Raw genomic sequence first — 124,693 nt, 5'->3', positions numbered from 1 at the left:
TATGTATTTAGATTTTAGCCCCTTAAAAAGAAAAGTCCTAAATGGAGAGATATTTTCATGTTAAACAAAGCCTAATATACAGTTCCTTCTTTTTTCTGTTTTTGTTGTGTAGGCAGGCCTATGACAACTCAATTGTGTGGCTCAGAGCCAGCCTTGGACTTAGTCTCAAGGGTCTGATTACAGGCCTGAAATTCTCTGTCAGATTCTTATTCAAGTGCTGCACAGCATTTCCAAAACATTCATGCACAAAAGCACTTTTTTTTTTTATTAATTTTTTTTCCAAGACAGGGTTTCTCTGTGTAGCCTTGTCTGTCCTGGAACTCACTCTATTGACCAGGCTGGCTTCGAACTCAGACAGAACTGCCTGCTTCTGCCTCCCAAGCGCTGGGATTAAAGGTGTGCGCCACCACTGTCTGACGCAGTCGGTACCCAGAACACCTGACTTTGTTAGGAGTTGAATTCTGTAGAGAAAGAACTTGCTGTCTCAAGTATTTGCAGAAACTAAACATTTAAATTTGAAATCTACTGCAGAACATAGAGTGTAACATGTACATAAAATATAATGAATGGCCAAAACTTAAACCAAATTTATTGTCACCAGTGGCTTCCATGGTCTATGGCACAGATTTCAGAAGAATTTCAAAGATAAACACTGCTCTAAAATAAGAGGTAAAAACTAAGAAACTGATTTTTCACTTTTCCCTCAACACTTATTGAACTGGATAGACACCAAAGACTCGGATGCCTGGTGCGTTAGCATAACTCATTTTCCATGCAAAAAATTTCAACTTAATATCCAATAAACAGCACCTGTTAACCTAGCCCACTTTTGAAAAGGTCATCAATACTATACATATTTCCACTAAACCTCCAGATAAAATACCAACTAAAATAGAAGAAAAGGGTACTGGAGAGATCACTCAGTGGTTAACACACAGTCCTCTTCCAGAGGACCCAGGTTCAGTTCCCAGCGCCTACATGACAGCTCACAACTGTCTGTAACTCCAGTTCCAGAAGATTTGACTCCTTCTTCTAGTTTCTGCAGGTACCAGGCAAGGTACACAGACATACATGCAGGCAAAACACTCACACATAACAATAATAACAATAGAGGAAGAAAAGTAGTGAGAAAAAAAAAAGAATATAAAGGAAGACACAGTATAATAAAATTCACTAACTCAGAGACTACCACTAGTCCAGAGCCTGTAAGAATCCAGTGTTTGGAAATAGCAGCTGTCTCTACAGCATACTAAGTACAGAACTGTGGAACTACAGTTTATATAGCTACCCTAAGGAAATAGTATCCTACCCAGTAAAGCCATGATACAACTGTAATGTGCTGCACATAATGTAAGGAAAAGATGGGATCACCAACACTGAAATAGCTATTTCTTACAATGATAGATGTGGCTGTCTCATTCTCTCTGGCTCACACAAAATCTAATATCAACTCTGTAAGAGAGCTGAGGCCAAGATGAAGGTTGAGGACTGTGGTATAGAGCTTGGCTGCCTAGGCGTCAGATCCATAACTTTAGCCAGAACCTTGCCAAACAAGCACAAACCATACTTTTAAAATAACAATCTTTGAGAGTCTTGAAAAAAAGCTCTGAACTTCTTCAGAAACCGAACTAACTCCTATGACAATGCAGAATATAGGAACAAGCTTTTCCTTCATTAGCTAAAATCAACAGTAGAGTGCCAGCATGCATGAGACCATGGTTCAATCCTCAGCACCATGAAGTGAAAAAGGGGAATGGAAGCATGCAATGACAATCAAGACTTCATGGGTTAGCATACCTCCATTTATCTAACATCTCCTTGGAAATAACATATAATCAGTCAATAAAGCAATTACAAACAAATAATAATGTCACATGTAAGGTTTGCTGGCCGAGAGACCAGGTTAACCATAAACACAAGCATTCCTTGAATGTAATTTAAATGCCAAAACCACACTTTGTTTTTCTTGGAAGAAACATACTGCCATAAGCAATGATTTTTTTAGTTTCTTTTTTAAACCAGTATATTTGAGAAATTACTTCCCAAAAAGTCAATTTCTACTTTCAAAAAACATCTAAGATACTAGAGATGAGAAATATTTAATAAAAATGTACCCTAGATCCCTTTCTCCCAAGATATGGGGCTTGACCACAATGTGAGAACCAAGTTGTAACCTTCTGATTACTTACTTGTTAAAAAAGGGCTCAATGAGTTTTGATCTGGCGGACACACACATTTTTGGAGGACTGAGTAAAGACCCTAATGAAGAGAAGCAGGTATTACACACAGCACTGCTCAGGCGCAGAAGGTCAGACACAAGTGCATTACATTCAGTAAGGGTAAAAGGTACTCCTGACGGTCTACACACTTTACAGAAGGTAGTGTCAGCTGTCCCTTCCTGTGTGTCCCCCTTTACTCCTCCAGCTCCCCTCTCAAAACCCTTGTGCTTCTATTTTATTTTATTATTTATTTCATTTTATTTATTTATTTATTTATTTATTTATTTATTTATTTATTTATTTATTTGGTTGGTTGGTTGGTTGTTTTTTTTTTTTTTGAGACAGGGCTATGTGTAGCCCTGGCTATCCTGGAACTCTCTCTCTGTAGACCAGGCTGACGTCAACCTTCAGAGATCCCCCTGCTTCTGCAGGTGTGTGCCACCAACTTTGCGCTTCTAGAAGGGTGGCCATATCCTAGGACTAGGTGGTGATGCACAGACTGTCGTCTCCACTCCCACATGGAAGCCCAATCCCAAACAATGAGTTACTTGGGAGGCAAGGTGCTTCCTCCCTCTAGCACTCTACAGTGTGCAAATATGTAAACAACAGCTGTCTGAGGTGTCCAGGCTCGGGTACCTCAATCCTAAGCTTCCTAGTCTCCAGAACCATGAGGAACATGGGTCTCTCATCTAAGCCTAGTCTTCGGTAATTTGTCACACCAGGCTGAGCTAACAAGAAACAGGTGAGATCCACTATCTGACAGAAACAGATACCTAAGTAATTCGCCATGGAGATGAAGCAGAGTCCTGTGATGTAAGCGTCATACCCTGCTTCGTGGAGCTGCTCAGAAGCTGTGTCGTAGCTTGGAAAGCCTTCTGCACTTTCTAAAGAGAAAAAGAAATCATCAGTTTTCCACAGAGCATCACAAAACATGAAAAGTAGTAAGCATGCTGTCCTACCAAATCCAAACTACATCTTGTGTATTGTAGATGTGCCCTGAAGGTGTAAGGAAACCTGTCTTATTTCTCAGTTCCATCCATACAAGACCTTACAATATGAGATAACAAAGTCTCTGAAAACAAGAATTTCAATTCAGACCAGAAAAGCACCTCAAGTTCCTTACCAAGATTCAGCTGTAGGCCTCTTTTGCCACACTGGTTGGAGCAAAGTGCAATCCTGTGTTTCCCATGTTGTGACAATTGCTCCTTGCTATTCTTACCATCATGTAGGACACAAAAGAGACTGAGTGGGACTCTAAGCTGGGCACAGTGGCCACACCTTAAACCTCTGCACTTGGGAAGCTGAGGCAGAAGAACCACAGCAAATCTGAGGCCAGCTTAAGCTAAATAGTGAGTTCTAGCCCAACGTTGGCTACAAGGTAAAACTCTGTCTTTAAAAAAAATAAACAAAATAAAGTAATAAAAACTCAGTTAAGATTTAGGGGTCATTGCTCACATGTGATGTGACCTTGAGCAAAGCTTCACCTGACCTCCTAGTTTTCTAGAGGAGGTGATAACCAACCTTCCTGCATAAGGCTTTTGGGGGGCAACAAATGGCATGATGTTGCTAAAGGTTTCATCTAGCACATGTTCATAACCCATCAGTTTCCCAAGTGATCCCCAAATAACAAGAATCCAACTGAATACTGGCAAGCTTAGCAATTTAAAGTCAAGAGTATACTCAACTCCAAAACAGATCAGAACTTGCTATATAACACTGCCCTTAGTGCATGGGGCCACTGCACAACAAAAATCATTTTGTAAGAGGATTCTTAGTCATGCTGATACACACAGGTGCTGAGAGAATGTGAGAAGAATAATCTGCTTTTCAGTAAATTCTCTACCAGAGAAATAATAGGACATAATAGGACAGGATAATAAGTAATTATTTCATATAATCAATACAGAAATGAATGTTAGAAAGGCCACTGCTTCATCAGAAGCATGAGCAGAAACTGTTGATGGAATGGCTGGAGCCATTTTCATGCCAATACAATGCTCTTTATGCAAAAATTCTTTACTCCTTACACACTAAATATTAGGCTTGACACTTCCAAAGAAAGCCTTTTAACACAGTAGTGCTAAAGTAAGACCTTTGACACCACCTGCTGAAGCTCATTATTCCCCAGGTCAATTATTCTATTAGACTATACTTCCTTCCCTTTACCCAGAGCACATCTTAGAAATTCATTTCTTGGACTATTACCCAGAAAGGAAGCAAATACCTATGGTCCTACCTGTCCTAATACTGTCCATCACCAATTTCTGGAATATTAGTACTATTATCAACGTCTCTGCAAGTTTTCTAGCTACATCTCATGGAATGCTAACTACAGATCAGTGGGACAATGTGGGTAACAGTGCCCCAAAATATAGGGGTGGGGCCACATAAACCCACATAACTCATCTGGTACCAAGTGTTCCTCCTGACCTCTGGCTTTCCTCAATGATATTTTTTCCATGGCTCAGAGGACACAGAGGTATGTTCTCATCTCAGCAACACACCCAGTTCTAGGGTTTTCTCACACGGAAAATGTATTTTCACTGCACCTGATGATTAGTCACTGACTCTGTCTCTGCCCAAACAATACACCAGATAAAAGGATACATCAAGTTTTGGGACAATTCCAAGCATTAGGAAATAAAAGCCTTAAAACTTTAATTGCCAGCCAGGTGTGGTGGCACACACCTATAATCCCAGACTTGGGGAAGCAGAGGCAGCGGGGTTCTGTGAGTTCAAGACCAACCTGTTCTACAAAGTGGGTCCAGAACAGCCAAAGCTACACAGAGAAAACCTGTCTCAACAAAAAAATAAAAAAATTTAAAAAACCCTTTAGTTGCCAAACATCTCAATGAATGCCTACCTGACTCTCTTAACATGATGTAGATGTAGCTAGATGTAGAATTATACCATCTTTATTTAGAAAGCAGCCATCCAGCAAGGGCATAAAAGTTCACTCAGCCCAAGCCTACAAATAACGCAATATAGTTTCAGAGACATTACATTGCACATTTTTTTCTACAGAACATATTGGTAATTTCCAAAGTTTGAAAGTTTTCAGGTTTAATATTCTTACCAACTTTAGGAGGGTCAAAAGGTGTCTCTTTTAACCGCTTTTCCAACTCTGCAAGGGATGTGTTGTTAATGATATCCTGCAAAGCAGGAGGTGGAGAATTAGGACATTTCTTCTCAGAGCAAGAGATTAAGTTGAACCAATGCAGGGTACACAGAAAGAAAAGAAAAAAAAGCATCCATACTGCCCTCTTGTGTCTTTTAAAAGAATAGAAGCCACGAGAATAAACAATTTGTGAAAGAAAAGCAAGTTCAAGGTTCACCCTACTGAGAGGTATAATGACATGGAAAGGTTTTACAATGTTAAAAATCTACGAACTTCGGCAGGCGAAGCGGTGCTTACCTATAATCCCAGCTACTTGGGAGGCTGAGGCAGCAGGATGAAGAGTTACAAAAACAAAACTGTGAAATAAAAAATATTGTGGAAGGGGAAGAAAAAAGACTTCCAAGTTTGCTGGGGGCTCAAGGGATGACACAGTTTTAGCAGGCACTACTCAAAGGCTACAGAAAGTTCATAACCTGCAGCATTGCTGGCAGAGACACAGAACTGAAGTCACTGCCCTAGTGTATTGCTCAGGAGGCAGCAGAAAGACCTTCACAAGAATGTAAATGATCATACATTAACTTAAATTATTTTTATTAGAAAATATAACCAAATATGTTAAATAAGAAAGCAAGGAAAGAAAGAACAAACTGCCTACATGTGTAACCTATTTAAAAATATAAATTACAGGCCAGGCATGGCAGTACATGCCTTTAATCGTAGCACTTAGGGAGTTAGCCAGATCTCTTGAGTTCAAGGCCAGCCTTGTCTATACAGTGAGTTTTAGGATAGCCAGGGATACACATAGAAATCCTGTCTTGAAAAATCAAACCAAAACCAAACCAACAATAAAATATATAAATGCACATATACATTTATGTCTATATATAGAAATAGATGTATATAATAAAATATTTATTATATATTTATATATATGACAGGGAGAGGACTGTAGCATTGGTTTGGGCTGAAGAATGAGCCCCTCCCTACCTAAAAAAAAAATCAAATCAAATTAAAGACTGTATATATTTTAACATTAAAAACTTAAGATTCAAAACCAAGGAAAAAAATAAAGATAACTGCTCACATTTTGATACACTTATTTCTGGTCTTTGCCGATTCCTCTCTTCTTCCTTTCTTATTTTTTAATGTGTTTAAAATAACATTTAAATAGACAGAAATTCCAAAGTTACTTGTGGTAATACAAAAAATTTCAAAGAGAGCTGGGCATGGTGGCACACACTTGCATCCTAGCACATGGGAAGTAAAGGCAGGGAAACCAGAAGTTCAGGGTTACTATTCTCAGGTGCAGGGTGAGTTCAAGGCCATCCTGGGCATACCAAGAGTTTCAAACAAATAAGAATTTCAAATTGTATCTTATGAATGATATTTCAGATTTAAATAGTACCTTAAAAGGCTGTGTGCTGGCCATCAACTTAGTATCTAGGAGTCTGGAAACAAAACAAAGTTTAATAAGATCAGTAAAATATACATCAATATTCAAATGTACTTTGTTAAAATATAAAATACTTAAAATGTTTCATAAATAAAATACATCGGTAACATATACTTCATTCATGATATACTTAACACTTAAGTCATAAAACACTTAGAAGTGGACAGATGAAGCAAGCACACTACTGGCTGGTGTGAACCTAGTGGCAGTTGAGGAGCAGTCCCATCTGCTGGCCCCACTCATCAAAATGTTGTAGGCAGTTCACATACCAGCCAAAGAAACAGATTCCATACCTGGACCTGGAGGAATGACTGAGGAGGCATCCATTTCAAAGGTAAAACAAATACTGCACTGTTTTCCTCTTCTACGGGGTCCACCCCTCCCAAATCGATACCATCCACTGCTACCAACTAACTGATTGGCACAATCTGAATTCTTATGGGGCCAAACTCTGTATTGGGAAGTTTCCTGCTACTATTAACTGTGCCAGTTAAGCTTCACTGTCAACCTAACTAGATTTGGAATCACCTAAGAGCCACACTTCTGTGTCTGCCTTTGGGGAAGTTTCCAGGTTTAACTGAGGAAAAAGGATGACCTAGAAAGTAGGTAGCCCTATCCCAACTGAGTGGGTAAAACAGGAGAGAAAGGTGAGTGCCAATGTCTTCCTTCCACTCCTTCCCTCCCGTGTGAGGAGTGCTCTACTCCATGAACCCACCATCACATTCCCATCAAGAATACCCTCAAACCGTGAGCCAAAAGAGCCCTTTCTCTCATGAGCTGACCATGTAAAAATTTTCTCTATATCTGATTTACATAAATATAAGCACTGTGGCTATGACAGAATAGCCCAGATGAAAATATGACTACCCTAACTTGCCCTTCATCAAAAGACCTAACACAGAGTCTTACTGTGTAAGCTCCACGTGTCTGGCATGTGGTTGATCACACATCTGACCAACAGCATAGCCAAACTAGCATGCAATGCAATGCTGACCATAGAAAACATTAACAGTATTGGCATTAATGAAATGACAGGAAATAGGGATGGGGACTGTCCCTAGCCAACAGTTCTCAGTTGGGACACATCAACCATTAAAAAGGTACATCCCACATGTGTGAAAGGCCAGAATTGTGCCAGGACCCTTCACCGGTCCTTCATGCAGCAGAACGCAGGATAAGAAAAAGGGAGTCATCAGCTACTTTCTGCTTTCACTCCATGTTAAAACCTGGTCTTTAGTGGGATAATCAAACTATTCATAAATTTTAAAACAGTAAACTATGGCAAAGTTGTAGGTGTTCACTCCATTAAATTTCTTCCCAGCTTATACAACTGCATACTTGTGTTACATAAACCTGTTAGTATCTTAAAGGCCAGAGCTCTTGAAGGCAGCTTACCTGGGGAAGACACAAGTTGTCATCTCCTTAAACTCGTTCAGATCCTAAAAGCAAAAAAGATGGCCTGTTACTGTTTTCCAACAAATGAGAGTATTGCTGAAAACACACAAGGGCAGCTCTAGCTCCCAGCTGTTTTCTCAAATATTAACTGCCATGTCTCACATAGACCTCAAGCTAAATGGTAAAATCTAATTAAGAATTATTTTTATTATTTATTTATTAATTACTTCTAATTAAGAATTTTTTTAGGAGTTGAAGAGATAACTCAGAAATTAAGAGCACTTGTTGCTCTTGCAGAGAACCCACATGCTAGTTTACAACCACCTATAACTACTTCCAAAAGCTCTAATGCCCTATTCTGACCTCCTCAGGCACTAGACACACGTGTGATACATATACATACATACATGCAGGCAAGACATTCATACACAAAAAGCAAAGTAAATAAAACTTAAAAAAAATAAATTGCTTTTAAAAATAAAACCTGAGCCAGTGAGTCTTGGCACCTGCTGTCAAAACTGACAATCTTGAGTTCAACATCAGGACTCACATGACTGACTTTTGCAAGCTGTCCTCTATGGGGCACATGAAACATGCTAACTGGGAAACTAGCCTGGAGCAAGAGTGAGATTGAGATGTGTCAAACCCCAAAAACCTCATCTTGAGACTAGCAGGAATAAGTATCACTGCCTCCCTACTCAGGGAGGGAGTCCAGTGCACACAGTCTTGCAACTACCACCTCTGCCACCCTTGAGGGTATCATTTAGCACACTGAGTCGTGACCAGTCTTAAGGTTTCCTCATAAGCACATGTCCAGCTTGCACATGGAATTCTTTTCCATATAAATGGAGCATTTCAAACAACCCAGCCCCAGACAGTGATGTACACTCACCCCAAAAAATCCTACCCACTTCCTCAAGGTTTATATAGCCCTTTCCCCCCCCCAGTAAAGGAGAGCTGAATCACCGAAAGAACTGTACTGGAGAAGGCTTTCTTTCCTCCAGGCATTCACCACCAAACCAAGAACCCGCTAACCCACCTGCCCCGCTAAGCTTCATTCCACGCTTCATTCCAGCATCTGTAGGAACCGGTACCTGGATGCCCCATGGGAAGTAGTAGGCACCAGGCTCCAGAAGGACAGTCCTCTGACTGCCACAGGCATGAGCGCACAGGCACACATACACCGATTAATTAAGAAAAATAGGGACAATGAGATGGCTTGCCAGGCTAAAGAGACCAGATGCCAAGCCTGACAACCTGACTTTGATCTCAGAGACCTGTATGGGGGAGAGAGGGAACCAACTACCACAGCTGTGCTCTGACCTTCACAGGCTCACCTCAGCAAAACACAAATATACACACAGAATAAACAAAACTAAAAATGTTAATGTAATAAAAATTAAATAAGGCACGATGGCACATGCCTGCAATCCCAGCACTCAGAGGCATAGTTTGAGGCCAACCTGCTCTATACAAAGTTTGTCCAGGACAACCAAGTCTACACAAAGAAATCCTGTCTCAAAAAAAAAAAAAAAAAAAAAAAAAAAAAAAAAAAAAAAAAAAAAAAAGAAAGAAAGAAAACAAACAAATTAATTTAAATTAATTAATTAAAAATTAAATAAATAAATAACGAACTTAGGAATATCACTCACTAGGTATTATGTGGCCTGGATAAGTAATTTCATAACCAAAAGATTCTTTTTGTTTTTAAGATTTATTTATTTACTTACTATGTAGTGTTCTGCCTGCATGTACACCTGGTCGCCAGAAGAGGGCACTAGATCTTATCTTAGATAGCTGTAAGCCACCATGTGGTGGCTGGGATTTGAACTCAGGACCTTTAAACAGACCAGCCAGAGCTCTTAACCTCTGAGCCATCCCTCCAGCCCAACCAAAAGATTCTAATAATAACATAGTGGTTCCATCCCATGTAAAGGGCTGCTACCCTGAGAAACTGTGTGCACCTGGGGGTTCAGTGACAGCTGACAGGCTGTGCTCCACTCACAGTGACACTGAGTAGCATCACTACAGAAAGTGGCTGGTGTGGGAATGGCCACACTGTAAAGCAGCTTATATCTCTGAGTCTATCTCTGGTTGTTAGTTAAAATGGCCACTAACACATGTATAAGGTTCCTGCCCTAGGGCTGGAGAGATGGCTTAGTGGTTAAGAGCACTGTCTGCTCTTCCAAAGGACCTAGGTTCAATTCCCAGCACCCACATGGCAGCTCACGACTGTCTGTACCACCAATTCCAAGGGATTAAAACCTTTACACTAACGCACATAAAAAAATAAATTAATTAAAAAAAAAAAGAAAGATTCCTACCTTAAGTACTCAGAAAATTGTTCACCACCAGAAAACCAGCATTGAAGCAAATTAAAATGCATGTCCTTTCTTAATACACTAGAAAGAGGAAATAATGTACACAAGTTCAAGCCTAAACTTTAGTACTTTTCCATGCAGATTTTTGCACATGTGAGAGGGTATCCAGTTTGTTCAGTGATTGTTCTTTAGAGAGTTAGACCACAAGATTGTGTTATTGCTAATCACTGACTGTGGTCCAAAAAAAAAAAGCCTTGTGAAAATGTTATCCCTATGTAACAAGAGAGTAACATAAAATAAAACTACATTTCATAAAACAAAACAAAAAAAAAATTGCTCACTGGCATTAACAGTAAGTGCCTAAATTAGACTATTCATTTAACAGGTTTATTTTGATCAGGAATTCTAGAGCAGAAATGAGAGTACTTTAGTTTTGAATTAGCTCATTTACATACATAACTTTGATGCTAGCCTGAGTAGTCCCATTCCTGACCCTTTGTAAGCCATAATTCTCTTCAAAGTCATTCATGTTGGACAGCAAGCTGCCATTTTCAATTATCCTTTTCAAGCCTATAAACACAGACTATATTTAGCTTGACTATATTTAGCTTCTCAGGACAATATATGAACAAGTCAAACAAAAATGCCCTAATGTCTGTTGTTAACCTTTCAATGCCACTAAAAGTTTTACAAATAAGAGACAAGTAGAATTATGGCCACTTTCAGGACTAACACTGAACCAACACGTACAAGGTCATGCTCAAATACTAGGAGGTCCCATAAACTCTCCCCTAAATGTCAACACATGGATTCTTTCTTTTTGTTTTCCTCTTGGCATGTGTGCACGCGCATAATATATGTATGTGCAGTGTGAGTTCAAGCCTAACACAGTGTACATATGGAAGTCAAAGGACAATCTCTGATGTCAGCCTTCTCCTTCCAACATCTTGAGCCAGTGTCTCCTATTCACTAGATGCCAGGCTGTCTAGTCCACAGTCTTCTGGGGAGTCTCCCATCTCCACCCCCCATCTTGTAGTAGGAATTCTGGATTACCCATTAGCTACTATAACTAGCTTCACATTTACATTTTAAAAATATGTCAGGGCTGGAGAGATGGCTCAGTTAAGAGCACTGGCTGCACTTCCAGAAGTCCTGGGTTCAATTCCCAGAACCTACATGGCAGCTCAGAACTGTCTGTAACCCTAGTCCCAAGGAATCCAATGCCCTCTTCTGGCTTCCATTGGTACCAGTCATTCAAGTTGTGCATAGACATACATGCAGGCTGTAGTGGTTTGAATGACCCCCACAGGCTCATGTTTGAATGCTTGGTCCATAGATGGTAGAACTGTTTGGGAAGGATTAAGTGAAACCTTGTTGAGAAAGGTTTCCACTGGGATCTGAGGTTTCAAAAGCCCACTCCAGGCTGGCCCCCTGCCTGCTGCCTGCAGATCAGGATACAAAGCTCTAAGCTACTGCTCCAGGGCCATGCCTGCTCCTTCGAACCATGATGATTAGGGAATGCCCGCTAAAACTATAAGCAAGTCCTTATACTTTCATTTTCTAAGAGTTGCTTTGGTCATAGTGTCTCTTCACAGCAATGGCACAGTGACTAAGACACAGGCAGAACACCTGTGCTGCCTGGTCTTATGTCAACTTGCCATACAAACTAAGAGTTATCTGAAAGGAGGGAACCTCATTTGAGAAAGTGCCTCCATAAGATCCAGCTGTAGGACATTTTCTTAATTAGTGATTAATGAGAGAGTCCAGACCATTTCGGGTGGTTCAACCCCCGAACCACTGGCTGGTGGTACTGGGTTCTGAAAGAAAGAAGGCAAGCCAGTAAACAGCATCCCTCCACAGCCTCTGTATCCACTCCAGGATTTTTCCCTGTTTGAGTTACTGTCCTGACTTCCTTTTGTGATGAACAACAATGTGGAAGCTTAAGCCCAGTAAACCCTTTCCTCCCCAACTTGCTTTTCGGTCATGGTGTTTAATCACAGCAATGGAAGCCCTAAGACAACACACATACACAAAAATAAAAAATATATATATGTTTTTAACTTAAATATGGTGCCAGGAAATGAAACTGTTCTGTTATCTTCAAGAGATTATCTCCCATTGTTCCCATCATTTTTTCCATGGCTAAATAAAAGAACAGTGTTTTTCTCTGTGATAATGCAGGGATGAAAGTATGTGACTGTTAAGTCACCTCACGTACCTTGGTAAGATAAAACCTGACTTCTGAAGCATTTGAATTGGACTAGCCTTACTCAAGTTCACATTTTCTGAGCACTCATACACAAGGTGAAGTCAATCCTTCTCAGGTCTAGTCACCAAAGAGAAGGGGCTGTGCCATATGAACAAATAAAACTTAGGTGCCAGGGAGGCACCAAAGCCCTGGAGAATCGGTCACAGAATAGAGGGTTCTAGCAAGGCAGGAAGCAGAGAACTTCATGGCAAGAAAGGATAAATAAAGATATAGACTGAGAACATGGAGCAAGCTAAAATAAAGCAGGCAGAAGCAATTATGCACCCAAACCATGGGCCTGCCAGAACACAAAATCATTTAGGAAACATGTCAGCCTGGCTGGGAACACGGAACCTACAGAGGCTGGATTATATAAGCAATCAGATACAACATGAAAGGCCCAATTGCAAAGAGTCAACTGGATGCAGAAACAAAAATGTGGGATTACCTGCAAATTTTAAGCAGGGTCAGTAATGTAAAGAGAGCCACACATCAGAGGATTACAAAAACTGAAATCAGAAATCATTTGTTAAATCAGTATTTAATGCCTTCCATGTGCCTAATTCTGCTGGTATTCAGAACACCTAGAACACAATATTAAAGATGCTCCCTCAGTCCTTTCGGTAACTTCATCTGTTCCTTTGGTCTCATGGCCAGTAAGAAATAAATGACTTTACATTTACATTTAGGTTTTAGAAAATGCAGGTGTCTGATCATTCCTCTGCTGGAACCCTTGCATCTTAACGAGTGACAGGGCTGTCATGGAAGTGGTGGTAGCCTTAGACCAAAGACCTAGGACAAGAGAGGAACAAACCCACTGTGCAAGTGGCAGAAGGCACTGCTCTCCTCTAGAAGATTATCAAAGAGCTGGGTGTGGTGGCACATGCTGTGATCCCAGCATTAGGGGAGGCAGAGGCAGGTGGATCTCTGTGAGTTCTGAGGCCAGCCTGGTCTACAACAGAACAGCCAAGGCTACTCAGAAAAACCCTGTCTTGAAAACAAAACAAACAAAAATTATCAAGGGGCTGATGGGGAAACATTGAGAGAGCAAAATCTTTTTTTTTTTTCCATGTTATTTTCTTTTTTTAAAATATTTATTTATTTGGGCTGGAGAGATGGCTCAGTGGTTAAGAGCACTGTCTGCTTCCAAAGATCCGGGTTCAATTCCCAGCACCCACATGACAGCTCACAACTGTCTATAATACCCATTCCAAGGGATCTGACACCTTCACACTAATGCACATAAAATAAAGCTAAATAAATAAAAATAAAAAAGATTTATTTACTTACTTACTTATTATGTATAGTGTTCTGCCTGCATACCAGAAAAGCACACCAGATTTCATTATAGATAGTTGTGAGCCACCATGTGGATGCAGGGAATTGAAGTCAGGACCTTTGGAAAAACAGCCAGTGCTCTTAACCACTGAGCCATCTCTCCAGCCCAAGAGCCAAAGCTTTAGAGCCAAAACTTCCAAGCCACAAATGATGAGTTCAATCTCACAGCAACATAAAGTAGGGACTGGCCAGGATATGGGGAGCATGTTGTAATAAACTTGGCATGTGGAACTAAGAGTTCAAAGGCAGTCTGAGCTACATGAGACTCAAGAAAACACAAAGTAGGGGCTGAAAAGATGACCCCTGGTGAAGAGCACTTGCTGATCTTCCAGATGACGCAGGTTCTATTCTTTGCACTCACATGGTGGCATACAAGTATTTGTAACTCAAGTTTCAGGAAATCCAACACCTTTCTCTAGCTTTTGTGACATCAGGCAATCAAATGGAACACATACATACATACAGGCAAAACACTCAAGACACTTTAAAAATTATTCATTTGTATTTATGTATACGTGTGTGGCACTACATTTTTGCAGATGCCCCTGGAGGCCAGAAGGCATCAGATCTCCTGGAGCTGGAGTTACAGTTGTGAGCCACCAATGGGCTAGGAACCAAACCCAGAGCCTCTAAAAAAGCAGCAAGCACACTAAAGCACTGAGACACCTAGCCCTAAAATAAAGCTTTTTAAGTACATAAAAATAAAGCATGGTGTAATGGGTATTCCTGGTTAACTAAACATCTGGAATTAATTAAAACCCAAATAGCTAGGCACATCTATGAGAGACTTTTTTTTTTTTTTTTTTTTTTTTTTTTTTGCAAGACAGGGTTTTTTTGTGTAGCCCTGGCTGTCTTGGACTCTCTTTGTATATCAGGCTGGACTTGAACTCACAGAGATCTGCCTGCCTCTGCCTCCCCAGTGCTGGAATTAAAGGTGTGTACTACCACGCCCAACATTTTTGTTTTCTTTCTTAATTAAGTCATGGAAGTAGAAAGACCCACTTCTAATCTGGATTTCTGAAATGAAAAAACATACCTTTAATTGCAATTTTTTGAGGTGGAAGATCCACCTTAAATCTGGGTTACCCTTTCTCCTGGCAGCCTACTCCTCTTGCCATGGCTGGCTCAAGTCCATCCCTTCACTGGCATCACCACCTTCTGCTTCAGGAGTCTGGCATCTACCAGCTGAGACATCCAGCCGCAGGGACTGAACAACTACTATATTCTTGAACTTTCCATTGGTAAATAGCCATGGTTGGACTAGCTTGTAGTTAGTCTAATAAATTCCCTTTATATAATGTGTGTGTGTGTGTGTGTATGTGTGTGTGTGTGTGTGTGTGTGTGTGTGTTTTCATTCTATCAGTTCTGTTCCTCTAGAAAACCATAACTAATACACACGGATTGGCAAACTATATCCACACAACCTAAATTGGGCCACCACATCATTTTTTTCCCTTAAATGAAGTATTATCAAGCATAGCAGTCTCAGGGTTAGAAGAGCAAACTAAAGAGTTGTCATAGCACTGTAAATAGCCTAGAAAACACAAAATATTTTAGTAAGTGATCTTTTCTAAAAAATCCTGCCAATATGGAGTGTAAAAGAGAAACTGGCTACAAACAGAGAAGGTCTAGAATCCAGGCTAAACTTCAGGAGAAAAAGATAAGTTGTTGAGAGGCAAATGAGAACCCAGAGGTATCCACTGGGCTGGCAGAAAAACTCAAGCTAATGTGAAACAGAATTGCAGCTGGGAAATCAGAGTAACAGAACCAGAAAAACAGAACTAATTTGAAGTAAACCTTAGTCTGAAGGTTAGCAGGTACCTGGAGTCCAGCATGAAGTATACGCCTGAACCTGACAGAGACCAGAGCTGGGGATGGATGTTGAAGTATCTATGGTATTTGTAGCTGAAGTCATGGTTAAGAGTGAGGTCTCTAAAAGACAGAAAGTGAAGGAGGATGGAGGGCAGAGTGATGGAGGCAAGAGATACAGAGACAAGAGACAGTTGGGGACTGAGGGAGAAAAGCCAGTGGAGGGCCAAAAACACATGTGATAATGATTCAGATGACCTGGCTCCAAGTACAGAAATACCACCAAGGTCCCCAGGGAGCCTCAGGGTGCTCAACAGTAGCACCACTTTCCTTCTCTCTCCTGAGCCTAATTTCCAAGTGCCTGCCCATACTCTGTGCAACAGTGAATGAGCAAACTCAAAAGCATCAATTGAAGAAATAATTAGTTAGCCTTGCTGTGGCCATAGCAGACAGCTATCAACCCCTTAAAACAGATCATTTACACATACTATCAAAACAGTATAGAAGAATTGGCTCAGCAGTTCAGAACACTTTGGAACTACCTTCCCAGGCCCTAGAACATCTAGAATGTCTGAGGGGCTGGAGAGATGGCTCAATGATTAACAGCATGTGCTACTCTTTCAGAAGAACCAGGACTCAACTCACAGCTCAGAACTTCCTGTCACTCTAGTCCTAGGGTCCCCTCTTCTGGAACTCCTTGAATACCAGGCATGCACATGGTACACGTACATGCAAGCAAAACACTTGTCACACACATAAAATAATAAAACAAATAAATCTTTAAAAAAGAAAAGAAGCTTCCAGGCAAGCACATCAGTCATTCACAGGAGCATGCCACATATAAAGAAACGAGGAATTGTAACCCAGACAGAAAGCACTGTCACAGCTGAAAGGCAGGGTAGGTTCCAACACTGGAGCTACTTACCGCAGGCAGAGGGCAGTAGAACTGATGAACTGTGTGCATGACATCCAAGAGCATATTGTGTCCGACAACCAGCTTCCCCTGGGAAAGACAGGTCAGGAAAGCAAAAGTTACATCTGAGCTTCAGAGTAAGGTGGGTGCTTCAGATTGGACAGTGCCAGCACAGCCAAGCTAGCGTGCCGCTCACTCGGTGACCCACACAGGCCTCATGCTCTTCCTAACGCAGCTCCAGTGCAGAAATTGTAAGTGTAACCCACTATGGCCACTCTTAATGATTTTTCCATTTTTCTTATTTTTAATAATCATGTCATTTTCAAGAATTTGATGTAGTTTTTGTTTGTGTTTTTTTTTTGTTTGTTTGTTTTTTTGACAAGTCTTGCTATACTGTCCAGGCTGCCCCCAAACGTCTGGGCTACAGCAATCCCCCTGCCTCAGCCTCCCTGAGAAGCTGGGACTATACAGCACACTGTGCCTAGCTGGAAGTAGTTTGACTGAAGCATTTTTAAACAGTAAAATCTGAAATCCTGAGAACTTTGACTTGTCAAAACGTTGTGAACAAAATTTCAAATATATACTTTTAAGACCTTTAAAACAACCTATGTATTTTCAAAGATTTACTTTAACCATGCTATAAAATATAAAAATTACTAATTCTTAATTTTATTAAACTCAACAAATTTTCTTTCCTACATCATCTGTGTCACAGTTCAATGCCATTCTCTTCTTTTTAAATTTGTTATTTATTTAAGTTTTTCAAGACAGGGTTTCTCTGTTTTAGCTCTGGTTATCCTAGAACTCACTCTGTAGACCAGGCTGGCCTCAGACTCAGAGATCTGCCTGCTTTTGCCTCCTGCGTGCTGGGATTAAAGATGTGTGCCACCACCTGTTATTATTGTCAGTCTATGTCTGTGCACATACCTGTGCCAGAGGTGGAAGGGGCAGGCACAGTGCCACAGCACCCCTGTGGAGGAGGTCAGGTCACAACTTCATGGGATAGGTTCCTTCCTTTCACCATTACATGGATTGGAGAAGTCAGACTCAGGTTGCCAGGCTTGCATGTCAAGTGCCTTTGCCCACCATGCCATCTTGCTGACCCTCATTGCTTTTCAATCATGGATAATAAATTACTCCACTTTAGTAGCTACTAAAAAATTTTATCAAATTTATAAAATAAAAAAGTTAGCTACTAAAATATAATGTCACCTTAGATTTCCTAGCCTTATGATTCCTTGGGTATGGGGAGATGTTGTTGCTGGTTTAGTTTTGGGGGCTGGGGGGCAGAGGGGTTGAGACGGGTCCTCATGTAGCCCAGGCTGGCATTGAATGCCTATGTAGCTGAGGATAACTTTTTTTTTTTTATGTTTAGAAGCATTTTTTTTAATTTTTATTTTACACTTTATTAACTTTGTATCCCCCCCCATGAGGATAACTTTTAACTCCTGATCCTTGTGCCTCTATTCCCCAAGTGCTAGGATTAGGCATGTGCCACCATATCCATCTTTGTTTTCAAAGATGCCTTTTTGTTTTTGTCATAATGGTGGGTTAAGATCGGTGTTTTCCTTTGTTTGACCCTACAAAGGGTCTCTCTCTGTAGCCTGGGCTGGGCAGGAACTCACTATGTAGCTCTAGCTAGATGACTCCATTTTTAACATGAAGCATTGTCTTGGTTAGGACTTCTATTGCAGTGATGAAACACTATACCAAAAAGCAAGTTGGGGAGAAAAGATTTATTTGGCTTATACTTCCACACTGCCGTTCATCAGCAAAGGAAGTCAGGACAAGAACTCTAGCAGGGCAGGAACTTAGAGGCAGGAGCTGATATAGAGGCCATGGAGGATGTTGATTACTGTTTGCTCCTCATGGCTTGCTCAGCCTGCCTTCTTACAGAACCCGGGACCACCAGCCCAGGGATGGCACCACCACAATGGACTGAGCCCTCCCCCACTGATCAGTAACTGAGAAAATGCCTTACAGCTGGATTTCACGAAGGCATTTCCTCAACTGAGGCTCCTTCCTCTCTGATGATTCTAGCTTGGGTCAACCTGACACAGAACCAGCTAGCACAAGCATCAAGTACTACAATGAAGCTTTTATAAAGTCCTAATGGTTCTCCATGAAACATGTCAAACTCAGAACTCAAATTAATTCTTTGACATAATAACTCTTATACAAAATATCCTAAATCTAACAAGCTGTGCTTTGGGAGTTGTTGTTGTTGTTTTGTTTTTGTTTGTTTGGGGGTTTTGTTTTTGTTTTTTGCAAGTGGGCTCAGTATCTGTCTAAGTCTTTAGTCCCAATGCAATGTTAAAATGCCAATTACTGTGGCAGATTCCAATCAAAATGCACGAGAAGCTGGAAAAAAAGACTTGGGAAAAGCATCTTGACTAGACACTATGAAGCCAAAGACTACAAGAGCTGCATAAAAGGCTGGAGTCTGGTCAGCACTACACTGCTCATGGGCTCAAGAAGCAACTCAACCAGTAAAGTGGTTGGCCACATGAACATGAGGACCTGAGTTTGGATCCCCAGAATAGTGGCACACAGTTCTACAATCCAAACACTGGGAAGGGATTGTTAGTCAGCCTAATCCATGAGGATCAAGATAAGTCAAGTGGATGGCAAGCAACTGAAGAAGAAAGATGCCAGATGTCAACAACTGTCTTGGTCAGTGTTCTATTGCTGTGAAGAGACACCATGACCACAGCAACTCTTCTTACAGGAAAGCATCTGAGACTTGCTTAGAGTTTCAGAGGGTTAGTCCATTATCATCACGGCAGGGAGCATGGTGGCATGTAAGGCGCTGGAGCTGTTGATTAGAACCACATCCTGATCTGAAGGCAGAGCTTGGCATGGGCTTTTGAAAGCCTAACCCCAGTGACACACTTCCTCTCACAAGGCCACACCTCCTAATCCTTTCAAATAGTGCTACTCTTACTCCCTTGTGACTAAGCACTGAAATCTATGAGCCTATGAGGACCATTCTCATTCAAACTACCATAGAGCTGTGTGTATATTCACACTGTCCAGTGACATTTAGAGCCAGAACAGCAAAGGAGGAACCGAAGGCTAGATCTTGGTTTCAAACTTCACTGCAGGGATGGACTAATAGTTAAGAGCACTTACTGCTCTTTCAGAGGACCTGTGTTTTGTTCCTAGCACCCATGCTGGGTGGCTCACAACCACCTGTGACCCCGCCTGAAAGGACATCTGAGGATGCTCTCTTCTATTTCTGCAGGCGCCCTCCTGTGAGTGGCATATAGACACAGATTTAACAAAAATGTTCCAGGCTAGGCGGTAGTAGTGCATGCCTTTAACCTCGAGTGAGGCTAGCCTGTTCTAGAAGTGGGCTCCAGAACAACAAGAACTACATACACAGGGAAACCCTTTCTTGAAAAACAAACAAACAAACAAAAAACCAATCAGGATGAATTTCCAAAAAAAAAAAAAAAAAAAGAAATTCGGATTTTGTAACTTTTGCATTGAAATAAAGTATTTAATTTCACTAGCAAAAAAAAAAAAAGAAAAGAAAAAGAAAAAGAAAGAAAGAAAGAAAAGAAAAAAAAAACCCAAACAAACAAAGCTCCATTCCCCAGGAACCAGAGCTCCTTAGAAGTCACTGTAAGGGGTTGGAGACATGGCTTAGTGATAAAGAACATGGTCTGCTCTTCCAGAGGTCTCAAGTTCAATCCTTAGCAACTACATGGTGGCTCACAACAAGCTATAATTTGATCTGATGCCCTCTTCTGGCTTGGAGGTGTAAATGCATATAGAGCACTCATATACATATAAATAAATAAATAAATCTTTAAAAAAGAAGAAGAGGGCTGGAGAGATGGCTCAGTGGTTAAGACCACTGTCTGTTCTTCCAAATGACCCGGTTAAATTCCCAGCACCCACATGGCGGCTCCAACTGTCTGTAATGCCAATTCTAAGGGACCTGACACCTTCATACTAACACACATAAAGTTTAAAAAAAAGTCACTGTTTCCAGAGTTAGCCGAGAGAAATACACCATGACACTAGGAGATGCTCCCAGCAAAGGGACAGGATGCTTACTCAAAGGGCTTAAGAGCTAAACAAAATAATCACCAATAAAAAGCATTCCAAACTGAGTAACAAAATTACTAGGTTATAGCCAGCCATGGTAGTGGGTGCCTGTAATCCTAGCACTTGAGAAGTTAAGTGAACAGGATGCAACACTCTAATAAGTCTCTGTCTCAAAAACAAACAAACAACAACAAAACTAGGTTGTTTGTTTTTTATTTTTGTGATTTGTTAACAAGCTTTGTACACTAGTCTCCCAACTCCGGATCTTCCTGCCTCTGCCTCTCAAGTGCTGAGATAACAGAAGCGCAACAGCACAGCCTGCTCCCCAAAGGTATTTACCAGCTCCAAAGGAAAAACAATAACTTCTCAGAGCAACAATCCAGCAGACAACACCTCAGCAATCCATGACTAAGGTCAACATCATAAATACCATTTCTGTAGTATTCTTGCCAAAACAGAGCATCCTAGTTCTAAACATGAAACAAGAAATCCCAGTTGGGGGACATTTAACAAAAACACTGAAAATTCATCAACACCATCAATTTGTAGAGACAAAGAAAAACTATCAAAGTCTATAAAAGCAAGGAGTGATAATAAGCAAATATAAGCAGTCCTGAACAGAATTGTGAAGAGACTTAGCTGAGAAGCCCCTGAAATTCAAATTACAGTTTTAGTTTACTTCCCTCATACTATACCAATGTACATGTCCTGCTCCAGTAGCCATGTAACAGCAATGCAGGATTAGGAACAGTTGTTCAAAGAAAGCATGGAAAGTCTACAGAATCCCTGAAACTTTTATATGAGTGTAAAATCAGAAGCTGAGGCTCCATCCCTGGAACCAACACATGGAAGGAGAGATGTGACTCAAGAAACTATCCTCTAGCCTCCACAGGCACAAGCATCCATGCACTCACGCACGCACACACACAGAGGCAGAGGCAGAGACAGAAAGAGAGGCTAGAGATATAGCTGAGTTAGCAGAGGTTTTGCCCAGTAACTGCAAGATCCTAAGGTTAAATCTCAGCAGCACAAAAATATTTATAGATATATGAAACTGACATTCATTAGCCTAAAAATAACACAGATCTACAGTGACTGGATAATGATTCAGTGTAATATAAATATTTAAGAGAGGTTGGAGGGCAGCTACAGAGATATCTCAGTGGTTAACAGTACATACTAAGCTGGATAAGTTCATCCCAGAACTTAGGGAGGCAGAGACAGGCAGATCTCTATGAGTTCAAAGCCAGCTGGTCTAGAGTGAGCCAGGACAGCCAGGGCTATACAGAGAAAACCTGTCTCAAAAAAAAAAAGTACATACTATTCTTTTTTTTAAATATATTTATTTTTTTTATATTAATCACAGGTTATTTACTTTGTATCCCAGCCGTAGCCCCCTCCCTCATTCCCTCCTTCATCTTCTCTCCGCCCCTTTCCAAGTCCACTAATAGGGAAGGACCTCCTCCCCTTCCATCTGACCCTAGCTTATCAGGTCTCTTCAGGACTGGCTGCAATGTCCTCTTCTGTGGCCTAGCAAGGCTGCTCCTCCCTCAGGGGGCATACTATTCTTGTAAGGAACTCAAATTCAGTTCCCAGTATCCACATCGGGAAGCTAAAAACCACCTATAAATCCAGCTCCAAGAGATCTGACATACTTTTCTGGACTCTATAAGCAGCTACACTCACAAGTCTACACAGACACATGCATACAAAACACCCATAAACATAAAAAACTGTTTAATTAAAAAAAAAATTAGAGAGTACTGGGTTCAACCCTCAATCCTACAGATAGATGGATGGATGGATAGATGGATGGATGGATGGATGGATGGGTGGATGGATGGGTAGGTGGATGAGTGCATGGATGGATCTACTGGCTTCATAAAGCTTATTGATACTGATAAAAAATTAAGCTGGGCAGTGGTGGCACTGGCCTTTTATCCCAGCACTTGGGAGGCAAAGACAGGCAGATCTGAGTTCAAAGCCAGCCTGATCTACAGAGTGAGCTCCAGGACAACCAGGACTAAACATAGAAATATTTTTTCAAAGAACAAAATTCAAAAAGAAATTAATATAAGAAATACCTTAATTTGTAAGATATGTAACTTTTTATTTTCCTATAGATCTATGGAAACATAGTTGGTTTTCTGTTGTTTGTTTGTTTGTTTGTTTGTTTTCTCTGTGTAGCCTTGGCTGCCCTGGACTCTTTTTGTAGACCAGGCTGGCCTTGAGCTCACAGGGATCTGCCTGCCTGTGCCTCTGCTGGGATTACAGGCATGCACCATAATACCTGGTGGAAACATAGTTTTATTTAGATCCCTTTATTAAACTGAGTGTTTTGGAGAGATCTTTGTCATTTTCCCAATTCTCAGATCTGCCCAGATACCCTAGGTATCCAAAGGTATTATTAATTCTTCTATATTTTTTCAGAGTATGCATAGTTAAGCAAATAGAAATGCACATCTCCTTGTGTACAAGGAGAACAAATGTGGATCAAGACTGAAGCTCCTTACTTCTCAGCATGCTGGCTAAATGTACCCACAGTGCCATGTGTGGCCAGAACCTGTTTTTTTCTGGGTACTTGCGACCTTAGCAGCAGCTGAAGAGACTCATCCCTTCTCCTCCTAGCCAGGATCACACAATTTTGTGTTCAGTACAGTTTAAATGTACTTCAGTAACAAGCCTTCCTCGAAGCTAATGAACTTTTTAGGAGGCACTGTCATTTGTGTTATCTTCAAAAGAGCACATAGTGTACCTCCACTCCACTGCCACGTTGACAGACAGACAGACAGAACTCTAAGAAGGTCTTAATGGTCAAGCATCTAAGGGACAAGACAACTCCTCCCCATACCCAGCTATCCAAGGCAAAGAAAGTCTTAGATCCAGGTGATGCACTATTCAACAAGGGCACCACCTGGTTTACCCATGAAAAAGGTGGGTGCCTTTCAGAGAGGACCAAGGAAAGATGTCAACCTTAGAATTCTCAAGCACATTTACACAATCAGCCAGCACAGCTTTAAAGCTTTTCTGTTACTAAAATTATTACAGATGTATTTCAGAATTTAACTACAGTCCTGTAGAGGAAGTCAACTTATCCTCTGGATTCCTCTACTTGCTCCTTGACTTCTGATTCTCATTTTCAGACTAATGAGTATTAGTTTCATACAGCTATCAAGATCAGAAGACAGGGTGATCCTCCACTGTATTTCTACAAGCAAGTCTTTCTGAAGACTGGTTTGGCTAAAATTCAGCAGTGAAAATATCTGACCTGGTGCACTGCACAGCAGCAGCCCATGTTACCAACTTCTTCCTCCAGATAAAGTAAACATTCCAAAAGTAACCAAGTGACCAATTTGCAATAGCAGTTAGACAGTTTGTTTTAAATATTGTATTTAGCCATTTCACTAGAAACAAAACCAAAATGTGGATGACTTACCGAATTAGCAATGGCATGGATGACTCTTGAAAAGCCCACAGCATCGTTCAGTTCCTCCTAAATAAAAGAACTAAATTAAAAACACTAGAGCTGGCAAGAGGGTTCAGTGGGTAAAGGCACTTGCCACAAAAGTCTCACAATCTGAGAACCCTGTAAAGGCTGAAGAAAAGAACCAACTAACTCCTCAAAGCTTTCCACTGACCTCCATGTGTGTGTCCTTGGACTCATGAGCCTCTCTCTCTCTCTCTCTCTCTCTCACACACACACACACACACACACTAATAGATAAGAAAGTTTTTTAAAAGGTATATATGTATATAGATATAGACATATAACCTACAAAGGCACATTGCATTCCTTATTTGAATAAACTAAAGCCTGAACCTCCCCCAGAATAAAACTTTACATCAAGTGGGATAGCTTTAGTGTCACAGGATTTGTAACACTAATCCCTAATTGCATATAAAATGAGTATCTAGGGACCTACAGAAAATACCTCCACAGTTAAGAGTGTTACTCCTCTTTCAGGGAACCCAGGTTCCATTCTAGCGCCCACAACCACCTGAAACTCCAGTTCCACAGGATATCACAGCCTTCTGATTTCCAAGGGGGTATGCACTCATGTACACATATGTACACACGTAGAAATACACACACATAAAAACAAAATATATTTTTTGATTTGGAGAAATGGCTCAGGGGTTAAGAGAACCTGCTGCTCTTCCAAAGGACCTGTGTTTGGTTCCCAGCACTCACATTAGGTAGCTCACAAATGCCTTTACCTGCAGCTTCAGGGGCTCCCATGCCCTCCTCTGGCCTCTGAAGACACCTGGGCAGATATGGCATTCACTCACAAAGACACACACAAAACACACACATGCACACAAATAAAAATAATAAAAGCAAATCTTTAAAAAATAGTATTAATCCTTAAAAAAAAAATAAAGATAAAATAATCTACATACTTTTCGGTTTTAGAAAGAATAAGCAAGTGTTAAATTACTCATTGTTCACCCAATTAATAGCTCTCAGAATTTAGCCATCACTTCATATATTGGCGCAGGATTATTGGTTTATTTTCATAGTCAGGATTACATGTAGCTCATGCTGGGCTTGAGCTCCTGACCATATGCCTCTACCTTCCAAGTCCAAGCACTGGGATGAGAGGCATGCACCACCATACCTAGCTGCAGGATGTGTTATTTCCAAGTCAATCAAGGTGACTTCCAACTACATAACAACTCCAGGTAGACAAGGGAGTGCATGGCTGTAATCCCAGCAATTGGGAATGCTGGGGAGAGAGAATCAGGAACTGCCGTCTAAAACCCTACTGGCCTTTAAAAAAAACAACACAAATCAAAATTAACTAACTTTAACTACCAATTATCTGCTGGCTAAACTGAATCCAATAACTGTATTCCAGAAATACATTGAAAGAAATTAATCCTATCTATACTTTCTTCTCTTACTCATAAGAAATAAAATGCACGTGCGTACCTGCTCCTTTGCATACTTCTCCTGCTCCCTTCTTTTGCGTTCCTCCTCATCCACTTTGCTGATAACTATGTGTCTCTCTTTCTAAAGACAAAGCAAACATGCAGTTTTATGGAAACATCTGGACCCCTTACCCTACAAAGTGCTGTGATTATAACTCTGAATGGTAACTCTGATGTATTAGGCTACATAGTGAGTTAAAGAGCAGCCTCAGCTACATAGTAAGACCATCTCAATGAGCTAAAAAGAAAATAACCAAAAGTTATAAGCCAAAGCATAGGCAAGCACAATGGGAACTATCCTGAAATGATGCCAAGCTGAGTGGGTATACAGCTTCCTCTGCAACTGCATGTCCACGACACTTACATTTTAAGAATACAAACTAACAAATGTCAGTTGAAATCAGCTACAGACTGTGCAAATAAGACTTTGTATAATGAGCACTTTGTATATGTCACTTTTGAAATTCTAAACAATTAGTTTTAAATAAGTAAAGCATCCACATCTTATGAACACGAGGAAAAAAACCTTGGATTACTAAAGTCTTCTTTTTCATAAACTATAGTTTATATGTATTAAGAACACTGCAAGGGACAGAGACATGGTTTGTCAGAGGCACCTAATGACAAACCTGAACTGACTCTCACAAGTTGTCCTCTGATCTCCACATACCCACATTCCCAACAAACACACCAACACATGCATACATGAGCTCAAGTGTGCGCGTGGGGGGGGGGGGGGGCACGTGCAGGGAAGCACAAATTTTAAGAGAAAAAGAGGGGCTGGAGAGATGGCTCAACAGTTAAGGGTACTAGCTGCTCTTCCAAAGGACCCAAGCTTTATTACCAGCTCCACACGGCAGCTAACAACTGTCTATAGCTCTAGTCCCAGGCAATACATTGCCCTTTTCTGGCTTCTGGGGACACTGTACACATATGGCACACAGACATACATACAAGCAAAACACACATTCACAAAAACAAAAAGAAGTCTTTAACTTAAAAAGAAAAAAGATTACAGATGGAAAAAAGTTCATTTCTACTTATCCACTAAATCATTTTTTTATTCGGTTGATTTGCTGTTGTTGTTTTGTTTGAGATAGGTTTCTCTACATAGCTAGCCTGGAACTCACAGAGATTTACTGGCTTCTGAGCACTGGGATTAAAGGCAAGTACCTTCAGGCCACTACTCCTGGCCTGAATTCTCATTAAAAAAAAAACTGTCAGTGGAATTGGGGAAATGGCTCAGTAATTAAGAGCACTGTCTGCTCTTGCAGAGGACCTGAATTCAATTCCCTAACCTTCATGGTGGCCCACAAACACCTGTAACTCCAATTTTTTTCGGACTTCCATGGGCATATGGTATACATACTACATACACATAAAATAAAATTTTTTAAATCTTCTAAATACTTTAAAATTTTTGAAAAATCTTAAAACCTGTAAGCAACATTAGCTTAAGAAAATCATCCTTAGCCCCACTATACAAATGAGGAAAATCAGGTTCAGAGAGGACAGGTGACAGCTCCTGGGAGCCAGGGCAAAGGCGAAAACCATCAACACCTCAGCAAATCACTGTGTTAGTTGACTGTGAGCACTGAAGAACTCTTAGTTACCTTGTCAGTCTCCAATGTCTCAACGTGAATGCCTTTGGGATACCTAAACAAAAGAAGGAAAAGTTCACATCAGGACACAACTCAATGACTATAAAAACCCAAAGAATTCAACAAGAAACCACATGGCTATACACTAAAAGTTTTACTAAAATGGGACACTCACCACTACAAATAAGCCTCCTTACAACACCTCAGCTGCTGTTTCCCTGCTTCTTCTCTCAAATGCATAGGAATGTTGTCAATTTTGTGTAAATGTTTTAGGGTTTTTTTTTTGTTTTTTGTCTTTTTGTTTTAGGGTTTTTGCACTTTCTAAAATGCTCAGCCTTTCATAATACACTGAAACCACAATGCCGCAGAAGCCATCTTGCTTCCTAATGCCTACTTTGTAAGTGAAGTGGTAAAAGTCTCTGTAGACTTCATAGGATGCACAAAGGGATGGGTAGGAGCTGCTAGGCTGCAGTTTGCCTGGGTGCTTACAGTCCAAAGAGGAGAGGGATGTTGGGAGCACACAGAGACAGATGTAAGGATTCTGACAAGCCAGGCTACAGCCCTACCCTGTCTTGTTTAAAAAGCATTACCTCCCAGCACTTGGGAGGCAGAGAAAAGAAGACCTCTGTGAATTCAAGGCCAGCCTGGTCTATGAAGCAACTTCCAAAACAACCAAGACTACACAGAGAAACCCTGTCTTGAAAAACGAACAAAACAAAGAACTAACAGACTAGGGACAGGGACGTGATAGGGTCAAATCACCCATAACTGAAAATTTCAAAAGAGCAATAGGTCCAAAGATTATACTTTGTTTATTAAACCCTGTCCTTGAGAACACTCTCATATCTAATTCAAATTCTACTTCTAATTCTAATTTAATTCTACTTACTTCCAACTCAAAGTCTGGTAAATAAGTTTTCTTTGGAACCTAGAAAACAAAAGAAAAGGAATTCACTTGGACTATTAAGAGTGAACACTAAGTGATCAATCAGTGGTTGGGAAAGATCTAGTTAAGAGTTAATCTAGAGCCCTCATTAGAACAGACAACTATGGACAATACACACAGGCATTTCTGAGGTAGAAAGACAAGTCACTTGCAGCAAAAAACTAACCCAGTACATGGCTCTAGATCCAGGCTCTTCTTTTCTTCGCTTTGTAGGAAATCCTCTATCTTCTCTCTGAGGAAGAGTCAGACAATGACCATCAGTGCCTTGAAGAATGAAGTCATCAGAACAATGATTGTCTCAAAACAGCCAGCAATAGTAACATTTAAAAGCAATGTAAATAAGGGCTGGGGTCGGGGGCAGTGGCAGAGCAGCTGTCTAATATTGAACAAAGGCCTGACTTCCATCTCTAGAACACACTCACACCCATACGCACAGACACACAGACACACAATCTAGTTTTTTTACTTTTTTTTTTTTAGACAGTCTCACATATCTCAGACTTGCTGTGTATTATTTTATTTAATAAATTTTATTTTATGTGTGTGTAGATAGCTTGACCTTCTGATCCTCCTGCTTCCACCTCCCAACTGCTGAGTGCCAGGAGTGCTGTGAACCATTATACCAAATTCATGCAGTACCAGGGACCAAACCCTAGGCTTTGTGTATTATAGGCAAGCATTCTACCAACTAAGCTACCTTCTCAGCCCCATGAACATATTTCTTATGCTTACAGGTCATCTTTCCACACATTCTGTGCAAATCAAAAAGATAATCACAGCCAAAGAAAATGGGTATATTTTGACATAAGCTTTATATGAAATTATTGGTTTCTAGCAAACTTGTAACAATTTCTCAAACAATTCATCAATTTTAGAGCTGCAGAGATTAGCTAAGAGTCATAACCATGAGGGTGATTGCAGATCCTAGTACCAACACAAGTCTGCATGGCTTAACATACAGCCATGACCCCAGTGCTGGGGCGAGCAGTACAGATGCAGAAAGAGCATTAACTGCCAGCCAAGCCAAAATATTCAAGCTCCAGGCTCAATGAGAAATCTTGCCTCAAAGTAATAAAGCAAAGAGAGATGCAAGATACCCAACCCCCTCCTCTAACCTCCTCATGCACGCACCCATACATATGTGTATGTATATACCGCTTATACATGCACAAAACTGTAAGTACATTAGGAATTCATCAATACTAGTAATAGCATTTTTGACTCTTCTAATAAGCTATTAAACTGGGAGCATATATACAAGACTAGATACTACTCCTAGTGGATATCTGCTTGTCAGAATCTTCACTGCGAGAAACAAGTATATAATGGAGCAACATTCTGGGAAGGTTTGCTCCAGGCAGCTCTGCACACATGCTAAGACCCTCCCAGTAGCATGGGACAGGTCCAAATATGATACAACTTATAGTTATTGTCCAGATTTAGATATGCCACAATTAAAGCCTGCAACTCACATTTACACCTGTGTGAATACCTTTGAATTTGAAGTACAAGTTGGTATGAAAGAAAGAAATCCTGCCACAATCAAATAATGCCTCTCACATCAACTTGTTTATACCTGTGCATGTAAAACACAAGTAGATGTGTGAGACCGACATTCTTCAGTAGGCCACAGTTAAAGCCTGCCTCTCATATCATACCTGCTTAGGCACCCTGCACGTACTACCCCAGGTAAGACAGCCCCCAGTCTGTGCCCAGTGCACTGATGATGTCCTTTTAGGAACTTACATTACTTGATCAATAAACTTCCTCTGATCCTCCGGAATTGTCACAGGACATTTTGCCTGAGCTCCTGCCCCATTGGCCTGAGAACGTTTTTCATCAAATTGCTCTCTCAGCTGTCTTTCTTCTTCCTGATTCAGATATGGAATTCCTACACATAATTTTTAAAGGAATAAATTAAAAGAAATAACAATTTCACACACAACATTCTTTTTCAAATTTTACTTTTACTTATATGTACATGTATGTGTCTTGTGTACAAGTGCCTGCAGAGATCAGAAGAGGGCGCTAGATCCCTTGAACTGGAATAACAGGCAACAGTGAGTCACCAGATGTGGATGGTGAGAATTCAACTCCAGCCCTCTGGAAGAGCAGCAACCTCTCAACTTCTGAGCCATGTGTCCAGCCCTTACACAAAATTATTTTTGTTTGTTTGTTTTTGTCTTTTGAGACAGGGTCCCACTCTGTAGGTCTGATTGTTTTGGAACTCACTGTGTAGACAAGGCTGTCCTCAAATTCAGAGATCTGCCTGCCTATGTTTCCCAAGTGACAGGATTAAAGGCATGTATCATTTCACCTGGTTATATACAAAACTTTTTTGGTTGGGTGGTTTTTGGGTTTTGTTTGTTTGTTTGTTTGTTTTTAAAGATTTATTTATTATGTATACACTGTTCTGCCTGGACACCAGATCTCATTATAGATGGTCATGGGCCACCATGTGGGTGCTGGGAATTGAACTTAGGACCTCTGGAAGCACAGCTTAACCTCTGAGCCATCTCTCCAGCCCCGGTTTTTTGTTTTCAAGACAGAGTTTCTCTGTGTAGCCTTGGCTGTCCAGGACTCACTTTGTAGACCAGGCTGGCCTTGAACTCAGAGATCCACCTGCCTCTGCCTCCCTGAGCGCTTTTAGCTAACAAAAAATCTATCATACACATAAGACACAGACCATATTTTAACTATATTGAAAAAAACACAATAGAGAAGGTAAGTGATCATGAAATACGCTTACTCATGCATTCAGTCACTCTTTCAATAACTATGGCACTGATGCTGTGTTGAGCATTTATGAATGTGAACAGGAAGGAATAAACAGAGCAAAAGGACCTTCTGATCAGATGGGCAGAAAAGACCACTGTGAGAGCAAACCCAAGCAAGTAGGGAAGATATGCAGAGCCAGGGAGGAAACTCTCTGGGAGGGAAAACATAAAAGAATCCTATGGATGCTATAGTTAATTGACAAGAAAAGCAATCAAGTTAGTATGACTGCCTCAAAAAATGCACAAAACTGGGCATTTCTGATCATCTTGGTAGATGTTGAGGTCACCCTGACCAAAGAGAAGGGCTGGATGCCAAGCAGCAATGCCAAGCAGAGCTCAAGCTTCTGGAAAATGCCTGGAAGTCACAGAGCCTGTGACAGCCCCAAGAAGAACTCCACACAGGAGAGTTATTCCAGATCTTCTGTTTTTGAGGCCTCTTGCTATAAAGCCAAGGCTGGTACTGAACTGGGTAGCTTCCCAACTACTGGAATTACAGGCAGCCACAATCATGTCTAATCCCTAAATATTCTTTTTCTTCCTTTTTCTTCCTTTTCTTTCTTTCTTTCTTTTTTTTTTTTTGTTTGTTTGTTTGTTTGTTTTTTGTTTTTGCAATACTAAGGATGAGACCTGGTCTCACATACGATAGCAAGTGTTCTCCCACTGATTTAACAATCCCTACCACCTTCACTCTCAAACATAAGGGAAAGAAAAATCATTCTACTATGTCCTACTACCCAATACTCCAGTACCACCATTCTACAAACAGTCAACAGTTACTGCCCTGAGAAAGGGTCTCATGCTGTGCAGTGAGGACAGGACAGGACGAAACCATGTCCTTCCTTAGCATGCTGTCTAGTCCCATATCCCCATAGATGAGCAATTACAATTACGCCATCTATACAGACCACGTCTCCTCTGTGAGACCCCTCTCTTTAATTTTAAGACATACAGTAATGGGTAAGGGAGTACTGTGACCCAAAGATCAGAATACAGTGTTAAATATTACATGAACCTGTCACACTGACAGAAACTGGAAAATGTTCCCACATTTGGACACAGAAGTGACTAAATCCTACACAGGTAGAACAAACTAGCCTTAATCAAGTCAGAGTTTAAGATGCTTCATTACCACCCAATGAAATACTATCTCCTCTCCTGCTCAGCTCAGAATCAATGAAATAGAGGGCGGCACTGAAGCAGTTCAGAGCATTTGCTGCTCTTGCAGACGACCTGGGTTCAATTCCCAGAAGCCACATCAGACAGCTCACAACCACCTCTACCTCCAGCTGCAGAGTATCCAACATCCTCTTCTGAGCTCTGTAGGTGCTCACATGCAACTGGCACACACAGACATAACACATAAATGCAAAATGACTTTAATACATAAATGCAAAAATGTTTTCAATAAAAAATTAAAATAGAGGTTCAGAGACATAGCCCAGTCAGTGAAATGCCCGCAGTAAAGGCATGAGGAGTGGAGTTTGGAGTCCAAGCACCCGCTGACAAGCTGGATGAGCTTGTCATCTGCTACATCAGTGCCACGCAGGAAACCTATCACTGTCTCAAAACAGGGAAAAAAAAAAATTAAGGTCACCCTTGTAACTACATAGCAAATCTGAGACCAGCCTGCTCTACATATTAAATTGTAAATTAATAAAATAAAGTCTTTAAAAAAAAAAAAAAGGTAATTCTCAAGCAAAATGAGATTTACTTCTGAAGGATTCCAAAGGTTTATCAATCACAAAGCTAAGTGAAATAGACAGTCTTACCACTGCAAAACACTTTATTAAAGTCAAATCCTTGGCTCGCTAGGAAGTCAATGCTGGAGCTCTGAAACAGACAACACACATGTCAGTGAGACTTGAGTTAAGTGTCAGGATAGCAGAGAAATAACCATGACAAACTACCAAGAAAGCAGCAGACCAAACATCAGAAGACAGGATCTTTAGCCATAGCTGCCACGATGATTCTTTTACTTAAAACACCATGGCTCTTCCCCTTAGTAGCTTTATAAAACACTCTTCGTTTTATAATATTTGTTAAAAATCCACTGAGTGGACAGATAATTCCGCAGTAGCAGGAGGCTCCTGCTCTCTTGCTACTATACTGACTATGAGGATGTAAACAGAAGTAAAGTACATTCATAAAAGCTCTAAGGCTGAAGCTATGTAAGCCATTATCTACAAAAAACAATACAGAAGGCCCATATTTTACCATTAGTCGTAGTGTGTGTGTGTGTGTGTGTGTGTGTGTGTGTGTGTGTGTGTGTGTGTCGAAGATGGTGGTGCTGGGATGACATGCACACATAGAGGTCAGAGGACAACCTGTAGAGTTGATTCTCTCCTCCCACTTTTAGGTGAGTTCCAGGGATTGAATTCAGAGCAAGCACTTTTACCCCTTCAGCCATTTTACCAGCCCTGAAGGCCCAAAATCAAATTGGATAGTTTTCTTTTGTCTCATATTGGTTTGTGTTTTTGTTTTTGTTTTTGTTTGTGTTTGTTTGTTTGTTTGTTTGTTTTGAGACATAGCCTCATATATCTCAGGCTAGCTAGAATTCACTTAGGTAACTGAAAATGACCTTGAACTTCCTAATCCTCCTGCTTCCTGAGAGCTGAAACTACAGCTATGTACAACCATTCCCAGTCTACAGGTACTGTGGATGGACTCCAAAGCTTCATTTATTCTAGGTGAGCACTCTACCAAATGAGCTACAATTCCAATTCTAAATGTTCTTTCTCTGTGGGTTCTTGGTTTTATTTCTGAGAAGTGGGTGCTGGAGTGGGTTGCATACATGCCATGAAAGTGCTCTACCATGAAGCTGTAGCCTCAGCATTTTGCTTTTGTGGTTTGTTTTCAGACAGAGTCTTCCTGAGTTGTCCAAGACAGCTTTGAACTCACTCTGTAGCCCGTGGATGGCTTGAGCTCTTGTTCCTAACTGCCTCAGCATCCTAAGTAGCTGGGATGACAGGCCTGTGCCACAAGACCTGGCCAGTTGAATTTTTTTGTTGGTGGTGGTGGTGGGTTTTTTGTTTGTTTGTTATTTTTCAAGACAGGGTTTCTCTGTGTAGCCTTTGCTGTCCCATACTTGCTTTGTAGATGAGGCTGGCTTCAAGCTCAAGGTCTGCCTACCTCTATTTCGCAAGTATTGGGATTACAGGTGTGCCCAACTACGCCTGGCCAGTTGGATGTTCTTAATGTTCAAGATCCAGAGAACAAAACCCCTAACTAAGCAAATTTGACTAAGCCAATGTATCCTGCACCTAGAAGAAGCTGGATTATGCAAGTAGATTTATTAAAGCTGAGTAAATAATTTTAGAGATTGTATATAAGTTTAGCCAAATCATGAAGCCCTCCCTTCCTCAAAACAATGAAAGAGGAAAACAATACTGCAGCTGCTGTGATTTCCTCTGTTTTCCTAAAGTCTTATATATTCATGTAAACACTCCACTTCTGCAGACAGACTTAGAGAGACCTGGATAGGCAGTTTGTCTACCAAGTGCCAAACCAAGGCTGCTTGAACTTTTTCCACTAGAAACCCCTTCTCACCCAAGGAATTTCATACAACTCCAGGCATAGGCATATAAAATAGGTAGACAAATCAACCACTTACTGGTAAATAAATCACAATGACATTTATTCTAGAAATATGCACACAATTATTTTACCATTTATTAAGGAGAAAGGCAGATTTGTGACACACATCTAGCAAGAAAAGGAAAAGTTCAAGGTCATTCCTGGCTATGTAGTAATTTTGAAGTCAGCCAGGTCAATACGGGACCAAGTCTCAGAAAACACATAGAGGAAAAGAAGGTGGAGGATGGAGGAAAAGAAAACAAAAAGCATTAAACTGTCGTTGTTTCTCTCTGCCACACAATCCTGGGCTCTATAACATTCTGCAGCCTACTCCTCTATATCTTAACTAGCAGCTCAGTGTTAGGTATATTTCAAGGAAACAGTAAGTTGTTTTGCCTTCAGGTACCATATGATTTAAGGGTGGAAACTCTTTTTTGTTTTGTTTTATTTTTCAAGACAGGGCTTCTCTGTGTAGCCTTGGCTGTCCTAGACTCGCTTTGTAGAACAGGCTGAACTCACAGAGATTCACCTGCCTCTACCTTCTGAGTGCTGGGATTACAAGCACACACCACTGTGCCCAGCAAGGGTGGGAACTCTTTCAGAGGGATTGTGACATAATTTAAATCTATTCAGAATCTAGCACCTAACTCCTTCGTAAAATGCTACTCTACAGATGTGTGTGTATATGTGTGTGTGTGGAACACAATTGTGCAGTATGTGGAAAATGGTATACGTGCCTATGCATGTCTCTTATCTTCGTATCATTCTCTACTTTGCTGTGTGTATATAAAAACCTCACTGTATGTGCTGTATACACGTGTACACAGGTGCACTCAACTCACCCATACAGCCATGTGTGGAGGCCTGAAGTCAACAATGAGTATTTTCCTCCACCTTAATTTTTGAGACATGATCTCTCGTTGAATCCTTACCAGCAAGCACATCCACTAAAAGCCCACCTGTCTCAACATGCAGCCCTGTGATTACAGATTATGGCTGGCATGCCTGATTTTCCATTGGTTCTAAGGATCAGAATTGAGATCCCCCACTCAGCCATCTCCCCAGAGCCTGTACTATACACTTTTAAATAAAACAAGCAAACAACAATGACCCCCCCCCCAAAAAAAAATCTTTAGGGCCAGAGCAGTAGCTTGGTTTATAAAGTGTTTACCTATCATGAATGAGATCCTAGAATTACAGGTATGTGCCATTATGCCTGGCCATCTAAATCAGGTTATTTGTTCTGTTTTGTTATGTTTTGTTTTAGAGACAGGGTCTCACTATGCAGCTCTGGCTGGCCCAAAACTCCCCATTTAGACCAGGCTGACTTCAAACTCTGAGATCTATCTGTCTTTGCCTCAAAGTGCTAGTATTATTGTGCTGGGATTAAAGGCTAGTGCCACCACATCCAACTAGTCCTCTGTTCTTAACAAACATTCAACCCTAAGTATTCTGTAATAAAAATAGAAAACAGGAAAAAGTAAAGAAACAGACCCACTCTACAGGGCTAAAGACACTCGGCTGGTGGAGTGTCTTTAGCATGCATGGCCCTGGGGACACATCTCTAGCACTACATAAAACCAGGTGCAATGGTTCACAACCACAACACCAGCACTTGGGAAGCAGACAGAGGCAGGAGAACCAGAAGTTCACAACCACCCTCATCTGTACAACTAGATGAGGCCTGCCTAGGCCAGGTGCCCTTGTTTCAAACACACATTCACCTTGTCCATAGATTTACAAGCTCACATCAAGGCTAAACCTTCCTCTGCCTGTTCCTTTGCCTTCCAGACTAAAGCCCAGAAATTGGGTCAGGGAGATGGCTCAGTAGGTCTGATTAACAAGTCTAAAGCCCTGAGTTCAATCCCTAGGACGTATGTGGCAGAAAAAGAATAGACCCCCACAGGTCAGGTTGTCCTCTGGCCTACAGGAGTGCAGTAGAGTAAGCATGAGTGCACCCATATGCATGTACAGAAGTCCATACATGAGCTGGCCTCAAAATTTGCTGTGTAGCCAAGGATGACCCTGAACTTCTGATCAGCCTTCCCTACCTCCCTAGTTCTGGGATTATGGGTATATAGCACCATACTCAGTTTATGCAAATACCGGGAGTCAAATCCAGGGATTTGTGCACACCAGGGAAGCATTCTACCTACTAAGCTATATTCCCAGACCTTATCTTTTGTTACTTTAGAAAGTGCTCAGGAGTCTATCCTCTGTATTTCCACAGCTGCAGTACCACTTTCATGGCAAAAATAGGAAAAGATTAAGATGAACTCACATTACTATAGAGAGAGAAGCTAGAATGCAGGCTTACAGGGGAGAAGCAGCGGACCCTCTCCTTCTATTGTACACTCACATGTTCACTTTCCTTATCCGTGACAACAAATAACCAAGACTTTATGGATGCAGTGTCTGCCGAACCAGCTACCACAAGAGTCCAGGGAAAGTTTCCCTGAATCTCTGCGCTCTCCTTTCCTTGAAAGGAAAATGTAGTCTTTTCCACCTTGTTTCCTAACTGGTGAGTTATGAGAAAGTACCCACGCTTAAGTTTGACTCTTAGCTGGGTGGTGGGCAGTGGTGGTACACACCTTTAATCCTAGCACTGGAAGGTAGGGGCAGGTGGAGTTATGGGAGTTGGAGGTCAGCCTGATTTACAGAGTTCCAGTACAGGATTACATAGAGAAGCCCTGTCTCAAAAAAAAAGTTTGACTCTTTCAGAAACTAAAATTCCACCCTAAGGAAAGAACAAAGACAATGACATAAGGAGAAGTGGGTCCTGATATAGGACTCAACCCAGAGAAAGACAGAAGTTCCAAATAAGCACCACTACAATGTTATGTTCCCCAACTCAGCTTCATAAATATTAAAGTTCACGATCTAATTTCCATCTACCTATCTTTATAGCCTACTTCTTATAATATTCTGAAATAAAAAGATAACAATGTCATTAATTTAAAAACCTAAAAATGAAGGTCAGAGAAGTGAGATAATTTACACAAAGCTTAAATCTTGTTATTTGGTTTTGTTTTGTTTTGTTTGGGGGGGGATTGTTTTCTGTTTTGAGACAGGGTCTCATATAGTCAGACTGCCCTCAAATTCACTGTGTTGCCAAGGGTGATTCTTAATTCATGATTCTTATACCTCCCTCCCAAGGCTGAATCACAGGAATATGCCATTATATGGTGCTGAGATGGAACACAGGGTATCATTCATGCTGGGCTAGCATTCTACTAACTGACCCACAGCTCCAGCCTCAACACCTAAATCTAAAAACAATTCTACATTTCCACTCCACCCCAAGAACAATTCACAAAAGGAAAAATGTGCAGTTCCACTACTAACCTGGCAAACAAACTTGACATCAGGTGAGGACCTACTGAAAGGCTTGGGGAAAACATAGAAGTTAAATGACTTCGTTACATGCCTGGGAAAATAAGAGAAAAGAACACTTAGAGAGTGGCATCAGGAGATAACCCAGGGATTCCTACCACCTATTAAGAAAACGTACTTGGAATCTGTGTGGTCATACTTAAAAGCACAAAGGCCAAATTGAAACAGCAAAAAGTCCATGGAATGCTGGAAAAGGGAAATAAAACATCAGTCACAAGAGAGCCACATGTCTGAAGTGAGCAAATGTTCTCAATCTGAGCTTTCTGAACCACTCAGCATAACTTCAGCTGAATACTTCTGACTAGAACAGACTAAGGAGACATAACAGGAAATGTATCCACTTATACACAGTTCTTAATTCTGTTCCCAATTAAGGGCCCATCTATCACCCCCAGGGGATATTATCAGGCCTATTTCCAAATTACTACAGCATCCACTGAAGGGTCTCTAGCCAGCTCAAGCATGGCAAACATGAGTCTGGCAGGCCCTGCCCTCCTCCCCCATTCCCTCTGCCTTGCTAAAAACCATTAGATTACATCCTAAAGCTAGCCCCCAAGGTCTATTCCCTTATTTGGCCACCTCTTCCTCTTGGTGCTGACTACCAAGGTCCAACTATCAAAGAATTGAAGTCCAGCAATCAAAAGCCAAAGGCTCGCCAAATTAACATGCCCAAATAAAACTAAACACCTCATCTTAACATGGGGTTTCCCCTTTTATCTTTATAAACTGCCATTTGCCTATGGGCCATGTCCATCTGCTCTCTATCCAGAGGCAGTGCTTGGTCCCTCCAGGACAAATATCCCTGTTCCCTCTCCCTTTTGCCCTTCCTCTTTTTCCTCACCCTCTATCTCCTGTCTTTATCTCGTATTCCCTGTCCTTTTCTCCTCTGGGGCAAAATAAATCTCCCTTGTACTGAGAACTTGGTGGTTAGGAGTGAGCGAGTCCTAAGCCAGTACTGATTCTTTCAACTACATCATATCTATTTCCTACATATCAAATTAATATTAAAAAGATAGCCCTTCCCCAGAATGTTTTCAGCTAACAATAATTTTTGCTGTTTTTAATAAATCACTAAAATGTTACTTTGTGGCTGGATTTGAGATGTACCTCACTTAGAGAGCACGCAAAGGTAAACTTCATGATTCCACCTCTCTATAATTCAACAGCAGAAGGATCCACATGACAAAGACTTTTGAACATGTCCACTTGCCTTTTTAAGCTTCCGATATCTCTCTTCTGGGGTGTCAAAACCACTTGTTAATGCTGTGACTGAGGGTCCATCGCTGATTCCTAGATCATAAAACATAAGGATTGGGCTCATTAATAAATGCTAGTATTAAACTGTCAAATACTACAGTGTCAATCTCCATTCAGTATATATTCATATTCCTATTACTTAAAATTAATTCAAAGTGTCTACATCACATTCTTTCAAAATTAATATTAATTTGTGCTGTGAGTATAGTTCACTGGTGGAAGTGTTTGCTTGCCTTGCACCTGGGCAGGCCTAGGTTGGATTCCTACATTCACAGAAAAATAATAGTTAGGAGCTGGAAATATGGCTCAATCAGTAATCAGCTTGCAGAATCCATGCAAACAGCTGCAGGACTGAGGAGGCAGAGATAATTGGCTCTCTGGGCCACATTGGCCAACCAGTCAATCTGGTTGAATCAGTGGATTCCAGGTTCAGTGAGAAGCACTGTCTCAAAAAACAGAGTCGAGTTTGATTGAGGAAAGCATTCAGTGTTGAACTCTAGCCTCCATTCATGCACATGTGTGTGTACACTTACACACCACACAAACACACATACATGCACACATGTATCTACTGAGCTAAGCAATAAAGATTTCCACTAAAGTATCAACTAATATCCTTATTTGCCATCTAAGTACAGCCCTGGTCAGTCACAAAATACTATAAGTTTTCACTTACATTATGTGTCTAGAGTGGTCACAATCAAAGACAAAAGATGGCTGACAGAGGCTAAAGAAGGTCATGGAATAATTCCATGAGTAATTTATCTGTTTAAGATAAAAAGCATTCCAGAAATGGATGGTACTGGCTGCATAGCAACAACTCTGTAATTAATGGCACCAAATTGCAAAACTACTTAAAAACAACTGAAATTGGACTGGGGAAATGACTCAAAGGGTAAAGTGCTTGTCATGCAAACAAGAAGACCTGAATTTGGTCCTCCACGCGGGGCACAGCAACACACACCTGTAACCCAGATAGATTCTAACTGAAATGGCTAGCTCTAGGTAAAACAAGAGACTGTTGAAAATTTATTTTGAACGCAATAAAACTTATTTTAAGATAAGATGGAGAGGAAGAGGAAGATAACTCAAATCAACCTCTGGCCTCCACTTACACACAGACATGCTCACAATACACACTACACATACAATTTTGAAATGATAAACTTGGTTAGGTGTATTTGAACACACAAAAAAAGCCTCAACCTAAACCCATGTTTTTTAACCAAATACACCGAAATCTTAAGCAGCAGCAAAACCCACCATAATCTCTATCCACAAATCTCACAGACAGACCAATCACAAACCCACCACATCTCTCCCCGGCTTTTACTAACCAGCAGGGTTACAATTCGGAAGTGAAGGAGCTATACAAGCTATAAGCCTGGAGCTTTCAAGGGAGTGATACCTGAAAACTCCCCGTCGATGGCGAAGAAATCAGCCTCCTCTATGGCCTGATACACTTTATGAAGATTAACCTTAAAATCTGCAAGAAACCAAGAAAGGGCTCAGAACAGGTGGTCTGCCCTTCCTGCCCACCAAGTAAAGGGAGATGGGGGAAGGGTCCAGAGGAGCGCGGGGCGGAGAACAAGTCCCTAAGGATCCTCCAGGGGTGGCCTGACATTAGAGTCAAGCCCCGAAGTAGGCATGACTGAAAAGGAATAGGCGCAAGCAGGTCAGCGGGGAAGAGAAAGGCAAGGGTCCCAAGGATGTCCGTTTCATTGAACAAGTCCCTCCAGCAGCACCGGCTTCAGAAGATGTAAAGCCCAGCCCTGGGTGCCCCAGGCCCCACCAAGCACACGAGGTCTGGGCCCAGCACGCTGGGTGGACTTGGGGAAAAGGGGAGCAGGAATGCACGGCAGACACGCACTGCTCCGGATTATCTCCATCCTGCGGCGCAGACGGAACCTGGCCCCGTCTTGGCCTACGACCGTCCACGCGCAGAGTTCTGCAGCAAATAGCAGCGACCCAGTGTCGGAGGCAGCCACGGAACAGACTACGGTGGACACTTCCGGAAACAGCGCCACCGCTGCGCCTGCGTCAGAGCTGCGTCACGACAGGGGCGGGGCCGAGGTTGAGGCCCTCCAGGCTAGCAAGCAGTGGCCCTAATGAAGGTGAATTATGTTGGTTGGAGATTCTTGTTGATCCCTCACCAAAGCCTTTTGATGGACTGATGAATAATAGATGATCTTATTAAGCTCGTTGAGTAAATCTAATTTGGTCTTCCGGAAAATCTCGCAAGAAGTTGATTATAACATTTTGTTTTGTTTTTATTGTTTTTTGGAACAGGGTTTCTCTGTTTCTCTGTGTAGCCTTGGCTGTCCTGGACTTACTTTGTAGACCAGGCTGGCCTCGAACTCACAAAGATCCTCCTGCCTCTGCCTCCCAGAGTGCTGGGATTCCAGGCATGTATCACCGGGTCCGGTTTTGTTTTCAAACTTAGCTCTATTCATGAAGTAACTTGGTAATGCAGCCAGCCAATCTTCCTAAATTTTAAATTTCCTGGGATTGTGTTGAAGGTCATTCATGACAAAGTATGTGGGTTATAAAGAATTATATTAATAAGTCTGTATAAATAACTAGTTGGTTTGTTGTTGGGTACAGAAAATTCAAAACAGGGTCTTGCTGTGTGTTAACCATAATAAAACAGTAGTAATAATATAATAGAAATCAAGGACTGTCAGTCCAGGAAAGGAAGTGGACACATAATTACCCTTCAGGAATGAGATTTATTGAGAGAAAAAATATGAGACCATAATGGGACCTTCTAGTGTGACAGAGAATGTTAGACACAGTATAACATGTACATGAGGCAGACAATGTCTTTAAAAAGAAAAAAGAAAAAAAAGGGAAAGGCTTGCCTATAAAACCTGGAGAGGTGGGGCTAGAAAGATTTCTTAGTGGTTAAGACCCTGCATTGCATCGGGACAGATGGCACACTCTGGAGGCAAAGGCAGGAGGGTCTCTGAGTTATAGGCCAGCATGGGCTACAAAGTGAGTGCAGGACAGCCAAGGCTACACAGAAAACCCGTCTCAGGAAGATAGGAAGATAGATAGATAGATAGATAGATAGATAGATAGATAGATAGATAGATAGAATTAAAAAGTTGGATGTGAGCCTGGCATGGTGGCACTGATTAACCAGATTCTTGGATTTTCCATTTATAGCTAGTCATTCTAGAATTATCTGGACTGCAGGCTGTAAGTCATTCCAATAAATTATATATGTATATAATATAATTTATATATGTGTGTGTGTGTATGTATGTATGTATAGAGAGTCATTCTGTAAGTTCTATGACTCTAGAAAACCCTGACTAATATACTTTGTCTAAATAAACAGATAAACTGACCACTGTCTTAAAGAAGCAGACTGGTATTCTAATGCTATAAAGGCCTGGTTTGTCTGGTATTGCTTATACAGCCAAAGTTGGCTAACAGTAACCCTTCTTCCTCAGCCTCCTAAAGATTGGAATTATAAGTATGTGCTACCACTCCCAGGCTAATGAATGTATTTCTATTAATAATAGAATTTCAGAGTGGGAATATAAAATAATAGTAGAGATGCATAGTGGTGATGTCTTTACACAATATGAATAGTGCCACTGAATATAAAGCATGAATATAACATGCTTTGAAAATGTATGAGTGCAGCCAGTCATCGGTGGTCCATGCCTTTAACTTCAGCACTCAGAAAGCAGAGTGCAATGTACATAGTAAAAATAACACCTTTTAGACATTTAAATAGCTTAGTCAGGAACCTTCTGATACTCAAGGCTGTACCTGATAACTAGCACTCAATGACATCATTCACTGAAGATAACTACCACATGATGCCCACTAGATAGTACATAAGCAGAGACCAAGAGCAATGTTCTGCTCTGCACTTCTAGAGAAGACAGCACCTTGATCTGCTCTGTGGCTGGAGGGTGTCCCCTGGACCTCAAATTGTAGACTTCTGTTAAGAGACTGGACCTTCAGCTAAGATAAGTTGCACAGGTGATCAGCCTTAGGGAGATAGGCTTAGGACAATAGTTAGGAATTGAGTGTTAACCTTGTATAACAACCCTCAGCATAATAAAACATAACTTTTGTTGTACTAACCGCCATACATATCCAATTAGCGTACTTTTAAAAAAACTTTTATTTACATTTCTTATATCTTTTTCCCTACTCCACCCCAATTCCTTCCAACACCCCAACAGCAAGTGGGCTAGAGAAAGAGTTTGTGAGAGCAGGGGAACAGTTCTCTTAGCTGCTTCCTGCTGGTTAGGGTTGTCAGGTTCCTTGGAGCCAGTTCAATCCTTGTTTCAGGAGATCTCCAACCTCTTTTCTCAGTGCATCGACAGCAACAGGAGCCGGAGGGGAGAAGCCGCCACAGCCTTGTTCTTCCTCGGATCTTCCACACTCTCTGGGCTCTGGCATTTATTCTCTCTTCAGAGTCCTCAGATTTAAACTATCTGCAGCTGGCAAAGAGCTCTTCTCAGAGTCCACATGAGGCAAATAGTTTGCTGCTGTGGACAATCTGAATCAGTCCCACATCCCACACTTGGGATTAAAACAAAAACATGTTTATATCCACAACACATATCTTCTTTCTCTAGACACAGAGGCAGGCAGATTTCTTTGAGTTTGAGGCCAGTTTGGTCTACAGAATGAGTTTCAAGATAGCCAGGGCTACACAGAAAAACTCTTTCCTATCTCAAAACAACAAACAAAAAGGGTGAATATAGTGGGACACACCTGTAATTCAAACATTTGAAGAGGTTGATTTGATAGGATCTTGAATGCAAGTCTAACCTGGGCTGTGTCTCAAAACGGAAAAAAAAAAAAAAAAAAAAAAAAGCTGGGGTTTTTGGCACATGCCTTTAATTCTAGCACTCATGGAGGCAAGAGACAGGTGGATCGCTGTGAGTTTGAGGCCAGTCTGGTTTACAAAGCAAGTCCAGGACAGCCAAAGTTACACAGAGAACCCTGTCTAGAAAAGCAAACAAACAAAAAAATACTTAAGTGGCAAAATCTGTTACGTATCTCCTATCACAGTGAGGAAAAAAGCTTACACACTTGAAAGATTATTCTCTAGAAAGTAAGTTCACACTCTCTCGTGCTAGTACATATCATTTTTACTCTACCAGTTTGAGAGGAACAGCCTTTTTTATTCATTTAGAGATGGCTGGTCTCAAACACACTCAACAGCTAAGGAATGGCCTTGAAATTCCTTATTTTTTTTTTCTCATTTTGGTTTTTTATTTGAGACAGGGCTTCTCTGTGTAGCCATGGCTGTCCTGGACTCACTTTGTAGACCAGGCTGGCCCTGGAACTCACAGAGATCTGCCTGCCTGACTCCCAGAGTGCTGGGGTTACAGGTGTGCCACCACACCCAGTTTGTTTATATGCTACCGGGAATCAAACCCATCTCAATGTTGTTAAAGATGCTAAACCTGAGAATAAAGAGGAGAGGGATATACCTGGGATGGGCCAGCTGGCTGTCTCACCCTTAACGGAACTTAAAAGAACAGTCCCTCTTGGCCTCCTTAAGTCCCTTTTGTTATTGTTTTGTTGGGTGTCTCACTATGGCTTTGAATTCATTCTCCTGAATCAAGCCTTTGTGTACCACTATTCCCAACTGCTCCTTTTTTTTTTTTTTTTTTTTAAATTCATTCACTATTCATTCACAGGGTTCTGCCTGCATACCAGAAGAGAGGGCACCAGATCTCATTATAGATGGTTGTGAGCCACCTTGTGGTTGCTGGGAATTGAACTATTGAACTCAGGACCTTTGGAAGAACAGTCAGTGCTCTTAACCTCTGGGCCACTTCTCCAGCCTGAAGAGGTAAGGTATTCACAGCTGTGAGAGAGTTGTTAGAAAGATACAACGAAAGGGAAGGAACTAGAATAAGTACATTTCATGAGTGGGGTTGCAAGCAGTTTACATCAGATCTAAAAAACAAGAACTTGTTTGTTTTGTTTTTGTTTTTTTGAGACGGGGTTTCTCTGTGTAGCCTTGGCTGTCCTGGACTCACTTTGTAGACCAGGCCAGCCTCGAACTCAGAGATATCCAGCTGCCTCTACCACCCAGAGTGCTGAGATTACAGACATGCACCACCGCGCCTGTCTCAGGAATTTATTCGTAATTACAAACAGAAACCTTAATCTGCACAGTATAATCAGGAATTTATTAATTACAAATTGAAACCTTAACTCGCAAGGACTTAAAATAGGACATAGGAACATATTCTTAACTGTGTTTTGACTACCTACCCTTAACCTAAAAGTTACATTGTTCCTGTTTTGCGCTCACAATGTCAAATAGATGGAAAACACAGTTCTCGACATATTCATACCAAGTGGGTAGTTGCGGGCTAAACCTGATAAAGTCGTTTTATTCCAAATTCTGACTCTATAAACTTTAAACACTGCTTCTGGGGTTTTCTGCATGTGAAGATATGATTTATTACGGTGCATGCGGGGCACCGTGAGAGAATTATTTTGGTGTCTGAACAAAGATAGCTCATCTAAATACAAGGACACGTTCCAGCTGACACTTAACAGAAAAACACCTCCCAACCCTCAGGCCGCGACTTCCGTGCTGGCACCAAAGAAAAGCGGAGGCACGAGTCGCACTAGTGCGCATGCGCCCAGCGTTCCCTGGGTCAGCCGCTCTAGGCAGCGGGAAGGTCGCGCGGGGTTGCGACTCTAAGCATGAGAGCGGCCTCTCCTCTATGGTCGCTTGAGTAGCGTACTGTCCGCCCGTCGGCCTAGATTGCTTCCGGAAGCTAAACCAGTTGCTTTTCCTCTGCTTCCGCGGGGGTCCTGGCGGGTGAGTGGGTCCCGGGACTGGTGCTGAGGTGAGCTTCGGCACGCTGGGGTGGTAACGGCGCGGCAGAGCGCTTGGCTTGTGAGAGTGCGGCGGGGAAGGCGGAACGGAACGCGCTCCCCGAGCCGCGCTGGCGGGGTGGGCCCAGGCTCGCGGGCCTCTCCTTGCCCGTGCCTGGACGCTGCTGGGCAGCGGAAAGCGTCCCGGCCGGGCCGCAGAGCGCAGCTTGTCAGTTCCCTTTCCCTTCCGAGGCGAAGACCCTTGCCGCCGCGCGCCTCCAGTCCTCGCCCGCTTAGGGGTCTGGGTCAGAGCCACTCGTCCCCGGTGGTGGCAGAGAAGGGAGTCTTGCTTCCACGCCTGCGGCCTAGGGATGCCCGCCACATCCGCTAGATCGAGGCACCTTCCTGTCTCTAGGCATAATGGGAAACGCAGAAAAGGGAACATCAAACTCCAAAGTGACACTGGGGCTGACCTAGAGCTTCGCTCTTCCCATGACTCAGAAATCTTGTGCTAAGGGGATCGTGTGTGTGTGTGTTTGTGTGTGTTGAGAGAGACAATGTGTCTAACTGGGGATCTTTAGTTAGGCGAATGCCTAACTTTGAAGAAAAGAGTAAGTGGGAGCCTTGTCATGTCCCTACAGTCGCCGTTAGGTCCTACCTACGGACGCTCATTGGTCTGTCCTTGGTGGCCTCAACGTCACACCTGAAAAGCCAATACAAAGGAGTTTTTCTCTCATCTTTAGGTACGGACTGCACGTGCCAGTGAAGTTTTGTTTGTTCTTGTCACTGCTATTTTGTTAACAGCCGGAAGTATCCTGATCCAAGTGCTCGGTATATGCTTGGGTATATAGCCTCCATAAACCTAATGGGAAAACTATACCGCGGGGCTGCTGGCACACTCCCCCCCCCCCTTTTTTTTTTCCTTTCCCTCTAGCGTTCAGATAAATGCTAATCACACTGTAGCCAGCATTCAGTAAAATGCGACTGTTAGTAATTCTATTAATATCAGTCAGTCATTCAAACTTTTTGCTTATTTATGGACTCAGTTTGACATCGAACACAACAGTCTTTTAACGTTGATACTAGTGTGGACTGTTAAATGGGAAATAATGAGGCTCAAGGAGAACAAGGGGTGACCAGGTTTGGGAGCACAGGTTAGCCTTACTCTTAAGACTTAACTTTGGTTTGGGGTTTTGTTGTTGTTTTGCTTTTTTGAAACACGGTTTCCCTGTTGTTGGTGTTTTGTTTTGTTTTTTTGAGACCGGGTTTTTCTGTGTATCCTGGCTGTCCTGGACTTGCTTTGTAGACCAGGCTGGCCTCAAATTCACAGAGATCCTAGTGCTCTGCCTCCCAGAGTGCTGGGATTAAAGGTGGGCACCACCACACCCTTTTGCTTTTTATTTTGAGACAGGGTTTCTCTGTGTAGTCCCAGGCTGTCTAATAACTCAAGACCAGGCAAGCCTCAAACTCAAAAAGAATTCGCCTGTCTTCGTAGTGCTGGGATTAAAGGCACATGCCACCATGCCTGGCTTGTTTCATTTGTTGAGAAAGACTCTGTGTAGTCCAGGCTGGATAAGAATACCCCTATGGATTTCTGATTTTCCTGGCTTTCTGAATCAGGTAACAGGAAATGCAGAAGGGAGAAAAATGAAACTCTAAAGTGACACTGAGGCTAGAGATTTCCTCCCCTGATTTACAAACACATGACTCAAATCTAGACTTGTGCAAGAGGTAGTTTTCCCTGAATGCTGAGATAATAGTTGTGTGCCACCGTGCCCTGTTTATACACGGCTAACGATAGAAACTATTAGGCAAGCACTCTACCAAATAGTCCAGGAAATTAGGTAACACACAGATAAACTTTACACAGCTTTGTAGAGACTGGAATGGTTAACTTGGGATTGGAGTATATTAATCATCAGACAATTTGGATCTTGTTAGTGGATACTTTTGGCTCAGAAATCTTAACAGGTGAGAGTGTAATGATCCATACAAGAACATTATTGACAACCATGTTAAGACAATTAAAAGTTTTAAATCCTTTTTATTGTTGGCTAGACCAAGAGGGGGCTTGTGCCTGTGAAAAAAATCTCTTCCTGCCCAAGCTCAGGGATAGTTTTTAAAGGCACAACCTTCAAAGACCTTAATTTACATCAAAGTTAGATGAGGGTCAGAATAACCCTAAACATTTATTCCTGGTAGAGCATAACTGCCTTGGCAACAGATAACCTCAAATGTTTTGCCGAGGCAGTTATGACCATTGGGGAAAGAAGGCAGAGAACAAACACAAAATACAGTCAAAACAGGATGACATTACCCTGATGTCTTTTCAGGAGGAGTACAACCCCCCCCCAAAAAAAAAAAAAAAACAACCAAGCAGCAGAAATTTACAGGTGGGACTATAGTGGTCTATGAACAGAGTATAATCGTTGTAATAGAGGTAGTGTTTTCATGGAACCTGCTGTGTGCTAGGAATTATTCTGAGTTGTTTTATAATAACCTCTTTACACTAACTAGTATTATCCCAATTTACAGGTGATCCAAAGAAAGGTAAATGACTTATCTGATAGCATGCAGCTAGAGTTTGTGTTATAAGTGAAAATCTTAGTTTGACAGCCAGACATGGTGGTGTCTTAGCATTTAGCAAGGTAAGGCTTGTGGCACAGACTTTTAGTTCCAGTTCCTTGGTAGATGAAGGCAGAAAGATTACAAGTTATGTGGATTGGGGCTGAAGGCTACCACCTCTATAGTAAAGTATGTGTGTAGGAGTCACAAAATCCTGGATTCAGTTGCCAGCAGTAGAAATGTTAGTTTGCTACTTGACCAAGCAGATTCTTCAGTGAATATCTCACAGCTGTAATTTTTGCCCTGTAGTAGGGAGTGTTGTTTTGTTTTGAGACGGTTTCATGTATCATTTGCTGGCTTGAACTCTAAAGCCAAGGATGACCTTGAAATCCTGGTGGTGCTGCTGTCATTGGATCCAGTTTAGTGGGGATTTTGAGCAATTTGATGGCAATTTTGCTCTAAAAAGATGATTCAAACATTGAAAAAGAGATTCACAAAAGAGAAGCATTAAGTTTTACTTTAGCCATACATAGTTAGATATAGTTAGGCATTTACATGTAAATTACATGTAGTCCTAAATTTTCAGGTTCATGATAATCTTGTGAAGGACTTGTTTCAGGTACATTGTCAGGCCCATATCCATGGATTGCAAATCTGCAAATTCAGTAGTGGGTGAAGGAAAAGTTCTTAAGTTAAATTTTAGCTCAGTAGTATATTGCCTATCTAGCATGTACAGTGGTCCTGAGTTCTGTCCCCAGCCCTCTAAGAAAAGTCCAGGAAGTTCTAAAAGGCAAAATTTGAATTTGAATTTGCCATATGCTAAACACTACGCTGCTTAGGAATGAAGCTATATGCAGGCATGCACACCCTTCATTAGCTTCCTACCATTTCACAGACCCTTAGTCTCTCCAACGCCCTGGACATTGTTTGCCTGCTATTTTGCTCATGTACTCTTGGCCTACCGTGGTTGCTTGTATAATAAGCACATATAAGAGATGACTAAGAGAGAGAGAGAGAGAGAGAGAGAGAGATGACTAAGGGAGTCTGGTAGTGGTGCACACCTTTAATCCCAACACTCAGGAGGCAGAGGTAGGTAGGTGGACCTCTGTGGTGAGTTCCATGGCAGCCAAGGTTACATAGAGAAACCCTGTCTTGAAAAACCAAAGAGAGAGAGATGACTTACATATATAGAAGACAGTGCATAGGCCACACGTAAACTGTCCTTGCCCAGAAAGAACCTGCAGATCCACAGATTCTGGCACATCTGGGAAATCCTGAAGCAGCTGCCAGAAGAGGACTGTGTACTCCTCTGCCTTATTCTCAGATACTGTAGTTCAAGGTTCTCACAGTATTCTGATGAAGGTATTAAGAGCTACACTGATACAGAGTCAGATATTTATTTGCTTCAATTTTCATCTGCAAATATTTAGAGCCCCACTTTATAGCTGCTCAGAGATATAATAGGATTCTGTGGCTTGACTCTTGAATTCAAAGAGTCCAGGATTTGGAGAAACGAAAATGTGGCTAGAATATTATGTGCCAAGTATAGAAATGAAGTCAGCAAGTGCATTTTTCTTTTCTAAGTAGTAGGTGGAACTCATAAGAGAGCTGCTGTGCTGTGGGAACAGGCTACAGAACCTGGAATCTCTTGCCATATTTCAATCATGTCATTAATTCTGCCCTTGCCAGGATTGAGAGTGAAGATACAGTAGATTTGGCATTTAAAAAAAAAAAAAAAAAAAAAGTCTTGAGTCTATAATACAGATTTTCTGATACAGATTTTCTTGTTTTTAGTGAAGTGGTTCTCAGCCTATGACCAATTTAGGGGGTGAATGACCCTTTCAGGGGGGTGGCCTAAGACCATCAGAAAACACAGATATTTAACATTAATGATTCAGAAACAGTAACAAAATTACAGTTACAAAGCAGCAACAAAAATAGTTTTGTGGTTGAGGGTCACCAGGACATGAGGAACTGTTTTAAAGGGTTGCAGCATTAGGAATGTGGAGAACCATTGTTCTAGTAGCTTAATACACAAAAATAATACTGACCTAGTCACTACTGTTAGTGACAAGATTAGTCAGGAAGTCAGTAACTTTACTCATTTTTTTTGTTTATTCATTTCTTTCTGATTTTTTAAATGAAATAGCTTTGGCTGTCCTGAAACTTAATATGTAGACCAGGCTGGCCTTGAAGATTGATCCTCTTGCCTCTATCTCCCGAGTGCTGGAATTAAACGGTGTGTGCCACTACACCTAGCTGTGTCTGATTTATATAACCAGCTCAGTATTAGGTGCTTAAACCTACTACGAAGAGATTCAATACTTCTTGAACCTCTTGGTACCTTTTTAAAATTTTATAAATCTATAAAAGGTATGTACTGACCTTTCGGAGGTTGTAAGATGCCCATTGTAACTACAGAAAATAATGCAAGCCAGTTTATACTTAACTTTTACTCTCTAGCACATAGCAACCAGACCTCTAATTACTCCTGTGGCAGCCTGAGAGCCTGCATCCTGGAACCTGGAGCCACCAATCCACACTGAAGCCAGTGTCTCCTAGTGTCCAGCCTATCTAATGTGCACATGAATTTTGAGGCCATTATCTCAGTGGCCATCAAGGGAATGTTAGGACTGTGTTGGTGAACTTGTGGCCAGCCCAACCTTCCATACTTCACACTCCTGTTATCCTTGATCACTGTCCAAGATCAGTGTACAGAATAGACAAGATGTGGTCAAACACGTCATGTGACAAAGGACCCCAGAATGCCCGCAGTGACAATTCTGCCCTGAGGAGAACAAGAGATGGTCTTTTTGCAAGCCAACAGCATGAGTGCAGGGACATGAAAGATGCCTTTAGAAGACAACAGTCTCCCCATAAAAGGACTTCTTGTTTTTCAGCAAATCAAGTGTAGGTCGAAAGGATCTCTCATATAGCAGATCTAGATCCAGCGGAGGCACTCTTCAAAGCAAAGCAAACAGGATTCATCCCATGGGCCATACCTTAGGAAGTCCAAGCATGCTCATTCCTCCTACAGACGGCACATTGAAGAAGAGCCAGGAAGAGATGAAAAGAGACCTGGCCAGTCTTTAAAAACATCAAGACACACACACACATCAAGTTATTCAGCAGTTCCTTCATCAGAAACTTTAGACAAACTCAAAAGGTTTGATGAAAAGGGACTTTCTGAAGCTGCAGGTAGGCAGGCTGTAGAAAAGCCATATAGGGCAGATGAAAGTGACTTAGCTAAAATTTCTGAGTTTGAAGCTGGTTACACAGAACCTAAATTACTTATGGATCAGCTGCAAGAACCTGAGTCAAACACAACAGATGGTACAGAATTATATGATGACCAACTAACCAATCGCCTTAAAGCAATAGCATCAAAAACCAGGGAAATTGAACAAGCCTATTGCCAAGACTGTGAAACCTTTGGAATGGTGGTTAAAATGCTGGTTGAGAAAGATCCTTCATTAGAAAACTCCATTCAGTTTGCACTTAGGCAGAATTTACATGAGATAAGTGAGCACTGTGTGGAAGAGCTCAGGCAGTTCATTGCAGAGTATGACGCTGCTGTTTCTTAAGAACTGGTGCGGTAGCAGAATCGTGGTTCTTGGTTGTCAGTCCAGAATTGCATAAATATATTCCAAATATGGAACTTTTGTGATTAAATACTTCAGTGTCAAGTCAACATCTATTCACAAATTCTCCACCTGTAGAGGCTCCTGGTTCATATACTCACCAGTGCTCACTTGTTGTCTGAGCCTGCTGGGGAGCAGCTCTCTGCACTCACTCGTGTTCTGCAGTCTTCCAAGTACATGAATATATGGCCAAGTGTATTTTGTATAGTTAGAGCTTGAGCTTCTTAGTAAATGGTAGCATGTAAAAATGTTAGCATTTGAGTTGTGACTTTTTTAATGGCTTTAGGCTTGTTTTCTTAGGCTTTGTTGCTTCTATTAAAATTTATCCAATATTATAAAGTATATTTTCTTAATAAACTGGTACTTTGGTATCCTAAGAGAATTAAACTCTAATCTGATCCACCGCAAAGCTATAATCCCAGCACCAAAATGGATATTTCAAACCAACTATTATTAGGGCATGTGTTACTTGGTAACATCTGTAAGCTTTTGGTGTGTGGGGGGGTGTTTTTTGTTTGTTATTTTGAGACAGGGGTTCCCTCTATATCCTTGGCTATCCTGTCCTGTTTTGTACACCAGGCTGGCTTCGAACTCACAGAGAGATCCACCTGCCTTTGCCTCCGAGTGCTAGGATTAATGTCACCACACCTGGCTCCTCTTCTTAAGCTTTTTGTTTTGCATGTATTGTTTTTTTTTGTTTGTTTGTTTTGTTTTTGTTGTTTGTTTTGGGTTTTGTTCAGTTTTGTTTTTGTTAATAGCTTGGTGAGTTGTTGAACAATAGGTCCTTGAATATCTGCCACAGAGACAGCAGATGACAGGCTCAGACTGATGCCCTTCTCAGTCCTCCCTTGTCTTGCCCAACACAACTTAAGGCACTAAGTTCAGGGAACAAACCAGCATCTAAAGTAGCATGCTGTCCTTATCCTGGTGACCGCCAACCTTCTCCAGAAACAGTGTTTGGAATTGGAAAAATACAATGTTTTAGAGAGAAACTGAAAATGCTTCTATTAGTGGAAGACCCTGTTTGACTGTCTGCAGGATTCCACTAACATTCTGTTCTTACTGCCATTCCTGACCATTGCCTCACTTAACTTGAGCATATTAGGTTTTATTTAGTAGTCACAAGAAATAGATGGATGGATACTTTCTGGACTTTGAAGTATTCTGCCAACTTTTATCCTAGACTAGGCCTGCCTTCTTGATTTAATTGTGAATGTTCTCTGTAGAATATTGGACTCACCCTAAGAGTTAACAATTCATGTTTCAGTTAGTATTAAATCCTAACTTGTTTTTCTCACCTGAGCCATTGCAGCATCATGGTGTGGATTAGATGATAAAGGAGTAAATCAGTCCTTTGAGCTGCTACTTATTATTAAATGCTTCTTTGGGATAGTGTCTTTATGATGACATTCTTTAAATTGAACCATGATTTTTGTTTTCATTTTTTAGGTTAAAATACAAAATAATGGCAGATCATGGTTTACAACTGAGCTGTTCTCATTACTGATTGGCTTCCATTTTCTCAGCTGTAAAGTAGAAATGAAAATAGTGCTTTTCCCATTGAACTGGTGTACCTTGTAGATTATGAAGTCTCAAGAAGCATCAGCCATTCTTTTTATTTTCTTGTTACTAGATAATGAGTATGAGAAGAAACAGTCTAATCAGAGGCCCACAGATGCCAAATGGCTTTTTTCTTTTTAAAAATTTTATGTGTGTTGTTTTGTCTGCATGGATGCATATCTGTGTATGACACGCATACAGTGCCTGCAGAGGCCAGAGGAGGATAGCAGATCTCCTGAACTTGAATTACAGATGGTGTGAACTGCCATGTAAGTGCTAGAATCTTCCCCTGGAAGAGTAGCCATTGCTTTTAACCACTGAGTTTTGTTATTGTTGCTATTTTACTATAATTGGAGAAATTTGGGGGACTGGGGATTGAGATAGGGTCTTACTATGTAACTGTGCCTGGCCTAAAACTCATGTCAGCTAGGCTGGCCTCATTCACTTGCCTCTGCCTCTTTAGTGCTACAGTTAAAAGCATGAACCATTAATCCTGGAAGATACATTTTTAAATGATTTCTTACTTGTTAAACTCAAAATTATTGCATTAAATTGGTCATGATTGTAAGGCCTTTAATCCACCCCTTAGGATGAAATAAGAGGATTGTCATCACTTAAAGGTCAGCCTGAGCATGAGATCCAGTCACAGTCAAAGAGCTTGCTCTCTGCCTCCTGTAAAACATAAAGGAAACTACTTTAATCTTCAACATGCCCTTGCTGTGATGTTCTTACTCAGTATTTATGGTCCCAGAAGCAGTACAATCTAAAGACCATAGATTGAGCCTGTGTCACCTCCTTTGTCCACCACTATCTTCTTGCCATCAAGTCCCATACCCTGAAAGCACAGCCACAAGAAATAGGAAGTAACCACCAGCTAGTATAGCCTCAGAACTGCCAACAAGATGGCAGATGAAGTGTCTGAGAACCAACAAATAGTGGACAAAGACTCAGGTGCTTGAGAGAGGGAGCTTTAGTCTTGGGTGTATGTGTGCCTAGAGCAAACATTGACCAAATTATGCAGGGTAGCTCCAGTTTTCATTTTGGGAGGGAGGTAGAGGCAGGCCTAAGTAATCTCATCTTTAGACAAGACTGACCTTGAAAGGGCAGCATTCCTTAGCCCCCCCAGTACTGGTATTATAGATGTGAACCATCATACTCCAGATGATGGCCTACAGAATAGCTCAGCTCAAAAAATTCCTTGCTGAGACAAGGTTTCTCTGTTCTGGACTCATTTTGTTGACCAGGCTGGCTTCAAACTCACAGAGATCTGCTTGTCTCTGCCTCTCAGAGTGCTGGTATTACCGCTGCTGGCTTGTTTTAAAGTAAGTCTGGTTTTCAAAGAATTAAAAGGGTATTGGGTAAGGCAAGAGGAAGAGATCTGGAGATCACAAATAAAGTAAGAAGGGGAGATGATGGTTGGTTGGAGAGAGATTGTTAATTCAACCAGGCAAGAATAACACCACTTCCACAATTTTGAGCCAAATATGAAACAAGCATTAATTAAATACTGGCCAGGATGATGGACCATTCTGGTGTTTCCAGGAAATGGTGATGAGTCACATTTTGCAGAGGCTTATAAAAAGCAAACCCATAAAGCTGCATATTTCCCACCAGATCCAATCAAGGGCAAGCATACACCCTGATGTGCTTTCTGCCTGCATACCTCCCACCTGTGACCAAGCACATCCTGTACAGTTAGGTCAAACAAACTTGTTTAGGGTAGTGAAAACATGTGGCTAGTTTTATATTAAACAACATCCTCCAACATCTCGGGAAGTATCTGTCTTTGGGCAAGTGGGCTTACAAAGGGTAGAGGCATTTCTGTTTTATGACTCTCTTAGGCACAGTCATTAATTAAAACTTAAAAACATAGCCAGGCATGGTGGTGCATGCCTGCATCCCAGCACTCTTGAGAGGCAGGTAGGAGGATCTCAGTGAATTCAAGGCCATTCTGGTCTACAAAGAGTTCAGGACAGCCAAGGCTGTATGGAGAAACCCTGTCTCAAAAACAAATAAAACAAAAAACCAACAACAAAAACTGAAACTTTGGCTCTTACAGTATTGCTGAGAGACTAAGTAGTAGTGACTTTGCTATATGGGCAAGTGACAAAGCAAACAGGCAAGAGCAGTGTATAGGTGGCAAGTAGCCCTCCAGATATATACGTGAGGACCAAACCAACTTAATAAGAGGAATAGACATTCATGTATCTCAGGTTCTTTGGTAGCAAAGCATCATTGGGGACATTGTGTGTATCCTAGAATACGTTTTCTTTCAGAGATTTTCAGATAACTATATTGTACCAGTTAACTATGGCTCAAAAAAGTAGGGGGAAAAAAATCATATTGAAATAGGCATGGTGGTGTATACCTCTAATAGCAGCACCCAGAACTGGAGATTCCAGCAACGGAATAGTCCTGGCCAGTATTTAATTAAAGCTTCTTCACATTTGGCTCAAAATTTTGGAAGCCATCTTATTCTTGCCTGGTGGGATTAACATGTTTCCAGGAAGTTGAAGCCTAGCTTCGGTTCCAATATGAGACCTTTCACAAATCAAAAAGATGTAGTTTACACATATTTTGGAAGGGCCCAAGTAATCAGAGGCTAATGTTTTAAACACTTTGTGGTCCCTGCCCTCAGATTATCCCAAGCGTTTCATACATGCTACACAGAGCAGGCTTCTGTAGCCTCCCACAATAAAGCAAAATGGAGGTTGTAACTAGAAAAGTGTGTGATTGTCACTTCTCAGCCTGATAGTGAACCGAGACGGAAAAACTTAACAGAACTTCAAAAATGACTGTTCCAAGGCCAGTTATCCTAGAAACAACTATATACACAGCTTTCAACTCTTCAAGGCATCCCAGTAACGCCAGAAACTGAGAGCTCCTGGGAACTAACAGCGTTAAGATAGAGGGAGGGAGGGATGGGGGGAATTTTCTCACCTTTCTTGGGCAACTAATGAGGGTCACATTATGGGACTAGACACAGTTTCTACAGCTTTACATCTTCTGTTTTGTTGTTACTATTTTTAAGTCAACCAGAAACCTCCATTTTTGTGTGAAACTGTTATGCCAGGTTCATGGGACCCTCAGAGACCACCAGGAGATGACTCGATGCAATTGCAAGAGAGCTTTATTACAAGAGCGATCAAACTTGGGACCCAAGTCTCACTGGCGCAGCAGTAGAAAAGTGGGACCCCGAGCTCTGAGTGAACAGGATTTTTAAAGGGAAAGTCTGTGAGCCGGAGGTTTCTATGGCAGCAAGCAGGGGGGCACAAGCCTTGGCATTACAGAATTGGGTGAAGTTTAGCAGGATGGGGTGACCTTTTCTGAGGCACATAATCACAATGGCTAAGGCATATAATCACAATGACTATTTTTCTAAACCATATCTGAAACACTGGGGAGAATTTTCCCACCCGATTCTCAACCGATTCTCATTGATTATTGCCAGGGAGTTTGTCTCTATTTTCTATGAAGCATTTATTCTGTTATATTTCCTGGAGGCTGTTGCTAGGAGAGTTAACTTTGTTTTCTGCCAGGTGTACATTCTGTGATATTTCCTGGTACCTGAATTCAGTTCCCAGTCAAGATCTTTATTTCAAAATGGAGTTATATTCAGGCTATCTTAAGGTCTTCAAAACCAAATTGATTTTAATGTTGCCAAATTGACTCTGTGAGAGACAAGAAATTATGTAGCCCAGGATGGCCTTGTATTGTGTGTCTGGAGGATGACCATGAACTACTAGTTGTTGCACCCAGTTTTCGAAACCCCAAAAGACCACTGACCACACCAGGAGTTAGAAATCGTATGCAAAAGCAAAGAGCCTTTATTTCAGGCTTAAGCTCAGGCTCCCAGCATGAAATAACACATCAGTCAGAGACTAGGAGCCCTGAGCCTAGAAAGCTGGGTTTTATAGGGTTTTTAGCAAGGGGAAGGGGCCTCCAGACTTGGCGGTTACATAATTGGGTGACATCCAGCAAGAGCAAGCTTGTTAGATAGTGATTGGTTAGAGGCAAGCTGTAACCATCTGGAGCAATGATTTTGGTAACCAGAATGACAACATGTAATTGTTTTAGTAACCATAGGACAACCATTGTTTTGACCTGCAGCTGGTTTCAGGGTAGGCACATTTTGTGGTCATTCTCAGAAATGTTGTGTCTTTCTATAAGTATAACATGCTTTTCTGTAGCAGGGTTAAGTTTTAGGTCACGTATAAAAGGAAGGCCCATGACAAAATGGAGTCTGTTATGTTCAGGCCCTTCATAGTCATCCTGCTGCCACCTCCCAGAGTTTCTGGGATGGCAACTGTGCGTGCCCACACCCACCTTCAAATTTACTTTTAAAACCAGCTGGAAGCTGGGCTTGGTGGTGCACACCTCTAGTCCCAGCATTCAGAGGCAGAGGCAGGTGGGTCTGTGGAAGCTAGGCTAGCTTGGTCTGCATAGTGAATTCCAGGACAGCCAGGGCTACGTAGCAAAACCCTGTCTCAACAAAACAAACAAAAACAGTTGGGGGCTACATACTGAGAGCTTGTTTTTAAAAAATGGAGGGGCAGGAGAGGAAAAGACATCCTAAGAAAGCCAGCAAGTTGTAGACCAGATGTTGCTTAAGCATGTTGGTGGCTACTGACAAAGGCTAATGTAGGAAGGAAATGGTTGCCACTTGGCAGTAATACTTGGTCATTGTGAAGGGCCCCTTCTGGTTCATTCTAACCAACTCTCAAAGTAGGAGAGTGTAATTTGTAAAGACACTTATCCTGTTGGTAAAATAATCTTTAATCTTGTCTTGGTAGTCATCCCTCCTGAGAACCTAACAATTCTCAGGCTGCCATGCAGCAAATGCCCATTCCATGCACATAGGAAGGCACAGAACTCAGACCTGACTTGCCATCTTTAAGCTCCAGTTGAAGACCCTGCTGTTCATTTGGAAATGCCAGCTTTTTGGAATGGTTCAGTTCCTGTGCAGACTCCTAGAGTTTTGCTGCACTCTCCCATGGGCCAGCCTGCCATACGCTGTTTCAGTTGCTGATCAATAGGCTTTCCCACACTCAGGTATACCTTACCATTAGTTTTGAACTAGGTAACTAACATGTGTAGTTTGATCAGTATCCTGTGAACAAGAGGACACTGGAAGTGTGAGTGGAAAAACTTCCCTGAGCTCAGCTTTGTCCATGTCGCCTCACGTCTTCTTCAGGGCCTTTGAGGTGAAAGAAAGACGGGTGAAGGGCAAGGTAGCCTTCTAATGAAGCTTCATTGAGAAGCAGCTCACTCACAGTGATTCCGGTCTGGCCACATTAACAGAACACACTGTAAACATCCTCAAGTGTAGGGGAATTTGAATTCAGAATATGGCTGCTCTGGCAAGAGATCATATACAAAGACCTTCTAGGTCTGTGTGATTTAGCTAGAATGGAAATACACCTTTAATCCAGGAGTCAGAAGCATGCATATTTCTGGGTTCAAGTTCCAACTAGAGAAAAGCTTAAGTCCAGATGCAGTGCTACACACCTTTAGTCCCAAACTTTAGTTTGTAGAAGGAAGCACCCATATTTGAAAGTCACGTCTAATTGAGTGGCAGAAAAAGTGACCAGAAAGATTTGAAAGAATAGGATACGCCCAACTCTCATGAGTAGAGAGGAAGGGAAGCTACTTAAGGGGCAATGCAGAGAGGGAGAGGAAATTTTACAGGGACAGTAATAGAGAGACAGATTGCAGAGAGAACAAGCTAGACATAAGTGAAGACAGAAGAAGCCAGAGAATGAGAAGGAGCCAGGAGATTAGATCAGATTGCTGGAGTTAATTTGAGGCCAAACATCGATTCAGAGGTCAAGAGAGAAGCCATATTGAATAAATCAGCTGGGAGAGGAGTTTGAGCCAGAACAGCTGAGTTGAACCAGCCAGCTAATGAGCTCAGAAAGCACAAGAAAGGGTGAGTTTATTAAGTCAGGCATGGTGACACACACCTTTAGTCCCAGCACTCAGGGAGAAAGAGGCAGGCAGGATTGCTGTGAGTTTTAGGTCAGCCTTTCTACATGACAGGCCAGCCAAAGCTACACAGAGAAACCCTGTCTCAAAAAGCCAAGACACAAAAGTGTCCCATGGGCCAAACACGGTCTAGGCTTTAGATTGTGCAGAGGCTTAGAAGCTTCCAGGACTAGGCCTAGGTTAGCAAAAAGAGGCAGTAAGCCTCCCAGACAACAATTGAAACAGGGGAATAAAAGTTATTTTTTTACACTCAGGTGGGTAGGTTTTTCAAAGAGGCCTTTTATGTATTGCCAGGGCAGCAGGATGTGTTCAGAGCCACAACACTAGATCTTGTAATTTGAGTGTCACAATTAGATTTTGTTGTTCTTCTCTAAAAGCACTGGTTTCTTACGCATGGAAATAACTAGTTCACACAGGAGCAGAGAAGAACCTGAACTGAGGGATGCATTGTACAGTTTGTGGTAGCTTCCAGGGTTAGTTGTCTGTGGCAAGGTTTTACTATGTGGCCTGGTTTTTCTTGAATTTGTGATTCTACTGCCTCTTCCTTCTGGGTGCTGCATTACAGTTATGAACCACTATACCAGTCACTTTTAAGATTTTGAATTTAAGCCAAGTGTGTTGGCACATGCCTTTAATCCTAGCAGTTCTGCCTTTACTTAATTCAACTCCTTACAAAGTCAGTGTGGTGGCTATCAACTGTTTCAGATGGTGGTGGCACATGTGTTTAAACCTGTTTCAAAAAACAAAAAAAAGGAAAGATTTTGAATTTAAATTAAAATGAACCTAACATAACTTCAAAATGGTCAGGCATAGTAGTGTATAAGTGTAACTAACCCTGGCACTCAGAAGGCTGAAGCTACAGGCTTTTGGTCAGTTTGGGAACAGTATGAACTACATTGCAAATTCTAATCTAAAAGGCAAAAACCAAAGTGAAAGCTGGGTTCGGTGGGACACGCCTGTAATCCCAGCACTCTGGGAGGCAGAGGCAGGCAGATCTCTATGAGTTTGAGGCCAGCCTGGTCTGCAAAAAAGGGTGTCCACTTAATTTTTTGACACAGGGACTTAACTGAAATCAAGTCAGCTATACTGATTGGCCAGTGAGCCCCAGGGATCTCCCTGTCTTTGGTTCCCTGATAGTGAGATTATAAACCTGCATACCACCTTGCCTAAATTTCCATGGGTGCTGAGGCCCCAAACTCATGCTTACATGGCAGGCACTTTAATGATTGAGCCATCTCCCCTTCCTCTTAATTTTTAATTTATTTTCTTAACATTCTACGTTTTCTTCACTGTCCCACAGGACTTATCCCTAGTCCCTGCCTTTTGGTTTTTGCCTCCTTAGACCCAGACATTAATATCTTGTTGGAATGAATGGTAAATGTCTCCCAGAGTTTTAAGCATTTGAATTGGTCCCAGTTAGTGGAGAGAGCTGTTTGGATAGGTTTAAGAGGTGTGGCTTTGCTAGAGAAAGTGTATCACTTGGGGATGGACTCTTAAAGTGTGGCATCACAGCTAGTTAGCTCTCTGCTTTGTGCTTGTGGTTCAAGGTGTGAGCTCTCGGCATCCTGGTCCAGTCCTGATGGCTGCTGTTTATTGCTATGCTTCCCTGCCATGATGGACTCTTGGTTTTGGGGGACAGGGTTTCTCTGTGTAGCGCTATGCTGTTTTAAAGATTTATTTATTTTATGTATACAAATGCTCTGTCTGCTTGTATGCCTGCATGCCAGAAGAGGGCATCAGATCATACTATAGATGGCTATGATACACCATGTGGTTTGTGAGAATTGAACTCAGGACCTCTGGAAGAGCAGCCAGTGTTCTTAAACACTGAGCCATATCTCTAGTCCCTGGCTGTTTTCTAGATCTCTTAAAGACAGTAAGAGATCTATAAGTTAAAACATAACTGTGTAGCCCTCACAGCTGGTCTTCTACTGGAGGCAGTTCTCCTGCCTCAGACTCCTTGGTGCCAGAATTACAGTTGTAAGCTACCATGGTCAACTTTTATTGTTTTGACATGGTCTTCATATGTTTTCAAGCTAGTTTCAAACCAAACTCCTATAATCCTCCTCAATTCCTAAACAGGTGTACATTGTTTGTTAACATGGTGTCTCCAAACTTAATGAGGAAGCCCTTGTCTTTGTGGCTAGTGTGGTGGCAACAACAAGACAAAGAAACTTAACAGTAGAAGTAAGATGTGCCCTTTGCCTCACGCCTTTTTTGGGTGTGGGGTGCTGTTTCTGATTTTATTATTTTGAGATATAGCTCAGCTCAGTTGATTGAGTTCGGTCTAGCATGTATGAAGCCCTGGGTTCAATCCCCAGCCTCACAGAAACCAAGTATGGTGGCACACACCTGTGTTCTTAGCTTCCAGGAGCTTGAAGCAGGAGGATCTGGAGTTTGAGGCCAACCTAGGCTATATGAGACACCCCCCCCCAAAAAAAAAAAAAACTTTGTAAGAATTACGTGTTGTTGTTTTTTTAAGATTTATTTATTTATACAGTATTCTCCCTGCATGTGTGCCACCAGGCCAGAGGAGGGTGCCAGATCTCATTATAGATGGTTATGAGCCACCATGTGGTTGCTAAGAATTGAACGTTACTAGAATGACATACACAGCTACTATTCATCCTCTCTTATTGCTTCTCCCCCTAGACTTTATTATGTATTACAGCAGTGTCCTGAGTATGAAAGGTTCTATGTGTGTGAATCCCAGAATTTGCTGAGAGATGGAGGAGCCTCAGAAAAATGACCTGAACATTACCAGGCAGGAGGAAGATAATCCTGTCAGAAGCACCAGCCCTCAGATTTCTGTTAGTGAATTTTCCTGCCACTGCTGTTATGACATCCTGGTTAACCCCACTACCTTGAACTGTGGCCACAGCTTCTGCCGGCACTGCCTAGCATTATGGTGGATATCTTCAAAGAAGACAGAGTGTCCAGAATGCAGAGAAAAATGGGAAGGTTTCCCCAAAGTCAACATTCTCCTCAGGTAACACTGGATTCTGTTGGCAGCATGGATGTGCAGCATGATTTCTCTGTGTGAACTGCTATTTGAAAAGGAGCAGGCTTAGGGTAGATCATTTAGGAGTTTGGAACCAAAAAACCAGATTCCCCTCTCCTTCCCTCCCTCCCTCCTTCCTCCCTCCCTTCTTCCCTTCTTCCCTTCTTCCTTCCTTTCCTTCCTTCCTTCCTTCCCTTCTTGTTTTGTTTTCCTACTTGTTTGTTTTTCTAGACAGGATTTCTCTGTGTAGTGTTGGTTTTCTTGGTCTCACTTTGTAGACCAGGCTGGCCTCAAACTCATGAGATCCACCTGCCTCTGCCTCCTGAGTGTTGGGATTACAGGCATGTGATACCACTGCCCGGCCAGATTCCTTTTCTTATAAGTAATTGTCATCTGTTCTTCTGTTTTGTTTAGTTTTATTTATTTATCTTCTTGGTGAGGTCTCAACTATACCACGCCTGGCTGGCATGAAACCTGCTGTGTAGATGAAGCTGGCCTTAAACTCTCAGAGATAGATCTGCCTATCTCCTGAGTTCCACTCCCATTGCCCTTTCCTGTTGCCCTCTAAACACATCTTGTTCTTTAATTTTTGATTATGGGTCTCACTTAGCTCAGGCTGGCTTCAAACTCACACTGGTCCTCTTGACTACTTCCCAAATGCTGGAGTTATAGGCACAGGCCACCATGTCTAGCTGATTATTTTGTTCAGCTGTTGTTGTTGTTGTTGTTCAGCTTTTGTAGGAAGGAACAGAAATAAATTTCTGGTTATGACCTTTGTTTGTATCCTCTATTCTAGAACACTTCTTACTTATTTATACTTATGAAGAAACTGATGAAACTGTAGGATTAGAATGTAACTGATGCTAATTTTCATAATCTGTAAATAAAACATGGCTGTCATTACTTGGTGGAGTTTCTTTCACAACCAGCCACCAATTCTTTCACATGGCTGGTTCTTCCTTGCTTCCATGCAATAGGTCCTTTCCAATTTTTGTTTGGTTTGCTTTGGTTTTGGTTTCTTTTTATTTTTTGTATGTGTGATGTTTTACCTGCATGTATGTATGTGCATCTTATTTGTGCCTGCTGCCCAAGAAAGTCAGATGAAGGTATCAGTTCCCCTAGAACTGAAATTCAATATTCCTGTGTGAAATTTTCAAAAACAAAACTAAAAAGAAACTAAGCCAGGTAGTGGTGGCACTCTCCTTTAATCCCAACACTTGAGAGGCAGAGGCAGAGGCAGAGGCAGAGGCAGGTGGATCTCTGAGTTCATGGCCATCCTGGTCTACAGGGTGAGTTCTAGGATAGCCAGGGCTACACAGGGAAATTCAAAAAGCCCCCCCTCCCAAAACAAAACAAAACAAAAACCCTAAATGTTTTTAAAAGTGGGAAATAACACTTCTGTCGAAAACAAAGAAACAAAAAACTGGGAGCTGGAGAGTTGGCTCAGAGGTTCTTCTAGAGGTCCTGAGTTCAATTCCCAGCAACCACATAGTGGCTCACAGCCACCTAGAATGAGATCTGGTGCCCTCCTCTGGCATGCAGGTATACAAGCAGACAGAACATTGTAGATAATTAATAAATAAATCTCTTAAAAAAAAAAAAAACTATAGAATACTCTTCCAACTGAACTTCATCGTTCATTTCTGTAAACTATTTTTTATTATGATAGCATAAGCCATACACATATATACGTTTATATACTTTTAATTTTTGTTGGATTTTTGAAACAGAGTGTCACTCTGCAGCCCAGGCTGACCTCAAAACCACAAAAATCACCCTATTTGGCTTCCTGAATGCTGGGGATACAGGCATTAACAGTCATATCTAATGTCTTAGAATCCTTTCCTTTTGCTGCAGAGTAATTTCAGTTATGACTTAGTTGTAATTTCATTCAGTTTTTTAAGTGTTGAAAGTGGCTGGGGAAGAGAACTCAGGAGCTAAAAAGCACAATCTACTTCTCCTGCAGAGGAATTGGGTTCAGTTCCCAGCACGCACATGGCAGCTCACAAATGCCTGTAACTCCAGCTCCAGGTATGGTACCTATACTTACACTCAGGTACATGCCATACTGGAAATAAGTCACCTGTACTTATACTCAGGCACACACACGTGAAATAAGTAAACCTGTAAAACAAAAGAATGCCTTTTGAAGAAGTGCTTGCAGGGGCATAAAGGGCATCTAGGAGCTCAGTCATCCTCAGTCATCCTGGGGAATTCAAGGCCAGCTTGGGCTGCATGAGACCCTCTTTCAAAAATAAAAAATAAAAACAGATACTTTTCAATATATGTGCTGATGGAAAAATGCTAGTATTTTCTCATAACAATGGTATATTATCAGTGTACATTGCAGTATTACTGTTGTCATGTCCTAAATTATCCAGCTTGACACTGAGTGGGCCAGTAGGCACATTTATAAAAATATGTATTCTACTAAAAGAATTCAGTAGTATATTTTAGGCTCACCAGGTAATAGTACTTGCCACTCAAACATGATGTCCAGAGCTGATGATAGAACAGAGTCCTGAAAACTGTCATCTAACCTCCACTGTTGTATGATGTTATTAAAATTTATTATTGATTTATCTTCTAGTAAAGCTTGCTGTTAATCTTAAACAGCTGTATAACCAAATCACCACACAGAGACTGGGTTTTTAGTTAACCTAGAACACAATGCTGGGCAATATTTACTCCCTCCTAAACCTCTAAGCCCTCAGTTTCCTAACATTTAGATTTCCCACATTATACTTGCTTTTTGTGAAATCTTAGGTCTGGTTCATGCTCCACGTCTTCCAAGATCTCTCCTCCAGCTCTGCTCCTAGCTCTCCTCTCCCCCTTCTCCTCCTCCCACTCCTCTCTCGCCTTCTGTCCTCCCCTCTTTCCTGTCCTCTGGCTCCTCCCTGCTCAACATTGTGTCCAGTTGCTTTATTTTGTTCCTGTTTACACAAGAGTTGAGACAGGATGCTTAGAATGAGTATCACAATACAATATTCGGATTGAAACCAGAGAGTTGGGGGTGGGGTGGGGGAGAAATCAGTATTTAAATGAACAAGGGTAAAGTGTGTACATTAAAAGAAAACATTAGACCAACACTCCACATATGCATGACCACACTCACATACACATTGAACACATATATGCGCAAAATCATTTTAAGTAATCATTGTCGGTCTCACTGTGTCACCCAAACTAGCCTGTAACTCTAGGTAGATCAGGCTAGCCTGGAACTCAGAGTTCTACCCTAGGAGTGCTGGGATTATAGGCATGCACACCACACTGGCAATGTCAAGAGCTGGACTGTAATTCAGAGGTTAAAGCACTTTGCTGCCATACATGAGCCCTTAAGTTCAGTCCCTAGTACTTCCAGGAAAAAAGACGTGTATCTAAGCATTTCATTTGTCCGTTTTCTTGATGGTGGGCACATAGATTGTTGTAGTTTTTCCTTTTATCATAAAGTAAAATTCTTTGCTGCTCTTCTGGGCACCTATGTGGATTATGAAATGTTTGTATTAGTGGGTATAGTTTCTGAATGCTATATTTTGTCGAACACCTGTCCAGTGATTTCTCTCTTTTCCACAGGGATGCCATTGAAAAGTTATTTCCTGATGCCATTAGAATTCGAGTTGAAGACGTTCAGCAGAATAATGACATAGTGCAAAGTCTTGCAGCCTTTCAAAAATATGGGAATGACCAGAGTCCCTTAGCTCCCAGCACAGGGCGAATGAATCAGCAGAGAGGAGGGGGATTCTTCTCCGGTGTACTCACAACTTTAACTGGTGTGGCAGTAAGTATGGCTGTTTAATCTGCACCCTGCGCCATCCCCAGTTGCCTCTGAACTCAGTTCTCATGTCACTTAAAACAGTTGATGGTGTGATCATGTGTAACTTATTGTAGACATTAAAATTGCATTGCATCTTGGCCACAGAGGTCATATAATAGTCATTGGCTTGGTAAGTGTTAGCTCGATCCTATTCGGTCCTCTTCCTGTCCTGTGCAGTAGCATCATGATGACTTCATTTTAGAGCTGAGGAAAGGGGCAGAACAAGACTGAGAAACCATAGCTACACTGATGCTAGACTCTTAAGAGCACACATGTCCTGCTGGTGCAAAGACTTCTTAAGTCCAGTCTTCTGAAAATCTTAACGTTTCCCCATAGAAAAGATATTTGAATTGGTGAGGTAAGGGATACAACTGTTCCTGGGCTGTCTCCCTTTTACAGATGTCTCTGCCCAGACATTAGCAGAAGTGAGCGTGGAGGTGTTGTGGCCTCACTTCTCTACGACAGAGGCTGTCTTCTTTCCTGAATAGACCCAGCATCATTTCTCAGACCCAGCCCCTTCCTTGCCCTGCCCCATACTCATACCCTCAAAAAATGACTTTTCACTTCTGACAGCCTGTCTCCTTTCAGGTCATCCTACTTGTGTATCACTGGCGCAGCAAAGAATCTGAGCATGGCCTCCTGGTGCACAAGGCTGTAGCCAAATGGACAGCAGAAGAAGTTGTCCTCTGGTTAGAACAGCTGGGCCCTTGGGCCTCTCTGTACAAAGACAGATTCTTATCTGAAAGAGTAAATGGAAGGTGAGGAAAAAGTCTGGCTTACCAAGGTAGGCATGGTGTTACATGCCTTTAATCCTAGAAGCAGACAGATCCCTGTGAGTTTGAGACCAGCCTGGTGTAACCATTAAGTACTAGGCCAGCCAGGGCTATATAAAGAAACCCTGTCCAAAAACAAAACAAAACAAAACAAAAAATTCTGGTACACCAGACATGTTTATAGATGGCTTTATTGAGTTACATTCTACTGGCCACAAATCCTTCCTTGTAGGAGTGTATAAACGTGGGTTTGTAATGTCTTCACAGATAAATACAACCATTCTACAGATATGTACATCTAGTCTACCTTTAGAATGATTTCCTAACTCCCAAAAGAAAACTTCCCTTTACTGGTCCATTTTCACTCCCTTCTACCTTAGCAGATACCATTGCTCTTTATCCAAAATTTTATTTGCCTATGATTCTTGCATGTTAATGTTATCATACAATATGCAACCCTTTGTGTGTGGTTTTTCACTCAGCCTAACTTCAAAGTTCACACATGATGTAGCATGCATCCTTGTTTTATTCTGTGTCGGAAAAACTCCCTTGTATATGTAGCCCAGACTGTCCCTTCTTTACTTGATGGGCATTAGAGTTGATTCCATTTGTGGCTGTTTTAAAGAGTGCTGCTAAAATAATTCATGCACAAAGTTTTATGTAGATATGTATTCTGGAAACTCTTCTTGGAGAGGAATGGCCGCATCCCAGGGTCAGTCTATGCTTAGTTTTCAAAGACATTATTGAACTGTTTTCTACAGGGGCTGAACCATTTTATATCAGTGACATTTTAATTTCTGTTTTACTTCTCATTATGAAAGTAACTTTATTTTAAAAAGAATAACTGGGTGATAATGGCACACACCTTTAATATTAGGATTCAGGAGGCAGAGGCAGATGGATCTCTGAGTTTGAGGCCAGTCTGGCCTACAGAGTGAGGTCCAGGACAACCAGGGCTACACAGTAGCCCTGTGGTTTTTTTGAAACCCTGTCTCAAAAAAAAAAAAAGCAAAAAGTAGGACATTATGCCATTAAAAGAGCAACGACTTTATGTTGTTACTCTTCACAGAATATTACTGTTAATATTACAATAGACATAACTGAGCACAGTTGTCATTTCGGCACTTGGAAAATAGAGTTAGGAGGGTCAGAATTCAAGGTCAGTTGAACTCTGTCTGAAAAAAAATTTTTTTTATTAGACGTATTTCCCAAATCTGAAGGTGTTTTCTTGGCAGGATGTCGTTGTTTTAAAGAATGAAAATCCCAAATCATTCGATTTTATCATTGAACACCCAGAAGCCAGATGCTGGGGTGAAAACCTGCTAGCTCAGAGAAGCAGAGAAAGTAACCAGCTGACCTTCCTACTCAGCTTATGTCCCAAAGGAAAAGGCCAAAAGCTCAAGACCAAAAGCTTGCTAGTTCTGCTGACAGCCCAGGAGGAAAAAGCCAAAAGCTAAAAGCCAAAAAGTATTTTCTTCTTCTCTACAGTGTCTTAAATACCTTTCAACTCAAAGACCTTCCTTCCTGTTTGATCCCTACATCTGGTTACTTGCCCTGCCTCTTGACCTAGGGTTAACTTTATTAAATCCTGTGTACAGAAAGCTCTATGTGCTAGGGCTGAGCCACACCAGAATCACCTGTTTACAGTAAACAAAATTTTTGGATTAAAGGTGTATATTAGGGCTGAACCATACCAAACAAGAAATAGGTTTTCCAATGGGATCAAATATCCCACAACAGGTTGTCCTGCTGGGGATCACATAGGGCTTTGAATATGCCCGCTGCTCTCTCTGCCATCGAAGCCCTCCCCAGCCCTTGCTTTCTCTGTTTATGCAGTTAATAAATATGTTGTTGGGGTTGGTTTTGTTTGTTTGTTTTGAGACAGTGTTTCCCAGGCTGATCCTGGGTATTCAGTTCTTCCACCTTAGTCTCCCATGTGCTATAATTATAGGAATGAACTCAGTGTTTAAATTCCCTACCACTGAACTATATCCATCACTATACAAGGATGTTGTTAACAATGAGTTGTTATAGAAGTAGATTGAGTTTTTATTTGTTTTGGCTTTGCATTTTTTTTGTTTTGTTTTATATACTTTTATAGTAACTTTTAAATTCATTTATTAATGTGGATGTGGGTTTTGCCTTCGTTTATCTGCACCGTGATTACACCTGCCTCTTTCTGAGCTCAGAAGAGAATCTTCCGATCTCCTGGACCTGCAGTTACACAGTCATTACCCACCATATCAGTTTGGGAATTGAGTCAAGGCCCTCTGGAAGAGTAGCCAGCGCTCTTAGCTACTGAACCATCTCTCTAGCCCCTAAACTAAAAAGGGATTTATAACTTTTATTAAATTGAATAAGTATCCCACTACAACCACTGTTTCTTTTTTTTGAGATTGAGATCTCTATGGCCTCAGACTTAGCATCCTTCTGCCTCAGCCTTCCAGGTCACTAGTATTTCAGATGTACAATATTGAATCCAGCTGAAACCACTACTCTTAATGTAATAATGTTCGGATTGACTTCCTTCTGGTTTTCTCCTATACACACCCTTTTAAAAATTAATATAGGACAGTAAGAATCTGTAAATGACATTGGTGGCTTAAGAAAAATCTGAAGCCAGTTTTTGATCCATGATGCTACTCTGCAGAGCTAAGTAGATAATGACAATGATTTATGAAAATATTTCCCCCTGGAAATTGGCTGGTAGTAAACAAACTGTTCTTGGCAGTCATCAGCACCGCTGCATATTTTTAACATTCTACCTTACCAAGCAAGCATATGTTTGCATAGTAAGGCAGACCTCTGTGTGTAAGGCTTTCCTCCCATGTGTAATCTCAAAAGCCATTTCCACCCCTCACCTCTCCAGGTTGCTTTTGACATTGACAGAAGAAGAATTTTCCAGGGCACCGTACACCATAGAAAACAGTAGCCACAGAAGAGTCATTCTCATGGAACTGGAGCGTGTGAGAGCCCTGGGGGTGAAGCCACCGCAGAATCTTTGGGAGTACAAGGTAAACTCTTGGGTTGTAGGTTTTAATTGGAAAACAAACAGACCCATAAACAGAAAAGGTAGAAACAACTAGCAATCACCGTCCTGCCCACTGTTTAACTTAAGAAAACATTGTAGACATTGAAGGCACAAGTACTTCTCTCCAGAGGTACCACATTCCTGCAGTAGGGACTGCACAGGCCTCTCAGGCCTCTGCCCATAATCTCTGGAGGACAAATTGTTTCACAGGCAAAAGACAAGAAGCATACATAGTTTTCTACAAGTAGCTGCTTCTCCTTGGTGCTCCAGTTTATGCTTTTTCTATTTTATTTTTATTAATTACAGTTTATTCACTTTGTATCCCAGCTGTAGCCCTCTCCCAATCCCACCCTCTTTACCTCTTCTTCTCCTATGCCCCTTGCTTTTTCTCTTGATGTAATCCTTCATTGGATATTGTGACAAATGTGTAGATTTTCCTGTTGATGGACAATAGCAGCTTTTCTGCTTTCATTATTACTAATGGCACTCTAGACATTCTCCTCATTATTTAGCTCATAAATACAGGCACTTATTTACAGCATATGTAGAGGTGTGGAATTATTAGGTCACAAATAATACACAGCTTCATCTTACTATATTTGATAATGTGATCTTCATTGTAACTATGTCAGTTAATTTTACTTCACAAACAGAATGTAATGTATACTGTACTCAAGAGCAAGTATTAGGGCTAGAGAGATGGCTCAGAACTTTAGAGCACTATATACTCTTCCAGAGGTCCTGAGTTCAATTTTCAGCAACCATATGGTGGCTCACAACCATCTATAATGTGATCATCCCTCTTCTGGCATGCAGGTGAATATGCTGATAGAGCACTCATATATGTACATACAGAAAGACAAAGACAGACAGACAATTATTTGAAATATACAAACATGAATGTTGAAAGAGCCATTGTAAAGAAATATGAAACTACGTAACTCTTAAACTATAATGGAAAATATTGGCTTGTTGCTCAAGAGGTGCAAATGGAACAATCAAGTGGCTTTCGTCTATTTGATATAACTTGAAGGAGGGCACTCCTGTGTTTGTACCTTCTGAATTGAGTCATCACGGGGGGGGGGGTCACAGTTGTTTTGTTTTGTCTCTGTAGTCCAAGTTGACCTGGAATTCACTGTCCTTCTACCTCAGCCTCCTAAGTGCTGTGATTGCAGATATGCATCACCAAGACTGGATGAGAAAAAAAAAATTATTGAATGTAGTTAGTTATAGCAACACATTAGAAACAGCTTAAGGGAGCAGTAATGGTATATACCCTTAATCCCAGAGGCAGGTGTATCTCTGAATTGAGACCAGCCTGGTCTGCAGAGATTAGAGATGTGTTCAACCATGTGCAGCAAGACTAAAGCTTTTTACAGTATGCTCCATCAAATGGGCTCTATACCACACAGAAGACTGATGGCAAAGGTCATGGGACATTGAAGGAGAGCTGGCCACCATGTATGATCTGATGTTTGTCTTGTCCTCTGCAGGCTGTCAACCCAGGCAGGTCCCTATTCTTGCTATATGCCCTCAAGAGCTCACCAAGACTTGGCTTGCTATACCTGTACTTATTTGACTACACAGACTCCTTCCTACCCTTCATCCATACCATCTGCCCTCTGCAGGAAGACAGCTCTGGGGAGGACATCCTCACCAAGATTCTGGTAGGTCTATCTTAGTTCCTGGAAAAAAGTAATTCTACCATACCTCAGTGTTGTACAAAACTGGAGAGAGTACAATAGCCTTTGTGTGAGTTTTGCAGGGAGAGTTCCCTGCAGAAGGAAAAAAAGACTGGCCCTCTCATGGAAGCTAGCTTTTTTTTTCTGCACTATTCAGCCAGAGTGATGACCCTTTTACTCTTGAAATATTTTTTGAAAAAAAGCATTGCTTGGCTGGAGAGATGGCTCAGTGGTTAAGAGGCCTGTCTGTTCTTCCAAAGGACCTGCACCTACATGGCAGCTCCCAACTGTCTGTAACTCCAGTTCCAGAGGTCTAGCACCCTCACACCAATGCATGTAAAATAACATTAAATAAATTTAAAAGAAGAAGCAGCAGCAGAAGAAAAAGCAGCAGCAGCAGAAGAAGAAAGCATTGCTTTTGTTATAAAAGAAGTTATTGTAGGCCCAGACCACCCTACGAGACTAGATGTAGGGGCCTTCAAGTTTGGTAGGACCGCTAAAGGGTTAGTAGTTAGCCTTCTACAAAGCAGGGTTGGGATCTTCCTCCCAGTAGAGGGCCTCCCAGTAGAAAGCCATGGCCCAGGGTCTGACTACCAGCATTGGCCAGTTGTTTCTTCCGCGTCATGTGTCATTCCCCAAACCCTGTGGGACTCCTTTTACTGGGATGGCTTCTCTGATTTTAGTTGGTCATTTGAGAGTAATCTTTGTATGTTACTGGTGGTAATCCTTATAGTCTGTCTTTCTCAAAAAGTGACATTTATATAGGAATGATGATCTGTAATTCACACCTATGAATGCTAAAGCAAAATTTCTACGTCTCCAGAGGCCCTTTTAAATACTGTAGCCAAGGTTCTGTCTGCTGTGACTGCAGTATAAAATCTGCTTTACAGATTTAATCTAATTACCCAGATTCCAGCTAGACTGTGCACAGAAGCTCTAAAATGTTTGTATTTTCACAAGCACTAACCTGACCGTTCATCAAGCTAACTTTTTATCTGCTAATACCTAATTAAAAGTTTAAGTACACACTATCAAGAAATTACTTCTTAAGGTATATATTTAGGTCTGCTTTTCATTAACCCATCATGTCATCATTTTGCTATAGCTAAGATATTTAACTCTAACTCTAGACGTGTTTTGATCTTCCCGTGTAGACACAGAGGAATAGAACACAAATCCTAAATTTATTTCAACCTTATTATTTGTAACTCAGGCTTATTAAGATTTTTATCTCTGAGCTTCCACAACTTTACAATAAGCATCTCAGTTCAAACTTTTTGGCAACATTTATCTGTTTTGTTGTTTGTTTGTTTGTTTTTTGTTTGTTTGTTTTTGTTTTCTTTTTTTGTTTTTTTTGAGACAGGGTTTCTCTGTGTAGCTTTGACTGTCCTGGACTTTATAGACCAGGCTTGCCTCAAACTCACAGAGATCTGCCTGCTTCTGGCTCTGCTGCTGTGCACTGCCGCTCCCAGCTTGGCAACATTTATCTACATTTTTGACCTTTTTGTGTGTGTATGAATATGATATTGGTGTATATGTGTAGTATACACAACTGTGTACAGGTGCACGAACCTGTGCAGAGGCCCATGGAAGGTGATCTCTTCTATCAGCTCCCACTTTGCTCCTTTGAGAGAGAGTCTCTCTGAACCTGGAGCTCAAGTTTTTCAGCTAAGCTGGCAGCCAGGAAGCAAGCTCCAAAGATCCTCAAGTCACCACCTATCTCAGGGCTGGGGTTACAGGTATGTGAAGGACCATAACTGGGTTTTATGAAATATGGTAGATCCAAACTCCAGTCCTCGTGCCTAGACAGCATGCATCCTTAACCATTAAGCCATTTTTCTAGCCTCACCTTTATCTATTTTAAGATGAATTATTTCAAGGGAGATTGATAGATTAATATTCTATTTTAAGCCATGAACATGCTTTTAATCCAAGGGCTCTGAACTGAGGCAAGAAAAATGTGAGTTCAAGGCCAGCTAGAGCTATATAACGAGATGCTATTTGAAAATTGTTAGAGTAGGTGTGTGTGTATATATGTATGCACATGCACATGTGTGTGTACATAAATGTAAAGCTCACCCATCACCATTACTTGTGTATGTCAGTTCTGTGATTGGGTCTCTGTGTGTTCTTTAAGGACCTGAGGGAGCCCACATGGAGGCAGTGGAGAGAATTCCTTGTCAAGTACTCCTTTCTCCCATACCAGTTGATTGCGGAGTTTGCCTGGGACTGGCTGGAGATCCACTACTGGACATCACGCTTCCTTATTGTCAATGCCATGCTGCTGTCTGTTCTGGAGTTGTTCTCCTTTTGGAGGATCTGGTCAAGAAGTGAGCTGAAGTAAGTGCCTTTCTTTGGGAAGTGGTTGGAGCAACAGGGAGTGCTAAAGAAATACCAATGAAGAAGTTCCCCTTTAAAGTCTTTTTCAGACTTGGGGTGGTGGGGGTGATTCTGGGCTTATAAAGATGACTCAGCAATTCAAAGCAAGTGCTGCTCTTGTAGAGGACTAGAGTTCAATCCCTAGCACCCACTTCAGGCAGCCTACAATGGCCTGTAACTCTAGCCCCAGGGGAGGAAAGGATTTATTTCAGTTTACTGTTTGTAGTCTGTCATCAGGGAAGTCAGGACAGGAGCTGAAGCAGAGGCCATGGAAGAGTTCTGCTTACCCTGTTGTTCCCATTGACTTAATTCAGTTTGTTCTTTTGTTTTTTTGAGACAGGTTTTCTCTGTGCAGCTCTGGCTGTCCTGGACTTACTTTATAGGCCACGCTATCCTCAAACTCACAGAGATCTGCCTGCCTCTGTCTCCTGAGTGCTGGGATTGAGTGCCAATGTGCCCAGACTTTGCTTTCTTATACAACCCAGGACCACCTTCCCAGGAATGGCATGGCCTACAGTGTGCTAGACTCTCCAGCATCAATCATTAATAGAAAAAGAAAAAATGCCCGACAGGCCAAACTTTAAAAGATATTTTCTCAGTTGAAGTTCCCTCTTCTCCAGCTTGTACCAAGTTGACAGAAAAAGGGAGAAAAAAAAAAAAAAAAAAAAAACCAGCTAGCCAGCAGGGGCTCTTACTGTTTATTGCCTCAACCTGGTTACACTTCAGGCTTCTGAATAGCTGGAACTAAAGCAGGTACTAGTATACCTGGCTTTTTGTGATTGCTGGTTTTCTTTTGTTTAGTTTTTAGGTTTTTGTTTTTTTATATTTATTGATTTTGTTATATGCATGTGTAGTTATTATGTATGTGTGTGTGCGTGTGTGTATTTATTTTGTCCTGCTTTCTGTCTCTTTAGCCTAGAACTCATTGTGTAGACCAAGGTCTCAAAGGCGGGGATTAAAGAACTGCACCACCATGTCCAGTTCTTTCTTTGTGCTAATTGTTTAAGTGTGTGTGTGTGTGTGTGTGTGTGTTATGCATATGTAGCTCATAGCTGGTCTCAGACTTTACGAACCTGCCCTTTGTCTGCCAAGTGCTGTTTTTACAAGCATGTATTACCATGCCTGGCTTCCATATCTCACCCCTATTTAATAATAAGCCAGATAATATCTAGGAGGGCCAGTGTTTGAAGGATTTTAATAATTTAATAATCAAGGAAAAGCAGGTAGAGAAAAGAGCAATGTTGTAAAGGCCAGAGAGGTACCATGAGGAATTTTGTAGTGTTCTAAATCTGCTTTGCCAGCACTTGGGACAGTAAATGACTTATCTGGATTAATGTATGATGAGAGAATTGGGCTACCCAGTTTTCAAATAGATCTCTTAAGGGTTTTATTGCTGTCAAAAGATATCATGACCACAGACACTCTTATAAAGGACAGCATTTAATTGGGGCTGGCTTACAGTTTCAGAGGTTTAGTCCATTATCACTATAACAGGAAGCATGGCATCATACAAGCTGGCATAGTGCTAGAGAAAGAGCAGGCAGCAGAAGGAGACTGTATCACACTGAGCATAGCTTGATCATATAAGACCTCAAAGCCTGCCCCACAGTGACACACTTCCTCCATCAAGACCACACCTTCTAATAGTGCCACTTCCTATGGGCTACACATTCAAACATGTGAGTCTGTGGGGCAATACCTATTCAAACCACCACAGATCCAGAGACTCCTCAAGGCTGCCTTTCAGGACCACCGCCATCACAGGCTGACCTTCCCTATGCTACTCAGTTCATCTGAACTCTTCTTGCATCTCATGGCCTACTCCAGAGGTTGGCCTAACAGTGCCAGTACAGAGCAAGCACTACTTTTCCCATCACACTTGAAACAAAGCCTTTAGTCTGATTGGTCTAGCTTGAATCATGTGCCCACCCAGATATGTCACACTGCAGGACTGTGCTGGGCTTTCCATGGCCAAGCTCAAGGTATGAAGCATGTGTCTAATTCAGACCACATGGTAAAAATATAGGAAGGAGGGGCCAGAATGCTCACATTCCCCAGATAGACAAGGCAGGCACCTCCAAAGCAATTCAGACTGTTTAGGAAAACAGCTCCAAGCAGACAGGCCATCACATTTTCTCACTTTGGTGTCCAATCTCTCACAAGAGTTCTGGCCTTGTAAATAGTTGTAAGATTGACTCTCTTGCTTCCTTTCAGCAGACTCATTTATTCATTAGAAAATACGAATATCTGTGCTTGTGCTTTGTCCCTGCCTGCATTTCATCCCCAGTCCACATTTACAGGATATGGTGGCACATGCCTGAAGATCCCAGTCTTCAGGAGGCGAAGATGAGAAGAAGGTCAAGGTCATCCTTAGCTACATAGCAAATTTGAGGCCAGCTTGAGCTATATGAGACTTGGTCTCAGGGAAGAAAAAAAAAGTGTCATTGCCAGGCTATGGTAGCACATGACTGTAATTGGGAGGCAGAAACAGGTAGATCTCTGTGAGTTTGAGGCCAGCCTAGTCTAGAGTTCCAGGACAACCAGGGGTACATAGAGAAAACATGTGTTGAAAAAGCAAAACAAAACAAAACAAAATCTTCTGGGCACTGGTGGTGCACACTTTTAGTCCCAGCACTGGAGAGGCAGCTACAGGTGGATCTCTCCAGTCTGGTCTGTCCCAGTGAGTTCCGGGACAGCTAAGGCTACATCTGTCTTGAAAAACCAGAAAGAGGAGTAGGAGCCACAAAGCAGGTAGAATAGAGGCTGTGCCAGTGTGCTCAGAGAACGCCTTTAAAGGACAGGTGCTAGGAGCTAAGACTGATGAGGCAGAGGTGTTTTCCAAGTGTCGGAACAGGTGGTAGGGGCAGACTCTCAGTGCCCCACCATATTTAAGCCCATCCCCCACCATTCTTTCCTTCTTTGTTTTGTTTTGTTTTGTTTGTTTGTTTCCAGGACAGTGCCCCAGAGGATGTGGAGCCATTTTTGGAAAGTGTCGACGCAGGGGCTTTTCATGGCCATGTTCTGGCCACTTATTCCTCAGTTTGTCTGCAACTGTTTATTTTACTGGGCTCTGTACTTCAACCCAATTATTAACATTGATCTGGTGGTCAAGGAAGTCCGACAGCTGGAAACCCAAGTGTTATGATCATCAGCAAGGCCCCAAAAGAGCCTGTGAGTCTACCTGACATACAAGCTGTGGCAGTCAAAGAGGCAAGGGACTCATTTCTACCCCTGGTAAAGCAAGGTGCTGCTTCTGTGTGTCAAGGCTTCAGCCAGACTCCCTTTTCCTCTGTCTCTGGCACCATGGCAGCTGAGTGCTGCCCAGGTCAGGACTGTGTGGCCAACACCCAGCCACTCTTCTTACAGGGACTTGGGAGAGTCAGACTACTGTGGGTAACAGGAGTGAATGTCTTGCATATAATTCCAGGTGACATGACACCCATGTAGGTTGGGCATGGTAGGCAGAGGAATGTGGATTTTTGAGTTCAAGACCAGAGTAGTCTACAGAGTGAGTTTCAAAACAACCAGGACTACATAGAGAGACCCTATCTCCAAAAAACAAATAAACAAAGAAGGTCATCATGGTCAGTAGCCTTAACCTCACTGACTGACAGGCTCCCCAAGCCAGGATTGTTGGGGCCAGTCCCATGAGTCAAGTTTAGGAAAACAAGGATAGGTTTTTATCATAGGCATAGATAGTTACACATACAAAATAAAGAGAAAAACCTAGGATCCAATCACAGTTTCTCATTGAGTAGTTGGTCGGTTTCAGAGTAAACCCGAAGAAAGCGTCAAGCCAAGAGAGAATGATGGCTAGCTAGCTTGTTTCCTGTCGTGATCATTGGAAATTCAGTTCTTTCTGTGAGCAGGGGACTGAAAGGAATTTCCACTAATCTGAGCTGAGAGCACTGCTTGTGATATTGTTTTGAATAATTTAATCTGTACAATAAATCTAGTATGGTCTATTCAAAGAAACATTTTGTAAAATGCTCTCACACTTTATAATGAATAATCTTTATTGTCCTGTTCTGAAGTATAAAAGCAGGTATAATTATGCCAAGTGCTGCCATCATAAGTATGGAGTGAGCTGAAGATGACCTTTATTTCCTGCTAGTGTAGACACAGCAGGAATAGAGTGAGCTCATCAGCCTTGGCCCTGCTGAAACGATGGAACAAGCTTGCATCCAAAGTGTGTGTTTGTGTGTGTGTATGTAAATAAGTGTGTGTAAGAAAGAAAGAGAGGAAAGACTTAGTAATTCATTAACCCTTTGTATCTCTGAGTGAAGATTTCACTTAAACTTTGCATTTGAAAGTTTGGAAAATTACTTGAAATAAAATAAAAATTTTGATACAAGTAAAACCTCTGTAAAGAAATCTAATTGCTAAGGAAATACAAGAAAAACCTGCATTGCTCAATGTGTTATAACCTAGTCACGGTGAATTTCCAGTTCTTTGGCACATTGAGCCAGAATGCTGTTTAGAGATCTCTCCAGTAAGGGGAGAATGTTCTTCTTTCCCAGTTTTTTCATAGAACTCCAGGGCCACCTGTTTTTGTCTGATAAGACAGCAGCTCTGGGACTCGGGTCCATTGTAGTGTTTGTGCATTCCTGAATATAGCCCTGGAGATTCCTGCTTTTCTTTTCCATGAGGTGGTAGGGACTGGCTGACAAAGGTCATTGAACTGTAAGTGGCTGTCATAGGTTCAGGAGAACCCAGGATAGACTACAAGCCTCCCAATATCTCACCCCCACCTATGGCCTTCCATGCTGACCCCACCTGTACCAAAATCCTAACTCAAAGAGGTATTCTGGGAAAAAGAGATTTGGCATAGAGGAGCCAGATGGGCTGTCGCTCTACCTTCCATTAGAGTGGGCATGCTCAGACCCAGGCCCACAGACTACCCTTCCAGGGAGGCTTGGGGCACAAAATGGAGATGTCCACATAAATGTTTAGACCTGAAAAATGGCACCTTTCTAGATCTGAGCCTCATATAACCCAGGCTCGCCACAAACCAGCTATACAGCCCAAGGTGATTTTAAGCTTCTAGTCCTCGGGTCTCTAGAATTCTGGAATTAGAGGTGTGTGCAACTACACACAGTTTTATGTGGTGCTAGGGCTTGAACTCTGTGCTTTGTGTAAGAAGGGCAAACACTAATTCAGCAACATCCCGGAGCTCAAAGGGGGATTTCTTTACACAGATCATAAGAAAGGGTTGACAGAAATCGGAAATGGCAAAAGTTGGTAGTGCTAGAGATGAAACCCAGAGCCTCGTTCATGGTAGGCAAATGTTCTGCCACTGAGCCACATCCCCAGGTCCAACTACTTTTCAAGAGGCAATTTCCCAGATTTTTAACATCAGTGATAGAAAAGGCTGAGAATGGTGCGACACAGCGCAACCGCATCTTCTAAAACTAGAAGACCACAGTGCACATACATGTTGGCAGTATTTTGCATTACTGAAATTTGAATCATTATAGTATTTATTTGGAGATTAATTAATTAACTAATTAATTTGTTTGGTTTTGTTTTTTGAGTCAGGGTTTCTCTGTGTAGCCTTGGCTGTCCTAGAGTCACTTTGTAGATCAGGCTGGCCTCAAACTCACAGAGATCTGTCTGCATCTGCCTCTCCAAGACTGGGATTACAATCTTGTATGTGCCCAGCTTATATTTATTTTTATCTTCTATGCATGAATATTTTGCCTGTATGTATGTGTGTGTACCACATGTGCCTCATGTATACAGAGGCCAGAAAGAGGTCATTGTGTTCCCTGGGACTGGAGTTGCAGATGGTTACAAGCTGCTTTGTGGGTGCTGGAAGCTGAATTTGGGTCCTCTGTAAGAGCAGCAGGGCTCTTTAAACACTAAACAATTTCTTCAGCCTAATTCTTCATTATGTTATTTAATGGTTTGGGCTTTTGTTTTGTTTTGGTTCAGGTTTTTGCTCTTTTTTTTTTGAGACTATATTAGTCAAGGTTCTCTAGAATAACAGAACTTATAGAATTTATTAAAATGATTTGCAGGCTGCAGTCCAACGAATCCAACAACAGCTAGCTGTGAACAGTAAGTCCAAGAACGCAGTAGTTGTTCAGTCCAGCCAGATGTGCTGAATATCTGAGCTGGTCTTCAGGATACCCTGGAATCTGAAGAAGCTGGCTCTAATGCCAGTGAAAAATGGACTTGCTAGCAAGGGGAGGATGAGCAGGCATAGAGCAAAGCTTCCTTCTTCCATGTCCTTATATAGGCTTCCAGCAGAAGGTGTGGGCCGGATTAAAGGTGTGCCTTCCCATCTCAAGATCCCAATTAAAGTTAGAAGTGGACCTACCTGCTTTATATTAAGCAGAGTTTCTCACAGGTGTCTTCTCCAGTTTTGAATTTTAGTTAAGTCCAGGTGACAACCAAGAATAGCCACTGAGTCCATGTTTTGTCAAACTTTTGTCAGACAATTATAAGCCAGGTATGGTGGCACACACCTGTGAGCTGAGCACTCTGGGAGGCAGAGGCAGAAGGATCTCTTGAGTTCGAGGCCAGCCTGGTCTACAACGTGAGTCCAGGACAGCTAAGGCTACATGGAGAAACCCTGTCTCAAAAATACACACAAAAGAAGGCGCACAATTATATTTTCTTATGTCATGATTAATTTCCAAATGAAAAAATTATTCCACATATAACTACAAACATTTAACCAGGTCACAACACTTAACATAACTATCATGCATACAACCATGAACACATTATAAATTTAGAATAGGTGACAATGTCCCTTGAGGGACATTCTTCTACTATCTCAAACGTAATTATGATAACCATTGATATTCTCTTAATTGATGCTATATCACATGATAAAAAATTTGACAAACACTCATGTCAACTATAATCCTTATTTCTGTAACTGGTCACATGGCCTTAGATGTTATTATTTTAGTTTTTGTTTTTTCTAGACAGGGTTTCTCTGTGTAGCCCTGGCTGTCCTAGAACTAGTTCTGTAAACCAGGCTGCCCACCCTTCTCCCCCTTGATCTATGCAATATATCTTCCTCTTGAGGATGTGGTCAGATCCCAAAGTGGGAGCCTCCCTGAGCTCAGAAAATAAAGCTTTTCTTTTAAGCTTCTGTATCTGGAGTGAGTTGTTTTGTTTTTTGTTTTTTTTGTTTTGTTTTGTTTTGTTTGTTTTCACCCTGAACCCTACAGTCACTAGTGATAGTGATTGGAACTATTTCCTTTTCCACCCCTTGATTCCTAGACTTGTGGGTCTTGGCTATGGGAGAAATCACACCATATACTGGACACTGACTCAAAGAATATACCATTTAATGGAGAGCCCTGTCCCAGCCCTCCATGCTGCTGACACCTAGTTCACACTATAATTGTGTCTTCCAAAGGCCATTCCATCTTTCTATCAGGCCATCTGCTTCAGGATAGTGGGGAACATGGTAAGACCAATAGGTTTTAAGATTGTGGGCCTGATGTCAACACTCCTCTGGCTGTGAAGTGAGTTCCTTGGTCAGAGGCAATACTGCATGGAATACCATGACAAAGATTAAGACATTCTCTAAGTCCATGGGTAGTTTTGGAAGAAGTGTTATGTGCAGTAAGGGCAAATCCATACCCAGAATAAGCATCTACTCTAATAAGGAAAAAGCATTGTCCTTTCCATAGAGGAAGTGGTCCAGTGTAGTCAACCTCCCACCAGGTGGCTGGCTGGTCACCCTGGAGAATGTTGGCATATATGGGATCTGGCACTCAACAGCAGTGGTAGCCAGGTCAGCCATGTATAACCTTGATCCCTGACACCATGGCCACTTTGTTCATGGACCCATTGGGCAATGACAGGAATGGATGGAGAAAGAGGCTACAGAATGGGTTCATCCTGGCTATTTGATTATTGAACTCCTCAGCCGACGTCACCTTTTGATGAGCATTTACATGTGACACAATATCTTCACATGCTTTGGAGAGATTATCCTCATATTTCTTCTTCAGGGGTCTTTCTCATCATCATGCTCTTTCTAAGTTCCTGAACATCCAGCCAGACCATGTATACAGCCTGAATTTCTTCCCACTGAAGATTTTCCTTCACTGTGTCTTCAAGGTGGTCCCAGAAAGGAGTTGTAATGCTGCAGCTGTCCATTTCTGGGTGGTGCTTGCATAACATGCAGAATCTTCAGTAAACCAGGCCTTAATTTTCTCTTCCTCAGCCAGGCATACCCCATGAGGCTCCAAACAGCATCCATATTTGCCACCGATGCCTTAAGTACTGTCAGGTCTGTTGGATCATGTGGTCCAAGGGTAGAGCAGCCTGCACAGTAGCCTGGAGCTGTTGAAGAGCCGCCCTCTGTTTCTTGCCCCACACAAAGCTAGCAGCTTTCTAAGTCACTTGTTAAATGAGCAGGAGTAACACCTGAGTGGGGAACGTGCTATCTCTAGAATACAAATAGGCACACTAAAGTATGTACTTCTTTCTTGGTGGTTGGTATAGTCCAAGAATAGCTGCACAAAGTATCACTTGCTGCTCTCAGTTAGATTTTGATGGTTTATTGAGCACTTATTCTAGGCTGATCACGATCAGGGCCACAGAAAGTTACTGTTTCTTAGGTGAAGGAAAAGTTATTGTGTGCGGCCCCTCCCACCACTAATAGGGCCTGCTCTTTGTAACAAAGCTGAGAACATTTTGTATTCAGTCTCCATTTTGTTTATAAGTTAAATTAAGTTCAAAACGTTAAACTCTGCTTCCTAGAGGGAGTTATTAATAGCTGACATGAAGAAACCCTTCCAAAAGGTCAAGTTAACCTCCTATCTTCCTATGACTCCTGTGTCATTACTCGTGTTCTGTTATCTCCACACTTGGATGCACCCTAGAAGACCCTAACCCCCACCTCACTTGCCTCGCTGGGGGCCAGTAAGCTGAAAGGTCAGCTAATAATAGTTTTTTTGGCTAGCCAAGATGTAACCCTGCCCTCCCCTTGCCTTCTAGTTTTCTTATAAAAAGCCTGCTGTGAGTCCTTTCTGTTAATCTGTTCCAGTAAGGCCCACATCTGGCACAGCAGCTACAATCGGAGTCACTACCTGATGATTTTTTTTTTTTTTCGAGACGGTTTCTCTGTGTAGCCTTGATTATACTGGAACTTACTCTGTAGATCACTCTGGCCTTAAACTCACAAAGATCCACCTGCCTCTGCCTCCCAAGTGCTGAATTTAAAGGTGTGTGCCACCACAGCCAGCTCTGGTTGAATTTTTCAATAGTCAACTGTCATTCTTCTTGATCTATCCTCTCCACTAGCCAGATAAGAGTTAAAGAGAGATCTGGTGGCAACCACCAGACCCTGCATCTTTCAACTCCTGATGATGGTACTAATTTTTGTAATTTTTTTTTGTATATTTGTTTGTTTTTCAAGACAGTTTCTCTCTGTAACAGCCCTGGTTGTCCTAGAACTCAATTTGTAGACCAGGCTGGTCTCGAACTCACAGAGATCCACTTGCCTTTGCCTCAGGTGCTGGGATTAAATGTGTTTGCTGCCACACCTGGCTTCTTTTTTTAATTATTTCCATACTGGCATTGATTCGCTACTTTCCCTCATAGAGGAAATTTCAATGGCTTCCATTTGTCCTTTCCAACCATAAAAGCCATCACTCCAAAAGTCAGGAAGGCAATGTGCGAATTCTGCCAAATTCTAAGTATATTTTTACCAGTTATACATCCTGGGACTGGGGAAATAACAACAGGATGAGTTCGGGGACCCCCTGAACCTACGATGAGTGAAATTTTAGCCATAACTCCCTAATCACATGATGTGCATAAGCCCCTACTTTAACTGGAGGGCTACAATGTTTCTTAAGACCTGGAATCAGTGTTCAGAACCAGCATCCAACAGTCCCCCAAAAGTCTGATTGTTTCTTTTCCTCCATTGTACAGATATCCTTGTAAAAGACTGTAGGTCCCTCTGGGGAAGGATTGGAGAAAGACTTAACAGTAGAACTTTTAAATATTGTATCAAAGTCCTTCCTCAAGGGAACCTGGTTATCCTTTCACTCAAGGGCTTCTGGGTCTGCAAAATGGCTCAAGTCTGAAAATTGATTTATAGGCCAAGAATCCCTTTTGTCATGGTCCAATTTCATCTTTCATTTGTTTGAGAACTTTTCTGCTTATACACATCAAACAAGAATTCATTAGACTTCTTATCTGTTTCATGCCTGGAAAAAGGTCCATATGAATCATCCCGCCATTATATTCACTTTGCTTGTGCTGACCATTATCAGTCAGGCCATTATGGACATTACTTTGTCTATGCTGCCCATTATAACTACAATCACCTTGCTTTTGGTGATTCAGTGCTGCCACTTGGCCCCTGCTAAGTCAGGGCCCAATTAAACTTACTGCATTTATGGGCTGGAGAGATGGCTGAAGAGCATTGGCTGTTCTTCCAAAGGTCCTGAGCAACCACATGGTAGCTCATAACCATCTATAGTGAGATCTGGTACCCTCTTCTGGTACACAGGCACATACGTAGGCAGAATGCTGTATAAAAATAAATAAATAGATCTTTAAAAAAAAAAAACTTACTGCATTTAATTTATCCAACTGAGTATCAGCATCTCCAACCCTAAGGTCTGGCGCAAGGAAAAGGGTTATGACAAAGCCCTTCAAATGTATTGGTGCCCCTCTCACTATTTTGTGTCTTATAGGATTAATGAAGGGCATGTCTTTTGGGCCTTCCCCTTGTGGGGGTGTTATAGTCCAAGAATCAGACACTGATCTCAGTCAGATATTGATGGTTTACTGAATGCACACCCCAAAACTGATCATGATCAGGGATATAGCCCAGCCTCAGGAGCTGAACTGTGATGCTGGTCTGCACCTAAGGCAGGCTTTTTATAAGAAAAACCGCAACCAAGTAACCATCAGGTAATCAAGTTAGGAAGCAAGGTGGGGGCGGGGGGGCCAACAGTACATCATTTTGACTAGCTAGACAAAGCATTGCATTCCTTTTTTGAGACAGGGTCTCTTTGTATAGTCTTGGCTGTCCTGGAACTCTGTAGACCAGGCTGGCCTCGAACTCACAGAGATCCACCTGCCTCTGACTCCCAAATGCTGGGATTAAAGGCATGCCCCACCAGACCCAGCCCAACAAAACAGTTCTAACTGACTTTTAATTTGATTTGGTCCTGCAAACTTTTTAGAATGTCAAGGTAAAAGGTGACAAAGTATGAGTACTGAAACCATGGAATCATAAAAGATATGAGGGTGATTTGACCTTATAGAAGGATTTATGACATTTGGCAGGCAGGAACTGAGAACTTGAACTTAATTTCACCTTATGATTTAAGATGGAGACTAAAAAAAGAAATGGTTACAGTTATGTCAGAAGGAGCAGACTATACCAGGAATTAAGTTTTACACAGCATATCCACTCTAGCATTGCAGTTTCCCTGAGCTTTGAAATCCCTTCATCAACACTAAACCAAGGGATAACCAATTTCTTTTCTTTAGGCCATCTCTTGACAAATATTTCAACCAACCATTCAAACTTTTGACATCTTTAAAAAATTTTATTTTAACAGACATATTTCTGTTGTTTTAAAACAATGATGAAAATCCCAACCATTCTTTCATACCAATATAGACTCAGTCAGATGCTAGAGTGAAAACCTGCTAACTCAGAGAGGCAGAGAAGGTAACAAGCTAATCCATTGTGGCGTCCTCCTTCCAGATGACAGGAAGAGAGGAGGAAGGAGGATTCCACAATGGGTTAGCATGGAGAAACAAACCACATGGGCCAAGAGGAAGGACTCCAAAAATAACATGAAGAGACCCAGATGAAGAATACAAGCAAATACCATGGGATTATGGATGGAAGGTAGACCAGATGAGGAGGATTAAGGTAGATGATGACATTGGATAGGGGCTGGGAGATGGATGGTAAGGTTATTGAGCCAGCTTAGGTGAAATATCTGCCCTGCTCAAGGTAAATAAGGCAAGTATAAAATCTAACAGGTATCTGTGCCTTATTATTTGTGATAGTGGGTTAACTAATACCACAGTGATAATCCTAGGGCTAATAATATATAGCACAACACTTTTTAAAAATTTACAATAACCTGTTTCACTTTATTTTTCTTGTGTGAAAACCACAATGTGGTAGCCATAGATGGAGCCTGGGTTCTGAACAGAGACTCTGGTGTGGGTTTTCACAAGATAATCAGTGAATTCCTGATAAGAAGGAGACTTGGTGAACACAGTTTCTTTCCAGAGTTCAGGGGTCAGGTAGCTGTAGATCTTGAACATGGCATCAAAGGTGGCCTTGGCAAACTTGCCCAGAGTGGCAGCACAGACCCTGGCTAATGTGCGTCAGTGATCTATAGAGGCCATCATCAGTGGCTCTTTGGGCACAGGGGCAGAGACTACAGCAGTACCTCTTGGGACAGGGTGAAACTCACCAAAACAGAGCCACAGCAACCTGTCACCTTGCATTTCAGAACAGTGTGGGCTTAACAATCTTGTTCCCCCAATAGGCTCTCCATCATCTGCACAGGGAAGATGGAAAGCTTTGCCAAGATGATGGCCTCTCGGATGGCAGTGACTACCTACTTGGAGCACTTAACACCAAGACTAAAGTGACCATTGTAGTCTCCAAAGTGACAAAAGCCTTGAACCTGGTCCCCTGGCCAGCCTGCGTCTGCTTCTTCACTGGTATGATCTTGAGAAGCTCATCCTTTAGGGATGCGCTCAGGAAGAAGTCAATAATCTTGACTCCTTAGTGGGCAGAGAGAACAGGTAGATCTCCAAAGGCTTGAACTTCATGTCTGTAAGCAGGCGGCCCAGCTTGGTGACAGATTTACTCCTTGTCTTCGGGTTTACCTGCACAAGCCCCGAGGCCTTGACCATAGCCACAGCCAGAACCTCAGCCCCTAAGTCGCTGCCAAATCCTCCACCTCCTGGATAGCTTTTTTTTGTTGTTGTTTTTAAACTGTGCAAACTTCTATATTACACCTAGAATCTCCACTCTGTCGAACCAGATCAATAAACTTGGCTTGATCCAATTTTTTGTTCTGTCCACCATTATCTTGCGCCCTTAAAATCCATTCCCACACATATTCCCCAGACTTCCACTTGAATGAATTAGCAAACTCATTAAGCTCTTTGGTACCACCTCATGGACTACACTTTCTACCTCCCATCTAGAAGCCTGCTTTGCCCTGAGTTTGGATATAGGTCTAGAGGCAACAGCTGGTGGGCCATGAAGGACATCAGGATTGTGTTGGCTGACATCTCTGTCCGTGAGTCACTGCTGGCTTAGCAGATGATTAATTTCCTCAGTATTTCAGAGGGTAGGGAAATACAGCTTCTTCTGACGATGGAGAGACTATTTTTTGTTTGTTTGTTTTTGTAGACCAGGCTGGCCTCACACTCAGAGATCTGCCTGCCTCTGCCTCCTGAGCGCTGGGATTAAAAGCAGGCGCCACCGTACCTGGCTGAGACTTTTTTTTTTTTAAGTTAAGACAATCCCTTGTGAATTTGAGGGTTCTAGTTTCTCATTTCCAATAGGGTCCTTCTGCACATCCCCATTCCAAGTTAAAGAATCCCCTTTCTTTCTTTCTTTCTTTCTTTCTTTCTTTCTTTCTTTCTTTCTTTCTTTCTTTCTTTCTTTCTTTCTTAATTTCTTTCTTTCTTAATTTCTTTCTTTCTTTCTTTCTTTCTTTCTTTCTTTTTTTTTTTTTTTTTTTAGCAATTAATGCCCTTTGTTTGTTTCAAGCCAGGATTTCTCTGTGTAGCGTTGGCTGTTCTAAAACTCAGTCTCTAGACCAGGGCTGGGTTTGAACTCACAAAGATATATTTGCCTCTGCCCTCCAAGTACAGGGATTAAAGACATGGACCACCACTACCCAGCTAATGCCCTTACTTTAACCACTGACACCCTCTGAAGCTGGGACTTAGAAATTTTTTACTGTAATTCAACCAACCCTATAATGAGGGCTTCAATTTAATTGACTGCAACTTGAGCTCTGTGGCTGCTGGAGAGAAGATTCTTTTCCAGGGCACACTTAAACTTTTAGTGTTTATATGCATGCAGAGCCAGGCAGTTTTATCACTGAGTTTATTGTTGACCTTCACTGTATCTGAGATGCTAGAAGTTGGCTAATTTTATCACAGAACTCATCCCCATCCTTTGTCAGTTTATTCTAAGATGCTAGGAGCAACCCGTCTCATCATTTTATTTATTTTCCCTCAAACTCTCAAAAGTTTCATATACAGGGACACCAAATCCTGTGCCACTCACAATTGGTGAATCTGGATAATCAAGTACATTTATCTCCTTAAGTTTGTAATATAGTTCACACCATCGGCTTCAATAACTGAAGAGGCTTCAGTAGCTGTAGATGTTGGTGAATTAAAGTCTATTGCAGATACTTTTAAAGAATAACTTATTTAATTTTATTTTATGTGCATTAGTGTGAAGGTGTTAGATTCCTTGAAATTAGTATTACAGACAGTTGAGCTGTCATGTGGGTGCTCAGAATCGAACATGGGTCCTTTGGAAGAGTAGGCAGTACTCTTAACCACTGAGCCATCTTTCCAGCCCCCCAGATACTTTTTTGTATAAATTATTTTAGTTATTTTTTTAAAAGATTCATTTAGTATGTATAGTGTTTTGACTGCATGTACACCTGCACCCTAGAAGAGGGCACCAGATCTCATTACTTGTGGTTGGGAATCACTCAATGTATGAGTGCTCTATCTTGCATGTATGCCTACACACCAGAAGAGGGCATCAGACTCCAATATAGATGGTTGTGAGTCACCATGTGGTTGCTGGGAATTGAACCCAGGACCTCTGGAAGAGCAGAGCCATCTCCTCAGCCTTATTCCAAATACTTAAAAATTTCATCCTTAGGCTGGAGAGATGGCTTAGCGGTTAAGGGCACTGTCTGTTCTTCCAGAGGTCCTGAGTTCAATTCCCAGGAACCATATGGTGGCTCATAACCATCTATAGTAAGAGCTGATGTCCTCTTCTGGACTGCAGGCACACATGCAGGCAAAACAATGTGTACAAAATAAATAAATAAATCCTAAATAAGTAAATAAATGACTTCACTTAAAAAAAAATTCATCCGTATACTTCTTTTGTTCTAGAACCACTTCTTGGACCAAAATCTGTACTAGTCAGGGTTTTCTTAAGTTAAGGACTCTCTCTATAGAAGGGGGATTTAGTAGAATGACTTTTAGGCTACGGTTCAGCTAATCTGACAATGACTGCCTATGTATGGAAAGTCCAAGAATCCAGTAGTTGTTCAGTCTGGCCAGTCTCAGCTGATCTTCAGTGTATACCCAAATCCCAGAGAAGCAGGCTCTAGCCAGTGAGCTTGCTGCCTAGAGCGGGGGCAAGCCGGTAAAGGCTAACATTTCCTTCTTCCATCCCAAAGCCTTAGCATGTTTTCTCTTTAAAAATATCTTTTTTTTTTTTAATTGTGGGGTGTGTGAGTGTGAAAGCATGTATGTGGGCAGGTGCAGGCAGGTACCTGCAGAAGCCAGATGTGCCAGATTCTCTGGAGCCAAAGCTAATTCTCTGGAACTAAACGATATGCATGCTGAACTCAGGTCCCCTGGAAGTGCAGAAAGCACTAGTAATCTCTGAGCCCTTCTCCTGGCCTGTGAGTCCACATTCTAATGCTTTATAAATTGCTCTACATTTTTTTTTAATTTTTTTGTCTTGAAATGTTAAGAATCAAACTTAGGACCTCAGGCATGCTGCACAAATATAGATAGATAGATAGATAGATAGATAGATAGATAGATAGATAGATATAGATAGATATAGATATAGATATATAGATTTTTTTTTTTAACATACAAGTGTACCACCAGCCCAGGGAGTAATTTTCTTTGTCTTCTGTCCTGCTCAAATTGACCTTTCAGCCTCAGCCTCCTCAGCAGAGCACTGCAGGTGTGTGCCACTATACCCAGCTTCCAAGAAATAAAATTTACCTCTTAAAAGATGGAGAATGGGACTGGAGAGATGGCTCAGAGGTTAAGAACACTCACTGTTCTTCCAAAGGTCCTGAGTTCAATTCCCAGCAACCACATGGTGGCTTATAACTACCCACAGTAAGATCTGGTGTGTAGGCAGAATGTTGTATAAATAATAAATAAATCTTATTAAAAAAAAAAAAAAGATGGAGAATGGTGGGGGAGTGTCTTTTTATTACAGTAACAAATCTTAGGTGTATCATGTGGCAATTCTATTACCACAGCCAAGCCTGTAAACAGGTGTTCATCCACATTTGACCACCAGCCATCAGCAGGAGGTTAGAAGATAGTACATAAGGGTTGAACTTCAAAAAGTTCAAGACCAACACAATGTTAGTTGTATAAAATAGGCCCAGGACTTTCCACCTTCATCAAACTAGCAGCCCCACAGGCTCAAAGTCCTGAGTGACTGAAAAAACAAACACAAGGCTCACAGCTTTTTTTTTTTTTTTTTTTTTAGTTGTTTTTGTTGTTTTGTTTTTGAGACAGGGTTTCTCTGTGTAGTAGCTCTGGCTGTCCTGTATTCACTCTGTAGACCAGGCTGGCCTCAAACTCACAGAGACCTGCCTGCCTCTGCCTCCCAAGTGCTGGGATTACAGGCATGTGCCACCATGCCTGGCAAGGCTCACAGCTTTCTTTATTACTTGACCTCCGATGACTTCTGGAGAAATTGAGGGCTGTTGTTTATTACTGAAAGCGAACTTCATTTCCATGTGCAAACAAATAGCCTGTCAGTCACACTTAGGTGAGTTCTTTTCACATAAAACCGAGGGGTAGAAGAGGTATTTCAGGTGGTACTCTGTCCCTACGAGGCAGTAAGCAAGTTCCTTGTCACATGTGCACAAGAGTTCTTGACATTTGTTCTCCACTGGTCCTAGAAGAAGTAGGGAAACTGAGGTTAGAACAGAGATGTATAGGCACATGGGAATAAATGCCGGAGGAGTCCATAAAGCTGGAGGCAGGACACGTTGTAATTTATGCTTATGTGACACTTGATAGGTTTCCATTAGCTCTCCAAGGGCAAGGGGATGCCCGTGAGCTGGTAGGGTGCTCTGAAGGGAGCAAGGACAGCCAGCTTCTACAAGAAAAGAACTTGGCATGTCAAATGCAAAGTCCAAAGTCCAGAAAAACTTTTGGCTTCTCTTCTGTGTCAATATCACTGTTTCACTTAGGAAGTCATTCAGATAAGACTGGGTACCTGGCAACCAACAGGCCTGGGGTTGCGTTCTTGCTCTGAGCTTTGTGACCTTTTCTAACCTTTATGTTAAACAGGAACACTGCTGAGGGTATAGCTCAGTGGTAGAGTACCCACCTACCTTGCATGAAGCCCTGGGTTTCATTTCTGCTACCACCAAAAAAAGTAAGAAGTAAATAGAACAAGATGACTCTCCACTTTGTGTGGTTGTTACCCATCCGGGTGGGATAGGCTGTTATGCAGTGCCCATCCCAGGGCTGGGGATGGCCCTGAGTTGGCAGAGTGACTGCTTAGCATGCACAAAGCCCTAGGCTCTATCTCTAGCACCAAATAAACTAGCATCATGTCACACCCATGTAACCTTATCACATGAGAGGAAGAGGCAAAGGATCTAAGAAGCCAGCCTGGGCTGCAAGAGACCATAACTCAAAAAATAAAAATCAGGACTGGAGAAATGTCTCAGCAATTTGGAATACTTGCTGCCCTTCTAAAGGACCCAAGTTCAATTCTAAGCATCTGTGTCAGGAGGCCCACAACTGTCTGTAACTCCAGCTATGGGAGCTCTGGCATCCTCAGGCACATGAACCCATGTGGCATACATCCACATGGGCAAATACACATACACATAAAATAATAAAAATAAATATTTTAAATAAGAAACGTGAATGAAGTTCCCAATAGAAGTTGGCACTGAACATGCACTCAAGCTATGTTGGCTCTCAACTATGCTCTGGTTTCCTTTCTCCAAGTCCTCTGTAGGACTCAGATTGCAGCTTAATGGTAGAACATATGCTTAGCATACAATAGACCCTGGGTTTGATTCCCAGGACCACAGAAAGAGAAAGAGGGTGAAGGAAGGAACTGTGTAGCCCAGGCTGGCCTCAAATTCAAGGCAGTCCTTCTGCCTCAGCCTCCAAGTCCTGGGACTACAGGTCTGTACCACCAAGACTCACTTCATGTACATTTAATTATGCACATAAGAAGGCATGGTGGAGCACACCTGTGATCCCAGCACTTTGGAGGTGGAGGCAAGAGCTAAAGGTCATCCTTAGCTATATAGTAAGGGTAACGTGAGTTACATACCATATCACAAGAGGAATTGCTTCCAAACAAGGCTGTGTCTCCTGGTCTGGGGCATCTGGAACCCTCTTCTGCCCTCAGGCACTTATATTTACATGCAGATACAAACACACACACACACACACACACACTCACACTAAATCTATCTTTTGGTTGAGTATGAAAGGCAGAGACAGGTGGGTCAGTGTGAGTTTGAAGTGAGCTTAGTCTACATGGCCTACATAACAAGTTGCAGGCCAACTAGGACTATGCTGGGAAACCCTGTATCAAAAAATTTTTAAATTATCAGATATTATCCCTTATAACAAGTCCCCGGGACCCCTACCAGATTGGTCCCCAGTCCTTGTGTGTACAACCACCCCAAGATACCACTGAACACAACAGTTCTAGACACTCTGTTACAGAAATCCTCACACAAGTGTATACAGATTTATGACCACCCATGGTCTTTGCAACAATCATTAACAACCAGGTTGTTATCATTTAAATGAAAACATTGGCACCATTAAAGAGATACCAGGTCCTGGGGCTGCAGAGATGGTTTGTTGGTTAAGAGTTTGAACTTCAAAATGGGCGGTGGTGGCACATACCTTTAATCCCAACACGTGAGAGGCTGAGGTAGGTGGATCTCAGAGTTCAAGGCCAGCCTGGTCTACAGAGCGAGTTCCAGGACAGCCAGGGCTATTACACAGAGAAACCCTGTCTTGAAAAACAAAAACAAACAAAAAAGTGTGAATTGCATTTATTTCCAGGAGACTCAAGTTTGATTCCTAGCACCCATATCAGGAAACTTACAACTGCTTGTTACTTCAATTCTGAGGAATTAAATGCATTCTTGAGCACCTGTACACAAGTGCATATACCATAACAGACACATAAAAAAGTAAAGGGAAGAGTTTAAGTTAGCCTCCTCTCGAGAGGAGGGAACCTCAGCTGAGAAAATGCCTCCATGAGATCAGGCTATAGGCAAGCCTGTAGGGAATTTTCCTAATTAGTGATCGTTAGGGAAGGCCCAGCTCACTGTGGGTAGTACCACCCCTGGGCCAGTGGTGAAGAGCTTAAGTTAGCCTGAATATAACTCCATTTTGAAATAAAGATCTTGACTGGGAACTGAATTCAGGTACCAGGAAATATCACAGAATGTACACCTGGCAGAAAACAAAGTTAACTCTCCTAGCAACAGCCTCCAGGAAATATAACAGAATAAATGCTTCATAGAAAATAGAGACAAACTCCCTGGCAATAATCAATGGGAATCGGTTGAGAATCGGGTGGGAAAATTTTCCCCAATGTTTCAGATGTGGTTTAGAAAAATAGCCATTGTGATTATATGCCTTAGCCATTGAGATTGTGTGCTTCAGAAAAGGTCACCCCATCCTGCTAAACTTCACCCAATTCTGTAATGCCAAGACTTGTGCCCCCCTGCTTGCTGCCATGGAAACCCCCTGATCACAGACTTTCCCTTTAAAAATCCTGTTAACTCAGAGCTCAGGGTCCCACTTCTCTACTGCTGTGTCAGAGAGACTTGGGTCCCAAGTTCGATCGCTCTCATAATAAAGCTCTCTTGCCATTGCATCGAGTCGCCTCCTGGTGGTCTCTGAGGGTCCCGTGAACCTTGGCATTACAGTAGTCCTGGGTTGTATAAAAAAGCAGGCTGAGGGAGCCATGGGGAGTAAGCCAGTAAGCAGCACCCCTGCATGGCCTCTGCATCAGCTTCTACCTCCAAGATTCTGCCCTGTTTTCGTTCCTGTACTGACTTCCTTCAATGATGAACAGTGCTATGGAAGTGTAAGCAAGCCAAAAGTGTTATACTTTGGGATTTACCTTTCCTTCTGAATGACCATGCTTTGGTCATGGTGTTTCATCAAAACAGCTTATTAACTAATTAAATATTAAGTAATTAGTTAATTAAACAAAAAATTTAAATTAAGTACATTAACAATGTTAGTATTTAGATTCTACAACATTCCTATCACCCCAAAGGAAACTTTGCACCTTAGACAGTCGCTCCACGTGTCCCATCTCTGATCTTCTGAGTAATTGCTCGTCTCTTTTCTGTCTACAGAGATTTACTATGTCATACAAATGGAGACATGTGACTTGGTTACTGTGACTCTGCATCATGTTCTTCAAGTTTACTATGTCCATGTTATAGCAAACATGGCACTTCTGGTTTGTTTTTAATATAGAGACTGGAGAAATGGCTTAGAGCTTAAGAGCACTTGTTCTTACAAAGGACCTAGGTTTGCTTCCCAGCACCCTCTGGCTCACAACAGTCTCTTACTCTGTCTCTGTGTGAAGCTTTCTTCTGTCCTCTGTGGGCACCAGGCACAGTCATATATACAGACAAAACACCTATACACATAAATTAATAAGTCTTTTGTTTTGAGACAGGGTTTCTCTGTGTATCCCTGGCTGTCTTGAAACTTAATGTGTAGGCCAGGCTGGCTTCAAACTCATAGAGATCTTCCTGCTTTTGCCTCCCATGTGCTTGGATTAATGGTGTGTGCCACTGCCTGGCCAAAATAAATAAATAAATAAATAAATAGATAAATAAATAAATAAATAAATAAATAAATAAGTAGATAGATAGATAGATAGATAGATAGATAGATAGATAGATAGATAGATAAGTCTTTAAAAAATAAAAAGCATTTGGGGGTTAGCAAGAAGGCACTATGGGTAGAGGCACTTGCTGCCAAGCCTGGCAGCCTGAGATTGGTCCCCAGAACCCACATGGTGGAAGAGGAGAACTGACTTCTGCACATTGTCCTCTGAGTGCCGCACATGCTGTGGCATGTGCGTGCATACACACAAGGAAAGAAAGACAGACAGGGAGGAGGAGAGGGCAGGAGAAGAGGGAGTTAAAGACAATGTTGAGACAGGGCTTCTCTGTTCTGGAACTCTCTGTAGTCCAGGCTAGCTTCAAACTCATAGAGATCCACCTGCCTCTGTGGGTCCCTATATTATTTCTAGAGCTCATACATCCTTTTTCCCTCAAGTTTTTCATTTTTAAAATTGTTTTATTTATTTATTTTTCTGTGTTTGTGCATGTATGTCACAGAGTGATTATGGAGGTCAGAAGACAACTTGAAGGAATCAGTTTTCTCCTGTTGCCATGTGGGTCCTAGGGATTAAACTCAGACTGTCAGACTTGGAGGTGAGAATCTTTAAACTTAAAATATCTTGCCAGCCCACAACTATGTTTTATTATTCCCATTTTACTGATTAGAAATGTTAGGCTCAAAGATTACCCAGCCAAGGTCACAGACCTGGGAAGCAGTCACCCAGGATTGCAGCCTAGGATCAGTATTCCCCCTGTTTAAAAACAATTTTCAAAAGTAAGACAGTTTCACTGCTCTGTGGCCTGAGATCCGGAGGAAGCTTCCTCCTACTGTTCAGGAAGAATGGAAACTCAGGAGTGAAGCTGCTGGTGCACACTTGGAATCCGAGGAATCAAGAGACTGAGATAGAAGTTTGAAAAGTTCAGGGCTGGGCTATGCTGTGAGACCATTATCTCAAAAATAACTAATATATAAAGGAAAAGGAAAAATAGCTCTCATGGGTTTTACTTTAAAATTAAAGCTTTGCTAGTAAATATTATTGTAAGCTGAAATTTTAAAAATATATTTGTCAGGCCCATAAATGGAAAATAGGCCAAACTTGTAATTATATAGACAGCTATGCTCAAAATATCTCAAAGCAGAGTAACAGAATATTTTTGTTGAAAATGCATAACAGAGACCTTGGATCTTTCCATGTGCTCAGGGGAAAGAGCTCTGAAAACAAACACAGACTCCACCAGCAAATATAACAGTAAACATTCAGTGAAGAGCATATCCACATGGGTGTTATTGAGGAGAGCGAGCAGATTGAAGGGAAGGGTAGGAACGCTCTGTTTCTTACAGCCTCACTTCACCTCTTTGCTCTTGCTAGTAGTTTGGGGAAAAGTCATTTCTTATCCCTGGGCCTCCATTTCTCCAATGCAAAATGAAAGGGAGAGTGCTTGCCTTGTATGTACAAAGCCCTGAGTTCAATTGCCAGCACCACAAGCCAGGCATCATGGCACACACATGTAATCCTAGCAGTCCAGAAGTAGAGGCAGGAGGATCAGAAATTCAGTGTCATCCTTGACTACATAGTAAGTTTGAAGTCAGCTTGAGACACATGAGGCTTGGTCTCAAAAATCAAAAACAAAAACATTTAAATTATCTGGCATGACATGTGAGTTCGAGGCCAGCCTGGTCTATAGAGCTAGCCTGGGATAGCCAAGGCTACACAGAGAAATCCTGTCTCAAAAAAAAAAAAATTGGGAGGGTAGGGGGAGAGACGACTCAGAGGTTAAGAGCACTGTCTGCTCTTCCAGAGGTCCTGAGTTCAATTCCCAGTAACCACATGATAGCTCACAACCATCTATAATGATATCTGGTGCCCTCTTCTGGCGTGCAGGTGTACACACAGATTGAACACTCATATACATAAAAAAACCTGTGTGTTATATCATGACACCTTGTTTCAAAAAAAAAAAGTTAAAAATCGAAAGGGGGGGGGGAGTAATGTTTCCACAGTATTTCAACTTTACAACAGTTTTTTGTATTTATTTATTTTGCTTTTGAAAGGTTCAGTTTCTTTGTTGGGTTTGGGCTGGGTCCACACATCATAGCACACTGTGCTGGTTCACTCTACTGTGTAGATTTCATGGTTCAAACGCAGGTCATCAGGCTTGGCAGCAAGCACCTTTCCCCACTGAGCCATTTGGCCCACCCCAACTTTATACTACCAGCTCCACCATCCTTCTAGGGAGCCAGGGCCACAAGCAGGGTGTCCTGAAGCTACCCCTAAGGTGGTCCTGCTCCTGTCCTCATCCAGAGCAGACAGTTTGTAGAATCTGGAGTTTTAGTGGAGAGTCAGAGGGTGGGAGAGGAAGGGGAAACCACACACACACACAACCACATAGAAACACGTATACATATAAACACAGACATATACCCATACATCACACAGACACACACCACACACACACTTTTCACAAACTCATACACACTCACACCACACATACATATACACACACTCACACACACATACACACAGACACCCATGCTCACATATACTCACAGGTACATACAGTCTCAGACACACACTCACATACCCAAACGCACAGATACACACAAACACACAGTCACACTCATACACAAAGACGCACACATACACTCATATACATACACAGAGACAAAGACATGCACAAAATAGACACACACGCAGACACACACAGACACAAAATACACTCATACACATACAAATATAGTCACACACACAGAGACACTCCTACACACAACGACACATAAAAATCACACAGGTACATACACTACACACTCCACAGACACTCACACATAGATACACATACATACAGAGACATACGCATGCACACACACATATAGTCACAGACACATACACTTACATACACAGACACAGACACAGAGAGACACACACACAGACATGCACATACAAATACATATCACACAGACACTCATACACAGACACACACAGAGACACATGTACACATACTCACACACAGAGAGACACTCAATGCGCACACAGACGTACACAGAAACACGCACGTGCATGTGCATGTGTGCACACACCCTGCCTTGATCTGTTTAACACATTCTGAATTCTTGTTTTCACCTCTGCCAACACTCAACTTCCAGATAAGGAAACTGAAGCGCAGATGGTTGTTATCAGCTCAGTACTATGCAACAGTCACCCACCTGGAGTCAAATGATTTTTAACAGAGGTGCCAATGCTACCTAAGAGAGAATGGTCTCTTTGACAGTGTTGAGATAGCGGTGTAACAATGTGACAAAGAATGAACTCACATCTGCCCAGCTGTGGGTCTCTGCCATAAATCTCAAACTATTAAAAGAGAGTTTCTCTCTGTAGTTTCTCTCTGTAGCTGTCTTGGAACTCACTCTGTGGAGCAGGCTGGCCCCGAACTCAGAGCCTGCCTCTGCCTCCCGAGCGCTGGGATTAAAGGCTAGCCACCACTGGCTCTCAGCGGAAGCTTTAAAGCCTCAAAATACATGGGCAGCAATAAGCAAAATAACTGACTAGGATGTCAGCAAAATAAAAAAAACTTTTGTATCAAGGATGTTATTCTGAAAAGGAGGACAACCCACAGAAAAGAATCCACAGCCATGAGAAGAGCTGAGAATTCGAAACAAAGAACTCTTACAACAGCGAAAAGACAGTGCTTTTGAAAGGTGTATGTGGAGGGCTCAGCAAAGAACCTTCCAAAATGGCAGCTCCTTAGGGGGAAGGTTTTTGTTGTGGATAAGAGAAAGAAAATATCCAGAGGCATCTGGAAGAGTCCAGAGGAAAGAGTAAAAAGAAGACAAAAACCAAAAAACCAAACTGGACATGACCAGGAGAGGTGATGGAGTGGGAGCGAACATGGAGATAGCAAGAGACAGAAAAGAGAGAGAGAGAGAGAGAGAGAGAGAGAGAGAGAGAATAGTAGAGAGAGAGACTAGGGAGATGTAAAGAGAGAGAATAGTGGGTTATAAGGAGGATGAGCAGCCACTAGGAGGGAAGCCATGGCAGGCTGGGATTTTAGGGTAGGAGAGGTCAGAAGGACCAGGATGTTAGGTGGAGGCTTTGAAATGTACTTCTGAATATGGACTGTAGGAACCTGGAAGCTAGCATGGGCTTTGATATACTCATAGCTGTCACAGGTATGTGTCAATCGACAACCATATGTCCCTTCTGCCAGAGGTAAGAGAGGTAACTCCTTTTGGTGGACAGAAAACCTATTTCACAAGTTCTTGATAAATGTTGGCTTCAAAAGTCCTCTCATAGTCCAGTGAGGTGGGTGGGCCATGCCTGTTATTTCTGGACATTTGGACTAACTGAGACCTAACTGGGTGAAGTCTCCAAAAGACACAAACAGCACATGAAAACATAGTGTTGACAATTATCAGAAAAAAAAAAAAAAACTGAGATAGCAATTCATACCCACTAAAAAGAAGGAACAACTCTCTCACTCTCACTCTCTCTCTCTCACTCTCACTTACTCTCTCACTCTCTCTCTCCTCTCTCTCTCTCAGCACCCCCTTCCGTTTTCTCTCTCTCTCCCCATCATGCCCTGTTCCCCCACTCCCTCCCATACCCATGTAATAAACCTCTTTCATAGAAAAGAAGAAGAAGAAGAAGAGGAGGAGGAGGAGGAGGAGGAGGAGGAGGAGGAAGAAACTCTTGAGGGACACATATTTCTGATCCAGAACCTTGGGATCAGAACAATGGATCAAGGCCAGTTTGGGCTATGTCTTAGAAGGCAACAAAAAATCCAGACAGTGGTGGCACACAAGGTGGCTCACTCCTTTGATCCCAGCACTTGGGAGGCAGAGGCAGGTGGATCTTTGTGAGTTTAAGGACAGCCTGGTCTACGTAATGGGTTCCAGGACAGCCAAGGCTACACAGAGAAACTTTGTCTTGAAAAAAACAAAGAAGAAGAAGAAGAAGAAGAAGAAGAAGAAGAAGAAGAAGAAGAAAACAAAAACCAAATTTCAAAAAGAACAAAGAAACAAGAAAGGAAGGAAGAAACAAAGAAAGAACACCAAAAATACAAGTATTGGCAAGGCTGAACTCCTTCCTCTGAGTATTTTGAACTCCTGTTTGAGTGAGTTAACAGCAGGAGGTCAGAGGACAAGTCACTGGAGTCAGTTCTTTCCTCCTGCTATGTGGGTCCTGGGGCTCACGTTCAGGTCATCAGGCCTGGCAGCAAGCAGCTTGGCACGGTAAGCCATCTTGCCTGCCCACTTTAAAATGATCAAAGAGCAAGGCCTGGAGGTACATAAGAGAGTTTGGAGGAAGTAAAGGGAAGGGAGATATGATGCAAAAAAAAAAAAAAAAAAATTATAAGTTCAAAAAACAGAAATGGAAGCTGCAGAATTGGCTCAGCAGTTAAGAGCACTGATTGCTCTTCCAAAGAACCAGGGTTCAATTCCCAGCACCCAGCCTGGGAGGCAAAACACCAATGCACATAAAATAAAAATAAATAATTTTTTTTTTTAAACACAGAGTTTCTCTGTGTAACAGAGTCCTGAATGTCCTGAACTGACTCTGTAGAGCAGGCTGGTCTCCAGTTCACAAAAATCCTTCTGGCTCTGCCTCCTGGGTGCTGGGATTAAAGGCATGTGCCACATTGCCCAGCAAAAAGATATAAATCTTCAAAACTAAAACAATTTTAAAAATTTAAATGATAACTTTTTTACAGTGTGATGATGGGACCCGGGGCATTCTAGGCAAGAACTCTACCAATGTGCTACCTGCATGCCTAGTCCAGCTAAAGCAAATTTAGGGCTGGAGAGACGGTTTGTCCTGTTCATGGTTTCTGGGCTGGCACTGGAGCCGCTCCAGCCACAGGGAAGACTGACGAAAGCACTGCACTCAGGTGCACATGCCCACAGACAGGCACACCTGTAAAAAATATTGTTTACATTTAAATATTTAATTGTTTATTTCTAATTTAAATTTAAATATCATTTCATCATATTTCAATAGTTTTTACGTAAACATTTTACTTCAATGTATTTTGTTATTTAAATTATATTATTTATTTATATCATTTAAATGTTTATTTTATTACTTAAATAATTTTATTCATTTAAATCATTAATTTAACTAATTTATTATTAAAATAACAATGTTGTTTATTTAAATATTTTTGCCAATAACATTTGCTAAATTTTCATTTAATAATATTTAATTAATTAATTAAAATATTAAAATATTGTTTAAATGTAATACTTAAGTTTATTATTTAAATACTATTAATGTTATTGTTTAAGTACTATTTATTTAAATATTAAATATATTTTAATTAATCTACTAAATTAAATTTATTTGTTTTTTTCCTTTTATTATTTTTGTTTTGTTGTTTTGTTCCTAGACAAGGTTTCACTATGTAGCCTTGACTGTAGACTCACTATGTAGACCAGGCTGGCCTTGAACTCAGAGATCTGCCTCCTCTGTCTCCCTGAGTGTTGGGGTTACTGGCATGTGCCACCGTATCTGGCTATTTATTTATTTTTATATAAAAATGTGAAAGACTTGTATGAAAAAACTTCAAAACTCTGAGGAAAGAAATTGAAAAAGATATCAGAAGATGGAAAGATCTCCCATGCTCATGGACTGGTAGGATTAACATTGTAAAAATGACCACCTTACCAAATGCAGTCTACAGATTCAGTGCAATTCCCACCAAAATACCTACATAATACTTTACAAACCTTGAAAGAACAATTCTCAACTTTATATGGAAAAACAAAAAACCCAAAATAGCTAAAACAATCTTGTACAATAAAAGAATTTTGGGAGGTATCTCCATCCCTGATCTCAAGCTGTACTACAGAGCAACAGTAATAAACTGCATGGTACTGGCATAGAAACACACTGGTTGATCAATGGAATTGAATTGAAGACCCAGAAATAAACCCACACACCTATGGACACTTGATTTTTGACAAAGAAGCCATAACCATACAATGGAAAAAAGACAGCATCTTCAACAAATGGTGCTGGTCTAACTGGATGTCTACATGTAGAAGAATGCAGATACATCCATATCTATCACCCTGCACAAAACTCAAGTCCAAGTGGATCAAAGAACTCAACATAAAACCAGGTACACTAAATCTATTTTAAAAAAAAAAGTGGGAAGAGCCTTGAAATCATTGACACAGGAGACAACTTCCTGAGTAGAACACTTAGAGCTCAGGCTCTAAGATAATTAATAATAGGCCCTCATGAAACTGAAAAGCTTCTGTAAAGCAAAGGACACTGTCAATATAACAAAATGACAGCTTACAGATTGGGAAAAGATCTTCACCAATTCTACATCTGACAGGGAGCTAATATCCAAAATATAAAAAAGAGCTCAAGAAATTAAACACCAACAAACCAAATAACACAATTAAAAAACAGGGTATGGAGCTAAACAGAGAATTCTCAACAGAGGAATCTTGAATGGCCCAGAAGCACTTAAAGAAATGTTCAATGTCTTCAGTCATCAGGGAAATGCAAACCAAAATGACTCTGAGATTCCATCTTACTCCAGTCAGAACAGTTATGATCAAAAACTCAAGTGACAGCACATGCTGGAGAGGATGCAGAGGAGGAAGAACACTCCATTGCTGGTGAAAGTGCAACTTTGTACAACCACTGTGGAAATCAGTCTGGAGGTTTCTCCGAAAATTGGAAATAGATCTACCCCAAGGCTATACCACTCCTGGGCATATACCCAAAAGATGTTCTACCATACCACAAGGACACTTGCTCAACTATGTTCATAGCAGCTTTATTCATAGCAGCCAGGAACTGGAAACAACGCAGACATCTCTCAACCAAGGAATAGATAGAGAAATTGTGGCACATATACACAATGGAATACTACTCAGCTATTAAAACAAGGAAATCGTGCGATTTGCAGGCAAATGGATGGAACTAGAAAAGATTGCTCTGAGTGAGGTAACCCTGACCCAGAAAGACACACTTTGTATATAACTCACTTATAAGTGCATATTAGCCTTATAGTAAAGGATAACCATACTACAATCCACAGACCCAAAGAAGCCCAAGAAATGATGCTTGCATCTTAGAACAGGAAATACAATAGGCATCAGAAGTAGATGAAGAGAGGGAACTGGGTGGGAGAGGGGCTGGGGATCAGGTGGGCAGAGAGAGGAGGAGGACATGAAGGAAAGAACTGGGAGGGAAAATTGGAATCTGTGGGCAGTCATCTCTGGGACAGGTGATGCTAGCTGCGACTCTAAGCAACAGGTGTTAAGCAACATGAAGTAGGTACCTCCTATACTGATGTGGGACTCCTAGCAGAGGAAGGGGGACACCAATTCACATATAAAACCTTCAATCCAAAATGTGTCTTGTCTATAAGAAGTGTAAGGATAAAGATAAAACGGATCAAGGGAGTGGCAAACCAGTGACTACCCCAGCTTGAGACCCACACCACAGGAGAGAACCAACCCGTCACTATTAATGATAATCTGCTATGCTTGCAGATGAATCTAGCAGAACTATCTTCTGAGAGGCTTCATCCAGCAGCGATGGAGACAGCTGCAGAGACCCAAGGCTGCCGAGCTCAGGGAGTGCTGTGGAGGAGTAGGAAGAAGATGGGAGGGAGACAGAGGGGTCAAAGACACCACAAGAAGACCTACAGAGTAATCTGGCCTGGGCCCATGAGGGCTCACAGACTGAACCACCAACCAAAGAGCTTGCATGCATTGAACACCACCTACACATATGTAGCAGATGTGCCCCTTGGTCATCATGTGGGTCCCCTAACAATAGGAGTAGGGGTTACCTCTGACTCTGTGACCTGCCCCTGGATCACTTTTCCCAGCTGCTGGGCTTCCTTGTCACGCCCTGGTGGGAGAGGATATGCTTAGCCTGCTGTGACTTGAGATGCAAGGTTGGATTGGTACTAATTGGGAGCCTCCCCTTCTCTGGGAAGAATGAGAGAGGGGAATGGGAGGGGGGGTGTGGGATGGGACAGGGAGAAGAGGAGGGGGAGAAGAGGAGAGAGGGAGTGAAACTGGGATGTAAATGCTTAAATAAATAAATAAATGCTTTGTAAAGATGATATGACCATAAAAAGTTATATACATAATTATATATAAATTTACACATTATATAAACATATTTATATGTAAATATAAAATAAATTATATAAGTAAATAAATTTGTTTAATTAATGTAATTAAAGTTAGAATATTAACTTAATATTTAAATAATAATAATTATTTAAAGCAATAAAATTTCTATTGCTTATTCTTATTTAAAAGAAAAAAAGGAGCGAGCTAGTTCTGTGTGGGTCACTGGAAAGCATTTCTTCAGCATGTTTGAGGCCATGTCTAACTCCTAATACTGTCAAAATTAGAAAAAGAAGGGGAAGAAGCCAGGTGCCTGCTTTGTTTGCAACTCCTCAGCTGATTAACCTGCCCCACTTCTATCCCCACACATAGTCTGTATGATTGTTCATTCTCTGAGATTTTAAAAAGTCAATTCTGCTTTTAAAGTTATTTGAAAGGAAACTGTAAATGGAAGGGCTCCACCAAGCCTTAGGATTTGGCACCCAGGGCTCCCACAACTGGACAAGTACCATTAACTACATCCCCGATTGCCCAGGAGCCTTGAAGGTAAACATTTTACTTCCAGGCTAGATGGAGCATGCTTGTACTCCTAGCACTTGGCAAGCTGAAGCAGGAGCTTGAGACTTGGGGATTTAGATCAGTAGTAGACACTAGGGAAGAAAGCCCTGGGTTCTGTCCTCAGCACCGGGGGAGGGGGCAATGAAGGCAGAATTACATAGTCTTACCATCTCTATATTTAAATTGTTTGTTTGTTTGTTGAGACTCGGTTTCTCTGTGTAGCCTTGGCTGGACTCACTCTGTAGACCAGACTGGCCTTGAACTCACAGAGATCCACCAGCAACTGCCTTCCAGAGTGTTGGGATTATGGGTGTGTGCCACAGTGCCTGGCTTTAACTCTATATTTAACATTTTTTTAATTGAAGTTTCTTTTTGTTTGTTTGGTTGGTTGTCTGGCTTATGTTGTTATTGTTGTTTGAGACAGGATCACAAATATCTGGTTCTGCCTCATTTTTTTTCTCCAGCTTGAAGCATATTCTACAGTTTGGGTATGAGTACCCAGTCCCCTCCTGATGGACTTTTAGGTTGTTTATCCCAAGTGCCTTTTCTCTCCTTCTTTTTGCTCAGACACTGAAGAAATATATATGCATGTGTGTTTCGAGGGCTCAGTGTGGAATGCCACTTCCTAGGTGGCATTGCCACGTGGTTTTGGTGAGCTGCACATGGTGGTGCTTTTCTACAAGGGTGCAGAAGCCATTCAGATCTACAGGACATTTAGGGGACACTTGGGGAAGTCAGAGTACACTCACCACACTGGATGTGATGGTCGATGCATCGCCATGGGTAGCGGTCCATCTTGGGGTTGCAGCCAGCCTCCTGAGCGCCAGAATAGCAGCAGTCGTGATGACGGCAGCACCTGGAAGGGCAGGTGGGCTGTGTAAAAGAGGGAACTGAGCTGGCTGTCCGTCTGACCTCAAGAAGCTAGTGACCCCTGATACACATGCTGCCCCTCACAGTGCCAGTTCTGGGGAAGAATTCTAGCAGCTGGGCTATGACTGCACAGCCTCACTCCTTGACCTTGCCTGGATCTGTCCCTGCCTGCCTCCCTGTGACTTGAGCTCCAGCTGCCCTGGCAATCTTCTCTTCCTTCCTGGATCCAGCTTGGGCCTTCTGCCTGGACAACCCAATGGCCTTCTTGGCTGTTAGGTCTATCCTGGGCACCAGATTCCACCCTGAAGTCTGTCTCCTCAGGGTAGGAGAGCCTCTTGCCACACCCTGTCATAAAACCATTTTCCCTCCCTCCAAGGAGGTTTATCATGAGTTCCCACTATAAACCTCATACCATTTGTTCTCTAAGACTGGAACTCGCAGGAACCCTGTCATCTACTTTCCCACAGTGTCCTACAGGGCCAGCTAGCCTGCCATTTAATAGGAACTCAGAGAGCATGCCTTGTTAGAAAGTTCCCTGAGAGACACCCTCACCTGTCAGCAGTGTGCTGAGCCTTCAAGCAGTCAGCCAGCTTCCCCCGCTGCCCTTAGAAAGCCTCCAGTCTGTGGAGGGAGGCAGATGAGGTGCCTGGCAGCTGCTAAATGAGAAGTGCTGGGGTGTGGGTTAGCCACAGGGTCTCTGAGAGCCCAGAGGAGGTGGCAACCCCAGCTGGGTTTTTTGGGTGTGATGGTAGACTCTCCTGGGATGACAGTTGCAGAGCCAACTGTGGGAACCAGGTTGCAGGAATGTATTGCTGTCATCAGGTGCACCCAAGGTGCAGGGCAAGCCAAGAAGTTTCTGTCTCCAGCTAGGGAAGAGGAAGCTGCAGTCTACACTGAGCCACTTACTAGTTTTGTGACAATGGGAGAGTATTGGATGTCTGGGACCCCAGGGACTTCATTATCAAGTGGGAATGAGCATCATGCTTCTTCCTGCCCAGAGCCATGATATCACATAAAGATTTTGGCTCTCAGCTTGCATGGAGCAGGCTTCTCATGTTCCCTATGCTCTGTGCTGTTGCAGATAAGCAACTCAATGGTTCTGTGGCTTGGCCTCCTTATCTATGAAGTAGGACTGTTAAGGATTCTCAGAGATCCTCAGACTGTACAATAGTCTAGATAGCTTTATGTTGTTCCTAGGTGATACATACTCACAGCCCGGGTAAAGGTTAGCTGGCACCGAGATATCTCCCCACTGACCCAAGAACCCTCTGCATGTAGGGATATGTTAGGTTCTGGGATCTTCCTGGGTTCTAGGAGTTGGGAGACCTTTCTCACTTTGGGCCCAGTATATACTCACCAGTCAATGGCATCACGTGGCTCTCCATGGCCACCGAGGCCACAATAACAGCCATAGTTCATGTAGGCCAAAGGTGATCGAGGACCAACACAATCCAAGGTCCCTGCCAGTTCCAGGAGTCCACGCTTGTACCTCCTGGTTGCTGAAAGATAAACAAAGGTCATAGGTTCAAGGTCAGAACTTCTGAATCCCTAGTGAAGGGCACTAGCCTGAGAAGGACCTAGATGTTGCAATTTGCCTGGGTTTTATCCTACTTTCTAGGTGTGAGACCTTGAACAAATTATAGATCTCTCTGTGCTTTGCTTTCCTCATTTGCTTAGTGCCTGACAAGGTTGCATCAACTCACAGAATAAAGTTAGACAAAGCATTCATAGTGTCTTGCACAATACAAACTCAATTACAGCTGAAGTATTTTTCTTTCTTTCATTTTTCTTTTTCTTTTTTTAAGTTTTTTGAGAAAGGGTTTCTCAATGTAGTCCTGGCTGTCCTGGAACTCTCTCTGTAGACTAGGCTGGCCTCAAACCCACAGAGATTCTCATGCCTCTGATGAGTGCAGTTGGGAGGCAGAAGGTGGATCTCTGTGAGTTTGAGGCCAGCCTGGTCTACAGAGAGGACTACATAGAGAAACCCTGTCTCAGAAAACAAAAACAAAAACCAAACCAAACCAAAAGGCTGTGCCACCACAGGCCCACCTACAGTCCAGATCTTTAAGGCAGTCTGAGTGGAAAAATGAGGTGCAGAACATAGTTTGGGAGAAACCCCCGCACTGGGCCTTTGCACAGGCTGGTCTCTCTTCCTAGAATGCCCTATTCTGGTTCTCACCATTCTGCTCCTGTCCACTTTAGATGCAGTCAGACTGTAACCTGGGCATTAAATATTCACTATGCTGATTGTGCTAGGTGCTTGTTTGTCATAAGCTAAATAGCATACTTACACCAAGGAGGGCTTCTCAGGGGGTTCCTAGGCTCTGAGCCCCTCTTCTCTTCCTTAGATTCAGATTAGGACCCTATATATCTACTTTTATTCTCACTCCAAGGTCAGTTTCCTTCCTTAGCCTGAGTCCAGCCTATGCGTCCTGGTGTACCTCTAGTAACACCCAACCTGTGTGACATTAAACCCTTAATTTGAAAGATAAAGGAGCCCATCTGGGAAAAGTGACCTTCACACTGTCACGGTGCACAACACTGGAACTAAGGCTCCAACTCACACACTGGTGCTTCTTCATCTGTGTAGTAAGGAAGAGGACTGCGGTGTCTGAGGGACACTGGCAGGAGAGCAGGACCAAGCTCCCAAGTCTGTTTGCTGAGTGTCTGCACTCACACCATGCTCCCCACCCCCACTCCAGGATGGAGGACAGTGGAGGTGCAGCCTGCCCTGGACTTGCATCTCTCACTTAGACAATGTTTCCATCCCAGTGACTCATTTGAGGGCTCCCACACTAAACTAATCATGTTTTCTCAGTGGAAAAAGTTCCAAACTAGAGGTTAGGAGTGGGGTTCAGATCAGAAGAGAAGGAGTTTAGAGAAACTGGAGTTCTTATTCAGATGGTAGAGTGCTTGCCTGGCATGCACTGACTTTCATTCCCAGCGTCATATAAAGTAGACATGATAGCCTGTGCCTGTAATCCCAGCACTTGGGAGGTAGAAGCAGGAAGATCAGGAGTGAAGCTTACCTTTGGCTGGATAGTAAGTTTGGGGCCAGCCTAGGCTACACTTTCCTTTCTGGATGAAAGGCCTACCCTCTTCTAACAGCCCACACAATTGCCTTCCTTCCAGCATTCCCATGAATTTTGGATAAAGCTCTCACCTCCACTGTACCCCAAGTCCCAGTGGAGATCCCAAGCTTAATCCCCAAGCCTTCCTACCTCCCCAGAACCCAGCTGTCCTCACAGTCAGGCCCATCACACTATTGGTCCTGTGTTTTGTTTTGTTTTTCTGCCAGTGGCCCATGATGCTGCTGCCTGTTTATGGGGGTGCCCCTCTAGCTTGGGTGCTCTTCCAGAACAGATATCTAACTCATGTAGCTCTGGATACCCTGGTACACAGAAAGGGTTCTGGGAAAGGTCTGGTCTGTTGACCTCAGGAGCCACCAAGCCTTGTTAAGAGAGATCTAGCCTAACTACTCCTAGCACTCTACCCTGAAACCATCTGCAGAGCTCCCCCTACTCGACCCCCTGGCCACTCTGTGCTGTTATATAGGCTGGAACAGCCCATGACGGGCCCAGGTGAGGAACAGACAGCTAAGTTTGGAACCAAAAAAAAAAAAAGAAAAAAAACCACTCCCTTTGTGCCAACATAGGTGGAGTGGGTCAGGCTGGGGTCTGTTTGCTCTGTCTACCTGTGGGCAGCCTCCACTGGCAGTGCCAGGACCCACAGGGTATTGTACAGGTCCAAGGAGTCAATGCTGGTATAGACCCAGTGTGGGTCGTCCTAGGCACTCCTGAGCTGTGTTACTCTGCAGACACTTCTTGGAGCAACTGTGGCATCTGCGATGTTGATCTGGGTGAGTCTGCTCAGAAGCAGCAACCTCATGCTTGGGCCTCAGCACCCAGGTAAGGCCAAGGCTGGCTCTGTGCCTGTATGTCTTACTGTACCCCAGGATTAGGGAGTCATCAAGAAAAGCCTCTCCAATGGGGGTTTCCTCACCCACCCCTCCTACTCTGGAGTCTAATTCCTGTCCCTGTTTCTCCCACCCACAGGGTCCTTCTGCCTGGAAGTCCTATCTCAGACCCCACAGTCAAGAGAAGTGATAGCTAGTTCAGAGGATTCGGGATCAAGGGCTAGAAGCGTCAGGCTGCTGGAGAGGATTGTAGTGACTATGGAGTTCATGGAAGGAGGACTCTGATACCACCCCCACTACTTCCTGAATGGAATGCCTGCGTGGAAGACCCTGGAAGGGCCCTGAGTGTCTGCGGAGATGGGTGTGTGGGCATCTGAAGAAAGGACTGGGGATTTCAAGGCTTCTTGGATGCTGGAAGGGGCTGTTGAGCTGTGAGAAAAAATAAGGTATGGAATCTGACCCAGGCTGGTGAAAGCCAGTCCTCACTCACCCTCGCTGAGTCGGGATCCAGGTCCCAGCAGCAACAGCAGCAGTAACAGCATTATTGGCCGGCGCAGAGATAGCTGACACATAGGAGACTGATAGGTATGGGACTGACCAAAAGGGCCAGTGTACTCACCAATCCTGCTGACCACCACCACCAGCCCCGCCCCCTTCCTCACCTTCTTTCTGTGGGGCGGAGTCAAGCAGGAGTGGTCACCTGGAGCCTTGGCAAGTGTCTGTCCCTGACTTCTGCAGATTTAGTCCCCTAAACCCAGATACCAAATGGAGTGCAGGGCCAAAAGGGGGTCAGGGCAGAGGATGCCTCCATGGAGTAAAAGGGTGACATGTTGATACTATTGAAGAGCCCGGAGGTGGGGGGGGAAGAGTATGCTAATTTACCTCCGGGCCATGTTTATTTACCGGAACATTTTACAAAGCAGGCAGCTATGCTCCTGTGGGCCAGTCACACTTAACACTCCACATTCTCCTCACTGAGAAACTGAGATAGTCAAAGGTTGCAGCCATTTCTGGTAAAAGACAGGGCTGAAGACCTGGTGGTGATGGGCTGGGAAGCTGAGGCAGAGTGTAGGCAATTCTAAACCTACCTGGACTGACCCTGGAAAGAGGTGAGGGTAGACAGGGGTTGGAATGAAGAGGGCAGGAGGCCACACCAGCATCACACTGTACTGTCTATCCCATGCAGGTTGGCCTCAGCTTCTCATTTGTTGGTGGTTATGGTTCTTCTGGGGAAGGTGTCTAGGTGAGAACATGTACTTAACAGATACTCCACACTGAAAAGAAATGATGATTGGACTCATTACTGCTTTTTGCCCCTAATGCTACTCAATTAGGAGCCAATTTTTGTTGTTTTGGTTTCATACCTGATCTGAGTGGAATACTGGGAAACACCCCATACTTCAGGGACAAATTCTAGCAAAGATTAGAATGATCTCCAACAATCAATCAATCAATGACAAGGTGAAATAGGGACTCCCTGGCTTTGAAGGTTCCTGACACAGGTGTCAGTCTAGGCGCCCAATCCATTCAATGTCATAGACAGGCATTGGGGATCTAAGAACTGAGAAGCCAAAGGGTTGGTGAGATGGCTCAGCGGGTACACACAAGCTTACAGACCTACAGTTTGATCCTTAAAGATGGAAGGAGAGAACGGATTCTACAAAGCTGTCCCCTGGTCTCTAATACTTGTAATGTGCCCTCTCCTGCATCTCATTCATACATACACACTATAACAATACATTTTAAAATGTTAAGTATTAAAAGTAGGGGAACAGTGGCTAGAGCTCATCACACATGCTAATGGCCTGTCTTGGCCCCTGCTGTTCACAGGAATGAGGCTTCATTCCTTATCGCTACCTAGTGGTAATGGTCTCCCCACTTCAGTGTGTCTGGTCTCATGCTTCTTGTGTGGCAATCACTGGTCTGCCTGGCCCTTGCTCACTGCTCAATAAAAGCTTTCTACTACAGTACAGATGGATTTCAGATGCTTCAAGTCTTTGGATTACAGAAAATGCAAGTGACAGCCTTGGTGTACAGCACTGAGGAAAGGGCAGGGCCTCTTGTGACTCCAGCACTCACCTGCTCCAGAAAGGTCCCTGCGGATGGCCACAGGGCATTGTTTTGAAACTCAAGTCCTGGAAGATACTAAAGTGCTCAACTGATGATGAAAACCAAAAGCTCAGAGCAGGGATGGGGCTCCTGCCCAGCTTAAAAACAGAAAATGCACCTTAAGAACCATCATTGAGAGTGCTCCTCACAGGAGTCCTCCAGAGTTCTTTCTCACTTGGCCTTAGTTTTGTTCTATGGAAAGGACACTGAGCTGTTGGAAGGCTGAGGTAGAAGGAGTGTGGTGAGCTTGAGGCCAGACTATACTATATAGTGAGTTCTAAGCCAGCTTGAACTACTGAGCAAAAGCTTGTTTTAGAAAGCTGAGAGCCAGCAAGACGGCTCAGGGGATAAGTGCACTTGCGGCCATGCCTTAGGACCTGAATTTGATTACAGGAACCACATGCTGGAAGGTGAGAACCACCTTCCTCCACAGGTGCATGCACCACATTCCCACCTCCTTCAGCTAAGGAAATTTTAGAAGAAAAAGAACCAAGCCAGGTGACATGGGCCTGTAGGACCAACTGCTTAGGAGAATGAGGCATGAGGTTGACAAGTTCAAGAACAGGATGGGCTACAGAGTGAGCTCAAGGTCAGCCTGAGTAACTGATATCCTTTCTCAAAGCAGGGGTGAGGGAGTTAAAGAGAGCTGGAGATGCAGCCCAGTGGATGTGTCTACTCAGTATGAGGAGAGAAAAAAAACAAAAACAAAAACAAAAACATACAGTTTCCCTGTTAATCATTCGCTGAATCCCCAGCATGGACTGATCACCATGTCTTCAAGAACAGACCCTGTATTGGGGGACAACAGAGAACCAGGTACAACTTTGCCCCAGAAGTCTCAGCAGACTGGCGAGATAGGCATGAAGATATAAGGGACATGAAGATGTGAGCAGGGCAATGATAGGACAGTAAAGGATTTGGGTATTCAGGATATGAGCTTCCAGGTCTCAGACTGGGTGCCCGCTCCTTTGTCCAAAACAGAGCCTGGGCCCAGGATTCTGGGATAGGTGGATCACTTGTAAAGTGTGTTCGGGGAGCAGAGAGAGAGCACAGAGGTCAGCGGGAATGCAAGAACATGTTCTGCCTAAGAGTGAACACAACTGAGGGTAAACACAAACAGGAAACCTTATCCCAAGCACCCATTTACTCCAGGCTCCTGTATCTCATTGGTTTGGGGTTGCTTGGTGGGGAACAAGGCAGAAAGTGAAAGCTGATGAACCTAGTTAAAGCCCTTGTAGTCAGCCAGAGCTGAAATCTGCTGATAGAGAGGACATGAGGTTAGGGACAGAAATCTGCCAACTCCTCTCCCCTCAGGGCTCAAAGAAAATGCTCTAAGCCAGGTATCTGATACGAACTTTCTAGATAGGCTGGAATGTGGTGAGACCACAAAGCAAAGACTGTAAGGAAGGCAAAGCTAGGCAAAGGCCTGGTGTGAGTAGGAATTCCTGGCATGGTGGCGGAAGCCTCCCCCTGGTGGACAACCTAGGCATAAAGAGTCCTATTGGAAAGTATGGGCAAATGGAAGAAATGGATTTTCTGACTAGAAAGATTATGAAGGTGGAAATATTGCTCAATGGTAGAGAGTTGTAGCATTAGAGAGAGAAAAGAAGTATGCACGCATGTACACATGCATGTACTTATGAGAGAGAGAGAGCCAAGAGGGAGAAAGAGGAAGAGAGGTGAAGAGAGTTTGTAGCAGCTGGATATTGACAGAAGAATTACTGATGGAGAACACAAGGAGACCAGCTAGACAGGATGATATGTGCCTGTAATCCCAGCACTCTGCAGGCTGCAGCTGGACAAACACAGGCGAGGTCTTGGCTACGTAATTATTGACTTAAGAGGCTAGCCTGGGATACATGAGTAAAAACATATTTGTATATATGTATATTTTTTCCTGATGTTTGCGTAGCTTCTGTGTGTCTTATCACTGACAATATTGATCATTTCACCTAGAAGGCTAGGAGTTGGGTTATTTGACCAATGAACTGTGGTGAAAGAAGCCTCAGTCATTTTTCAGCTGAAACTTAGAGGAAGCAAGTGTCTGGGTATCTTCCCTTTTGCCACAGGTTTTGTTACCTGGTTATTACCTAGTTGCAGTTTGTTTCCTACACCTGGTTACAATTTTGTTACATAGTTGTTACCTGGTTATGGTTTTATTGTGTTTGTTGTTTTTTTTTTTTTTTAAACTGCCTTTCAAGAAGAACAATGCCAACCTAGTGCTGAGATTAAAGGCATGCGACAACATGCCCATTGGTGTATCTTTTAATAGGGTTTTCAAATTGCTATCACAAATCTTTCGGCCAAAGCTATCTTAGTTTTGGATGTATAGCCTTGTTGGAGTAGGTGTGGCCTTGTTGGAGAAAATGTATGCCTGAGAGTGGGCTTTGAGGTTTCAGAATCTCAAGCCAGGCCTAACTGATCACTATCTCTTTTTACTGCCTGCAGATCCAGATCCAGATCAGCTCCCTCTCCAGCACCATGTCTGCCTGCATGCCACCATGCTTCCCACCATGACAACGGACTAACCTTCTGAACTTTAAGCCAGCCCAATTACATGTTTTCTTTATAAGAGTTGCTGTGGTCACAGTGTCTCTTAACTGCAGTAGACACTAACTTAGTGATACATCTTAGTGACACATCTATAACCTTGGCTCAGTATGTCACAGGTTCAGGAATACCCACTCACTGGCCATTCAGACACCAGACTGAACTCAATAGAAGTTTATTGAATGCTAAACAGAATCTAACCAGTCAGGGCCTCATGGACCGAAGAGTCAGACTATAATATTGCTCTGCTCAGAAGGCAGTTTTTTTTTTGTTTGTTTTTTTTAAAACCAAAAAACCATAACCAGGTAACAGGTATGTAACAAAACTGTAACCAGGTGTAGGAAGTAGGAAACAAACTGCAACTTGGTAACAGCCAGATAACAAAAATGCAACCAGGTATCCAAGTGTAGGAAGCAACATTACATCGGTTTGAATAGCTAGACAAAGCATTTCTAACTGGTCTTTAATTTGATTGGTTCTGCAGTTGGGGGGGGGGGTCTCCCTAGAGTGTCCAAGTAACAAAGTATACAAAGTTTGGGAAATGAAACCATAGAAACATAATAAAAATGCAGACTTGGAAGCAAAATGGCTTCTGATATGCTAAAGACTACAGCAGGAGCCATAGTTATACTAAGAAATAAAGTCGGTCTCAACAGAGAGGCTATAGAATTTAAGCAGGTTACAACAGTGTGTGTGTGTGTGTATGTATATATATATATATTTTTTTTTTTAATATATTTTTTTTGAGATAGGATTTCTCTGTGTAGCTGTCCTGGACTCACTTTGTAGACTGGGATGGCCTCAAACAAAGAGAGACCTGCCTGTCTCTGCCTCCAGAGTGTTGGGATTAAAGAAATGCACCAACACATCCAGCTAGTTTAGTATACCTTAATTGATACCTGTTAATAATCTTGGCTGTGGAAAGAGTATAAGATACCCTCTCCACACACTCAGTCTCTTCAGTGTTCTCAAATTTTAAGGCAAGTTGTGCTCTCAAGGAGACCCATAGAGTTGACTTCAGGGCCTGAGACAGCATGGTCATAGAAGTAGCAGTCTAATGTGATGCAAAGAGCCCAAGGTACCTAGAAGACATTGGGGGTGTGAAGAGGGTGTCTATCAGGGTAGTTCATCAGCTTCCATCCCATCTAGGCTGCATTCTGGCAGCCTCCCACTCAATTAGAGCTATCTGGACAATGAGTCTCCATGGAGCTCTGTAAATTTAGGCAGACAAAGTATCTGGAGAGAACCTGTTGTGCCCAATTCATGAGATCCGTAAAAGACCACCAGGAATCAAGTCCGTTGCAAAACATACGAGGATCTTTGTTTGCAGCCCGGGCTGTGACTCTCACAGATCCCAGCTAAGAGACTCTGAGCTCAGGACTAAGGATGATTTATAGGGTAACAGGCCCTCCCAGTGCACCCAAAGCAGGGGATTCAGCCTGGCAAGCATCTATTGGTTAATACAGAAAAGAGGTTGCTACATTTCAAAACTATTTGCAGTGGGAAAGTGCCAGGACCATGAACAGTTCTGGATTTCTTTGTTCTCTCTTTTGTCGGGGGACAGAGGGGAGGAACAGCTGGTCTTGGGTAGTTTGTGCTATTTTCAGGAGCAAAGGTATGAGTTGGAATGAGTTGGGGGCCATCCAGGCCGGTTTCCTGGCAACAATAATGCTAATGAGCAGCAAGGTCAGCTCTTCCCTGCAGTTGGCTGGACCTGCTTAGAAGCAGCCAGGTCAACTGGTCTGGTATGTTTTAAACTTTTTAGCTCAATACCCTAAAAACCTAGTTTTTAATTCTTTGCTCTCTCATTTCCCCCTCTGAGAAGTTTCTTGAAGGCCCAGTCATGGGCCTTCCTGAAATGTAGACTCTCTCATTATTCTAGAGTGGTCAGTGTAAAATCAACATTCTTCTTTGAGGGCGGCACATAGCTTGCCCTGCTGTAAAAACAACAGATCCAAGCCCCTTCTGCTTTATAATACTATTTTTGCCAGTTAATCAATATTTTTTCTAATTGGGTGATTGAGTTCTCAAGGCATTGAATATCTGCCTTTAAGCTGTTATAATTCTGGTTTTATATAGCCAGTGCTGTAATATTGGTTCCTGCTCCAGCTAAGCAGGTCCCAAAGATAGTAACTAATGTCAGGAAGCCCCTTTTGACATAGCATTCCAGCCTGTTAGTTAGGATAAAGGCCGATGAATTTCTCTTCTTCTGTAATTTCTTAAGGTTGACATGGGGGCGGAGATATTGGGGGCCCAGGAAGGCTAAAAGGCTGGTCAAAGGCTAGGCAACAGGACACCATCTAATTAGCGATCCAGTTGAGACAGGGGGCCATCACATCGGCTGGACTGGTTTACTTCAGCTTTCAGCAAGTCCAGATTTCAGCTTGCAATCCATAGGTGATCCCTGAATGGAGTATGTCAGCCAGGTAAAAATCTGCTGAAACAAATTGAGCTAGAGACAGAAGTTAAAATTTTTCTCATAAATGGAGAAAGTGAGGAATCCCAAGACCAAGGAAAAACTCATCTGGGGTCCATTTGAGTTATGGTAGATCCAGATCTTCTGAATTTTTTTGATTTCCTGAAATTCATATGAATTTTAGTTTACAAAAGGAAGTAAATTAGTATCATCATTGTATTGAGACCCATACTTTAGAAAAAGCAGGTAACATGTCTACAAGACAGCAGAAGTAGACTCATGCCATTAACACCTAGTAAAAGCTATGGCTTTTGGGTCAGAGATATACATATGTTGATGTTTATTCTATTTACTATTGATTTATCTTTTAGTTAAACAGCAGTTATTCCTAAACCAGCTGTATACCCAAATCACCACACAGAGACTAGGATTTATTTAATTAACCTAGAGCACAATGCTGAGCAATAGTTACTCCATCCTAAACCTCCAAGCCTACATAGTTTCCTACCATTCAGATTTCCCACATTATACTTGCTTTTAGTCATATATTAGGTCCAGTTCATCTCTCCTCATGCTTCCAAATCCTCCCTGCTGATCTCTCTTTTGACTCCTTCCACTCCTTTCTTTTTCCTGCACTCCGGACCAGATGTTCTACCCTATCCTCTCCATTGCTCATCATTGGCTGGTTGTTTTATTGACAATACAGAAAACAAATGGTGGCATGTTTACACAAACTTGAGACAGGTGATGCTTAGAATAAACATCACAATGCAATATCTGTATTGAAACCAGATAGTGGGGTAGAGATATCAGCATTTGAATGAACAAGGGTAAATTGTATACATTACACAAGAACATTATACCAACATACATATTAGACAGAGATGCTTTTAGCATAATTAGAAGCACCTTTATGTCTATCTGCAGAAGACAACCAAAGGAAAATTAAAATCTTGAGCTTGTGACTGGATTATAAGCTGTCATTGCTCCATCAGCTTATCAGAACTCTATGATCAGTGTGGTAACTCTGAACAAAGAATTTTCTCCCATACGATGGAATCAGTCAGTTCTTCTTCACATTATGGACTAAGAGCTCTAGGGCAGCTGTGAAGCTGTGAGGAGAGCAGGGCCCTCTCATGCAACTCCATGGAAGCCAACATGCCTTGCTCCTGCAGTTTACCCTCCAGGGAACAGCCTTCCCAGCTCATCTATGTGAGCGCCAGAAGCCTCTCCCAGGCCAGATCCTCAGGAATTATTCTTCCTAACCCTCTGGTTCCTGCCTCTTCCAAAAGTCTTTTCTTATTCTGCATGTTTCTCTTCACCTGTGCTTCCATGAATCACAGCTCTGGGCTATTTGGGTGTGTTTGTCTCAAAACATCTAAAGCCCAGAGCTGGGAATATAGTGGTAGAGTGCTTGCCTGGTATGTGTGAAGTCTTAGGTGAAATTCTTAGCAATGAAAAGGCAGAGGGTGTTGCTGGAGATTGACTGAGTACTTGGGAGAACCTGCTGCTCTTAAAGAAAACCTAAAACTCCAATTCCAGGGGATCTGACACTCTCTCCTAGCCTCCTTGGAAAGCAGACATACACATGGTGTATATGTATGTAGGCAAAGATTTATATGTATAAGATAAAAATAAAAAATTTAAACAAATTTTAAATCTGAAACCCAACAAATTCAGGATATGACTGATTGATTCCTCACAGCAGGGAAAATGGCTATTGTCCCATGCATATATGCTATTATTATCTAACTTGTCGAAGGCTAGCTTACAGCATAGAGTAAACTGAGGCAGAGTGTAGAGACAATGACTGGTCACCCAGCAGACTTTTCTCTGAGGGTAAAAAGCTTGATTCTTTAAGCCAGCACTGGTTGTAATTGGCAGGGGCTGCTAATGTTAGTAGCCAAGATCTGGTTACACCTATCCTTGTTTTGTAAACCTTGTCTAAGACATAACTGATTGGTTGATTAAAATGCCTATACCTGGGTAGGGAAGAATGGGATAGGTGTGGCTAAGGTTCCTGGGCTTTGGAGGACAGGAAATCACCGGAAAGAGATGGATGGGAAGGGAGGAGGAAGGAGAATGCCACAATGGGTTAGTGTGGAAAAAGGAAAAAAACAAAAACAAAAACAAAAAAAAACCCAAAAAAACAAAACTCATGGGGCAAGAACAAGGACTCCAGTATGGTGTGAAAAGCCCCAGGTGAAGAATACAAGTAAGTACTTACAAAATTATGGGTAAAAGATAGTTCAGATGAGTATGATTAAGGTATATGGATTTGATGGGGGATGAGAGGTGAATGATGAGGTAGAAATATCTGCCTGTCCCAAGGTAAATAAGGCAATTATAAATCTAACAGGTGTATGTATCTTATTATTTGGGAACGCATGGTTAAATAATACTGTTATGATGATCTTAGGGCTAATAATAAATGATATATAGGCCAACACTCTTATTTATTGACAACCACAACAAGAGATGATTGTTCAGTGCCTGATAGTACTAGCTGCTCTTCCAGAATACCCAGGTTTAACCCCCAGTACCTACCTGGCAGCTCATAACCATCTGTAACTCCAGTTCTTGGGAATTTGACACTTTTTTCCAGCCTCTGAGGGCACCAGGCACACATGTGAATGCACACACACACATGCACACTCACACACACATATTTTATTTTATTATTTTATATATATATAATATTTTATATATAAGATTTAGTTTTATTTTCTGTTATATATATTTTACTATTATTTTATAATAGTAATAGTAATACATTTTATTATTTCTATATTAAAATTATTTTATGTGTTTTATATTTATATATAATGTATATTTTACTTTATATATATGTTATATATAAATAAAGCATGATATATTTTATATATAAAACACATAAAATAATAGTAAAATATATATTTTATAACACATAAAATAATAGTAAAAACTTTTAAATAGTACTTTCTCATTAAACAGTACAAATTATTTAAATACATATCTGACTTTTCCTTTTTATTTTTATTAATTATGATTATTTATCTTGTGTCCATATGTATGTCTCTATATGAGGAAATCAGAGGACAACAGATCCCCTGGAACTAGCATTATAGGTAGTTGTGAGCTGCCTGATGTGGGTGCTCAGGATTAAACTCCTGTCCTATGCAAGAACAGTATGTGCTCTTAACCGTTGAGCCATCTGTCTAGCCCTGAGTGGTTTTTGTTCTGTTTTAGTCTCTGGCTTTTTGAGACAGGGTTTCTCTGTGTAGCTGTTCTGACACTACCTCTGTGTAGACCAGGCTGACTTGGAAGAATTCAGAGATCTACTTGCCTCTGCACCACTACTCCCAGATGATTATTTCTTTACAAATTATTTTAAGTATAATTACATTGAATGAAAAGATGGAATTTTTAGGTTTCAGATAAACATCATTATATTGCACTCCAAGACAGTTAAAATTTACAAGAATTCACACACACACACACACACACACAAATATATGAATTCCACTAATCATATATGAAGAGACCCATTGAAGAGGTGATTTTTTTTTCCCCTAATGTTGAAGATCAAACCCAGAAGCTTCACAAATGCTAAGTGTGTATTGGACCTCTGAACTACATACTCAGCACTGATGCTGCCTCTTCCTGCTCTTTCTTCAACAAGGTTTTGTTATGTACCAGGCTAGACTGGCTTTTAACTGGAGATCTTTCTGTTTGGAGCACCAAGCCCAGCTCTAATTGCTTTTCCAACATTGTGTACATAGAACAAAATATGAGCTACCTCAGGAGACAGAGGTGGGTGGCTCTCTGTAGGTCAGCCTGTTCTGCATGTAGAGTTTCAGTACAATCCGGGCGATGTAAAAAGATACTGTCTCAAAACAAAACAAAAATCCTGAGTTATTATCAGTCATTCTTAGTTTTAGAGGTGAGTGTACAATGTAAGACAGTGGTCCAGTTAGAAGGGAAAGATATGCCCAGAATCCCTTGCTGGTTTCAGAACCCCTGCTCAAGTGAGACACTCATTCTTCCTCCCTCTACTCAGCTGAACCAAAGCCCCAAACTTCCAACTGTCTTCAGAACAGGGCTTTCCCTAGCCTGAGGCTGAGGACAAAGGACCAGGTCACATTACACCCAGAAAAAAAAAAAAAAATCATCCCACCACTGACTGGTTCCTATACACTGAGGCTAAGTTGAGGGTATAAAGTCATGAATCCTGGCATCCTCATGTCTTCCTTTTAATTTGTAATGTGACCTGGGGTTCCCACAACACAGCCACACCTTTGCTAATGACTCTAAAAGGCTGATTAAACTTTGTGATTGTGGAGAGTAGGAATGTTGCAGATTCAGAGCCAAAATTATCTTGGATTATTTTTATTCCCTTAATAGCCATTTATCACCAGCCTTCTATATCTGATCACTTTTTTTCAATTACCAGGCAAACGTTTAAAAATGTTTACTTACCATGTTATTAAAATTTCTAGGGTCAAAGCCTAGACTTGAAAGCTCTAACAAGCTTAGCTTGGCCATTGTCTCAAATACACCAGTTAAAACAAATATATCACTGAAAACAGTTTATTTAACATAGTTACATTGTAAAGAGGAACAAACAAAGAGTTGAAGTGATCCCCAAGTCCATCTTTAGAGTGCTGATATGAGATTTGGGTTTAAATAGAGGACAAGAAATATATGTATTCAGGAGTGGTGGCATACAGTTTTAATCCCAGCACTTGGCAGGCAGAGGCAGGCAGATCTCTGTGAGTTTGAGGTGAGCGTGGGCTACAGAGTGAGTTCCAGGACAACCAGGGCTATGTAGAGAAACCCTGTTTCAAAACACAGAAAAAGAAAAGGAAGGAAGGAAAAAAAGGAAGGAAGAAAGGAAGGATGAGAAGATAACTAAGCAGTGCTGATCAAGGTATGGTTTCCATTGCTGCCTTGGTTCTACCTGTGGGAAAAAAAAATGAACTAGGAGAAATCTTTTCCTGAGCAACTCCTACTCTGGCTAGCGTCAGACTTTGGCCTTTCTCTTCCTCCAAGGTAGATTCCTGGAGAAAATTTAATTCACTGGGTCTTATTGTTTCAACAATCCAATAGCCAATTAGAATGACATGCCAGGACAGTAAGGTACAGCAGGCCACTAGCTTCCAGCACTCCCAAGGTTAAGAATGTCATCGGACACCATCTGAGACTTAAAGCAGATATTTCCCAACTTCCCAGTAACCACGTGCCTATTTTTCCTACCAATGTATTTAGTAAATGCCTTCGTTTCACTTTGGGATGTTATTGGGAGCGCAACATGAATCTATGTTTGTAGCCTGCAATCATTCACTTTTTGATAAAAAATAAAATATCTTACTCCCTTGAATGTAGGAACTGTTAAACTCAAGAACACTTGTGTGGGGGGCGGGGGGGGAGAGAGACTGACTCACTGTGCAGCCCTAGTTGCCCTGGACCTGGCTGTGTAGATCAGGCTGGCCTTCAACTCACAGAGATTCTGGCCTCTGTTTCCTGAGGATTAAAAACACCTACCATCATGCTCCTTTCTTCTGCAGTATTTACTTCACATTTTGCCTTGTCAGTGTTTACTCCAGGCATCAGAACTGTCCTTAGTGAGAACCCATCAAAGGTCTCAGAGCCCTTCCTGAGTTTGTTGTTTTTTCTCATTGTAATTTTTATCTTTTTTTCTCTTGGTCTAGGCAAGACATTCACACACACACACACACACACACACACACACACATGCACACACACACATGCACACACACACACACGCACACGCACGCGCTTGCACGCACACATGCATTCTACATAGCAGGAGTTTAGAATTCAGAGAATAACTTCTAAGGAGCCAGTTCTCTCTTTCTACCGTTAATGTGGGCTCCAGGCATTGAACTCAGGTCACTGTGTTGCATAGCTTGATGAGAAATAAATTTCTTTTGGATGTGAATGTCATTGTTATTTCAGATGAAGTGAACTGTAGAGAGTCAAAAGCAGCTTTTCTCACAGAAGGTGAACAGGGGTCATCGTGCTTTGTAGGGCTGGTAGAACAGAAGCTGATCCTGCATGTTAGCACTAGGAATTCACTGGGCAGGGGATTTTGTGGGCTGTTTAAAGAATTTACCTCTTAGACCAGAGTAGGGGCAAAAGGAAACATTCATTCCACCCACCACAAAGACAGCAGGTGTGGCAGTGACTCAGAAACCACCTGCTGGAGCCCAGGCCCAACGGACACGTCTACAACACTCCACACCTGAGATTCAGGGGGCATCGCAGAAGAGGGGGTGGAGGTTCAGGGAGTTTCCTTCACCTTGTGTCTTCTAGGAATGTCAGAAGCCACACCTACAAAGTCTCACCAGCATGACTGCCTGAGCATGAGCTGAACAAGGATAACAGCAAAAGACAATGCTAACGTAAACAGGGGAAAGATTATGAGGCCTTAACCATAGACAGAGAACCACAGGCATGCAGTGACTGAGAGAAATAGTCTTTCCCAAGGATGAGCATACCGATCGTTTATCCAATACCAAATGGTCAGCCCCAAATGCATACATATAAATAATACTATACAGATCAAGCAGGTTATATTTAGGAATATATGTATATATAATATGTATATATTTATGCATATAAGAACAATTAATGGAACAAGAGGCCATGGATTTGAGAGAGAGAATGGAGGGTTATATAGGAGGACTGGTAGGGAGGAAAGGGAGGTAGAAAATGTAATTATAAATTCGAAAATAAAGCTGGGCATCGGTGGTGCACACCTTTAGTCCCAGCACTTGGGAGGCAGAGGCAGGAGAATCTCTGTGAGTTTGAGGCCAGGTTGGTCTACAGAGTGAGTTCCAAGACAGCCAGGGATGTCTTGGAGCATCCCTGTCTTGAAAGAGAGACCTTGTCTTGAAAAACAGAACAAAACAAAAAGTTCAAAATTAAAATAATTTTTAAAAAGTACCATTGTTCTGACATCTACTATAATAAATTAAATATTAAAAAAAAACCCTTGCATATGGTGATGGGCTGCAAGATGAGGGTCTCTCTTTTGGATGAATTCTTATTGGGTGAGCCACTTTGCATGGAATTTCCATTAAATACAGGCATCTCTGTAGTAATGGGTAAGTCACTATACCACTCACTGGTTCACGGTTTCACTGCCACTTGAGTAGAATGCTGCTTGGGTTTTCCTGTTTTACGGAACACTTTCTGTACTAGGCTTGCACTGGAAACCAACTCCTTTATGGTTACTCAATCAATGACCTTCCCTCCATACTAATTGCACAGGATGCTGAAAAGATGTTTGGCAGACATGGTGCTGATTACACTTGTAGGAGTCAGAGGAACAGATCAACAAGTAGGCATGGGCAGTGAGCACTCCTGGCCACATTTTTATGCCAGAAATCACAAGTGGAAACATCCTTTGATGGAAGATTTGTCCATAATATTCCATTTCCTAGGAAAAATTTTTTGCCAGCTCTACCATGCTCTGTACTTCCTCCACTCCCTGACCACACTTGGCTCAGCTACAAGCTGATCTCTGCTTTCTGGCTTCCCTTCTGCTCTTCCTCCACCTCATTCTTCTCTACATCATTTTGAAGATTGAACCAAGGATCACATGCATAGTAGGCTACTCTACCATCCAGGGTATACCCATTTTTTTTAAATTGTTTTTTTTTGAGATAGAGTTTCTCTGTACATAGCTTGGCTGCTGTGAAACTCACTA

General features: G+C 42.1%; 3 protein-coding genes and 1 pseudogene across 12 annotated transcripts in view; 2 read left to right on the top strand and 2 right to left on the bottom strand.

Annotated features, from left to right (window-relative positions):
• Parn (poly(A)-specific ribonuclease) overlaps nucleotides 1–41,384 on the bottom strand; it is a 149,666-nt gene extending 108,282 nt beyond the window's left edge. The window contains exons 1-18 of the mRNA XM_055597779.1: nucleotides 41,220–41,384; nucleotides 40,758–40,835; nucleotides 39,303–39,382; nucleotides 38,211–38,278; nucleotides 38,045–38,126; nucleotides 32,896–32,956; nucleotides 30,096–30,240; nucleotides 28,516–28,581; nucleotides 28,293–28,331; nucleotides 27,416–27,458; nucleotides 25,804–25,884; nucleotides 24,307–24,363; nucleotides 16,827–16,904; nucleotides 8,186–8,229; nucleotides 6,743–6,785; nucleotides 5,296–5,371; nucleotides 2,993–3,103; nucleotides 2,190–2,259 (exon numbers count right to left, since the gene is read on the bottom strand). Of these exons, the coding sequence (XP_055453754.1) occupies nucleotides 2,190–2,259; nucleotides 2,993–3,103; nucleotides 5,296–5,371; nucleotides 6,743–6,785; nucleotides 8,186–8,229; nucleotides 16,827–16,904; nucleotides 24,307–24,363; nucleotides 25,804–25,884; nucleotides 27,416–27,458; nucleotides 28,293–28,331; nucleotides 28,516–28,581; nucleotides 30,096–30,240; nucleotides 32,896–32,956; nucleotides 38,045–38,126; nucleotides 38,211–38,278; nucleotides 39,303–39,382; nucleotides 40,758–40,835; nucleotides 41,220–41,238 (1,241 nt within the window). The 5' untranslated portion in view covers nucleotides 41,239–41,384. The remainder of the gene's footprint in view (nucleotides 1–2,189; nucleotides 2,260–2,992; nucleotides 3,104–5,295; nucleotides 5,372–6,742; nucleotides 6,786–8,185; nucleotides 8,230–16,826; nucleotides 16,905–24,306; nucleotides 24,364–25,803; nucleotides 25,885–27,415; nucleotides 27,459–28,292; nucleotides 28,332–28,515; nucleotides 28,582–30,095; nucleotides 30,241–32,895; nucleotides 32,957–38,044; nucleotides 38,127–38,210; nucleotides 38,279–39,302; nucleotides 39,383–40,757; nucleotides 40,836–41,219) is intronic.
• A 4,540-nt stretch (nucleotides 41,385–45,924) lies between these two features.
• Bfar (bifunctional apoptosis regulator) lies at nucleotides 45,925–87,633 on the top strand. Of its 10 annotated transcripts, none has more exons than XM_055597694.1 (9): nucleotides 45,925–46,169; nucleotides 62,569–62,905; nucleotides 66,494–66,698; nucleotides 67,308–67,492; nucleotides 70,377–70,521; nucleotides 72,032–72,205; nucleotides 74,358–74,560; nucleotides 77,552–77,770; nucleotides 87,106–87,185. In XM_055597694.1, the coding sequence occupies exons 2-8, from the start codon at nucleotides 62,643–62,645 to the stop codon at nucleotides 77,742–77,744; spliced, it is 1,368 nt and encodes a 455-aa protein (XP_055453669.1). In that variant the 5' UTR covers nucleotides 45,925–46,169; nucleotides 62,569–62,642; the 3' UTR covers nucleotides 77,745–77,770; nucleotides 87,106–87,185. The 10 variants fall into 10 exon arrangements, with proteins under 10 accessions (XP_055453669.1, XP_055453667.1, XP_055453672.1 ...); XM_055597692.1 differs by lacking the exon at nucleotides 87,106–87,185 and adding an exon at nucleotides 46,909–46,996 and having other exon boundaries at nucleotides 77,552–78,959; XM_055597697.1 differs by lacking the exon at nucleotides 77,552–77,770 and having other exon boundaries at nucleotides 87,106–87,633.
• Nucleotides 51,398–52,314, top strand: LOC129669447 (periphilin-1-like; annotated as a pseudogene).
• Nucleotides 87,634–91,350: 3,717 nt separating the features above from the next.
• LOC129669488 (group 10 secretory phospholipase A2-like) lies at nucleotides 91,351–110,959 on the bottom strand. Its single transcript, XM_055597765.1, has 4 exons — nucleotides 110,395–110,959; nucleotides 107,346–107,487; nucleotides 105,868–105,974; nucleotides 91,351–91,493 (listed from the first exon to the last, which is right to left on the bottom strand). Exons 1-4 carry the CDS (start codon nucleotides 110,474–110,476, stop codon nucleotides 91,351–91,353), a joined length of 474 nt encoding a protein of 157 aa, XP_055453740.1. The 5' UTR covers nucleotides 110,477–110,959.
• Between the last annotated feature and the right edge of the window lie 13,734 nt (nucleotides 110,960–124,693).

Source organism: Psammomys obesus, unplaced genomic scaffold (assembly GCF_907164565.1).
Source record: "Psammomys obesus unplaced genomic scaffold, mPsaObe1.curated_primary_1811, whole genome shotgun sequence".
Lineage (NCBI taxonomy): Eukaryota > Metazoa > Chordata > Mammalia > Rodentia > Muridae > Psammomys > Psammomys obesus.
Note: the sequence above shows the minus strand (reverse complement) of the source record. Positions and strands in the feature narration are given on the sequence as shown.

What these genes read in the sequence shown, in the direction of transcription:
- Bfar (XM_055597694.1), top strand. Translation starts at nt 62,643, where the DNA reads ATGGAGGAGCCTCAGAAAAATGACCTGAACATTACCAGGCAGGAGGAA. An exon ending in TCTGAAAGAGTAAATGGAAG is followed by an intron (nt 67,493 to 70,376) that starts GTGAGGAAAAAG and finishes TCACCTCTCCAG; the next exon opens with GTTGCTTTTGACATTGACAG. An exon ending in ACATCCTCACCAAGATTCTG is followed by an intron (nt 72,206 to 74,357) that starts GTAGGTCTATCT and finishes GTGTTCTTTAAG; the next exon opens with GACCTGAGGGAGCCCACATG.
- LOC129669488 (XM_055597765.1), bottom strand. Translation starts at nt 110,476, where the DNA reads ATGTGTCAGCTATCTCTGCGCCGGCCAATAATGCTGTTACTGCTGCTG. An exon ending in TGGATCCCGACTCAGCGAGG is followed by an intron (nt 107,488 to 110,394) that starts GTGAGTGAGGAC and finishes TTTATCTTTCAG; the next exon opens with CAACCAGGAGGTACAAGCGT. An exon ending in CCACGTGATGCCATTGACTG is followed by an intron (nt 105,975 to 107,345) that starts GTGAGTATATAC and finishes CTGCCCTTCCAG; the next exon opens with GTGCTGCCGTCATCACGACT.